The following is a 144,179-nucleotide window of genomic DNA, read 5'->3' on the forward strand; positions in this document are numbered from 1 at the left end:
CAAACAGTAGGGTTATAGACATTGAGTATCTTTCTTTATGTCTATCATCCACCTGCATGTCCTTTTTGGAGAAGTGTCTATTCACATCTTTTGCCCATTTTTTAATTGGATTGTTTAGTCTTCATGGTGTTGACTTGTATAAGATCTTTATGTACATGTATTTTGGATATTAACACTTTATCAAATGTATCATTGCAGTGCTATTTACAATAGCCAAAATTTGGAAGTAGCTCAAGTGCCCATCAGCAGATGAGTGAATAAAAAAGCTGTGGTATATTTGCACAATGGAATATTACTTGGCTGTATAAAAGAAGGAAATCCTACCTTTTGCGACAGTGTGTAGACCTGGACAGTATCATGCTAAATGAAATAAGCCAGTAAGAGAAAGACAAATACCATATTATTTTACTTATATGCGGAATCTAATGAACAAAATAAACTAAGAAAACAGAAATAACTCATAGATACAGAGAACAGACTGACAGCTGTCAGAGGGGAGGTTGGTTGGGGTCTGGATGAAATAGGTGAAGGGATTAAATAAAAAAGAAAAGAAAAGAAAAACCTCATAGACACAGACAACAGTATGGTGATTACTAGGGGGAAAAGAGGCTGGAGTTAGGTAGAAGAGGGTAAAAGGAAGATAAATGGTGACCAAAGGGGACAAATTTGGGTGGTAAACATACAATACAATATACAGATGGTATATTATGGAATTATACACTTGAAACCTATATATTTTATTAACCAATGTCACCCCCCCAAATTCAGTAATTTAAAAAAGAAAAGGTTATAGAAACTTAGATACATGAGCCTTTCTCTTTGGCGTTCAGATGGAGTCCAGCCAGTCCCCTGTGATTGTCCTTCAAAGCAAACACACATGAAAAGAGAAAAAGAGAGTGCCACTCTTCTCTCAGCCTTCAGTTTTCCCCTAATATCACTATCTGCAGAAGCTAAGAGGAATTCAGTTGCTCAAGAATAAATGTACTTTCAGAGTTCCAGTCACAGTATGACAAAGCAAAGCATAGAAGAGCAAGTTCAGAGCCGAGAAGCAACAACATAATGTTTGACCTAACATCTAAGTGGAAATGACAATCAGGCCAGTGCATATATGATCCTGGAACTCACTGAATGTCTGATATATATCTTCAGCACACTGAAATCATGACAATGGGGGGTAAGGCTGCCTGGATAGGAAGAAAAGAGTGACTGGGGCTGTGTCTTGAGGAAATTGATGCCTGAATAGCTGAGGAAAATGGTCCAATGATAACTGGGGCTGTTACAGAAAATAAAGCCAGAGAATATTGTGTCAAATTAAAAATGATGAAAAATATCATTCAAAGAAATAGGGAGTGTTCGACATTGTTTAATGCTACTGAAGAGTCAAGTTAAATGATGAATGAAAAACAGCTTTTAGATTTTTTTTTAACCTTCCAGCTGCAGGGAGCAACAACTGGTCCTGAGAATACCTCTGAGTGCCTGGATGTTTTTTTGGTTTGTTGGTTTGTTTTGCTTTTTGTATTTGTTATGAATGAGTGTGTGTGTTTGTTGTCTTTTTTATTCTCCAACTGTATGAAGTGCACTATTCGACTGAGTAGCTCACTCTTTCTGGAGAGAACAGTGTCCAGGATTGGGAGCCCATATCTCCTTCCAACCAGCTGAAGTCTCTGTATTCATTCACATATACCTTGAGTTCCTGGAGTTTGAGCCATTTTTCCCCTTTGGGTTCAACTTGTGCTAGAAAGGCCACCTTGACCAGACCTAGTGTGAGAATGTCTATTCTGACATAGTTTGGGGTGTCAAGCTTGTTTTTTAAAGGTTGGTGTGTGCCAATGAAATGTAGGTGCCCTGTGGACTTTAGAAACTATAGCATCCAGGTACAGTCACACTGACACTGTGGGCCCTAGATCTGCGGGTACTCAGCCAGTGGTAAAGATGTGGTGACTCATCCATTAGCAGGTGAGGGTAACATGGTCCCTGGTTGGGATGGGCATAGAGCACGTAGTCTTTGGAGGGCACTGTACTTGCATCTGCAGGAAGAGGAGAATGAGAAGGATGCCTACCTACTGCTGGTGGTAGGTAGGCAAAACTGAGATCACCAGTTGTTCAGAGGCAGGTGTCTGGTCAGGTCCTCTGCTGGCATGGCACACCATATTTTCTAATTTCAGAATGTAATGGCATGCTCAGGTTGCTGCAACCTTGGACCTTGGCAGACATCAGACTGGCACCCAGGGCTATGTTCCCAGGAGTTAGCGTGGCTGCCTGGGGCCCTTAGGCATCCTGGATGGCTATAGTTTTGCGGTGCCACATGAATAGTTCACTCCCCCACTATGGATTCCAGCACTTCCTCCTGTGCTGAATATTTGGGCCAGAACACTGTCTCGCACACGTGGCTGGAGCTCTGGAACCAAGGCCTGCCACATTGTGACTCTGATTGGAAGGCCTTGAGAAGACTATGAACCTTGGGGTTTGCGTGATAGGCGGTATGATCCGAATTCCTTACAAAGAACCCAGGGAAAAGCAGTCTTCCGCCCAAGGCACGCACCTGCTTCTCATCCCAGGACTCCCCAGCCAGCCCCACCCCGGAGAGCTCATGAGGTCTCACAAAATCAGTGTTCCTGGGAGTATTGTGGTCTCGCCTGCCCACAGGGCCTCAGACATGATTTGCTCTGTCCCGAGGTACCCCTCCTGTGGCGCTGCGCCCACCCCACCCTCTTCCAGCTCCCTCCGCTGGCAACTTCAGAAAGAATTATTTCGGTGGCGATATGAGCAAAGGCTGACCGACGTGAATTGAGAGGTGAGTAGAGTTGAGGAAGCAAGAAATGGGAAAACTTTTTACTAAATACTGACGTGAATGAAAAAGATAAAATGGTAGCTAATAGGAATGTGGAATCGAGAGGTTTCTTGGTTTGATTTTAAAAATGTGATAAACTTGACTAAGTTTATCCATGTAATAAAATTATCCAAATGAGAAGCAGTTACACATAGAAGAGAAAATTGGTAATGGAAGGCACCTGGGAAGGTTGGTGGACCTATAAATGTAAGTTGCAACATTGTGGAGGAATATAAAAAAATACCTGCGCTTATCTGTTGTTATTAAACGGTTGCCCTTAAGTAAGTTGAAAGAAGACATATTCATACTGTATTTTATTCTTACATAATTACTTTTACCTGTGCTGTGTTTTTTCACATGGCTTAGAATAATTGTATAGGTGACTTGCTTTCAGCCTAAGAACTTTCTTTAGTATTTCTTATAAGGGATAGCTGGTATCAACAAATTCTCTCAGTGTTTGTTTATCTGGAAATGTCTTTATTTTGTCTTTATTTTGAAAGATAGAAGATTTTATTTCGACAGACATAGGATTCTTGGTTGACAGTCGTCTTCTTTGAGCACTTTGAATACGGTGTCCGTCTCCCTTCTGGGCTGTGTGGTGTCTGATGAGAAGTTAGCTGTTGAAATTAAATATTCTGGAATTAAAATTTTTCACATAACTTTTCATGTTAGTTTTAAAATATTGAAAACAGGAAGCACTGTTTTTTTCTTTTAAATATTACACAAACTGAAAGATCAAGCCAAAAGAGTATATATATATATAAAATATATAATGTGACTCATAATTTTATATATATATATATATATATATATATTAAACTTTTCCCATCGGTCAAAAGTTACAAATTTAGCTTTCTAGACTTTTTGCAGGTCAAGTTTTTCTATGAGAAATAAAAAATCCTCACAAAACAATAGAGAGGATTGTATAAAATTGCTGAAAACAGTTCCATGAAATAGGTGCATAAACATACAGAAATATTATGCTTCCAAGATTAGTGCCACACAAAGCTCATTGAGATAATTACTGCTTAAATGCATTTGGAAAATTCTACTTCTTTAATCTCCTTGATATTTCCGTATTAAAGGTTCTGCAAAGTGTTAGGCTAATAATGCTGCTTAACTTTGACTGTCTTGAAAATTAAAAAAAAAATTTGGGCAAGAATGCTTTATTCATGGAGTATATTAGTATTCTGTGAGCTAGTGTTCTATGGACCACACTTTAGAAACTGTGACCTGAGGGAATAGTCAATTAGCAAGCTTTAGTTTGGATATCCTAACACACACATCATTTGAAAAATAGCATTCTTTCAATGTGCCTGGTTTCACAAACTTTGCTTACTCTCTTGTATGCAAATTTTCTGTAAATCACTCCTTTATTTCACTTCTCCTCTGATAATTCATCTATATTTACAGATAAGTAAAAATCAAGTCAAAATCTCCAAAATGATCATTCCTCCCCTAACTTCCTCAGTCCCACCAATCAATGGCACTCTTTGAATCTTATTTGGTCCACTTGTGGGGAAGACTGTCACAATGGTTGGTTCTAATGGTATCATTACTTCTAAGTTGCTGTCTTTCAAAGTCATCGGTTATTTTTTAACAGTAAAACCCACTACAAAAAATAGTATTTTCACCTTTACCTCCAGTTTTAATATGCAGTACAAATGCATAAAATTTGCAGATTCCAAATACAGGTGTGCCTTATTATTGGCAAAATGCAATCATACAACTAATTGGCTATTACATTACAGTGTGATACAGGTTTGGCCCACACCTCTTCTGCTGCTGGCAACACAGGAATGGTCTCCTTTTGCACCTTCTTTCAATATGTTTTATTATTTAGGCCAAGAGAATGGTCACTCAGTGGATGTTCTTGGCAGCTCTAAGACACAGATGCTGGGCTCTCATGTTTATCTTTTTTCCCAACAGGATCAGAATGGGAATAAGTGCCTAATTTCTTGGCTAGCAGCCTTTTACTAGGGTTACTTGCTAGATTTTTGTAGCAGCCACAAATTTACCTTGTGCTAGTTACATGTTAAATGGCTGATTATCACTTGTGATTATTTTTGATGATAGGATTCTTTCAGAGTGATTTTAATTAAAATGATTTATTTCATTGTATAATCCCAGTTTTTTATTCAATTTACACTGTACCCTACACTTTATGATATTTATGCTCCTAAATTTTTTATTGTTAAGAAGTGATGAATGAAATATAAAATAGAGAAAATTTGAAAATTAAAAAAAAATTCTGTGGCATAATACAATGAAGTTATAATTAATTTATTTAAACTTAATTTATTCATTTAAACATTTATACTCTTTAGTATAATGGTGAGATGTGATCTTTTACACAGAAGATCACCCAGACCAATTAAAAAAGAAAGAGAGATACAGAAACACACTACCAAAAGTGTCCAATTGCTATAACTGATCCTGGTATGAGAAAAAATGAATAAGTAAAATGTGAAATGGTGACCCAGTGGGGGAAAGGCAACTAATTTGAAAGCTTTCCCATTGAGGCTGTAAAAAGTATATTAGCTATAGGAAGTGATGAAGACAGATTTACTGGGTGAGAAAGTAGACTGTGGGTGTTTCAGATTATACTTTTATGACAGGCTACCAAGGTTTGAAAAGGCCTTATAAGCAATCCTGAGCAGAGTGGATTTCCTGATGATCTTGTAAGTAGTGGAAACCACTGAAGATTGTGGCAATAAAGTTTCTATGTGTGTTAAAAAAAACAACTTTGGGAAACCGATTGCTTTTAGGGAGTTCAAACAGCAGATACTTCAGTTGAGAAATGATTTCAGCAGTCCAAGGTAGAGCTAATAAGGGCTTCAGTTAAGACAACAGTGGAAAGAATGATAATCAGCAGGGTTTCCAAAAATATTTCAGGAAATAAAATTATATTACTGAGAATATCTTAACTGAATGCATCTCATAACACCTTTTTTTCTTCCCATCTCCCTGATAGAACAACTTTAAACATAAAAGAAGCCTAGTGTGAGTTGCAGGAATAAATTAGAGTGTTTCTGAGGCCTTGAATTTTCTGGAGAAGAGAACAACAAAAGCATTCTATTGTGTAGGAGATCTGTTAGAGATCAGGGAGGCTGTTTGGGACTGCTGGCACCTGTGTTCTCAGAGGAAGAAGGCATTATACACTGCCAGTCCCCTAACAGAAGTCTGTCCTCACCCCATGTCCACCCCTATCCCGAGCCATTTCACACCAGGGAAGTCTCAGATTTGGGAGCCAAAACTGAAGGGAAGGTTTAAATTTTGACAACCCTCTTTCAGTTGGCTTACTAGAGCAAAAGATCAATGTAGCATTAATCTTTGCGGCTTTATCATGGTTGCAAAAGCCTCCAAAAAAAATTTGCACTCCAAAACCAAAATTAAATAAAAATTCTTGAATCAAAGTGAAAATAAAAACAAAATATAAATCATTAAAAAAAATTAAGTGAAAACCTAAACCATATCAAAATGTGCAATATAGAGGTAAAGTTGTATTAATAGTAACTACAGAGAAATAGTTTTATTATTAAAATAGAAATACTGTGATGTACATATATAACATGCGAATGTTACTATGTGAAGACAAAACTAACAGTGATGTAAAATGATGTAAATCTATAACATGAAAACAATGTTGATATGTAAAGATAAAACAAGAAAGAAAATTAGTAAAGTACTATCAAAGTAACTAAAAGAAGATGAAGTAGGAAAAATAAATAAAACCAAATTTTAGCTCTTTGAAGACAAACTGAAAAAACACTTTACAAACCTGATAAAGCAAAAAGAAATAAAAATAAATAGGTTTAAGAATATAAATTGATATATAATCAGAGATACTGAAAGTATTAAAAGTATTAGTAAATATTTCATGCAATTTGATGGCAATGAGTTTGAGAAGCTAGAGAAAAATTTAACTTTTCTTGTAAAATGTAATTAGCAAAATTGATCCAAGAAGGGTAAGAAAATCTGACAAACCAAGTATAGTATAAATTGGAAACTGATGAAAATATAAGGGTGTAATGCTCAGATAGTTTTGTAGCTAACTTTTATTTTAACTCAAATAAATACATCTATGAGGTCCATCCAGAAATTATCCAGCCATATAATATGACAAATAGAGACACTTATTGAAGAAGATACAAGATATAAGAAACATTATACATAGGGCAATGATGCCCCAGCCCCCTTCAAAGTAGTTCCCCCTACTTTGGGACCTCACACAGTTCTCCCAGTCTCCATCAGCTGCCCTGCCATATTTTCCTGAATCTCATCAAAAGTCTGAAATCTCTTTCCTTTCAAAGGAGATTTTAGTTTTGGGAAAAGGCAGAAGCTACAGGGTGCCGAATCTGGGCTATAGCAGGGCTAAGTCATCTGGGTGATTTTGATGTTCTGCTAAAAAATTCTGCCTGAGATATGATTCATGAGTGGGCATGTTGTCATGATGAAACTGCCAATCACCAGTTGCCTGTAGCCATGGCCTTATGAATCATCTGAATGCTTCCATGGAGGAATGTTCAAGCTTAATGCAAAATTTGATGCAGCTTCATTGCTCTACTCAGTCATTTTGAATGTGACAACCACACAGTACACATGCTCACTCAACAACATCTACCACTCCCGCTGACTAGTACAGTAAAGCCATCATTGCTCACACATGTGCATTTCAGTTCACTGTCCTTGGCTGCTAGGTTACATGGATATTATATAAACCATTCTTGTTACCCTAACAATGGCTAGACTTTTTCCAGATAGACCTCATACGTGTTTTAAACTATGAGAAGCTACACAGAAAAATAACAGCTTCCCAACTCATTTTTAAAAGCCATCATATCTCTAAATTTGAGCCGTGTAAAGGATACATAAAATATATACTTTTATTTGTAAATATAAAGATGAAACATCTAAAGAAAATTTGAACAAATTGCAATATGCCATGTCCAGGTGGAATATTTTAGAAATGAAGATGTCTTAACATTAAGAAACATAGTTGTTAGCTATAATAACCACTTTGTACATGACAAGACAATGAGAAATAGGCAATCCCTTTAAAACAAATTCTTAAAATTAAAAAAAATGTTCACAGTGGTTTGTATCAACAGGATGCATTTTATGACAATAACATGTACAGATTTAGCACCCTAGGGTTCTCTTGTTATGCTAAAGAAAATGAGCATTTACATTATTCATGGATTGTATTGAATTTTTTAAAAAGAATTGTATACTTACCCCTTAGGATAAACTGTCCTAGGGTATGGAGCTTCAACACCATCATTAAAGTTGTTTGCAAAAGGAAGGGGGAATTTAAAAAAAAACAAACATTTTTTCTTGGGAGTAAAGTCTTTCATTCCCTGTCCTAACTAGCAAATGCCATTCATTAACTCAAAATGGAAAGCAGGGCCCCACAACACACTCTTTGAGCAAGCGGACCAATACACATTACAATTTTAAGAATGAAGGTTACATGGTACAAGTCCCAACTAGGCACTGTCAAAATGATATCTATTTCTTTGCTTGCTTTGTGATCATACTCCTTGGAGGTGTTATGGGAATCATGGCATTCAGCTCCTTTTTCTCTGCAGGCTTTAAAATCTAAAGAGAGCACATTTAGTGTTTAGTCCACTCTCATCATGGCACTGGCATTTTCAAATTCTCCATAATAATTGGGCACAGAAAACAGCGAGACCAACTAACTCTGTAAAAAATTCATATCCATTTGTAACCACCTGATGGGCTCTACATATAAGATCCAAATCATCCTTATGGAGAAATTTTGCAACCACTTCTGCCCCAAATGTGAAGTACACTCCTCTGTCATTTTCGCCCCAACCTAAGACATCTTTATCAGGGTCAGAATGCAAAAGATCACAAAGAAGACCTTGATCTGGTACATCAGTTGGTCACATAATTCAGTGAATATGCTCCATAGACTGAAGATCTGTTGAGAAACCTCCATGGCAAAATATTTTCTCAGTTGAATGGCTGCTATAGGTAAAGAGTTAAAGTAGTCTGTGAAAGTTTTCCATAGTTCAATGTTATATCTTCCTTTACATTCATCATAAAGTCCATACATTCTATCAATCCTGGCACACTCGTGGTTTCCTCTGAGAAGAAAAAAATTCTCAGGGTATTTGATTTTGCATGCCAGTAAGAGGCAGGTAGTCTCCAGTGACTCCTTCCCCTGTCCACATAGTTGTCAAGAACCAGGTAGTTGCTTTCTGGTGGGAAGCCACTATACCCAAAATGTCAAAGTAAATCATGGAATTGCCCATGGATATCACGACATATTTGAATGGTAACTTTTCAACCTTGCCAGCATCACTGGCATAATGTATGTTTAATTTAAGCACACTTTCCTCTACCATATACTTAAAATGACTACTAAAGCCTTTATTTAAAATGTTTTTGACCCTTTCCAAAACCAGATTTTCTGTTGTAATATGTAATGACACACCCAAGTACAAGGTGGTAGGTGGTGTGTCCATGTTGCCTTCTTGATGCTTCAAAACCAGACTTTTTTGAGTTTCAATAGCAATTAGGAACACAGTACAGTTTAAGCTGTTAATGATTAAAGTTAATACATTTCACACGATTTCCACATACTTGCATCAGGCCTGAACCCATCCATTCAGAAAGCTCCAAATTACAGAAATAACGCTGTTCTGTACAAGTGACCAATCTTGCTTTCTTTGGTCTACCTCTTTATTCTGAGGTGAAGTTGAAGCTTATAAGTCAAAATAAAGGAACTAACTTTCTATCCACCAGTTTATACACAACTTACATTATCTGTGACTTTTAAAACTCAGATCTGTTGAAAAGAAATCTATTTCAATAGATGACCATGTATAATACCACGTGATGAGAGAGGATTCAGACGTATTAAATGCTGAGCATGTTACGTTCTCTCAGTGTCTGTTCCTCAGCACAGAACACACGGGAGAACTGTTGGTGGCACACTGAGTGGAGCTTAATGAATAAACTGCTCTGGAAATCACATACACACACAAAAGAAACATAGCTTGTTAGTTTATTGTAGTTTATTAAATCATTACACTAAAAAGTTAAAAATAGAACATAACTTTAAAGTACTTAGATATTTTCTAACAGTTAACTGCTATTCTTAATGTTTTTCAAGTAAAATAGAAAGTGAAACCTACTTCATTGTGAGAATGAATATTCTCCAAAAATATCTGAAATACTGTATAAAACTGCAAGTACTCAACTATTTCCGTTCAAATAAGTATGAGAAAAAGAAGTGTACCTATGACTATAGACGTAAAAAACTCAAGATACATAATTAAAAACTCACAAGCAGTTACCTTTTAGAATTAGTAAAAGCATTTGATAGAGCACTTACATGCACATAATAAATATGTAAATGTCCATAGAGTCTATATTAACAACCAGTACTTTGAAATGAAAATGGGGAAAAATAGGGGACCTTAGCTCAATAATATCAAAACCAAAAATTCAGAATAAAGAAAAGAAATGTAGGGAGTTTGTTATGAAGATAATCACCAAACTTTACTGAGTAAAAAAAATGGGCTGAATAATTAGAGAGAAATATCATCTTCCTGGAAAGAACACATACTATTAAAAATGCCTGTTAACCATTAACACAAATTAACCATCTCAGTCAGAATCCTAACTCATGATTTAATTGAAGAGAGTGACAGTTAAGTTCACATGGGGCACTGTAAGTAAGGGTTTCACAGAATAATTTGGAAAAGTGAATGGTAGTAAATGGAGAGTTTCCCTGACAGATAATTAAATTTATTGATTTCAATCAGGTTTTGTAGTCATGAGCCACAGAAGCCACTATATAAATAGGAAATTATAGGCAAATATAAATAGGAAATTAATTCACTGATGATATTTGGTATCACATAACATCTTATGGAAGAAAATATGTTTGGAAGCCATGCAGCCAGGGTTATCTGCCAAAATGTGTAGATGTCCCATTAAGAAACCACTGCTACCATAACAGAAACAGACATACCACAGCCAACAGAAATGAGGGAACAGAAGCTTATGTCTAGGACACACAGAGACCTGGATTGGGATACCAAAAGCTATGTAATAATTATAAAAAATGGCCCAAAAGTAGACAAGCCCTTGAGAAGTAATAAAGCCTTTGAATCACTATAGTCCACAAACTGGATAAAGTTGATGTAGTATAGCCAGTGTCCCCAAATGCCTGCTAGAATTATAAATACACATTGCTCTGTAGAGAAACATATCTTTTTGGAACTCAAAATATTTTTTTCAGTTACTCATATGCTATGTCCAATGCCAAACCAAAATTAATAATACCTATAAAAAGATACAATAATATAACTAAAAAGTAAGAAACTTAGACCAAAACAAACAGTTCTTCACGTGGATAATACCTTGAAATAAATGTACATAATACATATTCAAGAAAAGAAGATATAGGATTGAGACTTTTGGCAGAGAACTGAGAAGTAGAACAAAATAACAAAATATAAAATTTAAAACATGTGGAATCTAAAAGAGCCAAACTCACAGAAGCATAGAGTGGATTCATGGTTGCCGGAGGCTGGAGGGGAGGGGAAATGGGGACAGGTTGGTTAGGTACAGACTTTCATTATAAGATGAGTAGGTTCTGGGGAGCTAATGCAGGTCATGGGGATTATAGTTAATAATGCTGTATTATACACTTAAAGTTGCTAAGAGAGTGGATCGTAAATGTTCTCACCACAAAAAAGAGAAGTAGTAGTTATATAACATGATGGAGGTATTAGCTAATTCTATAGTGGTAATAATCATTTTGCAGATATGAATGTAACAAATCCACACTTGTTATACACCATGATACATATGTCAATAAAACTGGAAAAAATACAATAACCAAAATTAAGAATTTCAGGAGTGTGTTTAGTAGTGTTTATAACAACTGAATAAAGAGTTAATTAATGAAAGAGAAATCAAAATAAAATACTACAAATAAAATGCAGAGTAACTTATGGGAATAAAAAAGAATTGAGGGTCAAAAATACAGGGGCAGAGAATCTCTCTCAGTTGTATAATCGGACTTCCCAAAGGAATATAGAATGAGGCAAAAGCAACATATAAAGAAGTAATATTTTTATTTCCTCCACAAAATATTAAGTCTCAGATTGAAGAAATGCCTATGAATAACAATTAGGGTTTTAAAAATCTTTATATGCTATCTAAACCATTGAAAGCTAGACAAAGAGATGATCATAGAGCAGCCAGAAATATGAAGATAGATTACCTTCACAGAGCAACATAAACAGTGATAACTAATTTTTCAAATAAAAAGTGGAAGTCAAGAGATGACAGGACAATAACCCTAAAAAGAAATTTCCACCAAAAATTCTAGACTGGGAAAAATATCCTCCCCTCCTTTGTAAAGGCAAAATAAACAGATGCTTAGACAAACCCAAACTGAGAATTTTTCACCAGCAAATCTATACTAAAGAAAGTATTAAAGAGTATTTTTCAAAGAGAAATAAATGATTCCAGATATTTTAATAATTTGAGAGAAATGAAGAACAACAACAAAATTGGTATTAGGTAATCTAAAAATATTGACAATATAAAACAATTATAGTAATATCTTTAGGATTTTATATAAAATTTAAATACAAAAACAATAATAGCATATAATTTGTTAGCATATGGAATATGTAAACTTTCTTACATTACCTGACAAGATGTAAAATAACTAGTTTATATCAGATTTTGATAAGTCAAGGATAATATTTGCTCTTTTAGCATAACCACTAAGAGAATAATAAAATATAAAAATATCAACATAATAGGAGAAAAAAATTAAATATTAAAGAAAATAATTAGCTGATAAGTAGGAGGAAATAAGAGAAAAGAACATAGGATAGGACAATTAGAAATTAAATTGTGAGATAGCATTTTCAAAGCCAAATATGTCAGTAATTATACTAACTTTAAAAAAGGAGTACCCAAATTAAAAGACAAAGATTATCAGGTTGGATAAAAAATTAAAACTTATGTGTTTCTTGAAAGAAAATCTTCTAAATTTTAAGCAGACATAAAGTAGAAATATAGAAATGCTATAATTTACAAACATTAACCAAAGATATTGGCTTAGGTATATTAATACCAGACAAAGAAGAGTCAAGGCAAAAAGTTGTACTTGAGATATAGAGGGGCATTTCATAAGGTGAAAATGTCATTTTGCCAACAAGTATAAAAATACTAGCTTTTTATTTTACTAAAATATAACATCAAAGATATAAAGCAAAAATTAATAACTGGCATAAACTGACTAATTCATACTGGAACATAACTTTTCCATATAGAAAGGACAAACTGACTAAATAAATCACTAATGATGTAGAAGCTTTACACAACACAATAAGCTTTACCTTCATTCAAGAGCACATATTTTTAATGAATTGGCCATATGCATATAGTATATTTCTAACTGGTACATAATTAAGCTAGAATTTAACCATAAAAAATAATTTAAAAACTTCTTATGTTGGGAAATTCAAAAACAAAATTACACCTGAAGATCATCCATGGTTCTTTTATTTTTTCAGTGTTTTCCTGAGAATTTTTTCTTTATTTTTATTGTTGATATTAATGCAAATGCCCTCATCCCTCCCTTCCCCTCATCCCCACCATCACCACGTGTTGCGCGTGGGTCACCGGCCAGCAGTGACCATGGAACGCTGTGGATGGCTCGCCGAAAAACATGCGAGAAACAAACAAACATGCACAGAGACAGACTAGTTTCTGTGGGGAAGTAGGGACGGAATGGCCACCCCCCCCTAGTGGGGAGGGCCCTGATTTACCGTCAATACATGCTTTTATTGGGCTCATTTTGCATAATAATTCAGGTAAAGTACAGTACTTATCAGGGGGAAGTAAGGAACCATAGAAAACAAGGAACTCTGCTGGTCTATTGAGTCAGGGTCAAAGAGCTGTAAGACTTTGAGGAACAAACTTCCTCCTTGGACCCCTCTCATTCATCTGAGAGCATTCTAAACAAAGAAGGTTTCACAGTAATTTACATGTTCTTTCTTAGGCCTGATCACCCAGGGAATCCACTCTTTTTCAGCACAGAGCTGCACCACCCTGTCATTGTTTCAGGCTTATTTGGGAACTAAGGCAATAAGGAGATTTTCTCCCAGATGATGAGAACTCAGGCTATGTCAAAGCTGAGGAGTGAGGGTCCGTCACCCTCTTTTGCTGCAGCCCCCAAGTCCTTCTTTTGGGGGGCCTCCCAAAGTGATCATGCCTGCCTTAGGTCGTTCCCCCCGTGGGGAATCTTACCCGACTTTGGCTAACCAACCAAGCTTTTTAGGGTTCAGCAGCAGAAGCAGCATTCCTGCCAGGGAGATAAGCCCTTGTCTCCTTGCTGGCTTACGGTTCCAAGGGCGTTCCCTTAGCCTTAGCCTAGGCGGAGGTTTCAGCTTCTGATACCAGTCAGGGCGGTTCCCAACAACCACGCTGTTATCTGTGTCCATGGGTTTTACATATGTTCTTTGGGAAATCCCTTCACCTTCTTTCATCCAGTCCTTCCCTCCCCACTCTCCTCCAACAGCTGTCAGTCTGTTCCATGTATCCGTGCCTCTGTTTCTGTTTTGTTGATCAGTTTATTTTGTTCATTAGACTCCACATATAAGTGATAAAATAGAAATCATGAAATAGTTCTAAATGAATGATACTTGATATTAAAAGTGACTTAGTGCAACTAATGCTTTGCTGTGAGAAGAATTTACAGCCTTAAATGTCTATTTTAAAAAAGGAATGCTGAAATTAAGCGTTCAAAATTTAAGAAGATAGAGAGGAATAAAAAAAAAGCAACCAATACAAGTAATAAAATAACAGGATGAGAAAAACAAACAAATATATATATATAATAAAGAGGATTAGCAAAGTTAAAATCAGTTTATGTAAAAGTCTGACAAATTTTTTTTTCAGGCAAAATTTAATATTATATTAAAGACTAAGATAAAAAGTGAGTTTAAAAGGGATAAAAGGGTTTTAGTTAAAAAAGGGAATACAAAGGCCAGATCATAGAGAAATTAAAGCAAATTATAAATTGGTTTAATGAATAACCTATGCTAATAAACTTGAAAACTAAATGAAATAGTAAAACTCCTTGGATATAAAACTTATTAAAATTGACAAAAAAAGTTATAGAAAATCTGGATGCTGTAATAAATGTCACATAAATTATATCTTTAATAAAAAGCTTTCATAAGAGGAAGCTTCAAATTATATGTCTTCATCAGTGAGTACTTATGGAAAAAGTAATGTCTAATTTACAGTGCAAGAGAACATAAAATGGTTATCATGATATAAAACATAAGGATAAAAAGAAAATTATAGGCCGATCCCAATATTGAAATAGAATTAAATATTCTAAAAATATTGCCCAATTAAACCAATAAATATATAAAGAACAAATATATTCAGCAAACAGATTTATCCAAGAAATGAAAATTTTATCCAACATCCTAAATTCAATTAACAATGTTCCACCAAAACATTTCTGAGAGATCAGTCTGTGGAGTCTTTTGGGTACTTATACAGAGTATGAGCTGTATGCTGGGATCTTTGGCTTTGTGTGTGTGTGTGTGTGTGTGTGTGTGTCTATGTACACACACACATACATACAAACACAGATATACTAAACACAGATATAAACACATACATTTATGTGTATGTGTCTATACATAAAAATATATAGAAATATAGAATATATAAATATATATTTAATTTCTTCTTCATCTTCTAGTGTAGTAAAAGAATGCAAACAAGTTAACTTACAGGGAAATGCCAATGCGTGTATTCATTATTACCATTTTTGAAGGAAAAGAATATCATCAGGAAAGATTTCCATCATTCTAATCTAGCTGATGTAGGATTTCCAAAAAGGGAAGAGTGAAGGAAATCTCTTTAGTTATTTACAAGCAGACTTTATTAGGAAGAAATCATTTATGCACAAAGTAATGCAAGACTTCCATTTTGCTGCTCTTCTAGGTATTTTGGAAATGTTCAGTTCAAACTCAAGTTGCTAATGAAACTTTAGAACTTACATCATCACCTGATAGATTTTTTGATCCTTTTACTAATTGGTATAAAATTAGTAAATTGAATACTCTAGTTATTCTTTTAAACAGAATCTCCAATTAAAAGTACCACCACTATAGGACAGTTTGCATCATGTAGTGTCTATCCTTCTTCAGCATTAAAAAGTCTTCAAAATAGTGGGCTTCTCTCAAACTACCTTTCACCCACTTACAGGTCCTTGAATGACATTTGATCACATTGGGATCCTATCAAAATTTGTTCCAGGAAGGCATCAAGGAACAGGAACAGACTTAGTATCTTTAGAAGTCTTTTGAATCTAATAATGAGACTCCTATCAGAACAGCCTAGGCTATAAATCTTCCTTTGAAGTTATGTGAGGTATTTTTTTTCTTTTTTTGCAGCAAAAATGAGTGTAGGTGCAGATCAGTTGATGATAATGTTCTATTTATTTTCTGAAGTGAGGTGGGGGAATGACAATATTAGAAAGTCCAGTTTACTCACTGTGAAAAATACCCTGTATTTTAACTTTCATAAAGACTTTGCCCCTTTGGATATATCTTGTTGGCTATATCTAAAACAAATAAAAATATAACAAAAAAAAAAAACAAATAAAACATCAAAAAGTCAAAAACCAATGCTAGTTCTTCCATACACCTCCACCCCTGTTAGTCTTCTAATTCTCCTAATGTCTGATCAGTACATGGAAATGTGCCTACATTTTGTTGACATTAGATAACCCAAGAGAGTGGTATGATGGGGCTAACTCTTAATATATACTAATAGCTATCCCTGTTCTTCCCTTTTAAACTAAGTCTTCTCCACTGTATCTTCATACTTCATATTTCAGATAAGTTTGAAGCAGCTCAGTTTATATTTTTTGCATTTTTTTGAAAAGAACAGAACAACCTTATTTTAGTTTTTAAACATGTATTTGTGTGTATGTATGGATAGAGAGAGAGAGAAAGAGAGAATGCATGTAAACCTAGGTGGACAGTTCTTTATCCGTATAATTCAAAATGTTTTTCTGGTGTGTATAGATGTATGTATCTTTTTCATTGATTTTTGCCAAACTCAATAAGAGATGTTATCCATGTATTAATATTTTTCCAACATAGGGAAGTTTCCTTTAATTATTTATTTGATCATTGATTTTGTTTCCATTTTTTAAATATTTTTCATTTCCAATGTTTCTTAGAAACCATTATAACTCAAAGATTGGTTTATTTTCTCATAGTATTTTACTTCCATTCTTTTTAAATCACCTCAACACTTTTGGTGATATTCCCAAGTTATTCTTGTCATATCACAGTTTTGCTTATCTACAGTATCAATTGAGTTCTCTAATGCAGTGAAGGTAATTTTTAGTTCTCCCATTGTATGTCAAAATGTCTTCAAACCAAATTTTATATCAGATATGACCAGGAAGGATCATGGGCAAGGAGATACTTCCTGAAAAGCAGTATCTGGAAAAAACCCTGGGAGAACCTAAGAAACTCCTTCAACTGCTAGTCAGTTCTCATTATTTATGTCTAGAAGGATCCATGAGGCACTATGGACCTAAATTCCTTCTCTGTTTCTCAAAGAGTGATGGTATAGTGTTTCTCTTCTCTCTCCTCCATTATATATAACATGCATCAGGATCTGCTTCTATACTTTATTCGAAGACCTTAAACTTAGAGCTGAGAGGTAACATCATTTCCTTTGTGGAAGAGTAGGAACATTTTATAAAGAGAAAGGTACATATTTTTTTAAACAGAATATTAAAAAGTATGTGGGTTAAAGAAAGCAAAAGCACTGGGCTCTGGGAGATATTTATTCAAGAACAACAGGAATCCACATATTCTGCTTTTGCTAATGACTGGTTTATATTTTCAAAGTCCCCTCTTCTCAATCAACATCATTTAGTGAACCCATGGCAATAATGTCACTCAGACTTGATTAATCAGTCTCATAGCCCCCAAGCCACAGTGATTGCTTCAGAGATGGGCACATTATATTTTCAGAGATTATAAATCATCATAATAATTTTGCTGAACTGAATGAAAAAAAAAGGCAAGTAGCAATTCTGTCTGGATTTGTAGCTGAGAAGAATAACTAAGCACTTCTGCCACATCTTGATAGTACATGGATTTGAAACCAAGATAGAAAAAAGAAATCAAGTTCTGAATATCTGTATGAGCCATAAATTCAATTATTTTAATCCATCCTACCCTAACTCTACTCATTATAAGAAACAGTCAACCACTGCTTTCTTCAGCAAGCACTGATTATATATTTACACTCTTATGTGAAGACTCTTAAGCAACATAGTCAGTTTAGACTGTGACAAGAGAAATATAAACAAATAAGAAATATTACTCAATTTCATGTGCAAGCCATGTTTTCTGATTCGGTTGTATCAGATATAAAGTGAATATATGAACCCCCTCCAAAAAAAGAAAGATAGATTTTCCAGATTGAGAATTATATCATATAGTATATAATTATATTCTCTATCTCATGTACAAGTCACCTATTTGTGGGCTCATCTATGATATATTACCCTTGAATGTAGCATATGTCCCTCCTGTTTAACTACTTTAAGTCTTTTATGTGGGGACTATACATAGCAAGAATCATGCAAGGACAGAACCCACAAAGACATTATTACTTAACTAGTAGATAAAGAAGCATTCAGTGAACCAGGCTTGGGGGAGGGGGGCGGTGGAGGAGAAAGCAGCTATAGACTTACTATAAATGCTAGAAGACAGAACGTTCAAGAAATATTCTTTGGACTTCCAACCAAGATGGAGGCATAGATAGTTACACTTTTCTTCCTTGCACAACCAAAAAGACAGCAACCAATTTAAAAACCAAAACCAAATAGAACTGCCAGGAGATTAAACTGTATGGAAGCCCAACAACCAAGGAGTTAAAGAAAAAACATTCACCCAGACTGGTAGGAGGGGTGCAGACAGGCAGCCAGGGCAGAGAGGATGCACAACAAAGTGGTGCCTAGTGGACCAGGCTTCCTACATTCATGTGCAGATAAGCCAAGGGGAACAACTCGGCAGTGAGACAGACAACACAACTGAGGATTCAAGCTTAAGAAACTAAAGCCTCAAAATTCTAGCTGTAAAAACCTGTGGAGGTTGTGGCTGCAAGAGAAATCCCAGCCTCACAGGAGAGTTTATTGGAGAAACCCATGGAGTCCTATGATGTACACAAGCCTGCCCACCCAGGAATCAGCAACAGAAGAGCCAAATTTGCTTGTGGGTAGTAGAGGAAATGACTGAAAGCTGGATGAGAGCTGAGCAAGCATCATTATTCCCTCTCTGATCTCCCTCCCCCACATACAGCACCATAGTGCAGTGATGTGGGTTGCCCTGCCCTGATGAACACCTAAGGCTTCACCCCTTACAACATAATAGGCGCACTGAAACAAAGAAATATGGCCCAAGTAAAAGAAAGATCAAAACTCCATAAAAATATCTAAATGACAAGGAGATAGCCAACCTATCAAATGCAGAATTCAAAACACTGGTAATCAGGATGCTCACATAAATGGTTCAGTATGAGCCCTGGCTGGCATAGCTCAGTGGATTGAGTGCGGGCTGGGAACCAAAGTGTCCCAGGTTCGATTCCCAGCCAGGGTACATTCCTGGGTTGCAGGCCATAACCCCCAGCAACTGCACATTGATGTTTCTCTCTCTCTCTCTCTCTCTCTCTCTCTCTCTCTCTCTCCCTCCCTTCCTTCTCTCTCTAAAACTAAATAAAATATTTTTTAAAAAATGGTTCAGTATGGTCACAAAATGGGGGAAAAAGTGAAGGCTATGCAAAGTGAAATAAAGAAAAATATACAGTGAACCAACAGTGTGGGGAAGGAAACTGGGACTCAAATCAATGATTTGGAGCAGAAGGAAAAAATAAATATTTAACCAGAACAGAATGAAGAAACAAGAATTCAAAAAAATAAGAAGAGGCTTAGGAACCTCTGGGAAAACTTTAAATGTTCCAACACTTGAATCATAGGGGTGCCAGAAGGAGAAGAGGAAGAGCAAGAAACTGAAAACTTATTTGAACAAATAATGAACAAGAACTTCTCCAATCTGATGAAGGAAATAAACTTCCAAGATGTTCAGAAAGCTCAGAGAGTCCCAAAGAAATTGGAACCAAGGAGGAACACAACAAAACACATCATAATCTAATTACCCAAGAATAAAGATAAGAGAATCTTAAAAGCAGTAAGAGAAAAGGAGAGAATTACCTACAAAGGAGTTCCCATAAGACTACCAACTGATTTTTCAAAAGAACCCTTACAGGCAAGAAGGGGCTGGAAAGACATATTTGAAGTCATGAAAGGCAAGGACCTACATGCAAGATTATTCTGTCCAGCAAAGCTATCATTTAGAATGGAAGGGCAGATAAAGTGCTTCCCAGATAAGGTAAAGTTAAAGAAGTTCATCATCACCAAGAGCATATTATATGAAATGTTAAAGGGACTTACCTAAGAAAAAGAAGATCAAAACTGTTAAGAGTAAAATAACCACAAACTCACAACTGTAAATAACTGAACCTATAAAAAACAAAAACAAAAAAACAAACTAAGAAAACAACTAGAACAGGAACAGAATCACAGAAATGGAGATCACATGGAGGGTTATCAGTGGGGAGGGGGAGGGGGAAGAATGGGGTGAAGATACAGGGAATAAGAGGAATAAATGGTAGGTACAAAACAGGGGGAGTTAAGGATAGTATAGGAAATGAAGAAGCCAAAGAATTTATGTGTATCACCAATGGACATGAACTAAGGGAGGGTAATGAGAGTGGGAGTGGGGTGCAGAGCAGAGGGGTATAATGGGGAGAAAAAAATGAGACAACTGTAATAGTGCAATTGGTGAAATTTATTTTTTTAAAAGATAAGAAATATTCTTTGGTAGTGAGGGAGATCTGATCAAAATATCCATCATTCCATTAACTCTGACCTGGATAGCAAAGCAATTTCCCTTACTCTACCAATTTTCCATGTGCATCCCTTCTAAAAATGGCCTACCTTCTTTTAAAAAATATTTTGTTGTTGTTCTATTAGAGTTGTCCCAATTTTTCCTCCTTGGTACTCCTCTGCCCAGCCCACCCTCAGCTCCCACAGTCAATCCCCATACCATTGCCCATGTCCATGGGTTATTCATACATATCCCTTGACTAGTCCCTTCCCCTTCTTTCACCCTTATCCCACTCTTCCCTCCCCTCTGGTTGCTGTCAGTCTGTTCCTTGTTTCCATGCCTCTGGCTCTGTTTTGTTCATCAGGCTAACAGTTTTTATCATTAAGAGTATACTATGTAGAATATGCATGCTTACCCTTAACAATCTTTTCTCTACTCCCTTCCCTCTTCTTAAAAAGAGACAATCTAAATCAGGGTTCTGTTAAGTTCTTGAAAGCAGACTGGTTATTATTTTAAGTTTCACTGAAGTAAGGAGTATTATAAATATGGCTGGAACTTATAGCACATGATTTTCTTCTTTAAACAAGAGGAAAAGACACATTGGTGAACCAAATGGAAGAAAAACAGATATTGATCAGTTGGACTTCATAATAAAATACCATAGACTGGATAGCTTAAACAACAGAAAATTATGTATCACAATTGTAGAGGCTAGGAAATCTATGCTTCAAGGTGCTGACCTCTTTGGTTTCTGGTAAGAACTCTCTTCCTGGATTGTAGATAGCCACCTTCTAGCTGTGTTCTGACATGGCAGAGAAAGCAAGAGAGAAGCTCTGTGGTGTGGCTTTTTAAGAAGACATGGCTCTCATCCTTCGGGCCCCACCCTCATGACCTTATCTAACTGTAATTACCTCCCAAAGACTCTGTCTCTAAATGTCATCACACTGGGGCTTAGAAATTTAACACATACATTTTAGGGGTACACAAACATTTGGTTCATCATAGTGTTGATATAATGTTTGATAGAAGAATCCAGACTTATTTAAATGTTGAAAAGATGCAGAGACTCATAGACACTTTTGCTTAGTCCATTCTCATATGTCCTCTTAGACCATCATAAGACAAATCTCCAAATCACTGTAGATATCTGAGTGATTCTTATGTTTAACAGAATGGAAACATTGCCTTTTGAAGCTATATCTGAGCTGTTAGATTCCTAGTCCTATTTATTCTAACACGTTTTAGCTCCTTTGCTGTCTTCCAGTCTAGAGAGTTCCAGGGAGTATATCTGGCTGGCAGCCTAATTGTCTAAGTATGTTTGATATCTTTAGCTAAACAGGTCATAAGCTCCAAGCATGAGTAAGGAAACTGCAGAGAGCATTTTTCCCAAAAGCTTTCAAATATTAATCCCATGATTGACTCTCATAATTATTAATCAATAACTTCAAAAATCAGAAATTTAAGGGAAATGATATCCTATGTTTTATTTAGATATTGTTTGCATTTTGATTCCTAAAGTACTGTTTGAAGTCCAGGATGAGAAGGAGTTTTAGGATTTTATCAACTTTTAAAATATGCTCTTTCTTTCTCACACACAAATTGCAAATATTTTAAGATAAACACATACATACTAGCTCACCTGACCCCCATTAACTACCAACCTGAACAGTGCTGCTTCACAGAACAAGTAAGGAGTACATTGAAATCCTGGAGGTCAATGACAGAGAATGCAGAAAGAGACATTGTTCTACTTATTCTCTATCTCATGCTGTTTTTTTCCTTTAACCCTATTTAATTCAAATAATTTGTCATTTGCAAATGTGTAGTAAAAACAATTTTCAATAACATTCACTGGAAAGGAGAAAAACATGTAATATTTTTCTCTTATAGCAGTACCAGTAAAAGGCCTAAAGAAAACAAATTTGCTTTTATATAGATATTTTAGTAAATATTTAACTTATGCTTCAATAGGTATTGAATATCCCTATTTCTTTTTTGATCTTTTGGCATTTAAAAGGTATGAACTAACATGAAATATATTTTTCAGTTTTTTAAAAAGTACAATGTTCAGAAAATATATTTTGTAATCAACATATGAGCTATATTTTTCTGATTAAGACTAATAAAATTTCCCAGGCTCAAGTCATCCCTCTTGAATAAAAACTCCTGGAAATCTCTAAGAAATTCAGATTTTAAAAGGCTTTTTTTGCCGTAATATACTCTTTTATTGCTAAATTGAACTTTACTAAATTTGTTTTTATCCTACATATTTCACTGTAGTTTTATGTAATAAGTTAAAGAGAAAAGGAAAATAGAGCATTTTAAAGAAAATAATTCAAGATTTGATACATATTCAGGAATATGTGCTTTTAAATATATTATCAAAATTGACTCTCACATCAATCCTTAAGTTACAGAAATATTTTCAAGTAAGTTTAAAGTGAACTTTAATATAAAATACAGGTATAAATATCATATGGAATTATGTTACATATAAAGACCCTCACTAAATATCCCATTTAGGAAAAATATCTCTGGCTGCTTTCAGGAATTTCAGTGCATTGTTATTTCAAAATTATGAATTTTTCAACAAAATGTTGATCATTAGTCTGCATATTTTAAGACAGGCTTATTCTGTGGTAACATCCTTATAAACATTTTTCATAAGGATTGAATCCATGTAACATCAATACCTATCAGTTAAAAACCGAGAAGTACATATATTCAATGACTTCAATGACCTAGTAGACAAAAATTCAGACTTTTTCATGGAATAGACTGGATATGTTGATCACATGAACCACAGGTTTGAACTTAGTTTTGGCTGTACCTTTTTTAATGTAAACAAGAACACCATTAATATTATTATATGCCCTGCAACACATGTATAAGCATACTTTCTTATCTATCAATAAGAATTTTTTCAAGATAATAAAAGAAAGATCATACTGTTCTAAATTTACTTTTAGCATATTTGTGTTAAAAGGTTAGTTCAAATTTTGAAAGATAAGCTGCTGGGTTAAGTAAGTGTGTGTTTATGTCTGTGTGTATGTGTGCACACATGTATGAGGTCTGTCCAGAAAAAGTCCAGCCATTGTTAACGTGAGAGGTTTGTGCGACATCAGTGTAACCTGGCAGCCAAGGAGAGTGCACTGGAATGTACATCTGTGAACAATGAGGATTTCATCGTACTAGTCAGTGAGGGCAGTAGATGCTGTGGAGTGAGCATGTGTACCCTGTAGCTATGGTATTCGAAATGACTGAGCGAGTAGGGTAAGGAATATGCTTTAAAATTTTTAAATTTTGCATTAAGTTTGAACATTCTTCCATGGAAACTATTTGGATGACTCAGAGGCTGCATCCATGGGCAACCGGTGATTGGTAGCTTCATCATGACAACGTGCCCACTCATCCATGACATTTAGTATGTGAAACATTAAACCACGCAGGTGACTCAGCCCCCCTACAGCCCAGATTTGGTGCCCTGTGACCTCTGGCTTTGCCTCAAACTAAAATCAACTTTGAAAGGGAAGAGATTTCAGACTGTCAATGAGATTCAGGAAAATAATGACAGGGCAGCTGATGGCGATTGTATGAATTGTGTGAGATCCCAAGGAGCCACGCATGTACAAATACTCATATAAATATATATTTTGGTTTAGTCATTTCTGAATCTTTCTAAACCTAAGACTGATTATTTATGGTCTTCCCAACTTTTTAATTCTGCTCCAGGGTTCTATAATGATTAAATGGATTTTTGAAGAGTGATATGCATTTTGAAGGAAGAAGTTATTTATAGCTAAAACTATTTCACATTCTTAATCTATAAAGAACAGAGGTTATTTTATTTAATTATTGTCATATTTCCAAGTTGGCTGATGGTTCCCTCATTTCTCTTGCCAAACAAGTGAATTATTCTTGGAATCCTGTTCGTATTGTTGAATATTGTTAATAGCACGTTAACAATTAGAAACACAAAGGAGTGCTGTTGCTGCCCGTGGTCAAAACTTCTTATATCAGAGTTACAGATTTCAAAAATCTCAGTGTCTTGCTTGTGATTCAAAGCCTCCCTCCAACTGCCTAGTTCCAAAGGGAGATAAAGTGTGGGCATAGATTCAGCAGATAAGTTTGGTTTGTATCAGAAACAGAATATGCAAATTCCCTGTGGGATAGCACTACATAAAGGGTCAAAAAGAAGTCCTTGTTATGAACAATCTGTTTGTGTCTCCCCCAAATTCTTATGTTGAAGTCCAATGTCCTGGTATCAGAAGAGAGGAAACCTTTGGGACATAATTATATTTAGGTGAGATAATGTGGGTGAGGCCCTCATGATGGGATGAATGTTCTTATGTGAAGAGGAAGAGAGCAGAGCTGGCTTTCTTTCTACCCTGTGAGGGCACACTGAGAAGGTGGCCATGTGCAAGCCAGGAAGAGAGTTCTCACCAGAACCTGATCATGCTGGCACCCTGATAAGACTCTCAGCTCCCAGAACTGTAAGAAATAAATTTTTGTTGTTTAAGCCACTGAGTCTATGGCATTTAGATGTGGCATCAAGAGCTAGTACAGCCCTATATCACAGAAGTGAGGGAGAGAAAGATGAATCGACCACTTCAGTTTGTGGGTGACTCAAATCTTCTCTTTCAAAATGGAGATACAGAAGTTTCCTGAATCTGGTAGGGTCTTAGGAAGGGGAAGAAGCCCAGAAAGCAGCAGTGAAATAGATTGCCAACTCTCTGTTGACCAATACCTGTGCCCCCATCTATAGCAATGGAAAGAGAGACAGACAATGTAGCAAGTGGGTGCAGATTTTTAAAATTTACTTAAGGCAGGCAACTTGGGGACTGCATTGGCCAGCAGTGCTGAAAGCCATAGTATACTTGAGAATCTCCTCTTTCTCACCCAGTTTACTGGCAAACAGAAGAATGTGAGTGTAAGTGTAGTTTAAGGAAACACTTGGGGAGGAGAGAACTCTATTATGTTTATGTTTTTCTTGCTTAGTTTTGTGTTTTTCACACCCTCTCCATTGTTTTTACCTTGGGTGGTGGTTCACTTGTTTAAAGCTCAAACTTCCTAGACCCTTTGTCATTGAGATTGTCTTGCCAAAATGAGCTGCTCAGAATTTCTCCTTAAATGTTATCAACTGCACACCTCCAAAACAAAGACAAGTCTTTTGTTAGATACTGTTAAAGGCAAAGAGTCATTTTAGCATATAGTCCTTTTCATCTTGCAGACCTTTTATGGGCTTTCAGTGTGTCTCCTTACATATATCCTTAGAAACAAATTAAAAGATGGTGATATTTGGGGCTAGGGAGCCATGCTTTTTATTTTGAATGGCAAAATAACAAAAACACAAAGATGAAATGACAGCCCATTGAAGGCTTTAAAAATATATGTCACAATTGTTTAAATATAAAAACATGTTTTCTTCTGTAAATCAATGTATTGGTTGATATTATTTCATGTTAAACAGAGGAGTATTTCTAAAACCTGATGCAACAGTCCTTAAGGAGCTTCAGAAAAAAAAAATCTGGATTGTTCAGCTAAAGTTCAGATAAGCATCTGAATGTCAATTCCTTATCTCACTGAATCTATTATAATTCACCACTCTCTTCTGCATGTGTGATGCAATGTGAAGTGTGCCTAGGGTAAATTTCTTTGAGTACTGAATAATTTCTTTTCACTCTGGTCTTCAGTGCTCATTAGTTTTTTCCACTCTGGCTTGTTCATACAAAGGATACCTTGCATAAAGAAAACCTGCAAACATCTAGAAAAAACCCATAAGTATACAGTTAAAAAAAAAAACATTTTCATTAGCACACTCTGTCTATACATAAACCCACATATACTTGCAAGGAATGGATGATATATTTAACTGTGTGAGTTAGTTCGTTTTAATTAAAGGGAAATGTAGCCTTTGATCTATGGAATAAACAATCTAACAATAGTAAAAATGCAATCTGTCGAGACATATTTGAGTTATTTTTCAGTAATTGGCTTGGCAGCAACTTCAGTCACAAATTTCTGTTTCACAGATTGTCCTCAAATGAATAAAGGTTTGCTTTGAAATGTAATTAATATTACTTTCAGCTGCAAGACACTCTCAGGTTGTCAAAGGAATTTGAAGGAGGTAGCTACAAAAAAAAAGAACAGAATAAAAGTGAAACTGAAAAGTAAATTAAGGCAAATTAGGGAAGACAAAGTAAACCAGACCAATACAAAATGTCAGTGTCATGAACTGGATTTTACCTTCAGTTCAATCTCCTACAGACATTAAAATTATTAATATGGCTAAACAATTCACAGGGTGTCTATTGACATTGATTACCTCATTGTATCATTTAAACATGAATGAGAGTAGGTTTCATTTGTGTATTAATCTTAAAATGTAAAAGCTATTATCCAAGGAGATGGGGCAGATCTGAAGGAACAGGGGCTACCCTTAGAGAGTCAATTCCCATAAATTCACATGCACCGGCCAATACTACTTCCGTCATTGTAATAGTTAATCATATACTTGCTGCAAGCTTTTCTAGAAATATTGAGTTTTACTGGTGAAGGGCATAAATCCTAGCTATATGTATTCAATTACAAATACTTTAATTACAAAATATTTCCATATTTTCCACAAGCCTAACTGTTCTATTTTAACAGGGGTTCATAGAAACCCCCCAGAACAAATAGGAACATAGTTGCAGTTAATTGTCCTCAGACATGTCCTACTACCTCACATATTTGAAACACCAGTGCTCATGATACATCAACAATTAAACACAAGTAATACAGCACACACCAGTGAAATCTTAAATATCTTTTCTCCTCATTTTGATAAATGAATTTATAAATATATTTGTATTTATTAACCTTGAAAAGTTGAATGTGGTAGTTAATATGTAGTCAGAAAAAATGTTGCCATTTACAAATAAAAACTTATGATTTATTAAAGAATAAGCTTAATGATTTTTTTCAATCTGGTCTACTGGAATTAGACAAATGGTTTCTTCTCAGCCTTATAATATATGTTATAAAGCTATACTTTTTTCCACAAATATACAGAAATTTGGTGCTTGTGCAGAGACAGTTTGTGTTAGAAAATTATTTTATTTTATGTTCAAATATCTAGAGTATTTCCTATTCACAATTAACTGTGTCTTTTGGTGACATATTTATCACTTATTATGTGACCTACAATTAGTTTCAACCTATGATACCTACAGAGTTTGATAACACAAAGAAGTCTAGAGAGGGTATTTTGAAAATAAAGAAGAGGGGGGGATTGGATATGTGGCTTTACTGTTCATCCTAAATCTGGCAGGAAGACCAGCTTTTGAACAAGCTGTTATTTTCCACATGGGAGTAGCATTGCTACAGTAAAATGCCAGATTTCATCCATCATAATGTCATGGCTCATATTAAAATGTCTTCAGGGACCGAAGGGAGGGATGGGCAAAAGACATCAAATCAATTTTCAGGCAATTGCTATGGTTTTCAGAAACTAAGCCCTATGTGATAGTGTTATGGCTGCACAAAGGGAGGTTATAAATAAGGTCCATACATCAAGGGAGGAAGTAATTTAGAAAAAGAAAGCTGATTTGACTTTTGTGTGAGTCTGAACATATGGTTAGGGCACAGCTGGGTTATCATTCTATACATTCTCATAAGAGAGTAGAATCAAATCAACACTTCAGAGAAATTAGCTAATCTCTGGGCTTGAAACCATACATTTTTTGGATCAGTTGATCAGGACTTGAGATTATTTTACATTTGTTTTAATTATTATTCAATTATTAATATAATAAAATCTAGTCAAACATTATTACTTGGTGGCTTTGCTAGCTAAGAACTAGCCTCTATATGGATGAGTCTTTTCTTTGGAGGATGGGGAAGAGGAATTGGCCCAATTAAGAGACCTGCAATTCATATATAAAATTTCTTCTATTTTGAGCAATTTATTGTTAAATTTATAAGACGTAAAGTGCTGCAACCTATATTTGGCAATACTGTCTCTACTCTGTAAACAGCTTGTGTTTCAAGACCTTAATCATCACTAAATAACCTTTGCATGGAAAAGTTGAGAAGAGGTGGATGAGGGATACCTTATGGTTTTTCCCTGAATTAATATAACTGCAAAAAAGACATGAATAATGTTACATGGTCTTGCCAGCAGAAAAAATAAATGATACCTAAGTATTTGTGATACTCTCATTTCCTGTTCAGACTTTAATTATGAAGTTATAGAAGATATCTTCCTTATAAGCTATAGAATCAGTAAATCAACATATACAATAAAAATACTTTCACCCATGTTCCTCATATATAATTTTTACCATCTAAATTTGAGGAAATAAAGCTTTGTAAAAGTACTAATCTTCAGATACTCAAATTGTTACACGTTGGAAGAAGCAGTGTGTCAGTGTCCCAGTTATCAAAGTAAGTTAGTTATGACCCTAATGAGGGACATATTAGCATGTATGCAACACCACATGCAATGATGTAAGATGGAATGTAAAAACATAGTATACCTTTTAAAACTACAGTATATACAGAAATGGTTAATAAGGAGCCTAGCTCAGGGGAGTGACAAACTACACAAAGACTGAGAAAATAAACTGCCTCAAAAGTTTGCAGTAAGCAGCTTAGTTGGAAATAATAGTTGTACTATTCAGCTGTGCTAGAAAAAAAATATTTCTTTTGCATTTTTCAGTTATACTTTATTCACATGCAAATCAGGAATTTCATAGATTCTTAGAGGTCAAAATCAGTCACAAAAGTCCAAGTAATTTTAAGTCAGTGTAGATATCTTGTTTAACTGGATGTAAACAAGGTTCTATTATTTACCAAAAATGAATGTTTGATGCACCATTAACATTGAAGGTGTTTTTGCTGTCTTTAATTATGTAGTTATTTGATTTTCAACTTTTGTAAGTTGATACAATATAATTTTAGTCTGTTCAACAGAATAGATTTGTTCAAAACACATTTACTATATATATTTTTTTATTAGCTTCATAATACACTGAGTTAGCTAAGCATAAACTATTCATTAGTTTAGAGAAAAGAGTGATGTGAAGAAAACAGAGCTATTTTCTAGATCTTGATAAAATTCCCTGACCAGAGTGAATATAAATTAGTAAGGACCTAGTATGTTGGTGTATAATTTTATTAGAATATTCATTTTATGATTTTGATAGGTGGCAGGAAACTCATAGATTATTGAAGCTACCACCATCTACTGTCTCATTTTTAAAACAATGAAGGAAGGACTTCCTGTCAAGATACAGGTGTAGGTAAACATGACTCACGTCCTCACACAACCACAGCAAAATTTACAGCTAGGCTACAAAACAAATATCTGGAATATCATCAGAAAATTGAGTTGTATGGAAATCTGACAACAAAGGAATTACACAAGCCATATTCATCCAGATAGGTAGGAGGGGTAGAGACATGTGAAGAGGCATGGAGATATGGAGATGTGGAAAGGGGGGTCCCACAAGCAAGTGTGGTGGATAAAAATCGAGAGGGATACCTTGGGAATCAGGGATCCCAGTCCCACACTAGAATACCAAGCCCAAGTTTCCAGTGCCAGGAAGATAAGTCCCCATAACTTCTGGCTGTGAAAAACAGTGGAGATTGGGGGCAACAGAAGAAGCTGGGATTCTCAGGAGTCTCCTCTTAAAGGGCCTGCTATGGGCTTAGAACTTAACGTAGACTCCCCCTCTCTGGGCTTCAAAACAGGGGCAGCAACTAGAAGAGTACCAGTAGCATATGGGAAGAAATAGAAGTGTCTGCTATCAGGATGAGTGCCAGGGGACAGCTTCCTCCTAGACAAAACTCCAGAGGAAAGACAGCAGCATTGTCTGCTTTCAGAGACCTTACCACACATGGAGCCACAAATCAGCAACACCATTTCTGAAACTCCATTAAGCTAGTTCACATGGTTGCCCTGCCCTGGTGATTACCTAAGGATCTGCTCAATCCAACTTATGGTTTTCTAAATGGGCCACACTGCTAAATCAGGGAGTCAAAGCAGCTCTATCTAGTACATACAAACAAACACAGGGAGGCTGCCAAAATGAAGAGACAAAGAAATATGGCCCAAATTAAAGAAAAAGACAAAACTCCAGAAAAAGAACTAAATAAAATGGAGATAAACTATCTAGCAGATGCAGAGTTCAAAACATTGGTAATTAGGATGCTCAAGGAACTCACTGGGTACTTCAACAGCATAAAAAAGACCCAGGCAGAAATGAAGTTTACACTAAGTGAAGTGAAGAAAAATTTACAGGGAACCTGCAGTGGAATGGATGAAGCCAACAATCAAATCAGTGATTTGGAACATAAAGGAAGAAAACATTCAATCAGAACAGCAAGAAGAAAAATAATTAAAAAAAAAAAAGCCAAGGATTGGCTAAGGAGCCTCTGGGAAAATTTCAAATGTACCAACATTTGAATCATGATGGTGCCAGGAGGGTGCCAGAAGGAGAAGAGAAAGAGCAGGAAATTGAAAACTTGGACTCATGGCCATGGACACAATGTGGGGATTACTGGGATGAGGGTGTATATGGGTATTAAATGGTAATGGAAAAAATACAATAAGATTAAGTTAAAAAACAAAAACTAAATAATATTTAAAAAAATATACTTGTAATTGCTAAGTAAAAAAAAGAAGAAAAATTAAGGAAAACTTTCCTAATTTGGTGAAGGAGATAGACATATAAGTCTAAGAAGCACGGAGTCCCAAACAAAGGGACACAAAGAGAATCCCGCCAAGACACATCATTAAAATGCCAAGTGTTAAAAATAAAGAGAGTATCCTAAAAGCAGCAACAGAAAAGCAGATAATTACCTCCAAAGGAGTTTCCATAAGACTATCAGGTGATTTCTTAAAAGAAACTGCAGGATAGAAGGGACTGGCAAGTATTCAAAATGATGAAAAGCAAGGATCTACAACCTGGATTACTCTATTCAGGAAAGATATCATTTAGGATGGAAGGGTAAATAAAGTGCTTTCCGGACGAGGTAAGGCTAAAGGACTTTATTATCACACAGCCATTATTATATGAAATTTTAAAGGGACTTATTTGAGAAAAATAAGATCAAAGCTATGGGCATTAAAAGGGCAATAAGTTTACAACCATCAATAATTGAATCTAAAAAAAATAAACTAAACAAACAAGCAGAATATAGAAACAGAATCATAGATACAGAGATTATTCAGTGGGCTATCATTTGGGAGGAGGCAAAGGTGCCGAGATTAAGAAGTACAAATTGGTAGGTACAGAATAGACAGGGTGATATTAAGAACAGTATAGGAAGTGGAGTAGCTAAAGAACTTACATGCATGACACATGGATGTGAACTAAAGGGGAGATTGCTAGAGGGAATGGGAGATACCAGGAGGAGGAAGTCAAAGGGGGAAAAATTGGGATAACTGTAATAGCATAATGAATAAAATATATTTTTTTTTAAAAAAAATGAAGAAAGCATTAAGCCAAGAATCATTACAGGGCAATGTTTTGTTAAATACTTGCTTTTCAAAAATAATGAGACCTCATGTAAGTTGAAAACATTATTTCTCTTTTTATATTATGTCATTATCTCCAATTAATAATGTATCCATATAATAACATAATGTTTATTTTCCTGTCATGTGATTCATGTATTTAACAAACAGTTATTGAGAGTTTACTGTGCAAGATACTATAATAAGTGCTAGGGCTACCATGGAATAGGAGTATTATTATTATTTTAGTTAAAATTCATTGAGCATAACAAGTACTTTACATACCAAATTCAGTTAAAATTTATAACAATACTATGAGTTAGTGACTATTGTTGTTCTTATTTTACATATGGAGAATGTAAGTCTTTAAGAGCTTAAAGGATCTTTCTTGCCTGAGGTTACAAAGACAATAACCAAGAAAATAAATCCAGGACTTCCTGATTTTGAGTACTTGGCCATCCCAGCTCTCCAGGAGCCATGTGTAATGAGATAAGTGTTATAAAAGGAATACATATTTCAGACTGGAACATCTTGGCAGACATAGTGAAAAAAATCACATTGAATGTGGGTCATGAACTTTTAAGGGAGTTTTCATAACTGCCACTGACATATCTTTGAGAAAACTCCACACATCTTTCTCTGTTTCTATTTTTCATCTGATATATGGAAATGTTTCTTTTATCTCTTCATTGTGAAAAAATGTTGAATGATCAACTGAAATCTCTCAAGTGCCTTTCTTTATGATAAAGAACAGCTGTAATTCCTGGCATAAGAATTATTCTTCTGTAATAGCCCCATTTCAGCTTCAGGACTCTGCTATATCTTTATGCTTATTATTAAGTAGCATATAAACGATCCCCACCTGTGTGGAGACATGCTGGATCTGGCACAAATTTAAACACATAACTTCTCCTTGGAAGTATTAAGTAGCACCTCCTAATTATACAAGAACATGGTTTGCTGCCCATAACTTGCATTAATAAGCTTGTGCTTGTGTTCCATTAAACAGTAATATGGTCAATAGAATGAAGAACATTGAGTTGAGAATCAAACCAAATGAAATTATGACAATTGCCCAAAGCATGGACTGAATGGAACATTGTATGTATATATATATATTTTTTTTTTAATATGGTAAAATAAAGGTAGGTAGGTGATTTCTTTATTTTAATGATTTGGGCTCTGAGAGAATGTAGCTAAGCAGTTAAGAAGGCAGAGAATCCAGAGTTAGATTTTTCTGTTTTGGATTTTAACTACATTGTTGGTTACTTAGGTAACTTGGCCAAATTGCTTGTCACTCTAACCTCACATTTCAATATATAAAGTAGGAAAAAAATAGTATCTCCCTGGTGGTTGCTGTGAGAATTAAATGAAATAATGTACATAAACCCTTTAAATGAGCAGTTAACACTTGGGAAACATCTGAAATGCAGTTAACACTTGAAAAACGGGGGAAAACAGCTATTACAGATAAAGAATTTAAATGAAAAATTATAATCTCTAGGCTTACCCAGCCATATGCTTAAAATGGATGGCTCTGCATCTGAGAAGCAGGAAACATAGTTTGGGCAGTAAAAGGAATAGGGCAAATGGATTCAGAATTCATGCTATATCATTTGTGCCAGTTAAGAGTTTGAAAATTAAATTTCTTACTCCTCTGAAATTTTTCTATTTTCTTTGTTTTGTCTGTTCTGTACTTTTTTTTTATTGATTGGAGTTTGCGTTTTGAATCCCATTCTCCTCTTTCCTTTTGTTTCTCTCCTTCTTTGTGCTTTTTCATTTTTCTTTTTTCTTTTATTCTCACCCTATTTTATCTCTCTTGTTTTTCTTCCCCTTTTCTCTTCTCTTTATTCTTGTTGTATTCTACTTTAGTATTTTTCTGTATCAAATCCCTTTACTGTTTCCATGTATTCACACATGTAGTCAATCATATAAAGTACTTTGCTACTCTGGGGAAAAGTAATAATTTTGAAGTATTAACTGTGCATTAATGTCACCTTTCCTTTCATTCACTTATATCCCAAGAGTTTCCTCCCTTCCTAGGCACTATAGGTTGAGAAACACTGAAAGTGACAATTTTGTACTTTTAGGTTCAAAACTTATATTTAGCAGTAAAAGAGGGAAGAGCTGAAATACATAGTCTTTGAGTTCTAGACAAGAAACTCCATGCAGAGGGAGACGAGTAATAGAGAAGAAGCAAGAAATTTGGAAGTATGGCTGATAAAGGGAATTCTATCATTCCTTCATGATTTTGGTCTAGGAGGAAACTGCAGAGGATGATAGATACTCCTTAAAGTATGCACAGCCAAGAGTAGTAATTATATTTGCTTCCTGTTTGGAAATCTGGGACTCATCCACTTTTTTTCCAAGTGTCCTATACCATAATAGCCTGACTCCTAATAGGAAATTAATCACTACCTTGACTTCAGAGACAGAAAAGTGTTGAGGAACCCTGTCAGGTCCTTGTGTTATTGTCAAGCAGCTAAGCATGCCTAGCATCCAACAAGACAAAGGAGACAGACAGATAAGAATATGGGTAGGAAGAAAGCACAAGAGAGTTATGGGTCCAGAGGGTCATCAAGTCTGCAAAGAGAAGCTATTCAAGAGTAGGCTGTCCATTCAGTGGACATAGCAGGATCTGCACATCTTAGACACTGTGGATATTTGTGCTCCTAAACAAAGACCATATCAATACATTTTATATCTCAGTGAAAGTTACTATTAGATGGATCAAGGTCAAGCAGTGTTGTTTGTCCCCTGAACATGTTCAAACTGCATAAACCCCTGAGGTCAGAATTAATCCCAAAGAGAAATAGACCTGAAAGGAACATTGCTGAATCTGACAGAACATACCAAGAAGTGCTGAGATCAAGTTTTAGCTGTGAAGCTGAAATGGCGGGTCTAAATGGAAATTAATGCAATTAGAATCACACCAAGATTTGTGACTTTAGAAAATAAGGCAGCTACATAACAAGTTTCCTATTCTCTTATGCCTACATTCATTCTCAATATTGCTAACATAAATATCATAGTAGATGTTTATAGTATTCATCTATTGAACATGGGCTTTGAAATAAAAGAGACTTGGCTTCTGGTAGCCATTCTACTCCTTGCTAGTTTATGACCCTGGGCAAGGGTCACTTATGTGTTTCAAACTCTACTTTCCTTCTTTATTAATTAAGGACAATAATATGTAGCTTAATGAAGAATATGAACAAGGCACAACAGCTTACAAATCACAGTACTTAAATGCTAGCTCATTCTTTTTAAAAAACATTTATTTATTTATTTATTTTTAGAGAGCAGGAAACAGAGGGAGAAAGAAAGAGAGAAACAGTTGCTTCTGGTACATGCCCCAGCAGGGATTGAACCCTCAACCCAGGCAAGTTCACTGATGGAATGAACACCATAGTGACCTTTCACTTTGAAGGACCATACCCAACCAACTGAGCCACAGTGATCAGGGCAATACTAGCTCATAATGATAATATTATAAATGTGTTATTTGCTGTTTTCCAGATTGACAAACACAAATCATAATTCTAATTTTTAATTAAATTGTGGGGTAACATTTGTTAATAACATAAGTTTCAGGTATATGATTCTGTAATACATAATCTGTTTCAGGTGTACAATTTTATAATACAACATCCATATTAATTTAGATAGCACTGAACTTTGTGATGTTGACAAATATTTACAATAGAAATCAGAATTATACCCAGGTTGTAATTTTCCATGCAATTCCCCTATTTGAGAAAGTAGACTCCATGAACAACTACAGGACTATAGGACTGTTGCAGACACACCAGTATGTATGTCTGTCCTCTGTTTAAGAAACATTTACAACGTGGAAATTATATAGTGATGGTTCAGACACAAAAAGAAATAGTTGTTGGCATTAAGGAATAACAATCAAGCTTTTTATAGAAAATGCAAAGTTTTTTTAATATTGTTTATACAAATGCAGTTTTTCTGCATCTTGCTTTTTATTTTAAAGCTGTAATATTTAAATTCAAATAATTTAAATAAGTTAACTTAATTTTTAGGATATGTTAAAAGGTGCTATGGTACAGAAGGCATATTATAGAATAAAAAAACCTTTCTACTTGAAAATATTTTCACCCTTATTAACGCACAAAAATTCTTATTTAATTATCCAAAATAACAAATGTCTATTTTCTTATATTTTATATGTGCCTGTGTAATTTGTTGTTTTTAAGTAAAGTTTTATGCTGTTATTTTCATTTGTAAGACTTATTTGAAGTTCAATACAGTATTTAAGTCTTTGATTCTTACAGATTTTTCTTTAAGTCAAAGAAACATTTATTTCAGCTTTAAATCAAATTACTGATTGAAACTACTGTAAATGGGATGGTAAAGCATTTAAATCTTCTTTATATCACCAAATCTTTCATCTATACATTGTGATAATATCTTATATTCCAGTCATAGAAGAAATTGATTTGTGTCATATTTGAATGCATTTTTCATCATTATTAGCAAGATATTGCTTGCTGTGATAATAAGCATTTTCAGGAAGAAGGTATTTTATCACTGAGATTGTAGCAGCTTTTCTCACTTAACTGAAAGTCTCACTTACAAGCTCTGGGATATGTTCTATAATCTAACCTTCTTAATCAACAGAGAAGCAAGAAAATCTGTCTCCCATTCTCCTCAGGGAACTCAACTGTCTATTTAATATAGAGAATTTATAGAAGATACTTCCCAGGTATTATGTTATCATAAGGAGTGGTAAATCAGATGTGTTTTAGGAAGAGGAATGATGATTTCTTTGCTTATTGGTCATTGTCGTAAAAGCTAATGTTTGTAGGTGGCAGCAAATTTAAAGTATCTAAATAGGACCACTTTGGGAAATCACATCAGGATTTGCATTTCAAAATCACAGCTTCTGTCCCTCCCCCAGAATCACACACAGTCATTGTCTTGACTCAGCTTGATGGCTCTATTCTCTTTCCTTCCTAACAACACCCACATGGTGGCCTGTTCCTTGCCAGCAGTTAGCTTTCACCCTTCGTGTTATTAGCAAAGTTATTTCAGTTAGTCTCTGATTGCATGGTTTTCTCTCGGCATGCTCCTTCCACCTAATTGTTCATTTACTTACCCTTCAAAGGCTTCTTTATACACTGTGGAGACCTACTCTTGGCTGTCCAGTTTGGAAAAATTTACTTTTCCTGTCCTGTTATCATGTTCATTGCTTGGCATGCAAGGCAGAATGTAGAACTGAGCTTTCACCATAGGCCTCTTAAAAGCATGCATATAAATTAAATACAAACATATATACCTTAAAAATGTGTTGGCTTTCAATATTTTTAATTTTGAGCCACCAGCTCTGATCCTGGAACTCTTGGGATTATAAAATTTTGCACTGAGAATTGTTCTGAGCACATTGATTTTCTATTCCTCTAACCTCCCAATTCTATGAAGTTCTTCCATTTTCATCTACTAAACCCTTGGCGCACCTTATCACATTATTTTCAATATCTGCAGAAGAATGTGGATGAATTTAGCTTGGATGAATATGGACTTGAAGTTTGGTTCAATAATCAAACCTTATGCTTAATTTTTCAAGAGCACTGTTACATGGGAACAGTACAAGAGCACTGTTTAGTGGGAAGACTAAGTTCCCACTAAAATATAAGTTCCATGAACTCTGGGCTTTTTGACTAATGTATTCAGTTGTCTATCTTAGTGACTAGAATCCTACCTGAACAGAAGTTGTTCAGTAGAAATGTGTCCAATGAATGAATCATTCTTCATGATCTGCCCAACTGAAATCATATAAATTACACCCATAAATTTTAGTTTGTTATGCCCTTCAAAGTAGCATTAAGTAACTATCTACACAAAGCACTCTTTTAAGAATAATAAAAACTAGATCTAGTTATTTTCTGTGTATTATCTGTTTACCATGTAAAATGTATAGTCATATTAAGAATATTAAGAAAGGGAAATGAGCACTGAAGAAATAAAAATATTTCATAGGAATTTGGTAAAAAATATAATTTACAAGTGTGCAAATAAATTTCATAACTTGACATATGAAATGTACATATATGCCTAAATCCACAAAGGAAAAGTGAATGTGTTCATTCATTCTCCACACTGTGTGAGACCCGCTGAGCATGGATCACAGGCCTCTGGTGCAGGATAAAGAAATGTGATAGGGAGCCTCACCTCTTCTTTACAATTCACCATTGATTTCAGAACTTAAAAAGGTGAAACCTATATGCATATATCTCTAGTTGCTGAATGAAAGTCAATGGGGAAAAATAGACCTTAGTATATGCAACTGTACTTTTCTCGACAAAATTTTCAGAAGATACCATAATGCATTTGTCTGGTAGGGGAGTAGAAAGTAACCTAACCAAGAGAACAAAGGATCACTAGATACCAGAATGAGAACAATTGGATTGGGGATAGGAATTGGTGGGTACAATTGTTAGATCACTCCAGTAGTCTTCAGCCATCTGGTTTATGACAGTAAGAGGATTTGAGGGAGACCACAGGGCTTTCCTAAATTGCCTGAATACTACTGATGATGATGATGCTATTGTTTCTGTCTTATGAAAGGCTGACCTTTTATTTGTTGACACTATTACAGATTCCCCTCATATCCCCTCTTTGCCCCTCTCCACCCAGATCCTGCCCCACCCCACAGTGTTGTCTGTGTGTCCATAGGCTATGCATATATGCATGTATGTTCTTTGGCTGATCACTTAGCTCTTCATTTTGAACTTTGAAGAATTTGTGGGTTTAATAAATCTTATCTCCACACCCATGGTATCTGCTAGAACAGCAAAAACCCTATTCAGAGGATCTTCAGGGAGCAATTCAGGATTCAAATCTATCCTAAAATTGTGCCAGGATCTTGATGGATGGTACTGAGAAGGAGTGACATCTCTCAGATACATGGCATTAATCTCTCATTAAATTCTGTTGCCAGTATGTTGGGTTTTATTAGTTCCTTTTAAACAAAGCACCATGCGTTTAAAAGACTCATTGATAACTGTGTATTTGGCAAGAAGGTATGTTTATTTTTATACAACAGGTGTGCATCATTTTTTTGAAATGGCACAGCTAAAGAGATTATTTTATATTGAATAACAATTCAGAAAATAAAACTGAAAGTGCATTGTATTGTGAAGAGAAGACCCCATTGTGGTGAAAACAAACCTCCTGAGCCACTTACTAAATGCATTACTAGCCCAGTGGTTCACAACCCAGTCGTAGGGAGCTTTTTTAAAATTTCCAGGCCTCACCCCAGGCCAATTCACTTAGACTATCCTGGTGTGGGGCCCCCCAAATAGTATTTTTAGAGCCTCCTCAGTAGTCCTGATGTGTAGCCTGAGTTGGGAAGAATTGATCAGACCCTTTTCTGATCTATAACTTACAAAACAATACTATTCCCAAAGTTTCTAGAGCAAACAGCTGTTTGCACTTGGGAATACATTTTCTCAAATGAACAATGTTGTATACTGTGGTTAATTCCCTAGGCCTTTCCATAAAAGCCTAATTAAGCACAATGTGTCTGAAGCTTAGTACTCTGCTAATGGAATTATAGAACTTAATCAACATGTATACTAAAATAGGCTCTGAATTTTAAGTGTTTCGAAAAGAATAAAAAACAGATCACTGCCTGCAGCCCAGTGAAGGAGGCCCACTCTGCTTACTTCCTCCATCCCTTCCCCGCAACTGCCTGCCCTTGTATCCTATAGTTGTGAGGAGAATTGAGGAGCCCAACAGTTTACTTCTCTTGTCCCTGCTTGTCCTACATCATGTAAAAATTAACCTACCAGCTCCCCTCCCATGGCCACAGCCATGCTGCTTCTGGCCAGGACTTCTTTCCTTCTAGTGATACAGACATGGGATCAAATCCCCTTGCGATGTGCCTGTATGTGTGTGTGTGTGTGTGTGTGTGTGTGTGCATGTGTGTGTTTGTTTGTCTTTTCCTTCTCTACACTTCCTTACTGCCCTTTTGAAAGTGATGTAGTTGTTTTCTGCTAGCAAAGCAAAACAGATAAAGGACAAAATGATTTTTTTCCTATGTTCATTCTTCCCCATAAAATTTACACACAAAGACATTATAAGTACAACACCCTACATATAATTTGTCTTCCAAAACAGAACAATTTTTAAAGTAAAAAGGGTGCTAAATAATTGCACTGGGAAACAGAAGTAAACCAGGACAGCCCTTGAAGTCATTCAACATATTGAGACAAATTTATTTGTATTTTATCACAGACACTCAATGCTGGCAAGAGCTTGAAGATAAAGTGTAGGGATGAGGTTGAGAGGGGAGTGTTACTCCAGCAGCCCTGGTGTGGGGTGACATTCAGCAATGAGATGGAGTGAGTGGGTGGGTAAGTGGGGGAGGAAGGTGAAGACTCTACCCAACAGTAGTTGAAGTAAATGAAAATGAAGAACGAAATGTCCAGAGGAGTTACAGGAGACAAGAATGAAATCATATAGTAATTGAGTCACTGAGAACTGTTGGTTATTTTAGAAGAGGGTGACTTTATTTTGTAAAGGATAGAAATGGGTTATAGAAATCAAAGTGAATACTGTTTATGAAACATGAATATTAACAAGTGACTATATACCACTAACTTTAGTTCAAAAATACTAAATGTTATTCAGCTGAGTTGTTTTTGCTTTCTGATATTCAGACGCCTTTTCATACTCCTTTCCATTTGTGTGCTATTGGCTGGCACTATCTAGTGCCCCCAACTCAACTGAGAGAGTCTACCTCTGCTTATATCTACCTCTACCTCTATATCTTCTGACAGATGACATTTCTACCCCCTTCTACATAGCACAGATGAAAAAAAAGGACTTAGGGAAATCAGTATGTAAAATTTCAACCTCATGGCACATTGATTTTTTTCATTTACTTATTTGTCCCTCAGGGAATGTCATTCATATGCCACTTGGCACAATTAACCATTCAACCATATGTATGTACTGGGATTTCTAATCCTTAAATTTTTGAGCAGACTGATAATATGTCCAATCTGATTGATCTTGTCATTATTTTCTGTCAGTTGCAGTTTATGATCTGATGAACACTTCAAAACCTAGAGAATGTTGGAGGTTGAACTGATTGACTCTATTTTTTGGTCCCATTTTCTCAAAATACTCTCACCATTTATAAGATATCTGATAACTCAAGTCTTTTGTCCAACACAAGAATTAATTATGACTATTAGAATGACTAGATATTATTATTTAACATGATTCAAAATAATCTGCCTTAAAAAACAAAAGTTTTAATACCACATCAATTTTTTAGATTTTTATTAACATATGTCACACACATACAAATAGCCAAAGAGACAGCATGCACAATATTTATTTAAAAATAGTTATTCAGCCTATCCAATTTGCTAGGCACTTTAACTTCATAGGTGTTTTGTTTCACCTTCATGATCAATCTCTGAAGTATAGTTAAGAAACCATCAAAGAATAGTAATCAAGGAAGGGCTTGCATGATTACATATACATGAAAGGGTTAGAGGTAAGGTAGAGTGAGTATGGCAAAACCATTTGGAGAGACTGTGGTGGTAGTTCAGGTGAGACTTTATAGTTACCTAGACTAGGACAAGGAAATGCTAGAGAGCAATAGACCATTTGAGATTATTTCAAAAGGAAATTGGGGTAGGGGGTTGAGAATAGCATTGTTTAGTGTGTCTTACATAAGTAAATTGATAGCAGATCCATTCAGATATAGGAATCTCTGAAAGAGAGCCACATTGTGACCAGTTTGAAATGGGTGATTCAAGGAGTGACATTGTGTCTCATTTTAGATATGCTGCGTTTGAAGTGCTTTTTAAGAAACAAAGAGCCCTGGCTGGTGTGGCTCAGTGGGTTGAGCATGGGCCTGCAAACCAAAGGGTTGCTGGTTCGATTCCCAGTCAGGGCACATGCCTGGGTTGCCGGCCAGGTCCCCAGTAGGGGGTGCATGAGAAACAACCACACATTGATGTTTCTCTCTCTCTTTCTCTTCCCCTTCCCCCCCCCTCTAAATAAAATGAAAAAAAAAATAAAGTCGGTAAGTAAGAAATATATTGTTTTAAAAAACAAGAGTACATTTTATTGATTAGGTTCCTGTTAAAGGTGAGATCATATGGTATTTGTCTTTTACCACCTGGCTTATTTCACTTAGCATAATGCTTTCCAGTTCCATCCATGCTGTCACAAAGGGTAGAAGCTCCTTCTTTCTTTCTGCTGCATAGAATTCCATTGTGTAAATGTACCATCATTTTTTGATCCATTCATTTACTGATGGGCACCTCAGTTGCTTCCAGCACTTGGCTATTGAACCTAATCAACAAAACAAACAAGCACAACCAAAGACACTGAAATTGAGAACAAGCTGACAGTGACCAGAGGGAAAAGGGAATGATCAGAGGGGAGGGAATCTCAGGGGGACAGGGGAAGGGTTTGCAGGAACAAGTATAAAGGACACATGGACAATAACAAGGGGTAGGGTGGAAACGGGAGGGAGGTAGAAGGAGGACTGGAGGGGTGGGCTGGGATGGAGGTAAAAGGCAGAAAACTGCACTTGAACAAAAATTTTTAAAAAAGCAGAAAACAAATCGAAAGAAAGAAAGAAAGAAAGAAAGAAAGAAAGAAAGAAAGAAAGAAAGAAAGGGAAAAGAAAAGAAAAAGAAAGAAACCAAGAGTACTACAACAGCATGATTGGATGTATGATCTAAGCTTAAAGTTGTTCTGGAGATTATATATATGCAAACTATCTGTGTACTAAAAGTAATTATAATCAGGGGTGTGAATGATAGCCTCTAGAGATGAAGGATGAAATGATAACGTAAGCAGGCCAAGTACTATAGCTAGAAGGATGCAAACATTTAATGTTAGGGAGTAGAGATAAAACTTGACAAGGACACAGAAAATGAGTGGCCCACATGTTAGGAGGCACTAAGAGTGAACTGTGGACTTCAGGTGATTGTAATGTGTTAGTGTAGGTTCATCAGTTGTAACAAATGTACTACTCTGGTGGGGAATGCTGATGAAAAGGAATGCAGGGGGCTCTGGCTGGTGTAGCTCAGTGGATTGAGCATGAGCTGCAAACCAAAGGGTCACCAGTTAGATTCCCAGTCAGGGCATATGCCTGGGTTGCAGGTCAGGTCCCTAATGGGGCCATGTAAGAGGCAATCACACATTGATGTTTCTCTCCCTCTCTTTCTCCCTCCCTTCCCCTCTCTCTAAAAATAAATAAATAAAGTAGTTTTTTTAAAATAGGAAAAGGTAGGGGAGGGGAGAGCTGGGAGAAGGCAATATATGAGAAATCTCTGTACCTTCCCCTCAATTTTGCTGTGAACCATTAACTGCTATAAAATAAAAGTCTTAATAATAATAATTTTTAAAAAATTTGAGGAGATCAAAACTGCATTGAGTTGGATAGTCAACATAAGAGTGGTTTTCAAGAAAGACTTCATAGTGTCATTTACTACTGAGAAGTCAGGTAAACTGCGAACTAAAAATTACTCATTGAGTAGTGATATGATCAGGTGGAAGAAAAGTTGGGAACATGAAGAATGCAGTATTATATATTCCTAAAGTTTTATAATGTGCTTTTTTATTTTATAATACATTTCTCAAGACATTTCCATGTTGTTAAATATTTTTTCTAGTAGAGTGCTACTATAGTTTATTAAATGTATTTAATGTTGTTGGTCATTTAGATTGATTCCAACATTTTGGCCACTGTAAACAATCCTATAAGGAGCAACCTTATAACTCTGTCTTTATGGATATATTTATGTCCTTGGACTGTATTTCTAGGAGTATAATTGTTAGATTAAAACTTTTGGGTTTTTTTGTTTGTTTGTTTGTTTAAATATAGGGATACATAATCACTGGGATGTTATTACCAAACCAGTCCGAGGCTAAAACTGTGTAGTCTCCTAATATCTTTCCTCTGATAAATGAAGTAAGCCTGTGATTTTTTTCCTTTGATTATCCATATTTAAATCAGTCCACACATGCCTCCAAGACTACTTTCAGTTTAATCACAGTATAAAACCTTACTTTTAGAAAGCAGTAACATGTTAATATTTAGTTAGCACTTATAATGTTGCAGGAAATATTTTATGTAGATTGATATTGATAAATAGATGAAGATAGATAATAGATGATAGATGCTAGTTTACTTCTGGTAAGATCCCATTTTTTTTCCTTTTATTGTTTCTCTTTAGCTATTAAGCATAGTAGAGTTAGACTACTTTTGCATAGAAGGTTGAATGAATTCTCATTTCCAATTCCAAGGAAAACTTTTAGAGGATATAGACCTAAGTAATGGTGCCATCTTATAAGGTAGAATACTAGGGTTGGGAAAGAGCAATAGATGGTCCTGTGTTCTCTACAGAAATCTTAGGTCAGAGGAGTTTGTAAAAAATTTTGTCTTTTACCATGTGTTTTCAATGTAATGTCCTCTCTAATTTTCAAAATAAACTATTAGAAAACATATTATGCTTTCCACTAAAAAGGAGAAGGAATCAAAGGAGAAAGGGAAGGATAAGAGGGAAAAGGAGGGGAAACGGAAATGAAGGGAAAAGGCATTTGCTCTACTTAATGTACAGTAATTATCAAGTAAAAAGAAATTGAAATGGTGTGACCATAAGGGATTAAGTAGCATTTTTCTAACAAAGAAAAATGAGAGTGAGAAAAATGAGTATGAGAGTTTCTTCTGAGGGAATATGTTTATTTTCCCAGGTGAAGATCAAAATTGAAAAGCAAGAGATACAAGGTTTTCACTTCTGTATCTGCATCCACATGTTTCTACATGGAAAGTTGCAATACTAGTGAGAGAGCCATTAGGAAACTAAAGCAAGTAAGATCTTTTGGATAGAATGGACACAGGCACTAACAGCTTTTTGCCAACCACTTAAAAAATAGAAGATAAACCCCATATAAAATAAAAATTGAGAAAACTTATTTTAAATACCACCATAATAAATTAGATTTTAAGGTCTTTATAATAATTAAAGCAAAAAGGTTCTGAAATTAGCTCCTGAGAGATACATCTAGTTGATTCATGGTAAAACGTAGTGTTTCACTGTATGCATCTCATTTTGGTATTATGAGAACCATCTCAGACACATATTTATATCTCTTATCCTTCCTTCTTAGGTTGCAAAGTCAGAAATGGAGCAGTGATAATTCTGAACTTTGAGAAACTGCTTTATTTGTTTTTTACTTTCATCCTAGAGCATGTCATTTTATTTGTCCTGTGTTTCTGTGTTGGTTACTTGTTTTGATCCAGTATACTTTCCATAGCTGGTTTCCTCTGTTGGAATTTATATGTAACACTTAGGAGCCATAGGAAGTACAGGGGGCACTTAGTTAAGATCATTTTTACTTGTGTGTTAAGTGAAGGATTTTGATTAGATGTTTTCTAAGATCGGTCTAACTTGAAAAATGATATGATTCTTTTTTAAATTTTTTCTTGTTTACACTATTACAGATGTCCTTGCTTCCTCCTTGCCCCCCTCCACCCAGGCCTTTTCCCCATCCCCTCAGGCCACCACCACACTGTCATTTGTGTCCGTAGGTTAAATATTTGTTCTTTCTCTTTGCACTCCTTATTTTTTAAGTACAGCTTTAACATTCATGATAGAAGTGTATGGCATATAGTTTCCAGTGTAAAATTTCAGCTTGCTCACAGCCCGTTTAGAGATGTTAGGGCTTGACTGATTTGCAATTGGAATAATATTTCAGGTATAACTCACTTAGTAACAGCCATTGGAATGTGGTTTCTAAATCTTGTTTGTATGTATATATTTTACGTAATAATACTAACATCATGATAAAATGTGTGATTACAACACTTGTCTCATAGCTCAAAATCATCCTGATCACTATTGACATTATTAATTTATATATTGATATATTTATAAAGGCATGTGATTTATAATTTGCCTTTCATTTGAAGGACAAATTAGCTGTAGTTTAAATTGCCATTTTCAGTTTGAAATAAAAATAAATAGCTTGTCTTTCATCTCTACATTCATCTTGTGAACATTTGCTGTCAGAGAGTGACTTCCTCACATAGTGAATATGCTTGATTTGCTTCCAAATCATGCTCTGTGAAACTGAATCTCGTTTCATAATTTCAGACAGAACAAAAATAAGATGAATCTTATCTTCCTATCCTGAGAAAACTAAATTTGTTAATCCTCTGTGCACAGAGTTAAATCAAAAGATTCAGACTTGGAGAAATTATAACACTAGTTTCTGGAACATATTCTTTCTGATTTCCTTTTTCACTATGCTACTGACATTTTAAATGACCTGAAGTAAGTAATGTAAATGCATCATTCCCTTTAATAAGTGAATATTACTATGGAACCTCACAGGGATTTATATAAGTTGTTAATTTTTTGACAGCCTTGTGCATGAAGGGAGCTTTCAAATTACATTCATTATATAATCAAATTTGAAAAAAATTAAGAATTGGAAATGGGATATTTCACAGTATTGTTATATAACTATGATTTTTTTTCTTATTCCCTTCTCTTCTACCACCTCATTTTACCCCCGTGAACCACCTTAGAGAAAAGCAGCATGAAAGTATTGTGAAAAATATGAAGTATGCCAAAGTGAAAAGCTTTCCTAATATTATTAATTCCCAAGTATGGTATAATTATTAAGCAAAAGCTAATAATGACTTTTAGAAATTAAACTAATGATATTGGGAGAGGTTCTCCATTAAAACAGCTTCTTGCTATAATACTTTCTTTGGAAAAATCATACTTTTAAAGAGGATGGTGGTATCACTTTTATAATAAATACCTAGCCTTAGCAGACAACTTTTGTAAATCACAAAGAACTTAAGATATGTAGCTTTATCAACTATTTAAGCTAAAGTTGAGTGGCCCTGTAATCTATCTTTCCAAGTCATGTGACAGATGGGAATGAGGAATCACATAGCCCAGCAGTATTCTATTGTCTGCATCCTGTAATCTGTTTGATTTTGTCACTGTATCATCTGTAGTTCAGGCCTGTGTGGTTACTACACTATGTGCTTACCATGTTCTGTATCTTTAGGAAAAAGCCTTCTTACTACAAAATCAAATGGCTTCCTCTTTTTTTCTGTCTATTAACCTGTCAGGAATGGTGGATGCTCTCAGTCACTTCCTAATCAGGAAGCACCAATTTCCTTGGCTTTTCTGATAGTAATTGTCTCTTATTTTGCTCTTAACCCTACAACTGCTCCTCACAGGTTCCTTCATCCATGGACTCCACAAACTCTTCTTCCACAACCTCATGTCCATGGGCTACTCCAAAACCGTTGCATCCAGTACTAATCCCTTTCTACAAGTGGATCCACTCGTCTAATTGTCCCTGTCTTTTGATAGCCAGCAGACACCTCAGACTCAAGGGGCTCACTAATTTAATCCTATCTGACCTACTTTTCACCATCCGTGAATCTCCTCTTGGTCTCACTATCCAAGTGAACTACCTTCCTCCCTGCCTGACAGCACAGGCACTCATCTTTGTGACCTTCTTCCTCTCCACTTACTACCTTGACTAGTCTGTCACTGAGCACTGTCAGTCCTTCCTTCCAAATTCCTGTGGAAGACAGATTGAAGACAAAGAAAACTCTGGAGCAAGAGTCCCTGGCTTCAAACCCCAGTGTTAGCCTTTGAGAAGGCCTGAGTTTGAGCCAATTTTCTCTTTATACTTGAGTCTTCTCAACTATAGAGAAATAGTACCCTAAAATACAGGAATTTTTTGCATGTGGCAATTTGATGAGACAATGCAGGGAAAATGCTGCCCTAGCCTGTGATAAATACTAATACATGTGAATGGTTTTTATCATTAGCCCCACTCTCCATCTTACCACAGTCCCACCCTCTAACCATGGCATTCCAAAGGAGGGCAACTTCAGTTACCTCCCTATTGAACTCCTGCCTCCAGGATCCAGTCTGTTTCCACCCTGCAGTCAGAGAGGGCTTTCTAAAATATAAGGATGCTTGCTCACCTCCCTATATAATACACTTCATTTACTTTTCATTGCGTTTCAGATTCCATCCAACTCAGCACTGTGCCTGAGACTCTTCTTCACCTGACACGTAAGTTTCAATTGCAGCTCCTAGAATGTATGACTCTCTTTCTTCCTGCCCAGTCTTCCACACATGTTTCTCAATGTCAGGAACATTTTCTTCACTCTCTTCCTCACCCAGGACCAATCCTATGCATCCTTCTGCTTACTCATTTTTCCCAGTTTCAATTAGCTGTCTCTGCTCCATGTTCTCCAGCACCAGCGCTTTTCAGAGCACTTGTCTGTGGTTCTGGAATTTTTTTAAAAAAAAACAACTTCTCTCCTGAGATTGCTCTGTTCTGCTCCTATCTCCTCTGCCCAACCACTGTCTTACACAAAACAGCATTTATCTTATGTAGTATAAATGGCCTCTGAGGTAACATGTTTGCAGCCTTCATTGGACACTCAGGAACATATACAGACTGGCTCCTGAGAACATACATGCTTTGTGCTCCTGAAATTTACATTTTTTTGTTATGATTGCCATATATGTTATTTTTGATTGTGAATCATTCATCTAACTGGAAGACAGTTCTCTTGTCACTAGTTCACTAGTTCACATCATTAGCAAGGAAAGAGGTGGGGGGGTGAAGAGCTTCAATTAATGTAGCAGGCTTGCAGAATCTGAGGAACCAAGAATACCCCCATCCTGATGAGCAGATTCAAACCTTAGTGTCTTATTTTTGGGTTTAGGAATCTGGCCAATGAAAGAGGCAGAAACACTAGCAGTGTCATCCTGTAATGAATTTTTTTTAATGGTGCCAAATGCATCAGCCTTTGCAAGCATCAAGGGAGCAAAAAGAAAAACAAATTAGTCTTTTTAGCAATAACAACACAGGCATAGAACAGCATTGACACAAATACGTCAAAAACACAAGTGTTTAAAAGGTGTTTTCCTCAAGAGAGGACTTTTATATGCTTTAAATAATTCTAAAGTGTAAAATAAAAGTTATACTTGAACTGCATATTCTGCTTTTTTTTCCCTTAAAAACCCTCAAATTTGATTTGAGGGCAAACTGATTTTTTTTTATTACCTAACTAAAAGAGAATATTTGAGATATTTTTCAGCTCTTTTAAACTTCAGCTCTGACTAAAAAAGTGTATGCCTAGGTGGGTGTTGATTAATGGTGCTAAAAACACTTTGTGTAGGATTTTATGCTAATTACCCTTTATACCCTAACCCGTGTCAATTTTAACAATCTAAATTAGCATTTTCTCCAAGGACTCAGGAATGTGAGAATTGTGAAATTGGCTCAGTAAGCTGAGTTAGCAGTGAGAAAATTGAGATGTTCTATATTTCTATATTAACATCTGCTGCTAGTTCAAAGCATGATCATTTCAAAATGATGAATATATTGAAATAAAATGAGAGGTAGAAGAGGTACAGCATACTTTATATTTAAAAAAATGTAATATTTGACATTGTCATCAGAAGTTCCATGTAATCATGGCTCAAATAATTGATTTTTATATACAATGTCTTAGAAATTAATTGCATTATTAGAGATACAAATATTTTAGCTTCTTTGTTATTTTGGCACCTTTATGATAGATAGAATATACTCTAAAAAACACTTGGTTAAGGAAAAACGTCAGATTAAATCCCAGTAAAATTTAATTTTTGTTTATTTTTCGCATAGCTCAAATAGGAAACACATGCATTTCCAGATGGTTCTTTTAAAAACAAAATGCCTAATCTCTTCAAGGAGGAAGATTTATAATAAAGTTCTATTTCATAAAATGGGAGTGGACTTAGGCATTTAGAAAGAAGACACAGTAGCTGTCGACTGTGTGGAGAAAAATATTCATCACCTTAATGATCTATTCCAGGTTTGGGAACTTACCCAGTTTCTTGTTATTATCATAATCTTTAAGACCTAAGACATATACAAAAATGTTAAGGTGACATTTTATTTGAAGGAAAACTTTTCAACTTCAGATGAATACTCAGCTGCTCTGAAGTCACATATAGAGCCAAGTGATTTTTGTTGTGCACATATTGCTGGTGAAACCTGAACCACAGAATAATTCTCAGTTCACAGTGCCCAAAACACCGGCTTGTTTCCCAAATCCAAAATCTGTTACTGCTAACAGCTAAAGGTTGAAACCTGAATGATGGTTGATTTGGATTATTAATTAGTTGTTCCAGTTTCTCCATCATTCTGGGGAATACTTGAATTGCAGATCAAGACCTCTCTATATTTACCAAGTTCTAGCAGTAAAAACAAACTTTAGAGGGAAGAGCTGCCTCCCAAGACACTTGTGTAAGAGCCGCTCAGAGAAGCTGCAGAGAAGCATCCATAGGCTACTGTCTGTGTAAAATTTCCTAGAGAATCCACTGATTCAGTGAGAGTATGGAAGGAGGCTCTGCATGGAAGCGGACAGGCACAGTTGAGCAACGATCACTTGTGTTGCATTCTGGCATTCCTCATTTGCCTTCCTTTCTCAACAAAATCACTTGCTGTTCTGCTCTTCTATTCCCCCTGAGTTGCTAGCATGTGTTGCACAATGCAGTCTTTCCTATAAGGCAGACTTCAATTCCTGTTCAGGTTGTCTCATCTGGGCCTTAAGAACCAAAAGCTCCAAGCCACCTATGACCATTAGTCCTACAGGTGACACTGGCACCAAGAAACAACAGGAAGCTAACACAGGTGAGTATGCTCTTTACTCAGCTTTTATTATTGCAGAGTCAATCCAAATCCATACTAACCTAATAACAACAAAAATCACTCAGATGCTATCAGCAACAACATCACACATGAGAATTGGGGGATAACAAACCCCAGTTCCAGAGTCTTAGTCTGTGGGTCTGGAAATCAGCATGGTAGGCAGGGAGCTGTCAGCACCTTACAAGGCAGAATCTCTAGAGCCAGTTGGCAGCAGGACAAAGTGTGCAGTCCAGCAGGGCCGAGCCTCTGATGCCACAGTAGGCAGATCAGCACAGTGTGGAGCAGCACCTTGGTGCAAGGAGTTCAGCTGTCTCAGCAGTGATTTGAGGTCTCCACTTCTTATACCCTGAGTGAGGGTCATGTACTCTACCCTTCTGAGTAGAGGGTCATGTACTCTACCCTTCTACCCTCCCAACAAATGTCTTGACCCCCTTGATAATTCATCGGGGAATTTCCATTGGGCTCATCCTGGGGTATTCCACCTCTACAGACCTGTCTGTTCAGGTCATGCATGCAGATAGTCTGAGCACTCTAAACTGCCAGGCATCACTTAGGTAGTTTTTTTCTTGAACCAGACTCTACAGCACATGCTCTGAACATGGTTTCTTAGTTAACAAGACTGATAATATCTTAGTTCAGTCATACCCTCTACCCACTGTCCTTTATAGTTGGATTTTTCTTTCCCCTTTCAAATCATCTTCATAAATCCCAACAATGCTATGTTCATATCCTCATGGATTGTATTAAAGAATAGTTGCAATACAGGAAATTTAGGTCATGCAAAAACACTTAATTCAAGACTAATGTTAAAAAGTAAGTGTAAGTTTGTGGGGAAAGTGAAAGTGTCTAAGTATTTTAAGACCATATTAATTTTTAATAATTCTACTTTAGGATCACATTTCTGCTATATTATACTTGCCAAGATTTTTTTTTTACTCTTTGCTCATTATTTTTGTCTGGTTTAATTCTTGGGAGCCACCCTGCCTGGTTTCAGGAGCTGTAACCACCTGCCCATGGCGAAGGCTGAGTGAGCTACCTTCGGACCATAAGCCACTAAGGAGACAAAGCTTATCTCCCTGGCAGGGGCACCACTTCTGCTCCTTTTTTCATAACTGGCCCCCAATGCTTGATCAGTTAGCCAATGACAGGTAAGATTCCCCAAGGGGGGAATGATCTAAGACAGGCATGATCACGTAGAGGCCCCAGGGAAGGACTTGGGGGGCTATGGAGAAAGGGCATGATGGACCCTCCCCCCTTGGCTTTGACAAAGCCTGAGTCCTCATTCTGCCTGCAAGAAGTCTCCTAATATCTTGGCTGCCTTACTTCCCCTACCTGACTTAAGCCTGAAACAATGGCAGAGGGTGGTCAGCCCTGTGCAGGAAAGGGCGGGTTCCCTGGGTGATCAGGCCTGAGAAAGAATACATAAACTCCTATGAAACCTGCTTTGCTAAGAATGCTCTTAATTAAATGATAAAGGCCCAAGCAGGGCCCAAGCAAGAAATGAGTTTGTTTCCCAAAGTTTTGTAGCCTTTTAGCTAACAGACCCTGACTTAGAATAAGCCTTTGCAGTTCTTTGTATGCTATCTATTGTTTGATCCTTACTGCCTGACAATGATTAATGAACTTTACCTGTATTCCTGTGCAAATTGAAAGCCAATAAAAACTGTGAAGGCAAGGATCAGTGCTCTCTGCTCTTGAGAGAGTGGCCAGGCCACTCTGAGGCACCCTCTCCTTGAGAGGGTAGCTGTGTTGTCCCTTTTCCTCCACAGGAATCAGTAGTCCATGTGAATTTGTCTCATATCTCATCCATAACACCTTGGACACTGCAGGCCGGTGCACACGTCATTTAATGATACCTTTTGTAAATGTAAAGCTTTACTTGGTATACTATTGCCTGTTTTCTTAAAATTATTTCTAATATTTCATAGCATGCTTTTTATGAAATTAGCATCATATAATGGTAGTTGTTTGGTCATCTTGCATCTAGTTTATGTTTCAGCCTTACTAATTTCCAGCTTGTTTTTCGACAAAAGGTCCACCACTTAACTCATGTTTGGAAGATGTTTTTATAGGCTGTTAAAAATATTTTAAATTATAATAACAGAATGTTCAAATAGTAACACAATAATCACCAAAGTAAGAATTTTGATGCTGCTAACAGGATTTTTCATTAACTACTAACAATGAATGTTATTAACACAAGATTTCTGCTTACTAACTAAAGTGGAACCACAAAAAAAATAAGCACAGCTTAAAATTAACTTTGAAATTACAGAGTTCTTAATTTTTTTAACATTCTTATTTGAGGGCATATCCATGGATTTTTAGAGAGAGGGGCAACGGGGGTGGGGGGATGGGGAGAAACATTGATATAAGAGAGAAACAAACATTGATCAGCCTGCTCCCACAGGCACCCAACCAGCGACTGAACCCACAACCCAGGTATGTGGCCTGACCAGGGTTGGAGCTGGTGGCCCTTTGATGTGTGGGATGATTCTCCAACCAACTGAGCCATACCAGCCAGAGCTTAATTTTTAAATCTTATGGAATTTTGTATTTCAAATGAGTCCATAAAGTGATTATATCAATATTTTATGTAAATCATTTCAAATACTGGGAATAATAATGAGAAAACGTGTAAAACACCTAATGGTATGCCCGGAACAAGGGAAATGCCCTCAGTTTGTTCTCTGAGTTTCTCCCTCCCCGGCCACACTGGCATTTTCTTCTAACCATGCTTTCCAGACCTCCCAACCAAATATTTATGTTTCTCCTTATTTCATCTTTGTGATCATCTTTTCTTACACTGTATCAAATTTCTTGGCCATCTCATCTAATGCTAGGGCTTCAAACAGTTTATTGTGCCAATGATTTCTGAAAATATGTTCCAGGACCAAATATTTCCCAGTCTTTTTTTTTTTCTGGACATCTCAATGGATTTTCTTCTGGCATCCCAAATCCAAGTGTTTCCATTAAATGGTGTTTAATTTTCCTTGATTTCACATCTATCCAATGAGACACAAATCTTATTAATCACACCCCCTAATTGTCACTTTAATTCATCTTTCCTCCTTTACTCCCTTCGCCCTGCACAAATGCAGACCCCCTCAACTTTGCTAGTCTATTACAGCAGCCTCCTGAAGGTCTCCCTCACTGTAATGATCTCACTCTCGCTCTTCTTACACCATCTTCAGACACACTTTGCAATCATGCGGATATTTCCACATTGCAAATATACCCATGTAACTCCTCTGGCTTACTGCAGTTTTAAAGTTTGCACTACTTTTATGAAAGAATTCAATCTCCATGGCATGATATCCAAGACCCTTCATACTCACTCTCAGTTCCTTTGCTCATTCTTTTTACTTTGCTTGGAGCAGGCATTCTTCCCTTGTGGGGCTTATGAATTATTGTCTATATTCAAAGAATTAGTTTCTCTAAAGAGCGATTCTTGATACTCCATAGGCAGAATTGTGTTTCTTGGAATTTTACATTCCATAATTATGGCATTTAGGCATTTGAGAGAGATGTGCTATAGGCAAATGGTTGCACTTGATCTGATGAGAACACTTTGAAAGCAGTATCTGCTTCTCACTCATGTTACTTTCCCAGAGTCTGTACAGAGTGGAGATTTGTTTTTGAATGAATGAAAGACCGAATGAATGAATGAACTCAATTTCTTTATATCATGGCCGTGTCAAGGTACAATCCATGTGGTATCTCCTTATTTTTACTTATGTGCTTTGGGGCTGGTAGGCATTCCAATAGTAATGAATTTGGCCTCTGTTCATTCTTTCATTAAAATAAAGCAGGCTTCCTGCCAAACCTGACTTTAATCTTAAAAATATCTGTCTTCAGAATAAACTTTCACCCTCTTTCCTAGCCAGAAAAACTCCAATAATTTGGCTTTTATTTTGAGGAAGAATCATGCCATCACTTTTTATATTGAAAGATTTCAAAACCTCCGGGATCTTATTAAAAACTGGATCATAGACTTTATAGGAGATTTGATAACAAAACCATCCTCAAATAAATACCAAAATACTACTTAATGCAGTTATTCTAGTTAGGCATCAAAAGTTAATTTTTTATCACATACACAAGAAAGCGATACCTGCACTATGCCTAATGGCCTGAAAAATGCAGTGAAAAGACTGAATCACTCAGTATGCTACATGTATCTAATGAGGAAAAGTTGTGCATCTCCAAAATACATTTTTTCATCATTTTTGCTTAATTTAAACTATATTCAGAACTGTACAATGCATTGCATTCATTTCTTTCACTGAAGACTTTATACTTCTGAAGTCAAAGCTATTTCTTGCAAACTTTCTCTTTATTAAATATATCTGATTTACGTTCTGCAAGCTAGAGAAAGGTCAAATTAATTTCGCCATAGTTCTACTTTCCAGTAGCATCTGTTATGCAGCATGGTACTGCTGTTATAAATAAGGCGTCCTCCTAAGTAACAACATGGTGTCTTAAATTATATTCAGCACCATAAAAAGATTCCAGGTTGCATTCTAATCAGGCTTTTTGTCTCTGGCATGTCACATATGGCCCCTTTTGAAATTTGTTCTGATGTGTCTTTATATTTCCAAGAATTGTGTATCAAAGTTGATTTACAAGAAAGAAATTCAAAGAACAGCACAGAAAGTCACATGTTCACTAATGAGATACAAGATATTACAAGGATGAACTGGATTAGGATTCACCATGCAATGTGTACACAAGGTGTGGTTTGATAGAAATCTATCTTTTGCAGTTACCTGTGCCTATCTACTGTAACTCATCTGCTTTGCCTAAAATCACTGAGGTATTAAAACCAAATAAAATATCAAAACACTTGGTGGGTGGGATATGAATGATGCGAATGTAAGCATCCTATATTTGGAGTATAATCAACAAAATCTCAAAGTGGGTATCAAACTTTAAAAAGTTGCCCACGAATAAATAGTAAAAAAGAAAGAATTGGCTCCCACAGGACTTGTATTTTTTAAAAAAAATCCAAATTAGTTTTTCTTTTGTAATTATGTTATTTTTGCATCAGTTTCTTACTGGTGATATGAAAATAGATAAATTATGATTTTTTTCTTATAGCAGTTTTATTATCTTATAAAACTTGTACACTTTCTAAATATTCTTCAACAGATTGTCTTGCATATTTTTAGTGTCAAGATACATCATTTGAAAACAATGTCAAATTTTTCTTTTTTCCCCTCATTTTTTAAATTCATGACTAGAACAACCAGAAAAATAAATCCTAGTATTAAGCACAGGTGTTTGGTTTTTGTTCATGACTGTGAATAAAATGATTATATCATCAGTAAATATACACTATATTTACTTTAGATAATCTTTTAAGGAATAATTTTCAGCTCAATTATTTCTATTTCAATATGCTAATTCTTTCTATTCCAATTTATTCTGAATTCCTCTATTTTTATATGCTAAGGTAAGAATGACTGTGAATTTTAGCCCTGGCTGGTCTGGCTCAGTGGATTGAAGGCCAGACTGTGAAGCAAGAGAACCAGGTCACCAGTTCAATTCCCAGTCAGGGCACATGCCTGGGTTACGGGCCAGGTCCCCAGTGAGGGGCACGTGAGAGGCAACCACACACTGATGTTTCTCTCCCTCTGTCTCTCCCTCCCTTCCTCTCTCTCTAAACATTAAAAAAAATGACTATGTATTTTAACAAACGCCATTCAGCAATTATTGTAATAGTGTACTATTTCCCCTTTGGCCAAAGACAAAAATAAGCTATAAAAGCAATAATTGAGGAGAGACAGAAGTATGTATAGGGTAAAGAGATCCACAAAAGAGGGCTATCTTCTCCCTGAGCAGGAATGGTGATTGTTAGGAAGACCTTTATATAATGGGTTAATTTAGATGCTTATTTCTTTTTTTAATTCAGTTTATTGGGGTGACATTTGTTAATATGATTAGCTTTGGTTTTGGAAATGAAACAATAACTTATTTTCCTGGGCATGCTTCCTTCTACTCTAATTGCTTCTCAAATGGAGTAGGGGGAGACAAAGTTAAGGGAGAAAAATTAGAAAAACCTTGTATAACAAAATTGTGTTGCTGTATAGAACTCAGGGCCAAGAATGAAAATGTCTCAGTGACACCAGAAAGTACCCAGAATACCTAAATATGCCACACATCTTAACATCATAGCAATGCTACAAGCAGGAGTAATGTTAAATGAAATGGATTTCTGGAGCACTATGCCCATTTTTAAGGATAAAAATTCCATTGAAACTAGCGGGGGAAAGGATCTTTGAGAATATGATGAAGCTTGCAAGTTGAATTAGTTTCCTAGAAAGAAACTTTGTCATGCTATTGGGTACTTCTAGTCATTCCCAATTATTTTCATGCCCAACAGACACTATAAACCAGGGAAAGTAATTTTCACTGCCACTTGGCCAAAGCCTCATATAATTTGCTGAAACTGCCTAAGCCTTCATTTCCTCATAATAATGGGGCCTGAATCCTACCCTTTACTGGCACAGTGGAAGGTATTTATGATTCCTTGAGTACCACTTCACAGAAGATTCTAGAGAAATAAAAAGCATTGGAAAAGCACTTGCAGACCACTTACCAGACTTACCAGACTACATGTGGAACTGTTTTTTGTGTTTTTTTTACCAAACTTCTCAGGATTCTGAGTTTTGGACTTATAGTGTTTTTCAATCAGTTTTTCTGTTTAACATTATCAGGGATACACATTTCTATTTGTATATATACTTAAACTACCTAATTGCATGTATCTAAAATAGTAATAAATGTGGACACAAATTTGGGAGGTACATGAAGAATAATAGTATGGGTGCCATTCTGGAATCCCAAAGTTAATCATATGTAAGAATATAGCCCCCAAAATCACTATGAAATATTGGACTCTGCCTATAAATGTATTTTTGAGAAGTAAATCACTTCTGTTTTTATTCTAAATAAAATTAATTTGGCTCTGACATCCTATCTTATCAGTCTTCATGAACATTCTATCTTAGTTATTATTGTGGCTTTCTCTTCCTTCACAATATCAGACTCCAGGCCAATATGGAACCAAAAGATGGGAAATAAATGACATTTTCACTTCATCATGCTTTCTGCTGACACTCATTTTTCTTTTTCAGTTTTTCAACAAATACTTTTAGAACCCATGAGTAAATAGCATAGAACTTAAGAGTATAAATTATTCTAGATTTTGAATCTCAACTCTAAGACAAAATAACTGGAAAGCCTTAGTGGAGTTACTGAAGTTCTCTTTCTCAGCTTAAGTTAAGATAGCCTAGTGGCACATTGTGAAACTTAGTAAAGTCACTTCTATGGGCAGGTGCCTTGTCAAATGGAGTAGGGGCTCATTTTCCTGGAAAAGCCTGGGAAAATCTCTCTGAAGATGTAAAGTTAGAGACGAAAACTGAATAAAAAGAAGCATCTTTTTGACAAAATGATCTAGGAAACATCATATCAGATGGAGAGAGAAGAGAACCTGGGACAAAACATGATATGAAAATGTGATTATGAATAGAATTAGAACGAAAGGGTCCCAGGGTGAGTGTGGACAAATAGCCAGGAGTCAGATCATGTAGGGACTTTAGGTAATGGCTATAATTTTATTTTATTTATTTTTTAAATTTTATTTTTATTAAAGTTGACATTCAACATTACTTTATATTAGTTTCAGGTTTATAGCATAGTAGTTAAACAATTATATAATTTACAAAGTAATCCTCCAGGTAATTCAAGTACCCCTCTGACACAATTCATAGTTATTACAACATTAACTGTATTCCCTATTCTATACTTTATGTCCCTATGACTATTTCGTATCTGCCAATTTTTAGTTGTTAAATCCATCACAGTTTTCACCCTGCCACCTAACCCCCTTCACCTCTGACAACCAAAGTTATTCTGTGTATCTATGAGCCTGTTCCTGTTTTGTTTATTTTTGTTCTTTATATTTTCCATGGAAGTGGAATCATATGGTATTTATCTTTCTGTGTCTGACATTTCACTTATCATAATATCCTCTAGGTCCATTCATGTTGTCACAATCGATAAAATTTCATTCTTTTTTATGGCCAAGTAATATTCTATTGCATATATCTACCAGTACTTTTTTTCCATCCACTTGTCTATTAAGGGGCACTTGGGTTACTTCCATATCTTGGCAATTGAAATAACTGCAATAAACATAGGGGCACACATTATAATCATGAAGAGATATGCAAATTAAAACCCCAATTAGCTATTACCTTGAACACCTGTTAGAATGGAACATATAAGTATTGGCAAGAATGTGGAGAAAAGGGAACCCCTGTGCACTGCTGTTAGGAATGCAAATTGTTGTGGCCACCATGGAACACAGTATGGAAGTTGCTCCAAAAATAAAAAAGTGGACCTGCTTTATGGTTGTAATATCAAGTGAGAAGAAAACTTTAGAAGTTTTTAAAGGAGAATGACAAAATCTAATTTACACTAAGGAATAAAATCTATTTTGTTAAGTAGGTTGAAGGCAGGCCAGCATGGAGGACATTAGGAAGTTATAGCAGGAAGTATAGAGAGTGGCTGGTCTGGGGTGGAAGCAGTGAAGGTGACAAAAATGGACAGAAAATGCATTTGAGAGGCCAAAATGACAGGACTCATTTTGAGGGTGATGGGGGAGAGAACTGGGAGTAATGAAAGGGAGGAATCAAGGATGATGACTACATATTCATAATAGTCTCAAAGACCACAGGATTGAGTCTATTAGGAAAACTTATCCTTTTGTGGAGAGGGGGATTTTGAAAAAACAAGTGTTCAACCAACAAAGCCTCTTCATTTTTTAAACCTAGAATGGACCCTTGAAGCTGAATATATAATTCCAGCTTCTGTACCATTCTTGGGTATAGAAATTTCTGGGGTGGCTGGGGACCCCATGATTTCATTTCTTCATAGGGTCTGGTTATGATTTTCATTGCAACCTTGCCAAGGCACAGCTAGAGCTTCTGGGTGCCCAAAGACCAAACCTCACAAACTGCTCCCTATTTCAACAGGAGGCAGCTTCTCTTTCCTTACTTTCGTCCTTCGGTTTCTCCTCCCATTTCTACATGACTCAAGGGGATTTTTGAAAAACAAAATACAAAAGGTATTATAGTAAACTTATGCTACATAGATCCTTGAAGCAATGACACACAGCTTCTGTGTCTTATGTTGCTGTTACTTCTTGAATGGGAGGAAAGGAAATGGAAACAAAAATATGAGAAAAGTAAACATAACTTAATATTGCAAAAACTATTCAGCTCCTTTATAACTTTCTTTATGTCCCAAATTTCAGCAACTAATTTTATTAGTTATGTAATCAAAATGCTATTATTCTAAAGTTTTAAAATAATTTGATAATTTTAAGGGTGATTTTGGATGACAAGGCATTCTGTCTCTCTCTCTGCCCTTTCTCTCTCTCCCTGCTCCCCCACACAAGTAGTAATAAAATGTACTCATTTACAAACCAGCATTAGTTGTCTACTAACTATACAGAGTTGAGTTGGTTAGTAGGGAATGCAAAAAATTAAGAAATAAATTGAGGCTGAAACCTATGCATATAATTATAAAAATTAGATGACAATTCAAAGTTTTTTTCAATATTTCATGTTTTTATACCCAGATGCTTTCTTTGGAAACTAAAATTACAAATCAGACATTTAAAATTTTTAAAAAGTCACTCACTTGTCCTATTACCATAAAATAAGAGTTGCAAAGGAATTTAACAGGTATTATTTTTAAATCACTTATAACACATTTAAGTTAATGTGCAACATCCACTTTAAATACTTGTCTAGCATCTATAGTGATGCACAACTCATTTCTTCCAAAAATGTCCTTGTATCACTGAATATATTATAGTTAGTGCCCAATACATTTGAGAGAAGGAATGAAGGGAACAATTCATCTTCACTGAATCCCTTGATCAAAATTCACTCAATTCAAAATTCTAATTTTCAAATATATTTTTCTATAACTCAAGCACATTTTGGGAGATGGAGTTCACATTATCAGTGTTTTAGTTCAGTGTTTAGGACTTTGAGGAGATGAGTTCACAATTTTTGGCAACGGAATGCTGAGATTTTAAGGGATCTTCATTCCAGTTGATAAAGTAGATAACTGCAACCAAGTATCCATTTGGAAATCAGCCTAATTCCTGACTTTGTTTGAGGCATATAGAGGCATTACTTAGGAACCCATAGTGGCCCCTCTCTTCCTCTTCCCCTGAGCCCACTCTCTCTCTTATATTGTGCCCTCAGAGGATTTTGCCTATAATTTGCTATCATTTTTAGACCTAGAGCATTTAGTTGCTCTCTGAACAAGTCCCTTAAATGTTTGTTTATTCAGTAATTACTATGTGGTTCATCATTTATTATGGAAATCATTCTAGTTTATCATGTAGTGCCCATTCTGGGATTGACAGTGTATTTCTTAGGTAAAACCAGACACAAACCGTGCAGCACTCCCCATGCTTATAATCTAGAAAACAAGATGGAAATAATTTCAATAGTGAGTGGTATAAAGGAAAGGTATTTGACATTAGGAGAGTATGTACTCAAAGGATTTAAAAAGAAGTGTGGGTTGCCAGGAAAGGCTTCACTGAGAAAGTGGCATTTGGATTTTGCCGTATTTTAAATATAAAGAGATGCCCAAATATAAAATAGTTGAAACAAAGGAATTTAAAGTGTGTTTCTGGACTCCAGTTTTGTGGTCACCACTAAATAATCAGAGGATGGCAATCTAATTGAGTAGGTCATTTGGCAGCTATATATTATGGCTTTGCTCTTAGCTGTGTGCCTTTGAACAGGTGACTTAAGTTGTCTCCAGGTTCTTCATTCATCTCCAAAAGACACAAGGGTAGACTTCAAGACTAAGTGAGATGATATGTAAAAGGCTTAGCATAGAGCTCAGGAGCTGTGGATGCAGGATAAATGGTAGTTTCTTTCACACTTCCCCCTTGTAGAACTCATACTCATTCATTAGTTTATTCAGCAACTTCTTACAAACTCTTACAAGACGCTCATCTCCATGGAGGCAGTGATCTGTGTTTCCATTTTTGAATTCTCAGCAGAGAAGAGTGTCTGTGTTCTCCACATATCTGTTCAATAAACATGCTTACCTATTATTTGCTTTAATAAAACAGAGTCAGGCACTCCTACTAAGGGTGGCATCTTGAAGTGCATTAAAGGAAAAGTAAAACACTAATTATTGCTAGGACAAAAGTCATAGCAACAAATGGAAAGTTGACACTTTATAAAGGCCTGAGATACGGGGGCAGCCATAGAGGTATTGCTACACACACCTACACTACTACTACTACTTTGTTAACTAGGTACACTTGATTTTGAGCTTTATTTGAACTGCTTCTTAATATAATTTTAGGTTCTGGATCAGTTGGCAGCTTATCTCTGTGCCTGCTATATTACTGTATTTTCTATACTTACTGATTTTTAAACATCTCAGAAAATGAGACCCTTTTCTTAATGTTTTTATAAATACTGGCAATGAAATTTTATTGTGTCCACTTTATTGTTTAGCTGAACTATTTCCTATTCTTTTGAATGAGATTAAATAAAAACATTGGAGAAGAGGGACAGCACAGTTTGACATTGTTTTGTCATAGTGATCATTTTCTAAGAACAAGTCATGTAAAGTACACATAAGACAAATGATTATGTGGCACCAATTCTTAAAATGATGGGGAACAAATTCTTAGTGGAGTAGAGGCAGCATCTGAGGGGATGGCTTTCATTCAGAAGTTTATAGTTTTACAATCTAGGTTTTGTGCGCAGTATATTTGCTTACTTTCATAGTTACATGACTATGATGAGATTTATATCCTTATAAATTAGTCAAATGTTTCTTAAAAAATCTAACTGAAGTTTCCATGGCAGTGATATGAGGCTCTTTTATTTTACCTGTTAAAGAAATAGAGAAGAAATTGCCAGCACTCTCCTTAAAATCCTTTTCAAAATGAATCTAAAAATCTCTACTTCTTTGGTTGAAAACACTTTGGGGATTTCATCACTCTTGGTCTTCTTCAAAATGTGGAAGTTAACACAAGGTAGAGAGAGTATCTAATAGCATCTGGTCACATGTGGTCATGTAAAAATGGGCGCTAAGCCCCTGCAGTCTATGTTCCAAGTGCCTACATATATTACTGACTACTCCAGTGAGATCCAATGGAGTGTGGGCTTCCCAGGATGTACACTGAATGATTCATGTAGGTTTGGAAAATGTTTTGAAGTTCTTTTAAAGGACATGTTAAAATTAAACTATAATTTGCACCCATAGAAATGCACTCATATAGTTTGATTAGTTTTGACAAATGCATATACTTGTGAAAACCCACACACCTGTCAAGGTGTTGAGTATTTCCATCACCCAACAGAGCTCCCTATGTTCATCTTCAGTCAGATATGCCCCATCTCAAGGTACCATTTTTCTAAAGTATATGACTGTAGATTGGTTTAGTCTGATTTCAAAACCTCAAACACATAGGATGAGAGAATCCATGTTCTTGTGTTTTTTTGCTTTTTTTTCACACAGCATAATTTCATTTGAGATTCATCACTGTTGTTGTATATGACCAACTTTTTTTTCTTACATTGCTGAATAGTATTCCATAGCATGCCTCCACTTGGTCATATATCTGTATCTATATTACTGTTTAAGTCTGACATTTTGCTGTTTGATTTTGGTTTGTCACATCTGCTATTTATTCCTCTGTTGCCTCTTTTCTGTCTTTCAATGGGTGAATTAAGGTTTTGTTGTTTGTTTTAACATTCTACTGTATGTCCTCTTTGACTTTTTGTAAATTTGGAAATAGAGATTCACAGAAAATTAAAAATAATAGATCCAGTGTAACCATAACCTGGTTTTGTCAGTAAGGACATCTTATATAATATAGCATAATATTGACTAATAATCATCCATAACCTTATTCAGATATCATCAGTTTTAATGCACCCATTTGTGTTTGTTTGTGTAGTATATGCAAACTTTATCACATGTATAGATTAGTTTAACCACCTCCACATTCAAGACACAAAACTGTTCTAATCACCACAAGGTCCCCTCATGCTACTCCTTCATAGTTGTTGTCTATCCACCTCTTCCTAAACTTAACCCCTAGCAGTCATGACTGTGTTGCATCATTTCAATAATATTATATAAATTATTAAACTATACAGTCCTGTAACCTTTTAAAATCTGACTTTTTTCATTCTACATAATTTTTGTTGAAAATACCAATTTATTTGTTATAGCATATACATGTACATATGTAATCAATTAAAAATATTTGTACAATAGCTAGGTGCTGGAAGCAACCTAGATGCCCATCAGTAAATGAATGGATCAAAAAACTATGGTACATTTACACAATGGAATTCTATGCAGCAGAAAGAAAGAAGGAGCTCATACCCTTTGCAACAGCATGGATGGAGTTGGAAAGCATTATGCTAAGTGAAACAAGCCAGGACAGTGAAAGACAAATACCACATGATATCACCTTTAAACAGGAATCTAAACACAAAAACAAACAAAACAAAAAAATAGCAAAATATAACCAAAGACACTGAATAGGGGATAGTCTGACAGTGAACAGAGGGGAGAGAGACGAGGAAACCTTCAGGGGGGGAATGGGTAGGGTTTACAGGAACAAATTCGGAGGACACATGGACAAAAACTAGGGGTGGGGAGTAATGGGGGGAAGTGGGGAGGGTTGGGTGGGTGGGCTGGAATGGGAGTAAGGAGGAGAAAACTGTACTTGAACAATGATTAAAATTAAAAAAAATATATTTGTTTTGATGGAAGCAATGGTAACTCAGATAAATTAAACAACAAAGGTGATGTTATTACACTTAAAAAAATAACTATGTACTTTCATAGCTGAAAAAATTAGTAGTTGTGTTATCGCTAATCCATTCCTTACATTTTTGAGTAACATTTCTTATATGGATGTGCCACTGTTTAACCATTTATCCTTTGAGGGATATTTGGATAATTTCAAGGTTTTGGCAGTTATAAATAAAGATGCTGTGAACATTAATGTACAGGCTTTTGTGTAGACATAAGTTCTCACTTGCTGGGATAAATGTCCAGGAGCATAATTCCTGGGTTATATGGAATATGTGCAACTGCCAAACTTTTTTCTAGCATAACTATGCTATCTTATGTTTCTAGCAACAATATGAAAAATAAGATTTTTCACATTCTCACCAGCATTTTCTGCTAATGTAACTTTAAAAAATACCTCTTCTAATATGTGTTTTGATACCTCACTGTAGTCTTAATTTATATTTATCTAAGGCTAGTGATGCCGAACATTTTTATTTGACATCTGAATATCCTCCTTGGTGAGATGTTGTTCATGTATTTTGCCCATTTTCTAATTGGATTGGCTTGCTTCTGCTGTTGTGTTCTGAGAATTCTATGTATATTCTGGATACAAGTTCTTTGCCAGATATTTGGTTAGCAAATATTTTATTGGGGTCTTCAGTTTGTCTTTTCATTGTCATAACATGGTATGTCTTAGTGCTAAAGTTTTCAATGTTTGTAATGTTCAGTTTATTGATTTTTTCTCATAGCTCATAGTTTTGGGCAATGTCTTTGGACTCTTTAGTGAACCATAGGTCCTGAAGTTTTCTATTTTTTTCTTCTGAAAGTTTGATAATTTTGTTTTATTTAAATCTAAAATTCATTTTTAGTTAATTTTTGTAATAAGATGTGAGGCTTAAGTCAAGTTTATTTCTTTGTTTGTTTGTTTATTTATGCCTATGGATATTCAATAGCTTTAGCACCATTTGTTGAAAAGACCATCCTCTCTTAAGTTGTTTTGCACTTTCGACCAGTCATTTCCCATCTATATGCAGAGCTATTTGTGATTTTTCTATTCCAATGATCTATCACACCACCACTACTACATTGTTTCCATTAATGTAGCAAGAGTCACTATTTACTATGATTTCACTTTCTGTGGTTTCAGTTACCTGCAGTCAGCTGGGGTCTGAAGATGCCTTTCAGTTGGTGAATGAATTAATAAACAATAGCCTGGCTGGTGTAGCTCATTGATTGAGCATGGGCTGTGAACCAAAGTGTCACAGGTTCGATTCCCAGTCAGAGCACATGCCTGGGTTGCAGGCCACGCCCCCAGCAACTGCACATTGATGTTTCTCTCTCTCTTTTTCTCTCCTCCTTCCCTCTCTAAAAATAAATAAATAAAATCTTTTTAAAAAATAAAAAAAAAACAATAGTAAATCCACACCATGAGACATATTCTTCAGTTCTAGCAATGAGCTAGCAATTCAATAAAAGACACAGAGGGACCTTAAATGCATATTGCTAGAATTAGAGAAACAAATCCAAAAGGTTTTCTCCAGTGCCCCATCTGGGACATATTGCATCACTTTTGAAGTCCTTAGGTCCCTAGCTATGTCTTTTTTCCATATTTGAAAACCTTTCTGAGTTTATTTCTTGTTTATGGTCAAGGTGTTTGAGTTGGAAGAGAGAGAGGTATTCTGGAATGGTGCTATTTCAACTTATCCAGAACTGTAAATCTGTCTATGAACTTTTTAGTTGTGACTTTCTTGTTAAATTTTAGTGGCTGCTCTGGTGACTACAATATGCATCTTTAACTTATCATTGTCTATCTTCAAAAAATATTCTGCTGATTAGTTAAAAATATAAATCTTACACTATTCAAATATCAATCTCCCAATATTTATACTCTTGTTATTATGTACTTTCCTTTTAAATATAAGTTGAAAAATGTGATATTTAAAATTTTAGAGATGAGACTTTCAAAGATGTTTAAAGATATTTTTTGGTGTGTGTATACATATATATATATATATATATATATATATATATAAATGTTTTAAGTTCTTTATATTTTCCCACATATTTACACTTTCTTGTAGTATTTCCATCTGTCCTACAAAACCAGGAATCTCTCTGCTGTGATTTCCCAGCAGCTTAAAGAATACTTTTGTTTGTTTCTTTCTTTCTTTTGTTACTGATATCTGCAGGAAAGAAACTGTTTCAGTGTTTGTCTGTTTCAAAATATCTGTACTTTGCCTTCACTTTTGAAGAATTTTTTCTGGGTATAGAATTCTAGGTTGATAGCCCTTTTATTCCTTCATGTGGTTTCATTGTCTTCTGGCTTTTATGACTTTGGTGAGAAAACAACCATCATTTTGTTGTTGTTGTTCCTTAAGGTTAATATGCCCCATTGCTCTTTATCTCTGGTTTTCAGTGGTTTAAATAATATGTGTTTTTCTATTTCCTCACTTTGGTTTTGCTGAAATTCCTGGATATTTGCTTGATATCTTTTATCAATTAAAAAACATATTGGCCATGGCTCTTCAAATATTTTTTCTGTCCCATTTTACACTTTCTTTCTTCCTGGCCCAGTAACAAATACAATAGAACTTTTGATATTGTCCTGTGTATCTTGGATCTTTTCTATTTCTTTTCTTGGATCTTTTTTAAATCTTTGTACCTAAATTTGGAAACCACTGTTTCCTACTCAGTTTAAGAACCAGAATGCCTAAAGAGTTTCTCTAAATTTTTCTGTCTATCCTCAGAATTCAGGTGGCCTAGGAACCTGCACTTCAGGTGAGGGTGGGTCTCTCAGCTTTCTGCCCTCCTGTACTCATGATTATGATTGCTTGGTGAGGCCATGAAGAATGTTTGTCAGTTTTGTGCAAATTCACTTAGCCTATGGGGGTCCAAAGAATCGTAAACTATAATCCAGTTTATCCCTGGCCTTAATCCTTATTAAAGTTTGGCTGTTTTATTCTATCCATATCTGTGGTAGCTCCTTCCTGCTCCCAAAGTTCCAACAATAATGACAGCATCAGTAGGTGTCTTTCTAAAAGAGACCTTTCATTTTCTAGATGGTGGTTTATCAGTGGTATCTTAGGCCAAATTCCCCAAAATGGACCCTAGGAGAGAAAGTTATCTAAAAGTGATTTATTAAGGATGCCCTCTGGGGGGAACCAATAAGAAGTAGGGGATACAGGGAAGGGGAGGAAAGAAAATCAGGCAAGGGTAGGATTTCAGGCAAAATTCCAGTCTCAGCTTGAATCTGAAAGGAGAGCCCTGCAACATAAATCATGGTTCAGGGCTTTTCCTGACTGGAGGTGAGGGAGCAGGGCTTTCCTTCAAGGGGTCCAGGATCCAGACTCCAGTGTTGGCCAACTCTTTGAAGCCTAGGTGTTTCCAATAGCTCAAGGCAACACTCCTTAAAGAGTTTCATGTGTGCACTACTAGAAGCCAAGGAATGTAGGCACCAGAACGAAGTCTACAAAGGAAGTGCCCCCCCAAAATCTGGGCACAGGATGAATTACATATGCTACAAGTGACAATAACCACTTGATAACCAAAAATGAAACATGTTAGACAATGCAAGTGACCACTAGACAATAGAGAGAATAGGGAAGAGTATTGACAGAGTTAAAGGTAGGGAAAGAGATCTTGGCAATGGAGTATCTACTGATATATCAGTTATAATTTATGACTGCCACCAGTGACTCATCAGTAGATAATAAATGTACTTTCTTTTCTCCCAAAATGTTTTTATATTCTATAAATATTTGTATTCTTATATTTTTAAAGTAACTGAAGCATATAAATTTTATCTCATTGACTGAAAAAGAAAATAAACATGCTTTTGACCAAGACAGGTTTTTCTCTTTAAACATGCAAGGTTTTTAGGGGAGGAGAAACATCCTGGAGTTGGCTCAATCCAAGTGAATCCCCAGTCAGCTTAGTTTTAGACTTCTGGTTTCTTACTGGTAATGAGCTAATGCAATTAGGTGCCTGGAGCTTGTCATTTCCTTCTTAATAGGCTTCTGGGTTTGCCTACAGCTTCCTTCACTGAGAAGACTGTAATTCACTTGACATCAGTGGGTTATTTATAGAAAATTGGCTCAGGAACTGCAACCTATATAAAACTGTATTTTTTTAATTTCCTGTATAAAGATGTGTTTTCTGAAAATCTGTATATGTTTGAATTGTAAAGTGCAAGTTGACAGCTCCTTCCCTTCATATCAGGTGAATATTCCATGTTCACAAAATGGTAAGTTAAGTTTACACTCTCAAAGTTAGTTATCCCACAAGAGGTTACACTTAGTTTTTGACTTTGCCCTTGTTACCTTTATCCTGACTCTATATTCTCTTCCGTGTAGTTTATTTTTGCTTTTGAAGACTAGCTTTCATATTAGCTTTTCCTAAACACAAAATTGGGTTTGGCTCTTAGCTAAATGATTTTCTTAGTATGGCTGACACATGCTTGGCATATTTATTCTTGAGTTGCATTAACTAACTGCTGTAATTTATAAAGTTATGGATTAGTACCATTGTACATTATCTTCATTATGTCTTTATATTATTTAAAGATATATCAGGACTTAAAAACTGACAAATATTGTAAAACAAAGAGATTCTTTGAAATCACAGGTTAAAATTTCTGTTGATTTTCTTATTTAAAGGTTGATCGTAGTCATTAAAGTCAAGCACTTTTGCTCTTACCTTCAACACATTTTTATTCTTAAGTCAGATAATTTTTTCTCATCTTCTTTCTCTAAATGTACCTAGCTGCACATAAAATGCACCCAACATCCATGAAAAATGTCATTCATTTTATTCAGATTCTTATTAGCATAGTTCTGATATTGAGGCCCCACATACATTTTGGCCTCCACATACATTTTAGCCTGTTTAACAGGTTTGAGCCCTTCTAGTCTCTCTTTTTTATTTAATCTTCATTGTATTTTTTCCATTGCCATTTAGTCCCATTATATTCCCTCCCCCAACAAGTAACACACTATTGTCCATGTCTATGAGTCCTTTGCCTTTTTGCTTAATCCCTACCACCTAAACTCACCTCCTGCCCTACAGCTGTCATTTTGCTCTCCATCTCAGACTCTGTCCCATTTTCCTTGTTCGGTTTATTCATTAGATTCCACATATGAGTGAAATATTATGGTATTTGTCTTTCTCAATTATAAACTTGTTTATTCAATTATAAATCTTTTATTTATTACATACATTTTTCTTTTTTATTGTTGACACTGTTACAGCTGTCCCTCACTTTCCTCATTTCCCCCTCTTCTCTTCTCCGCCAACCCCCCCACCTTCACCACATTGTTTTCTGTGTTGATGGGCTTTGCATATCTGCATATACATTCTTTGGTTAATTTCTTCCAGTCCCCCTCTCTCCAGCCCCCTTCCCACTGAGAGATCTGTCAGTCTCTTCCATATGTCCATGTCTCTGGTTTTACTTTGTTCATCAGTTTGTTTTATTCATTAGATTCCACATGTGAATGAGAGCATCATATGATATGAGTAAAATCATATGGTGCTTGAATTTCTCTGACTGGCTTATTTTGTTTAGCATAATATTCCCAGGTCCATCTATGCTGATGGGAATAGTAAGAACTTCTTCTTTTTTAGAGCTGTGTAGAACTCCACTGTGTAAATGTACCACATTTTTTTTTATCCATTCATCAATTGATGGGCACTTCAGCTGTTTCCAGGTCTTGGCTATTATAAATAACATTACTATGAACATAGGCATGCATATATTCTGTCTGATTAGTGTTTTGGGATTCTTATGATATTCCCAGAAGTGAGATCACTGGGTCAAAATACAATTCTACTTTTAATTTTTTGAGGGAACTCCATACTGTTTCCCACAGTGGCCATACTCCTCTGCCTTGCCACCAGCAGTACACTTGGGTTCCCTTTTCTAGCCAGCATTTTTGTTGATTTATAGATGATAGCCATTCTGGAAGGTGTGAGTGATGTCTCATGGTGGTTTTAATTTTCCTCCTTCTGATGATTAGTAACATTGAATATTTTATATGCCTACTGGTCATCTCTATGTCCTCTTTGAAAAAGTGTCTATTCAAGTCCTTTGCCTATTTTTAAATTGAATTGTTCATCTTGATCCCAGAAATCAACCCATGTCTTTATGGCCAACTAATATTTGACAAGGGAGGAAAGAGCATACAATGGAGTAAAAGCAGGATCTTCAATAAATGGTGTTAGGAAATTGGATAGGGGCATGCAAAAAAATGAAACTAGACCAACAACTTACACCATACACAAGGATAACCACAAACTGGATAAATGAGTTAAATGTAAATTTTAAAGCCATAAAAGTCCTAGAATAAAACATAGGCAGTAAAACCTCATACATCTCTTGTAGCAATTTCTTTGCCAATTCATCTCCTAGGGCAAGGGAAATAAAGGAAAAAATAAATGGTACTGCATCAAACTAAAAATTTTCTGCAGAGTAAAAGAAACCATAAACAAAATGAAAAGGGAACTTGCTTGTGGGAGAACATATTTGCCAATGATATATCTGGTAAGAGGTTAACTTTCAAAAAATTATAAAGAATTTATAAAACTTAACACCAGGACTACAAACAATTCAATAAATTATAAATCCTAAATGTATGCAAATATTAACAGCCCTCTCATTCTAAATGTTCTTCTTTCTAATTGAGGATAATAAAATCACCTACCCATGTGTTTGTGTAGACTACTAAGATAATGCCTATAAAAATGGTTGCCTCATGGATAGTAAGGACTCATAAATGACAGCTATTATTATTCTAGTCAAATTAATCTTCAAATAGAAACAAAATTTAAATTCTACTCTTGATCTAGGAAAAATATGTATTACTATAAATTAATATAAATATATTTTATTATATTGTCCCAAATACCAGTGACCTATTGGCACCCTTTATTCAAGAGCAATTCATTGTATGTTTTTGACTTCTTTGTTGAAAATTAGTTGTCCATATTTTTGTGGGTTTATCTCTGCACTCTCAATTCTATTCCTTTGTTTCGTGTGTCAGTTTTTCTGCTAATACCATACTGTTTTGATTGCTATAGCTTTATAGAATAATTTGAAACTAGGGCATGTGATACTCCGGGGTTTGTTCTTTTTTTACTCAGAATTTTTTTAACTATTTGGGGTCTTTTGTGGTCCATAGAAATTTGAGAATTTTTTTGCTCTATTTCTGTGAAAAATACCATTGGGATTTCTGTAGGCATTACATTAAATCTATATATTGCTGTGGGTAATATTAATATTTTAACAATGTTAATTCTTCTAATTCATGAACACAGAATATTCTCCCATTTCTTTATGCCTGCCTCGATTTCTTTCAATAGTACCATATAGTTTTCAGTGTATAGGTCTTCATCTCTTTCTTAAGTTTATTCCTATTTTATGCTTTTTGTTGTAATTGTAAATGAGACTATTTTCTTCATTTCTTTCTAATATTTTGCTGTTAGTACACAGGAATGCAAATTTTTGTCTGTTGATTTTGTATCCTGCAACTTTATTTATTTATAGTTCCTAATAGGTTTTTTGTATATACAGTGAAATACTATTCTGTCATAAAATAGATGAACTATTGCCATTTGTGACAACTTGAGTGGATCTTAAGAGTATTATACTAAGTGAAATAAGTCAGATGGAGAAGGACAAGAACTATATGGTATCACTCAAATTATATCATGTGGAATATAAAACCAAAAGCAACAAGTGAACAAACAGAGCAAACAAACAAACTCATAAATACAGACAAAAGAATGGTGGTTTTTAGGTGGGAAGGGTAATGGGAGGAGGACAAGGAGTGGAGAAAGTGTCAGATATAAGATAACAGAAAGAGAGTAGATTTGGGGTGGTAAGCACACAACAGAGTATACAGATGTAATACTATAAAGTTGTACAACTAAAATCTATATACTGTTATTAACCAGTGTTATACCAATAAATATAATAAAAAAGAGCAACCCATGACTTGTACTCCCTAAATCTGAGACTTGGGCAGCTCTGTTTACATCTCATGGTGTGCCTTACTATCTGTGTGATCAGATTCTGTTCCTTAAAGAATGAAATGAGTGATAGCTACACAGTTTTGGGGCTCTTTAATGAAATATATATGGTCTTTTTACTTGTCAGGTAGACGTTGGTGTAAACATTGAGAAATCTGAGTTGCAAGAGATGAATAAGATGAATGTCCAGGGGAAAGCAAAGTTGAGATAAGGATAAAGGGCCATCTATGTTGCCCATGGCTTTGCTGATTTGTAGTTCTAGATCCCTCAGTGCCTCCTGAGTGCCCAGAAATGAAGCACCTGCTTCCTATAAATGCCCTCCCTCTACCCTCAGTCTTTGTTTTCTCCTCATTTTTTCTCTCCCTTGTTGTTTTCTCTTCTTCTTTTATCCTTCTCTTTCTTCTTTGTTATTTCTCCTCTAGCTCTTCCTCCCCCGCCCCCCGCTTTCCTTGTTGTTCTCCTTCTTCCCTAAGGTTAATTTATATGTTATGTTACTTGTATCCTTGCAATACACAAGAATTTAAGCTAGTTATCTTGGTTAAGCAAGACATAGTTTGAAATTTTACAAGTAAATCTTTGGAGTAAGAGATTAGATTTACATGCAAAATTTAACCACACTAATTGAATGCCTTGTGTGGATTTTTATGTATTTAGTTAACACTATTATCAACCCTAAAGTTTGTCATTCTTATTTTATAAAGAGGAAACAGGTGCTCTGAAAGATTAAGTTATTTTTCCAAGGTCACATACATGATATGTATGATTCAAATTCCAGTGTCTAGACTCTTTTCCCTTGTTATTCCCCTTAAGGGCTCAATGGTCCCAGAACAAGGATTTTATAAATATCTCTCTTAATTTTATACGTATAACACTTAGTCATGCCTGTCATTCAAAGCAAGTGGTGAGCACCTTTTTATTCATCAAATTACAGAAAATGTAACTTTAGGTATTACTATTAAGTCAGCGTCAGACATTGTCATAAAGCTGCCAAAGATCCCTTTTATTCTCCCTTGCTATCAATCCCCTCTGGATTAAAATTGCTGTACTTGGATGATTTTGTAATGCTGATTCTTCTACTTGGCTTGTGACTGCCAGAATTTCATGGTTCCAATAGTTCAATAGATCCATCTGACTTATCTATTTAATTATTTGTTTGTTTCTATTTTATAGTATAATCAAGATAATCAGTCTATTCTCTTTTATTTATTTTTTAATTATTTTATTGTTCAATTACAGTTGTCTGTTCTCTTTTATTAACATTGACCATCTATTTGCTTTGTAAGTGTTGACACTTAATAGATAAGCTATAAAGAGAGCTTTTTGATAAATCTTAAACTTTATTATGTTTTTTGGTCAATCCTACTGAGGACATGAAAATATGTCCAGCTGGTAATCAAGCTGCAGTGTTCCTAACATAATATAATGATGTATGCAGCAAGACTAATAGAACATAGACCAGGCTACAGTGCAATCCTCTAAATGATTAACACACCCTGTTTTAAAATATCGCTACTTTTTTACCATTTAACATGAGCTCCATTTGTTTTACCTCAAAAAAAAAATTAGCACTGGCAGATGTGGCTCAGTGGATTGAGTGCTGGCCTGTGAACCAAAAGGTCACTGGTTTGATTCCCAGTCAGGGCATATGCCTGGGTTGTAGGCCAGGTCCCCAGTAGGAGGTGTGTGAGAGGCAACCACACATGAATGTTTCTCTCCCTCTCATCCTCCTTCCCTCCCCCTTCTCTAAAAATAAATAAATAAAATATTAAAAATAACAAAAAATACTGCAATATAATATTATTGAGTTCTTCCAGCTTCTGGATACCTTCCAATCTTGAATAGGACCCCACTTCCCCAATCCTTCTTCAGAATCATCTAGCACAAGTCCAGACCTTCTACACTCTATTTATTTCACAAGTCATTCAGCCCAGGGTCATGATTAGTGTTTATTTATATATTTACCTTGAGAAACTATTGCTGTGACTCTTCAGGTAGGTTCCCTCAGATGAGGTGTGGTGCTCTTGGTCAGCACCAGGGTGTTGAAAGAAATTAACTAAGACATGTCTACCATTGAAAATGACCATATTTCATCAATTCTAAAATGCTAGTCATTACAAAATAAACTTTTTTTGCAAATCTATGAAAAATTATTTGCTGCCAAACTGGAACAAATCTTTCTTACCACTTAGAATTTTTTACTTTATACTTAATCAAACAGCTATTTAATTTATACATAGTTTAATTGTTATTATATCATTTTGTGCACATTAAATGGAAAATATGGAAAAATACATTAACTAGGGGGTTACAAAAATTTTTCACATTGAAAGTTCAACTTTTCTAAATCAACTTGGGGCTCAGAGTCATTAATATCAGTGAATTTTATTTATCCCCATGTGATATAACCCTCTTTGCTATTAAGATTATTTGCAATATTTCTTAAATGGTCTGAGCTATTATCTCTAATTTCCAGGATGCCTATTGTACAAGCTGAAATGCTGGCACTTTTATTTTTCTTGCCAGATTACATCGATAAGTATATCCTGACTACCATCTAGCTACCAGAGATTGTAAAATTTAAGAAATGTTATATTATTTTTAAAAGGTGCATTTTAGAATCAGTGAAATATGGTGTTAGTTTTCATTCCTGACATCCTTGCTCTAAGGTGTTGTGGTTCAAAGAAAAAAGTTTCAGACAAGTGCATACACTTATTTAACATTCAGGCAGAGGAAAAACAAGCAAAATGAAGCCCTTGTAGGTAACCTGGAAGTCAGCTAACCTCCTGGTGGAAATCACGAGACAAAATCCTCTAATAAGTAGCTACACAGAGGCCACAGGAGATCAGAATTCCAACCTAGGCCTCCATTTCAAAGGTTAGAAAATATGAATTACTTACATTCTTACACAGTATTCAGACCAGGATGGCAGTGGCTCTGCAAATATTTTGTCCAAAACACATATCTTTACATGATTAAATTTTCACAATTAAAAAATCATTTGTAACTTCCAGAATGCTAATGAAAATACCATTGCTATCTTGGCAATTAGGATACAAACGTTAACTAAATTCCACAAAGTTATAATTTAATGATAAATTGCATACTATCAATATGGGAGAATTGTAAAGAAAATTACACACAGTGCAAAATATGTATCATTTGATCAGTGTCTTTTCTTTAGCAAAATGAAAAGAAATGCCTGGCTGGTACAAACATCATCCTTTGTAGCCTTGCTTCTCTAGTTTACTAAATACTATCAAATGTTGAACAAAATGTTTAAAAATCTTTCTCTTTGACTCTTTCTTAAACTGCTGTCAGTATTGTAGGAAAATAAATTGATCCTCTTTCCTTTTATGTCTTATATAAGTATCTAAAACATAAAATATATAAAAACAAATATGTTTAGCATAAATGCTAAGTACATGACCTAATATTATAAGTAACTTACTAAAATCTTAAATCAAGAATTGAGGCCATGAGAACCAATGTTAGAATTATTTTTATATTCTTGTACTTCTGTGAAGTCCACTGTGTTATTAATATCAACCACAGGACTCTTTGAGCATGGGCCATGCACAATAAGCCACAGAAAGTACTGGGAGGCAACATGGTCTGTGACAGGAATCTTTCCTCTGAGGAGCTAAAGCCTTTCAGCTTGGTAAGCACAGATGACAAAGGGTCTGTAGTAGCATCACTTTGTTCTTCCAGCAGACCTGAGAAACTCACTTCTCTTATTTGCCTTTAGAAATAGGAACTTTAAAGCCTATAAATTATGAACATGAAATATTTTCCCAAATAATGTCATGTCATACATATTAGAATGTTTTTAGGACATATAATCGTTTTTGACAATTACAGGAGATATATATATGCCATATATATATATATATATATATATATATATGTATGTATTTTTTTTCCTGGAATTGTTAAAATAAGCAAAAAACCAGCATAATAACCCAGGCCTGAATCCTTGGCTCAAGTTGAAAGAATGAATAACTTTTATAGATTTCCAGAAAAAAAAATGTATAAGCCATTACCACTAGACATTTATTTCTAACAAAGAAACAAATGTACTCCATCAGAGAAAAACAGAGATGTATTCTTGCCTTTTCCTGCTCAGTAAGCTCCTTAATATATTTGTTTTAATTCCAAAAAGCCAAGGATTATTCATACATTCTGTTTTCAAAGTCAGTATATATCCACTTTGTAACAATTTCTAGGTCAACCATTCTAGTTATGGTTTGCCTCTAACAGAGGTATACTTCATGATTTCCAACCCTTTTGTCTGAAAGCATTTCACTTTTTATATCAGTGTTTTCTCAAAATGTGATATTTGTTAAAACCTGTATTTCTGGACACTTTCTTATACCAAATATGTCAAAACTACTCTAGGTTAGACTTCATAAAGACTTCCCTGACACTACTTCTTCCCACTGAGGTTTGAAACTGCCTTACAATCCATTTCAATCCATCAAGTGGATTATATATAAATCTATATATTCTACACCAAAATATACCCTTATCTCATTCCTTCGTCTACTCATTTCTCATCTTTTCTTATTTGGATGACTAAAGTGACCATTTAATCTAATTTATTTTATAGTAATTTTTAACCTGCTCATTCCAATCCACTCATTTACACTGTGGTTCTGAACTAGGGATGGACTTGGCCCCTAGGTGACATTTGGTCATGTCTGAATATGTTTATGGTTGTCATAGTCAGAACATAGCTACTACTGACATTTAGTGGGTAGTAGAAGCCATTTAGGCTGCTAAACATCCTGCAATGCACAGGACAACACAACAAAGAATTATCCAGCCCTCAGTGTAATATTGCTCAGGTGCTGAAGTGAGAGACCTTTATGTTGACCACTTCTACCTTTCTCTGTCTACATCCACTATATCAGGTTTTTTTAAGGGTCTGTCATGGTCTCCTAATTACAACTTTTGTTATACAACTTTTTTTGGTAATACTGTTTTAAAAAATGTGTTTCATGATCAGCCCTCCTGGTCAAAAATATAAGGATTTGAGGCTTAGCACCTAACCTAATAATTTGGTACATCATAGCTGTACAAAGTTTAATTATTCAACTTCAATTAGATTAAGTAGGCCAGGCTCATTGTATGTTGTATGCAATTGTATATACATGTATTTCAAAAAAGCAATATATGTAAAAGTGATTCTAACATTAAATTAGTAGCTATGTAAATATTAATTCTATTACCCCTGGAGGGCTTTGGAAAATGCTGGAAAAACCCTCAAAAATACATTTTGTGTTTTGTTGAATTAGAATGGTATACTGTGTCTCATAATACCCTCAGAATGAACCACTATGGTCGTAAGAATAAGATACATCTATTAGTTTTTATGAATGCTCACACTTGATCTTTATTATAGATTGAAAACAATATTCAGAACTATTTTAGATCACTTCCAGTTAAGTGAGTCAGACCTGCCACAGGTATGGTCTGAGAATCAGAATTATAGAACAACAGATAATAGAGTTAGAAAGAGCTCATTCATCTCACACCCTTGAGTGTTCTTGAATGCAAGGAAGTCAGATTTTTTTTTCATTTTTTTAGTGAACATTTACATTTACTAAACAAAATGAAGATAAGTAATATATCAGATACAGAGTTCAAAACACTGGTTATAAGAATGTTTGAAGAACTTAGTGAGAACTACAACAGCATAAAAAGATACAATCGGATATGAAGGAAACACTAATTGAAATTTAAAAAACAAACAATGTACAGAGAATCAACAGTAGAGTGGATGAAGCTGAGATTCACATTAATGATTTGGAACATAAGGAAGAAAAAGACATCCAATCAGTACAGCAAGAAGAGAAAAAATAATTCAGAAAATCTAGGATAGTGTAAGGAACCTCTGGGACAACTTCAAGCATTCTAATATTTACATCATAGGGATGCTAGAAAGAGAAGAGAAAGAGCAAATTGGAAACTTATTTGAAAAAAATAATAAAACTTCCCTAATTTGGTGAATAAACATACAAGTCCAGGAAGTACAGAGAATTCCAAACAAGGTGGATACAAAGAGGACCACACTGAGATACATCATAATTAAAATGCCAAAGGTTAAAGATAAAGGGAGAATCTTTAAAGCAGTAACAGAAAAGCAGATAATTACCATACAAAGGAGTTCCCATAAGACCGTCAGCTGATTTCTCAAAGAAATGCTGCACACTAGAAGGGATTAGCAAGAAGTATTCAAAGTGATGAAAAGCAAGGATCTGCAGTCTATATTAGTCTATCAGGAAAGCTATCATTTAGAACTGAAGGACAGATAAAGTGCTTCCCAGACAAGGTAAAGCTAAAGGAATTAATCATCACCAAACCAGTATTTTATGAAATGTTAAAGGGACTGATTTAAGAAAAAGAAGACTAAAACTATGAACACTAAAGTGTCAACTAGTTCACAACTATCAACACTGAATCTAAAAACAACTAAGCAAACAAGCAAACAGAAACAGAATCATAAATGTGGAGAAATTTGGATGGTGGCCATTGGGAGGGGTTCTGGGAAAATGGGGGGAAAAGGTGAATAGATTAAGAAGTACAATAGTAGGTACAGAATATACAGGGGCGATGTTAAGAGTAAATATAGGAAATGGAGTAGCTAAAAAACTTATAAGCATGGCCTATGGACACAAATAAAGGAGAGTGGATCGCCAGAGGGAGTGGAGAGTGCTGGGTAGATGGGGACAAAGAGGAAACCATTTGGGCAACTGTAACAATGTAATAGTGTAATCAGTTAAAATCTCTGTTTTGAAACTTTAGTATAATTTTTTCCTAAAGAAGAATAGAAAATTTGAAATTATTATTTTAAGTAAATATTACAGGAAGTAATTAGATTCTCTAAATATAAATAAGTTTTATCATTAAAAAACAGGAAAAAAGTTGTCTATTTTATAACTGTTCTGCCATTAGTAATTACTGAAGTGATTCCTTTAATGGCTCATAATGAATTCAATGTATTTCTAAGAATTATTTGCTCCCAGAGTTATGTGGATTAATTTATGTATATTTAATTTAAAATTAGAATCACTTTGGGAATCTATCTCTGTACACTCAAAGTTTTATGAATAAATCAGCTAGCTTTTTTAAAAAATACATAAATGTATAAAATACTCTTTAGCACATTTATTTTTATAAATAAACAAAATATCAACTTTGCTTATATATTGTGTAGTATAAATACACATATATCTCAATTTAAAATTTAAATATTTCTTATTACTTCTTACACTAAACAAATGGATATTTTTCAAGGTAGATACCTTCTGAAATTACAAAAAAAAATACACATTTTAAAAGGTTCTACTCTGTGGATTCAATGATTAGCCACATGCGTATATTCTATACAGTTTTGCTAATTGTATACAAATGTCTATTTCAAAAAATGCCTTACAGTCATCTACTAGATCAATCAAATTACAGTGATTAGTGAGATGCGCCAGAATTTCTGGGCTTATATTAAGGATGAGAAATTACTTTTTCAAGAAATATAATCTTTTATTAGATTTTCTGTTATCTGAATTCTGTGCGGATGATTTTCAGATTAAGGGTTTATTCTCATGAAGACCTATTTAACTCATTCTACACTATGGAACTAGACTGTGCCACCAAAATCACTGCCATCTTAACATTATATTTCAGGAAAATAAGGGTGAAGCAACATAAATCCTTGATTACCACTGTTGTACAAAGCTAAGCTAACCTAAATAAAACAAATAATCCTCAAAGGAGCAGTGGTAGAACATTAATTTTGTGCCCATGTAGTTGATCTTCTTGATATTCTGTATTCACATTCCTTTATTTTTCACACCTGCATTTGAAATTACTTGTAAATAGAACAACTTCATTCTATCCTGTAGGTGTTATGTAGAGTTGAATCAAGTAGAATGGAAGGAACTCCAGGTACTCCTTATCTGTCAAACATCATTCTTTTTATTATTCCTCTCTGAGTATCTGCATCAGACATGGGGAGTTGGTTGGGCCACATAGAGACTTTGTTGTCCTTAGAGACGTGGCAACATAAGCAAAGAAAGTTTCTAGGAAGGTATACTTACCAGAGGTAACTTAGAACCCATGGAACCCAACAGTCTGTGGTAAAGTAGACAAAAATAAGTATATGTGAGAGACATCATAACATTTTTTTAAAGATTTTGTTATTTATTTAAAGATAGGGGAAGGGAGGTAGAAGAAAGGGAGAGAAACATCAATGTGTGAGAGAAACATTGATTGGGGTGCCTCTCACACACCCCAAATGGTGATGAGTCCACAACTCAGGCATGTGCCCTGACCAGGAATCAGCTGGTGACCTTTCACTTTGCAGGGATGATGATCAAACAACTGAGCCATTCTGGTCAGGGCTAAATTTTTTTAATGCCTCAGGCTATTACGTATCTTTTTTTTTTTAACAGTCAGGGATTATATCCCCTACAAAATCTGTTTTACTATCTCTGTGAATATGTGTTAAGTATGTGATCAACAGTCTTAAAACTTAAAACAATCTACTTTCATGGAACTAAATTTTATTCAAGTAGAGAGTCTTCTTTAGCTTCCACTCACATAAAAAACTTCTAAATTACCAATGCATGTAAAATAAACCTTTGCAAAAAATAATAACTCACATATTATATTTAGCAGTTCCACAATTTTAGTCCTCCAGAAGTTAAGACAATTTTATTATGTTTCAATAATTTTTGACACTTTTCTTGCCAAGAAGTTCTAGAAGGTTCATTTGTGCTTGGGACTCCTATTTCAAAGGATACAGTGATTCACCTGAAGAAATTCTATTAAACCATAAATTAAATACAGTAATGTAATTATTTTATCAGTTACCTTCTTAATTCAAAGCTTACTTTGAATAACCTCTCCTAATAGACCCTCATAATTTTTTCTTTAAACAACTTCAAGAAACTGATTTTAGAGTTCCTTCAAAGCCTATTCAATATTTCTCTTTTATTCTGAAACCACTTTTTTATTATTTTGTACCCAGTCATGATTATTAGATTTTTGTTCCAGATATATATTGCCGCATAACAAACCATCTCAAAATTGAGTGGTTGAAAATAACAGCAATCATTTATTTTGCTCACAGATTTTCAGTTTGATAGGTTTGTTGGGAAAGACTTCACTCTGCTCAAGACACCTTCAGCTGAAGGCCAGGGGATCTGCCTTCTCTTTGACTCACAAAGCCACAAGTTCGTACTTATTGGCTGTTGTCTAGATGCTCAAACAGGACTATGAATTGGGGTCCTCTGTTCTACTTGATATGAGACTCTATGTGGCCTGGGCTCCTTCTAGCTTGGGGTCCACAGGTGAACTTCCCAAGCAGAGCCAGGTAGAAACCTGTGTTGCCTTTTATAATCTAGTTTTCAAAGTAACAGTGATACTTCCCCTGTATCTGTTTGAGACTATTGAAAACATCTGTCCTGTTTCAAGAGGAGAAGACTTAGATTCCATCTCTTGATAGAGTGGCCAAGTTTGTGAAGAGCACTTGGGATATTATCATGGTCTTTGGGAGAAAAATATTTGCCATACACTCACTATTATTATTAAGGCAATTGTTACCTATTACTGCAATTCAGATGTTTTGTTAAAACTGTTTTTAGGTCCTACTCTCTGAATAGCCCTGATCTTTCCCCTCACCCAACTCTCACCACCTAAAATACCTTTAAAATATATCTTCCCACATAATCAGAGATGTATAGAGTATATTTGTATGATCTTATTGGGTATTCTAAGAAAATTTTGGGTAAGTACCTGATAAAGGTCTTCCTACTAATGGAGGTAGGAAATTGTCTGCAGGCAAATCTGTGAAGAGAATGTTTTGTTCCTGAATCTTCTCTTGTAGTGACAAATATGTAAACGATTTGAATGTTACACTTAATAAAGTGAATTAAGTATCTTTTTAACTATTTTCAGTCTATTACAAAAGCTTAAGAATCTTGAGTTTAGGACTTTAATGTGGTGTTTCACCCCTTGGTTTCAAATATGAAACGAGGAAAGCTAGGGAGAGTACCAATGCTTATCAGAATATAAACATTCTGTTATCAGAATATAGGTTCATTATGTCATCAGACAAAGCCACTTTTAATTTTCTTATCCATCCAAGCAAACTGACTAATCCCAAGAAAATAGTAAAGTATATTTATAAAATGAGCACACCATGCCCAGCTGTGCAAACAGTAGACTACTTCTCTAAACAGATGAGCTCAATTTTGTCTCTTGGAGTGGATTTGGTATCTCCTCTGCCTTGGATTGCCTCTTTTGACCCAAACAACTTCATAATTTAGTGTATGAATTTCCAAAATGATGGTTCACATAATAATTTTATATGGGGACTATAATTATAAAGGGTGGTAGATTATTAAAGTAAAATCAGGGCAGAAACCCCTTAAAGGTACAAAAATTGAAAGGTCATTTGGGACAGTAGATATTATTATGGTCTTTGGGAGAAAAATACTTGCCATACACTCAGCCTATAATAAAACCTACAATAAAATCTACCAATTTTTTTCTTAAGACACTATTTAGATTGTTGAAGATCTTTCGTATGGTAGTTTCAACAAAATCTCCCAAAAAAAATCGTTCCAAGCAAAAATTTTTTTTAAAAAAGTACCTTTTACACTTGGAGAACACATATTAGTTTTTTTGTAAAGAAAGAACATACTTCCTTTAAAACTTATAATTGGTTTATTATGGCCTATGGATATGACATATATGTGTGGTATAAAGAATGAATACATGCTCCGTATCTTAAATTTTTGAGGTAAGAATTGAACAAGATTTCTTTCTTTCTTTCTTTTTGGTCCAGTGAGTGGTGGTATTACAAAATTGATTAAGTTTTTTTTCTTGCAGAAGTTGGTGACACAATTATTCTCATTAAAGATGTAATTTCTTATGTTGCTCAAAAATGTATCCATTCTCATCTCCTTTTATAGGATAAGTATTAGTTGGCATCTAGAGAGCGAATAACGAGCCAATATAAAATATCTGCCAAGTTCTTAAGGCTAAAAGTCCATGAATTAGGTCTAAGAACCTGCCATTCCTCTAGGGCAGATGTCATCGTTTTGAAGTGGAAAACCTGGACCAGGTAATAAGTACTAGCTAGGATGGTCTCCTCCAGTGAAGTTTAAGTGTGAATATAAGTTTCTTTAGGGTATTCATCTGCTAGTTAAATTGCTGATCATAGACTATATATCTGTTCAGCTTTACTTAGTGAAACTCAATGGCTTTCGGAAAAATACATAATTGACACTCCTAGCAGCAGGGTATAAATGTTGGATAGTCTACCCAACCTTTATTATTATCAAAATTTGTTTTTGCCTCTCTGGTGTGTATGAAATTATAATACATTGTTGTTATTTGAATTTCATTGATTATTAATCAGGTAAATTTTTTCACATCGTTTACTCCCATTTTCTCTCCTAAAAATAACAAAGTCCTTTGTTGATTTTCTTAAATTAATTATTCTTACCTCTTATTGATTCATTGAGGTTTTATCAGTGTTCTTTTTTTCCACTTATTTTATTTTATTGTTCTTCAAGACAGTTGTCTGCCCTTTCTGCCCACCTATCTCCCTGATCCCAGCCATACCCACCTCCCTCTCCTGATTCCACCCAACTTTGGTATTGTCCATGTGTCCTTTATAGTTGTTCCTGAAAACCTTTCACCCATTAGCCCCCTTTATCCCCTCCTACCTCCCCTCTGGTCGCTGTCAGCCTGTTTTCTATTTCAGTGACTTTGACTATACTTTGCTTGTTTGTCTGTTTTGTTGTTTAGGTTCCTGTTAAAGGTGAGATCATATGGTATTTGTCTGTCACTGCCTGGCTAATTTCACTTAGCATAATGCTTTCCAGTTCCACCCATGCTGCTGCAAAGGGTAAGAGCTCCTTCTTTCTTTCTGCTGCATAGAATTCCATTGTGTAAATGTACCATATTTTTTTGATCCATTTATTTACTCATGGGCACTTAGGTTGCTTCCAGCACTTGGCTATTGTAAATTGTGCTGCTATGAACATTGGGGTGGATAGGTTCTTTTAGATTGGTATTTCAGGGTTCTTAGGATATAATCCCAGCAGTGGAATTGCTGGGTCCAAAGGCAGATCCATTTTTAGTATTCTGAGGAAGTTCCATACTGTTTTCCATAGTGGTTGTACCAGTCTGCAATCCCACCAGCAGTACACTAGGGTCCCCTTTTCTCCACAACCTCTCCAACACTTGCTGTTTGTTGCTTTGTTTATGATGGCCCTTCTGACTGGTGTGAAGTGGTATCTCATTGTGGTTTTAATTTGCATCTCTCTGATAGCTAGTGATATTGAGCATCTTTTCATGAGTCTCTTGATCCTCTGTGTGTCCTCCTTGGAGAAGTGTCTGTTCAAAGTCCTTCGCGCATTTTTTAATTAGTTTGCTTACCTTCTTAGACTGTAGTCGTGTAAGTTCTTTATATATTTTGGAGATTAAACCCCTGTCTGAGGTATCATTGGCAAATATGTTTTCCCATGCAGTTGGTTCTCTTTTTATTTTAATACTGGTTTCTTTAGCCATACAGAAGCTTTTTATTTTGATGAGATCCCATTTGTTTATTCTTTCCTTTATGTCCCTTGCTCTAGGGGACTTGTCAGTAAAAATGTTTCTGTGTGAAATATCTGAGATTTTCCTGCCTATGTTCTCCTCTAGGACTTTAATGGTGTCAGGGGTTATATTTAAATCTTTATCCACCTTGAATTTATTTTTGTATGTGGTGTAAGTTGGTGCTCAAGTTTGATTTTTTTTGCACGTAGCTGTCAAGTTCTCCCAACACCATTTGTTGAAGAGGTTATTTTTACTCCATTTTATGTTGCTGCCCACTTTGTCAAATATTAATTGACCACAGAGACTTGAGTTTATTTCTGGGCTCTCTGTTCTGTTCCATTGGTCCATGTGCCTGTTTTTATGCCAGTACCAATCTCTTTTGATTACAGTGGCCTTGTAATAGAGTTTAGTATCAGGTATTGTGATCCCTCCCACTTTACCCTTCTTTCTCAACATTGCAGGAGTTGTTCGGGGTCATTTATGGTTCCATATAAATTTTTGAAGTGTTTGTTGTATGTCTGTGAAAGATGCCATTGGTACTTTAATAAGTATTGCATTGAATGTGTAAATTGCTTTGGGTAGTGTGGGCATTTTGATGATGTTAATTCTTCCAGTTCATGAACACAGTATATGTTTCCATTTGTTTGTGTCTTCCTTGATTTCTTTCCTCAGTGTTATGTAGTTTTCTGAATACAGATCTTTTACCTCTTTGGTTAGGTTTATTCCTAGGTATTTTATTTTTCTTTTTGCTATATCAAATGGTATTTTTCTCTTGATTTCTGCTTCTACTGTTTCATTGTTGGTGTACAAAAATGCCTTTGATTTCCGGATATTGACTTTGCATCCCACTGTTTTTCCAAATTAATTTATTAGGTTGAGCAGTTTTTTTGGCCAAGTCTATAGAATTTTTTATGTACACTATCATGTCATCTGCAAATAATGACAATTTTGTCTCCTTCTTTCCAGTTTGGATGCCTTTTATTTCCTTTTCTTGTCTGATCACTGTGGCTAAAACTTCCAATACTATATTGAATAGAAGTGGTAAAAGTGGACAGCCTTGTCTTGTTCCTGATCTTAGTGGAAAAGATTTTAGTTTTTGCTCATAGAGTATGATGTTGGCTGTAGGCCTCTCATATATGGCTTTTATTATGTTGAGGAATGCTCCCTGTACTCCCAATTTGCTGAGTGTTTTTACCATAAATGGGTGCTGTACCTTATCAAATGCTTTTTCTGCACCTATTGATATGATCATGTGATTTTTGTCTTTGCTTTTGTTTACGTGATGTATTACTTTTATTGATTTGCGAATATTGAACCATCCTTGCATCCCTGGGATGAATCCCACTTGATCATGGTGCATGATCTTTTTCATGTATTGCTGGATGCGGTTTGCCAATGTTTTGTTGAGGATTTTAGAGTCTATGTTCATCAGCAATATTGGCCTGAAGTTTTCTTTCTTTGTCGTGTCTTTATCTGGTGTTGGGATTAGGATGATGCTGGCCTCATAAAAAGAGTTTGGGAGTCTTCCATCTCTTGGGATTTTTTGAAATAGTCTGTGAAAGATAGGGGTTAGTTCTTCCTTAAATGCTCTGTAGAATTCTCCTGTGAAACCATCTGGTCCAGGGCTTTTGTGTGTTGGGGGTTTTTTGATTACTGCTTCAATCTCTTTTGCTGTGATTGGTCTGTTTAGGCTTTCTGCTTCTTTTTCACTGGGTTTTGGAAGATTATATTTTTCTAGAAACTTGTCCATTTCACCTAGGTTTTCAAATTTCTTGGCATACAGTTCTTCGTAGTAATTTCTTACAATGCTTTGTATTTCTGTGGTATCTGTTGTAATCTCTCCTCTTTCATTTCTGATTGTGTTTATTTGGGTTTTCTCTCTTTTTTACTTGATGAGTCTGCTTAAAGGCTTGTCGATTTTGTTTATCTTTTCAAAGCACCAGCTCCTGGGTTCATTGATCCTTAGAATTGTGCTTTTAGTCTCTGTGTCATCTAATTCTGCTGTGGTCTTGGTTACTTCCTTCCTTGTACTTGCTCTGGGCCGTCTTTGTTGTTGTTCCTCGAGTCCTTGTAGGTGTAGGGTTAGGTTGTTTGTTTGAAATATTTCTATCTTTTTAGGTCGGCCTGTATCGCTATAAACTTCCCTCTCAGGACTGCCTTCACTGTGTCCCATAAGTTTTGGGTTGCTGTGAGTTCCTTTTCATTTTTTCCAGAAACTTTTCGATTTCTTCCCTAATTTCATTCTTGACCCACTCATTGTTTAATAGCATGCTATTCAATCTCCGTGATTTTAAGTGTTTGGATTTTTTCCTTTGGGGTTGGTATCTAGTGTCAGTCCCTTGTGATCTGAGAAAGTGCTTGGTATGATTTCAATTTTCTTGAATTTGCTGAAGCTTGTTTTGTGTCCTATTATGTGTTCTATCTTTGAAAATGTTCCATGTACATTTGAAAAAAATGTATATTTAGCTTCTTTGGGATGAAGGGCTCTATATATACCAGTTAAGTCCATTTCATCTAGGGCATTGTTCAATGCCACAATATCTTTGTTGATATTTTGTTTGGAAAATCTGTTCATTTTTGACAGTGGGGTGTTAAAATCCCCCACTATAATTGTGTTGCTGTCAATATCTTTCTTGAAGTCCTCTAAGATTTTCTTTATGTATTTGGGTGCTCCTATGTTGGGTGCATATATATTTACAATGTTTATGTCTTCTTGATGGATTCTTCCCTTGAGTATTATGAAGTGACCTCCTGGGTCTCTCTTTATGGCCTTTTTCTGGAAGTCTATTTTGTCTGATATGAGTATTGCTACCGCAGCTTTTTTTTCCTGTCCATTTGCTTGGAAAATTTGTTTCCAGCCTTCACTTTCAGCCTGTGTAGTTCTTTTGTTCTGAGATGGGTCTCTTGTAGGCAGCATACATGTGGGCTATGCTTTCTTATCCATTCAGCTATTCTATGTCTTTTGATTGGAGCATTTAATTTATTAATGTTTAAGGTTATTATTGATAGGTACTTTTTCATTGCCGTTTTCATAGCTGTGTTCCTCTCTCTCTCTCTCTCTCTCTCTCTCTCTCTCTCTCTCTCTTCCTTCCTTTCCTTAAAGCAGTTCCTTTAGCATCTCTCGTAGAGCTGGTTTGATGGAGGTGTATTCTTTTAGACTTCTTTTGTCTGGGAAACTCCTTATTTGGCCTTCTCTCTTGATTGAGAGTCTTGCTGGGTAAAGTAGTCTTGGTTGCAGGCCTCTGGTTCTCATTACTTGGAATATTTCTTGCCATTCTCTTCTGGCTTGGAGTATTTCCTTTGAGAAGTCAGCTGCTAGCCTTATTTTTTACCTTTTTATTGTTGTCCAATTACAGTTGTCCTCATCCCCCCCTCATTATTCTCCCCTGCCCTAATGACCCCCGTCCTTCCACATTCAATACCATCCCAGTTGTTTTTGTCCGTGTGTCCTTGACTTGACCCTTTCCCTTCTTTCCCTGGTGATCTGCCTCCTCCCTACCCTCTGGTCACTGTCAGTTCATTCTTTATTTCCATTTCTATGGTTTATTTTGTTCACTTGTTTATTATGTTGATTACATTCCACTTATAGGTGAGATCATATGGTATTTGTCTTTCACTCACTGACTTTCTTCACTGACTTATTCTCCACTTCTATCCACACTGCCAGGAAGAGTTTGAGTTCCTTCTTTCTTTGTGCTGCGTAGTATTCCATAGTGTGAATGTACCACAGTTTTTGATCCACTTATTTACTGATGGGCACTTAGGGTGTTTCCAGCACTTGTCTAGTGTGAATAGCAATGCTATGAACATTGGGGTGCTTAAGTTCTCTTGAATTGGTGTTTCAGGATTCTTAGGGTATAATCCCAGTAGTGCGATTTCCAGGTCAAAAGGCAACTCCATTCTTAGTGTTTTGAGGAAATTCCATACTGCTTTTTCCACAGTGGCTGTGCCAGTCTGCATTCCCACCAACAGGGCACTAGGGTTCCCTTTCTCCACAACCTCACCAGCACTTGTTGTTTGTTGATTTGTTAATAATGGCCATTCAGATTGGTATGAAGTGGTATCTCATTGTGGTTTTAACTTGCATCTCACTGAAGGCTAGTGAAGCTGAGTGTTCTTTCATACGTCTGATGGCCGTCTGTATGTCTTTCATTGAGAAGTGTCTGTTCAGGTCCTTTGCCCATTTTTTAAGATTGGATTGTTTGTCTTCCTGGTGTGGAGTTGTGAGAGTTCTTCATATATTTTGGAGATCAAACCCTTGTGTGAGTTATCTTTGACAGATGTATTTCCCATTTAGTTGGTTCATTTTCATTTTGCTGATGTTTTCTTTAGCTGCACAGAAGCTTTTAAATTTGATGTAGTATCATTTGTTTATCTTTTCCTTTCTATTTTTTGCTTTAGAGGACATATCAGTGAAAATATGATGCATGGAATATTTGAAAATTTCCTGCCTATGTTCTCCTCTAAGACTTTTATGGAGTCATGGCTTATATTTAAGTCTTTTATCTACCTTGAGTTTATTTTTGTGTATATTTTCCTATAGTTTACTGGCTCTCAAAGGTCTCAGTATGGTAGAGTACATATGTGATAAAAAAATTGATAGTTTATTAAAAGTTCTATAGAAAGTTGTTGCTATAATCCTATTAAATGTTTGATGTGTATAGTGTCTCATGTAATATTCAATAAATACCTATAATAAAAATATCTATCTCACATTAAAAAATACCTTGGCATTCTTTATTTTACCTGACAATCCTAAGTCTAGAGACACACCATACATATGCTCTTGGATTGGTCTGATGTAAAGCATGCATGAAAAATAAAGACATTTGTGGTTTTGGTTTAGGCTTTAAATAATGTTACCTTATATTTCAAATCCTGTTATTGGACATTATATAACTAAATATTTCCTAAGTTTTACTCATTCATAATTCATAATATATTGGATAATGGTTAGGAAATGTTTTCCACTTTATGACTGCATTTTATTCTTTAGGGAAGAATTTTATATCATTTCCCAAATGTATTTCTATTTGAACTTTATTCAGAAACTAAGAAGCAAAAGCATCTCCAGCACATTTTACAATCAATTTAACCCCATCACATTGAACATAGTTTTTCATAAATAGAAACCAATAGTCTTTGAAAAAATGTCTTAATCCTGACATGCACATTAACTTTTTAATTTTTTATTGTGGTCAAATACTATTGTCTCCTAACTTTTAATAAAAAATTAATAACCCTATAATAAATTCAATACATGTTCTACTTCATTTATATTCTCCATGCACCATATTTTTGCTCCTATCTTCTTAACTTTTATTTTTCATTTTTAAATCATTTTTTTCACTTAGTTGAAATATATAATTATATGATATGAGTTTCAGGTGTATACCCTAGTGATTAGACATTATATAACTTACTAAGTGATCATCCAAATAAGTCTTGCACTCATCTGACACCATGCATAGTTATTAGGGGTTTATTGACTTTATTGACTAAATTGTACTTTTCATTACCATGAGTATTCTGTAACAACAAATTTATACTTCTTAATCCCTTCAACTTTTCTCTTATCCCCCCCAACCCCTCCCATCTGGCAACCATCAAAATGTACTCTGTATCTGTGAATCTGTTTTTGTCCTAATTGTTTATTTTGTTTTTTAGGTTATGTTGTTGATAGATATTTATTTATTACTATTTTATTATCACATTTTTTTATCTGTTTCCCTTCTCCTTAAAGAGACTCTGACATTTTATGCAATATTTTTTTTGGTGGTGAGGAACTCCTTTAGCTTTTTCTTGTCTGGGAAGCTCTTTTTCTTTCCTTTTTTTTCCTAAATGACAGATTTGCTGGGTAGAGTAATTTTGGTTGTAGGTTCTTGATTTTCATCACTTTGAATATTTCTTGCCAATCACTTCAGGGCTGAAAAGTTTCTGGTGAGAAATCAGCTGACAGTCTTATGGGAACTCCCTTTTAAGTAACTACCTGCTTTTCTCTTACTCCTTTGAAGATTTTTTGCCTTTAACCTTTTGCATTTTAATTATTAAGTGTCTTGGTGTGAGCCTCTTTGGGTTCATCTTGATTGGGAGTCTGTGTGCTTCCTGGACTTGTATGTCAATTTCCTTCACCAGGTTAGGAAAGTTTACTATCATTCTTTTTTTTTCAAATAGGTTTTCATTTTCTTGCTCTCTCTCTTCTCCTTCTGGAACATCCCATGGTGCAAATGTTAGTACTCTTAAAGTTGCCCCAGAGTCTTTTTACACTATCCTAATTTGGGGATGGGGGTGTTCTTTTTTCTTTCTGCTGTTCTAATTGGACATTTTTTTTGCTCCCTTATATTCCAAATTACTCATTTGATTTTTGGCTTTACCTACTCTACTGTTAAACCCTTGTAAATAATCTTCATTTCAGTTAGTGTATCCTTCATTTATGATTGGGCCTCTTTTATGCTGTTGATATTCTCACTAAGTCCGTTGAGCATCCTTATAACCAGTGTTTTGAATTCTGCATCTAGCAGATCACTTATCTTCATTTGGTTTAGTTCTTTTCTGGAATTTTGTCCTGTTCTTTCACTGGGGACATGTTTCTTTGTCTTCTCATTTTAGCAGTCTCCCTGTGTTTGTTTCTGTGTATTAGGTGGAGCTACCATGTTCCCAGACATGGAAGAGTGGCCTAACATAAGTGTCCTATAGGGTCCAGTGGCAGAGCCTCCTCTGTCACTCAAGTTTGGCATTCTAGATGCATCCCATATATGGGCTGTGCATACCATCCTCTTGTAGTTGAGCCTTGATTACTATTGCCACTTTAACATATTAATCACTATGCTTCCACTTCAGCACAACCAACTTACTCCAGTAGTTGATTAATTTTTCTCTACCCCAATGACACATCCTTTTTGAAAAACTCCCAAATCCTAGCCTCTAATACTCTACTCATTTCTGAATGATTATTGTTCCTGTACTATCAACTATTCACACCATCATCTTACTCTATGTCATCATTGATTTTTAGTTGTTTTCTCTGTGGAATCTTATTTGTACAACCAGTTTACAAGATCACTGAGGGGGGAGGCTAGTCTTCTACTTATTATACACCATGTACAACATAATGTCAGCTCCAATAGATTCCCATTGAATGAGCTTCCTATTCATTTCCTGTGATCTTTTGAAATCAAAAAGCATTAGAATAGTTATGTTATATTTTGCTTTGAGATTATATTTATAAACATGATGTAGGCATAAATTAAATAGCAATAAACTTGAAGTAATGTTGCCTTGGTAATTTTTTAGTAATTCTGTCATGTTTTACAATAGAAGCCTAATGTACTCTAATTTTAGAAAAGCTTTTGAAATGAAGAAAAATAAAACACAATTCTACTCCTCTCAATACTCTGTTTAAGTTAGTTATTTTTTTTCTCTTAGAATGCAATATTAAGAATTTATATAAAATTCTGAATCTGACTTTCACATGGCATTTTTGTGAGCTTTTTAAATTTTATTAAATTATTTATATAGCTTGGGGCCAAGTAATTATGTAGTTATTTTTTATAAAGATAAGTAACTATTTTATATATCATTTTGAATCTGTAATCATGATTATAATTCTAAATAATTCCTTATTAGAATTAGAAATATCTCATCGAAAGTCACACTTGACTTAAATCTTCTGATGAATATTTATAAATTTATTTCTAGAAGGTTTGTGGTAATTACAGCCTTATCAGTAGTTCATTTTAACAGTCTAAGAAATATTTTGTATGTTCATCAATTATTTATGTGAAATATTATATTATTTTTTAGTTAACTTTATTCCATTAGACATGTATTAGTGAACCTCTCTCCCTTATTTCTCTGAGGTTCTGTCATTTCTCTTCACTCTTTTATTCCTCTATTCTTCTGACTCCATAATTTCCATAATCTCTACTTATCTCTTTTCAAGTTTGCTCAGTATTTTTCCTGCCAGTTCACATCTACTGATGGGCCTTCCTCTAGTGATATATTTTAAATTTCACTTATTGAATATTTCAATTTCTAAACTTTTTATTTTATTATTAAAATAATTTTTATACCTCTACTGATACCTTCTTTTTGATGTTACACAGCCACCATACTCCCATTTACATTTTGATCTTAATGTCTTATTTTTTAAAACATATTTGTAATGGCTAAATTAAAGTCATTCACTGTTAAATTGGACACCTGGTTACTTTCTCTCGAAGTTCTGTTTTTAAACTTATTTTCCCTTAATGTAAAGTTATACTTTTTTATTTCCTTGTATGTCTCATATTTTTTGTTGGAAAATAAACATTTTATATGACATACTGTAGCAATTCTTAGTACTTAGGCCCTGCACAACCCTTCCTCTGCGTTCCACTTCCAGGGCTCCTAGTCACACTGGTTTGACAGTGGTTTTGTCAGGGCTCTCTTTGGCTTTTCTTTCCATTACACACACAGATATAAAGCCCTACTAATTGCCAACTAGTTTCTATTTGGCAAAACTTGCTTTACAGATTAATCTACTCAAATTAAGACTCCTTTAAAAAGAAAGTTCCTGAGGTCAATACTTAAGAATTTTTTTCTGAACTCAAGAAGACTCTTCCTAGCTATTTTTCCTTCATTTCTCTTTGGCAAACTAGCTGGTCTACAATTTTACCTAAGAATTCAATAAATCAATCCACTTCTTACAAATTGCTTTCACCAGAAGTTCCATTGTTTAGAAAGGGCCTTCTGGCTTGAATTTGTCCACACTCATAAATTAAGTCTGTTGCTTTGTGAAGAGATTCAAAACTTTGTGTTCTATGGTCTGCTTCTGTCATTAGACAAATCTTTGAGCAAAGTATGACACTGGAGGAAAGGACAGTTATGTGCTTTCCTCTGAGTGACATTCCTCTTCAGGAGCTTAACATTTGGGGACCGGGGAGAGGTGAAGCACAAAAATCCTCTTGGCTTACTTCTTTTAGCATGGAACTCCCACCCTGCACATCAGTACAATGGCTGTCAGGTTCTACTGTTCTGAACTATGCTACCCAGGACAAACCTTCTATTAGAAGTGGGCATAAACAGAAGAAAGAAGCCCAAATCTTTCAGCCGCATTTAACCAGAACCTATACACAGCAACAGATATTTAGGGGAAATGTGAAAAATGCTAATGGCAGTAGTCTGGGAAGCCAGTCCTCCATCTAGGAAATGGGTTTAGTGGAAGCCCACTGTTTTTAGATGTATCTGTGTAGAGAGAGTTTCCATCATTTTGAGTTGGCAGGTGGGAAGGAGGACCTAGATCTCATTTCAAATACCACAAGCCTTGATTTTTAGTATTTTTCTTGGATAAAATTTCCTTCATTCATTGAACATGTATAAAAGACACATGGACAAAGCCAAAAGTAGGTAGGAGTGAGGGTGGGAGGTGAGGATGACTGGGGTGGGGAGGAGTGGTGGGGAGAAAATGGAGACTACTGTACTTGAACAACAATAAATAAATAACTAAATTAAATAATTAAAAAAAGAACCTTTACCTAAGCCCTTTCCCCCAAAGCTTTCATATATACTTTTATGAATAATGCTTTTGGTGTTATATCTAAAAACTCATCATTAAAACCAAGGTTGCCTAGATTTTCTTCCAAATTATACTATAAAAAATTTATAGCTTACATTTTACATTTAGTTTATATTTCATTTTGACTTAATTTTTGTGGGATATGTAAATGCAGCATCTAGATTAATTTTTTACATGGATGTCCAATTGTTGTAGCACCATTTTTGAAACATCCTCTCCCCATTGTCTTTGCTTCTTTGTCAGAGTGCAGTTGACTAGTGTGGACCTATTTTGGGGTTTTCTATTCCATTACTTATTTTATCAGAATCATGCTATCTTGTCCTGGCTGGTGTGGCTTAGTAGACTGAGTGCTGGCCTGCGAACCAAAGGGTCACCAGTTCAATTCCTAGTCAGGGCACATGCCTGGGTTGCAGGCCAGGTCCCCAGTGAGGGGTGTGTGAGAGATAACCACACATTGATGTTCCTCTCCCACTCTCTCCATCCTTTCCCCTCTGCCTAAACATAAATAAATAAAATCTTAAAAAAAAAAGGAGCCATGCTGTCTTGATACATGATGTCTTGATTTGCAACTTACATAAGTCTTGTGGTTGGGTAATATCAGTACTTTGCTCTTCTTAAGTATTGCATTAATTGTGGGTATTTTTCCCTTGAATATAAGCTTTAAAATCAGTTTATATATATCTATAAGTAATCTGTTTGTATTTTGTTTGAATTACATTGAGTCTATAGATTAAGTTTGAAAGAAATTACTCATAAATAACATTGAGTCTTCCTATCTGTGAACTTAATTTTCTCAGCACCAATGTGTGACAACATATTCAAAGTGTTGCCAATTGTGTAAGGTCAAGCAAGCTTGGCACTTAGTGCTTCACTGGAGATAAATCACACAGGTGTGGATTACCTGCAAGAGTGACCATAGCTACTCAGACTCCAGTTCCACAGAACAAAACATTTGTTCAACATAAGTCACATTTGTTAGCATAGATTATCTGATCCACTTGGTACCATTTGATCCAAAGCTTTGGGCATACAAAAAAATGATATTCATCATAAAACACACTTTTAGCATTAACTATCTGATCAAATAAGTGCAGCATGACTCCAGACCTTAGTCATAGAAAAGCACTCTGATCAGAAAGAATATTCCAAGACTTCAGAGCTCATCACCAGAATCCAAGCAATTGCCAGCCCTTAAGATAGTCCTTTAATCAGAAATTGGTAGTTATGAAATAGTCACAAGGATGTAAATTACAGCATAGGGGATATAATCAATAATATTGCAATAATTATGTGTGGTGCCAATTGGGTACCCAGAATATTGGAGGAACTTCTTTGTATAGCCACTATGGTGCATGTCTAAAACTAATATGAAATAATATTGAATGTAAACTGTAATTAAAAATTTTTTGAAAATTAAAATAACTTTAAAAAAGCAGAGTGCAAGATATGAATAACTTAGTCCTGTAGGCACATAGGAAAGCAACCAGCATTTGTATATTAACACAGTTGGTGTCTTGCCACCTTGCTGTAATTATTTATTAGGCCCTGGAGCATTTTTGTTGATCCTTTTGGGTTTCGACAAATACATATTTGAACAGAGACAATTCTATTTATGCCTTTGAATTTATATACTCTCATTTCCTCCTCTTGTTTTATTGAACTAGCTAGGATTCCAGTATGATGTTAAAACAAATGGTGAAAGGGAGCATCCTCAACTTGTTTTTAGTTTTAGAGGAAAGCATCTAGTTTCTCATAATTAAAGTGTAATTTTGGCCAACATTTCTTTTGTAGATATTCTTTATCAAGCTGAGGAAGTTTCTGGTTATTTTTAGTTTGTTGAGAGATTTTAACAAACATTTGTTCCCTTACATAAAATACTGTTTTTGCATCTATTGATGCGATCATATAATTTTTCTTCTTCAGCCTTCTATGTTATGGTTCCATTAATCAATTGTCAAATGTTGAACCAGCCTTGCATAACTGGAATAATTCTACTTGGTCATGGTGCACAATTCTTTTTATCATACATTGTTGGGTATGATTTGTTAATATTTTCTGAAAATTATTATAGCCATGTTTATTACATATATTGCTTTACAGTTTTTTTCTTGCCTTATAATGTCTTAACTTGATTTTGATATTAGAGTAATAGCAACACTATGAAATAAGTTAAAAAATGTTCCCTATAGTCTATTTTCTGAGATTGTAGAGAACTAGTTATTTATTCTGCAAATGTTTGGTAGCAATCACCAGTGAATTCTGAGCCCAGCTGAACTTGGTTCTTTTTTCCTTCTCCTTCTTTCTCCTTCTTTCTTCTTCTTCTTTCTTCTTCTTTTAGTGTAAGGTTATTATTCAGTTAGTTTATTTAATAAATATAAGTTTATTTATATTACCTATTTCTCCTTGTATACGTTTTGGTAGTTTGTGTCTTTCAAGAAATTATTATGATTAAGGAGGAAGATGGCGATGAGGTAGGAGGGAGCAGATTCTACTTCCCTCTACACAAGGGAGAAAAACCTAGCTTATCTACAGAGGAGCAGAGCAAACTGCCAACGGTACCCCAGCATATATGAAAATAAGAGACCAAAAATTGTAGCGGACACTGAAAAATCAGATGGTAAGGAGAGTGCTTCAGGACAATAAGGTCCCAAGGACCAGCATGGGAACCTGGGCAGCAGCAGCCCCAGGCCCAGATCTCACCAGGTCTGCCACAGGGTCCTTGGGAGAGAGCAGGGTCAACTGCTCCCTCTCTGGCCAAACAAGGTTTAAGAGGCAAGCAGGGAGACCTGGTTGCTTGAATTCGCAGAGAGGGGAATAAGGACTAAGTGGAAAACACACTGGGGCGATGAGCACCCACAGAGTCTGTGGATGCCGGTTGGGGAGAGTTGAGAGTCATACAGTGATGGGCCCTAACACCAATAGTCCCCATTCTGGCTGGAGAATTGGCTGTGCTGTAGAATTGGCTATGCTGTAGAATTGGCTGTGCAAGAAGCCCGTCCAATGTACAGAGTGGCAGGCTTGAGTAGGAGGAATTTCTCAAAAAGAAAAAGTGAAAAGACACTGTTTGGGGAATTCTCCTGCAGCAATCGCTCTGCCTACTCACCACCCAGCCAAGCAGTGATCCTGAGGTTGCTCTGAAAGTTGTGCAGAAGGCCCTGTGCACCCATAGCACTGAGAAGGTTGTGTGCCCGGTATTTTTTTTTTAAATACCCACAAGTGAGACAAAAAAACCTGGAACTGTGAAAAGACCAGAGTTGGACTCAAGGAGGGGGCATCCCAACAGCTGAGACAGAGTGACAAATTTCACTTTGCTATTACAGAGAACCTGCAAGTTATTGCATATGTGTATTATTATTTTTTTCATTATTCTTACATCTTTTATTTTAATAGTACTTTTGTATTCCTCTTCTTTCTGTATAGTCTTCTTTGCTTGGCTGGTTATACTGTATCATTTGACAGGTTTCCCCTGCTCTCTTTCATAGTGTATTGCTAATTTACTGTCCCTCACTTCACTCGTGTTCCATTAGCACACTAATCAAGGTCCTATACTCCCTATTCTTGTTAACCAGATCACATAGATTCTGTCATATGATTGTTGTACTAATATTATTGCAAATAATAGCTCTTCCATTCAATTGTAAATACTTCACAACACCCCTCCTAGATCTTAGCCCACTTCACAATTTCCTGAACTCTATTACTGTAGTGGTTAACTCCATTCTCTCACATACTACACCTACTTACTATCCTTTACTCTCACCTTACCTCAGATTCTGACCTCCCACAACCTCACTGCTTTCTAGATCCAACTCACAATCCTTCCCTCCCCAACAAGACTCTTATCTTCTTTCCATCCTTTCTAAAAAGTGGCTAGTTAGATAGAAGATCACGGTTAACACTATACATAGCCAACAGATCTCCTATCTCTTCTCTACTAGCTGCTACTGTAAATATCATAGAATACTTTCCTGCTGTCTTAAACCATTTTGCCTTCCCCCTCCAACTGATCAAAAAAAGAGTAGGCGAAAGTGGTGAACACCAGGATACCCACTGAAAGAGGAAACCCAGCAACAAAGGAACCACCAACAGATAACAGAAGGCGAAGGAGGGAGTTGAAACCACACAAACCTCAATCCAGGACCTATTTGGAAATACAACTAAATAGTGGAGAAACTACCCAGTACAAACAACTGAACAAAAGCAAGAGAAAATCCTCAAAACCTTGTGCCATGGAAGAACCAGCTTCAATAGAACCTGACCTCACAAGCACAACAAAATACAAGAGGTGGTGGACAGAGTGACCCTCAGTTAACCACCTGGTGGGAAGGGCCCACCAAAGAAAGAACCAACAACAATCAAAACCCAAAGACAAACACAAAACCAACTTAAACGACAGCCCAAGACCAGTGAGCTCAGGAGATTGCACCACTGAAGCTCACAGGTATTCTATCACAGAAGTTCACACCATAAACCCAGGAAGCCAGAACAGATCAATTTAAGAAGCTGAGGCTAACAAAGAGTCTCACACACAATGGGAAGACAGAGAAACAATTCCCAAATGAAAGGAAAGGAGGGAGCTTCAGAAAGAATGCTAAATGAAATAGAGGCAACTCAACTATCAGATATTGAGTTCAAAGCAATGGTTATCAGAAAGCTCAAAGAGCTCACAATGAATTACCAGAAACTACAGGGAAACTACAATGAACTCACTGCAAACTATATCAACACGAAAAAGGAAATAGAAACTATCCACAAGGGCAAAAAGGAAATGAAGAACACAATTTCTGAATTGAAGAACATAGTAGAAGGAATGAAAAGCAGGATCAATAAAAAAGAAGACGAGATTAGCAAATTGGAGGACAAAATAGAAAAAAAAACACCCAGAAAGAGCAAGAAAAGGAAAAGAGGCTTAGAAAGAATGAAGAGGGATTAAGAGAAGTACAGGACAATATGAAACATAATAATATCCGTGTAATAGGGATACCAGAAGGAGAAGAAGAAGAGCAAGGGATAGAAAACCTATTTGAAAAAGTAATGATGGAAAACTTCCCTAATTTGATGAGAGAAAAAGTCACACAAATCCAGGAAACACAGACAGTCCCAATCAAGAGGAACCCAAAGAGGCCCACCTCAAGACACATCATAATTAAAATGGCAAAATTTCAAGAAAAAGAGAGAATATTAAAGGCAGCAAGGGAGCCCAAATAAGGCTAACAGCTGACTTCTCAAAGGAAATACTCCAAGCCAGAAGAGAATGGCAAGAAATATTCCAAGTAATGAGAACCAGAGGCCTGCAACCAAGACTACTTTACCCAGCAAGACTCTCAATCAAGAGAGAAGGCCAAATAAGGAGTTTCCCAGACAAAAGAAGTCTAAAAGAATACACCTCCATCAAACCAGCTCTACGAGAGATGCTAAAGGAACTGCTTTAAGGAAAGGAAGGAAGAGAGAGAGAGAGAGAGAGAGAGAGAGAGAGAGAGAGAGAGAGGAACACAGCTATGAAAACGGCAATGAAAAAGTACCTATCAATAATAACCTTAAACATTAATAAATTAAATGCTCCAATCAAAAGACATAGAATAGCTGAATGGATAAGAAAGCATAGCCCACATGTATGCTGCCTACAAGAGACCCATCTCAGAACAAAAGAACTACACAGGCTGAAAGTGAAGGCTGGAAACAAATTTTCCAAGCAAATGGACAGGAAAAAAAAGCTGCGGTAGCAATACTCATATCAGACAAAATAGACTTCCAGAAAAAGGCCATAAAGAGAGACCCAGGAGGTCACTTCATAATACTCAAGGGAAGAATCCATCAAGAAGACATAAACATTGTAAATATATATGCACCCAACATAGGAGCACCCAAATACATAAAGAAAATCTTAGAGGACTTCAAGAAAGATATTGACAGCAACACAATTATAGTGGGGGATTTTAACACCCCACTGTCAAAAATGAACAGATTTTCCAAACAAAATATCAACAAAGATATTGTGGCATTGAACAATGCCCTAGATGAAATGGACTTAACTGGTATATATAGAGCCCTTCATCCCAAAGAAGCTAAATATACATTTTTTTCAAATGTACATGGAACATTTTCAAAGATAGAACACATAATAGGACACAAAACAAGCTTCAGCAAATTCAAGAAAATTGAAATCATACCAAGCACTTTCTCAGATCACAAGGGACTGACACTAGATACCAACCCCAAAGGAAAAAATCCAAAACACTTAAAATCACGGAGATTGAATAGCATGCTATTAAACAATGAGTGGGTCAAGAATGAAATTAGGGAAGAAATCGAAAAGTTTCTGGAAAAAATGAAAAGGAACTCACAGCAACCCAAAACTTATGGGACACAGTGAAGGCAGTCCTGAGAGGGAAGTTTATAGCGATACAGGCCGACCTAAAAAAGATAGAAATATTTCAAACAAACAACCTAACCCTACACCTACAAGGACTCGAGGAACAACAACAAAGACGGCCCAGAGCAAGTACAAGGAAGGAAGTAACCAAGACCACAGCAGAATTAGATGACACAGAGACTAAAAGCACAATTCTAAGGATCAATGAACCCAGGAGCTGGTGCTTTGAAAAGATAAACAAAATCGACAAGCCTTTAAGCAGACTCATCAAGTAAAAAAGAGAGAAAACCCAAATAAACACAATCAGAAATGAAAGAGGAGAGATTACAACAGATACCACAGAAATACAAAGCATTGTAAGAAATTACTACGAAGAACTGTATGCCAAGAAATTTGAAAACCTAGGTGAAATGGACAAGTTTCTAGAAAAATATAATCTTCCAAAACCCAGTGAAAAAGAAGCAGAAAGCCTAAACAGACCAATCACAGCAAAAGAGATTGAAGCAGTAATCAAAAAACCCCCAACACACAAAAGCCCTGGACCAGATGGTTTCACAGGAGAATTCTACAGAGCATTTAAGGAAGAACTAACCCCTATCTTTCACAGACTATTTCAAAAAATCCCAAGAGATGGAAGACTCCCAAACTCTTTTTATGAGGCCAGCATCATCCTAATCCCAACACCAGATAAAGACACGACAAAGAAAGAAAACTTCAGGCCAATATTGCTGATGAACATAGACTCTAAAATCCTCAACAAAACATTGGCAAACCGCATCCAGCAATACATGAAAAAGATCATGCACCATGATCAAGTGGGATTCATCCCAGGGATGCAAGGATGGTTCAATATTCGCAAATCAATAAAAGTAATACATCACGTAAACAAAAGCAAAGACAAAAATCACATGATCATATCAATAGGTGCAGAAAAAGCATTTGATAAGGTACAGCACCCATTTATGGTAAAAACACTCAGCAAATTGGGAGTACAGGGAGCATTCCTCAACATAATAAAAGCCATATATGAGAGGCCTACAGCCAACATCATACTCTATGAGCAAAAACTAAAATCTTTTCCACTAAGATCAGGAACAAGACAAGGCTGTCCACTTTTACCACTTCTATTCAATATAGTATTGGAAGTTTTAGCCACAGTGATCAGACAAGAAAAGGAAATAAAAGGCATCCAAACTGGAAAGAAGGAGACAAAATTGTCATTATTTGCAGATGACATGATAGTGTACATAAAAAATTCTATAGACTTGGCCAAAAAAACTGCTCAACCTAATAAATTAATTTGGAAAAACAGTGGGATGCAAAGTCAATATCCGGAAATCAAAGGCATTTTTGTACACCAACAATGAAACAGTAGAAGCAGAAATCAAGAGAAAAATACCATTTGATATAGCAAAAAGAAAAATAAAATACCTAGGAATAAACCTAACCAAAGAGGTAAAAGATCTGTATTCAGAAAACTACATAACACTGAGGAAAGAAATCAAGGAAGACACAAACAAATGGAAACATATACTGTGTTCATGAACTGGAAGAATTAACATCATCAAAATGCCCACACTACCCAAAGCAATTTACACATTCAATGCAATACTTATTAAAGTACCAATGGCATCTTTCACAGACATACAACAAACACTTCAAAAATTTATATGGAACCATAAATGACCCCGAACAACTCCTGCAATGTTGAGAAAGAAGGGTAAAGTGGGAGGGATCACAATACCTGATACTAAACTCTATTACAAGGCCACTGTAATCAAAAGAGATTGGTACTGGCATAAAAACAGGCACATGGACCAATGGAACAGAACAGAGAGCCCAGAAATAAACTCAAGTCTCTATGGTCAATTAATATTTGACAAAGTGGGCAGCAACATAAAATGGAGTAAAAATAACCTCTTCAACAAATGGTGTTGGGAGAACTTGACAGCTACGTGCAAAAAAAATCAAACTTGAGCACCAACTTACACCACATACAAAAATAAATTCAAGGTGGATAAAAGATTTAAATATAACCCCTGACACCATTAAAGTCCTAGAGGAGAACATAGGCAGGAAAATCTCAGATATTTCACACAGAAACATTTTTACTGACAAGTCCCCTAGAGCAAGGGACATAAAGGAAAGAATAAACAAATGGGATCTCATCAAAATAAAAAGCTTCTGTATGGCTAAAGAAACCAGTATTAAAATAAAAAGAGAACCAACTGCATGGGAAAACATATTTGCCAATGATACCTCAGACAGGGGTTTAATCTCCAAAATATATAAAGAACTTACACGACTACAGTCTAAGAAGGTAAGCAAACTAATTAAAAAATGCGCGAAGGACTTTGAACAGACACTTCTCCAAGGAGGACACACAGAGGATCAAGAGACTCATGAAAAGATGCTCAATATCACTAGCTATCAGAGAGATGCAAATTAAAACCACAATGAGATACCACTTCACACCAGTCAGAAGGGCCATCATAAACAAAGCAACAAACAGCAAGTGTTGGAGAGGTTGTGGAGAAAAGGGGACCCTAGTGTACTGCTGGTGGGATTGCAGACTGGTACAACCACTATGGAAAACAGTATGGAACTTCCTCAGAATACTAAAAATGGATCTGCCTTTGGACCCAGCAATTCCACTGCTGGGATTATATCCTAAGAACCCTGAAATACCAATCTAAAAGAACCTATCCACCCCAATGTTCATAGCAGCACAATTTACAATAGCCAAGTGCTGGAAGCAACCTAAGTGCCCATGAGTAAATAAATGGATCAAAAAAATATGGTACATTTACACAATGGAATTCTATGCAGCAGAAAGAAAGAAGGAGCTCTTACCCTTTGCAGCAGCATGGGTGGAACTGGAAAGCATTATGCTAAGTGAAATTAGCCAGGCAGTGACAGACAAATACCATATGATCTCACCTTTAACAGGAACCTGAACAACGAAACAGACAAACAAGCAAAATATAGTCAAAGTCACTGAAATAGAAAACAGGCTGACAGCGACCAGAGGGGAGAGGAGAAAGAATTTCAGGGGAATTTCAGGAGAGAATAGGAAGGGTTTGCAGGAACAAATATAAGGGACACATGGACAAAAACTATGGGTGGTGAAAATGGGAGGGATGTGGGGATGGATGGGTGGGCAGACTGGGATGTGAGTAAAGGACAGAAAACTGTACTTGAACAATGATTAAAATAAAAAAATAGGAGAATTAACATGTCCTTCATAGATTTAACTGTATTATTGAATTATTTTAGTACAAGCAGTGTAGTGTGGCATGTTGGAATAACTGTCAGTAAGTTCTATGTAGAATAAAAAGGCATTGACAAAACATTTCTCTTGAAAACACATCCCATAATCTTCAGTAATGTAAAGATATCCAGGCACTAGTTAAATTATACCTGATTGACCATTTAAAATGTCTCCTAAAGTGATTTCATTCCCTGTGTTCTCATTAAATAAGGTGCCACTAATTTTTATTGGGATTTTACTTTATAGAGATTATAACAGTAAACTTCAGTGTAGAATTTTTTATTTCTGAGAGATTTTAAATAAGAGATGTCAAAAGCAGTAAAATAAATGCTAGCTTCAGTATGTGGCCTAGGTTCACCATATTAAAAATTCCATGACCCAACAGTTGTATCTTTAAAAACTAAATAGTAATGATTTCTTTTAATGTCTTATTTTGTAAAGATAGGGGAAAAAAACAAATGTCTCTAAACTGTATTTGTATAGCCTTAAAGATCACTGCAGAAAAGCATTATTCATATTGTAATACAGCTTTATGGCATCAATTCTTTTATGGCACTTTTACTTCAGTGAAATACATAGGACTTGTTTGCGTAGTGCTGAGTAAAAAAACAATGATGTTTTGGTTTTTTAAAATATTTTATTGTTGTTCTGTAGTGCTTGTCCTAAATTTTCCCCCTTTGTCTTTCCCCTCCCAGGCCACTCCCGGCTCTCACAGTCAGTCCCAACACTGCTGTCCATGTCTATGGATCATTCATATATGTTCTTTGTCTAGTCCCTTCCCCTTTCTTCCACCATTATCCCCTTCCCTCCTTGTCTCTGGTCATAGTCAGACTGTTCCATATTTCTGTGCCTCTGGTTCTGTTGTGCTCATTTGTTTGTTTTTGTTCATTAAGTTCCTCTTATGGGTGAGACCATATGATATTTGTCTCTCATTGACTCGTTTATTTCACTTATCATAATATTTTCCAGTTTCATCCGTCCTGTCATGAAAGGTAGGAGTTCCTTCTTTCTTTGTGCTGCATAGTATTCCATTGTGTAAATGTGCCACAGTTTTTTTAATCCATTCATTTACTGATGGGCACTAAGGCTGTTTCCAGCACTTGGCTATTGTAAATAGCCCTGTTATGAACACAGGGTCTACTGGATCTTTAAAATTGGTGTTTAAGGATACTTAGGGTATAATCCCAGTAGTGCAATTGCCAGGTCAAAAGGCAACTCCATTCTTAGTTTTTTGAGGGAATTCCATACTGTTTTCCACAGTGGCTGCACCAGTCTGCATTCCCACCAACAGGGCACTAGGGTTCCCTTTTCTCCACAACCTCACCAGCACTTGTTGTTTGTTGATTTGTTAATGATGGCCATTATTAATAGCCATTAATGATGGTTTGTGTGCCTTCTGTGTGTCCTCCCTGGAGAAGTATCTGTTCAAGTCCTTTGCTCATTTATTAATTGGTTTGTTTGTTTTCCTAGTGTTGAGTGGTGTAAGTTCTTTACATATTTTGGAGATCAAACCCTTGTCCAAGATATTGGGAAAAATGTTTTTGCATGCAGTTGGGATCCCTTTTCATTTTTTAATTTTTGTATTGTTGTTCAATTACAGTTATCCCCATTTCTCTCTATTACTCTCCCCTACCCTAGCCACCTGCTACCTTCCACTTTCAGTCCTCTTCCCTGTTGTCTTTGTCTATGGGTCCTTTATACATGAATACTTTTTCCTTTTGATGATGTTTTCTTTAGCTATGCAGAAGCTTTTTACTATGAGGTAGTGCCATTTGTTTATTTTTTCTTTATCTTCCTTACAATTGGATATATATCAATGAAAATATTGATATATTTCCAATTGTTGGGATGTCTGAAATTTTCTGCCTATGTTTTCCTCTAGGACTTTTATGGTGACAAAACTTTATCATCCATCTTGATTTTGTTGTGGTATATGGTGTAAGTTGGTGGTCTAGTTTCATTCTTTAGCACGTACCTGTCCAGATCTCCCAGCACTATATATAGAAGAGGTTCTTATTACTCCATTTATGCTCCCACTCCCTTTTTAAAATATTAATTGGCCATAGAGACAAGGGTTTATTTCTGAGCTCTCTAGTCTGTTCCATTGATCTATGTGTCTGTTCTTATGGTGATACCAGTGGCCTTGTAGTATAGTTTAGTATCAGGTATTGTGATCCCTCCTACTTTGTTTTTCTTTCTCAAGATTGATGAGGCTATTTGGGGTCATTTTGGGTTCCATATAAATTTTTGAAATATTTGTTCTAGATATGTGAAATATGTCATTGATATTGAAAAGGGATTGTATTGTAGCTATAGATTACTTTTATTAATATACACATTTTAATGATGTTAATTACTCAAGGCCATGAACAAGTGAAATACTTCCATTCATTTGTATATTCCTTAATTTTTTTTTCTTCAGTGTTCTGTAGTTGTCTGAGTACAGATCTTTTACCACTTGGTTAAGATTATTCCTAGGTGCTTTATTTTTTGTGGTGCTATAGTACATGGGATTTTTTCCCTAGTTTCTGACATTTCATTTTTGGTACAAAAATGCCAATTTCTGAATATTGACTTAGTATCCCATATTTTGCCAAATTCACTTATTAGGCTGACTAGTTTTTTTGGTGGAGACTATAGGATTTTCTATGTACACTATCATATCATCTACAAATGACAATTTTACTTCCTCCTTTCTAGTTTGGATGCCTTTTATTTCTTTTTTTGTCTGATCACTCTTGCTGGCACTTCCAATACTATGTTGAATAAAAGTGTTGAAAGCAGATACCCTTGTCTTTTTCCTGATATTAGTGGGAAAGCTTTTAGTTTTTGCACAGTTATGATGCTGGCTGTAGGTTTCTCATATTGCCTTTATTATGTTGAGGTGTGCTCCCTCTATTCCCAATTTGCTGAGTGTTTTTATCATAAATGGGTACTATACTATATCAAATGATTTTGGGATGTCTATTGATGTGATCATGTGATTTTTGTCTTTCCTTTTGTTTATGTGATGTATTACTTTTATTGATTTGCAAATATTGAACCATCCTTGCATCCCTGGGATGAATCCCACTTTGTCATGGTATATGATCTTTTTAATGTATTGCTGGATCCAGATTGCCAATATTTTGTTGAAGATTTTAGCATCTATATCCATTAGCAATATTGGCCTATAGTTTTCTTTCTTTCTTGTGTTTTTACCTGGTTTTACAATTAGATAATACTGGCCACATAACAAGTATTTGGGAATTTTTTTTAAATTTTTTGGAATAGTTTGAGAAGGATAGGAGTTAGTTCTTCTTGAAACGTTTTGTAAAATTAGCCTGTGAAGTCATCTGGTCCACTGCTTTTGCATGCCAGAGTTTGTTTTTTTTTTATTACTGCTTTAATTTTGCTAGCTGTTATTGGTCTATTCAGGTCTGTTCAGGCTTGCTGCTTCTTGATTCAATTTTGGAAGCTTGCATGTTTCTAGAAATTTGTACATTTTCCCCAGGTTGTCCAATTTCTTTGCATATAGTTGTTCACAGTAATTTCTTACAATCCTTTATGTTTCTCTGTTATCAGTTGTAATTCCTCCTCTTTATTTCTGATTTTATTTATTTGGTTCCTCTCATTTTTTCTTGATGAGTTGGTTAAAGGCTTGTCAATTTTGTTTATATTTTCAAAGAACGATCTCTTGGATTTGTTGATCCTATGAATTGGTGGGGTTTTTTTTGTTGTTGTTTTTTGTCTATATGTCATTTAATTCTGCTCTGATCCTGAGTTTTTCCTCCCATCTACTTATTCTGGCCTTTGTTTATTTTTGTTTCTCTCATTCATGAAGATATAGGGTTAAGTTGTTTATTTAGATTTTTCTACTTTTTTAGGTAGGCCTGAATTGCTATGAACTTCTCTCTCAGTACTCCCTTTGCTATGCCCCGTAGGTTTTGGGCTGTTGTGTATTCATTTTCATTTGTTTCCAGAAACTTTTTTTATCTCTTCCTTGATTTCATTGTTAATCCATTTATTATTTAATAGCATGTTATTCAGTTTTCATGTATTTGAAGTTTTTGAGTTTTTCCTTGAGGTTAGTTTCTAGATTCAAGCCATTGTGATCCAAGAAGATGCTTGATAAGATTTCAATTTTCTTGAATTTTTTGAGGCTTGCTTTGTGTCCTACATGCAGTCTATCTTTGAAATATTCCATGTGCATTAGAAAAAAGTATATTTCCCTTTTGGGGGGTAAATGGTTCTGTAAATATCAATTAAGTCCATTAGATATACAGTTTTGTTCAATGCCACAATATCCTTGTTGATTCTTTGCTAGGAAGGTCTATCCATTGTTGACAATGGGTTGTTAAAATCCTCTACAATGAGTATGCTGTTGTTACCTTTCTTAAGTCCTCCACGATTTTTCTTATATATTTGGGTGTTCCTATGTTGGGTACATATATGTTTACAGGGGTTATATATCCTTGATGACTACTTCTTTAAGTACAATGAAGTGACCTTCTTTGTCTCTTTCTATGGCCTTTGTTTCAAAGTCTATTTTGTATGATATAAATATTGCTACCCCAGCTTTTTTTCCATGCTCATTTGCTTGGGATATTTTTTCATCCCTTCACTTTAGTCTGTTTAGATCTTTACTTCTTAGTTGGGTCTCTGGTAGACAGAATGTATGTGAGTCATGTTTTCTTATCCATTCAGCTACACTATGTCTTTTGATTGGTGTATTTAATACATTTACATTTAAGGTTATTATTTATAGGTACTTAATCATTACCATTATTTCCATTTGTACCAGTGTTCCTCTCTCTATCTTTTTCTTCATCTTCTTTTTTTATTGTTGTTCAAGTACAGTTGCCTCCATTTTTCCCCCATCCTCCCCCCACCCCAGTGATCCCCACTTCCCACACTAAATCCTACCCCCATTTGGCTTTGTCCATGCGTACTTTATGCATGTTCCTTGACAACCATTCTTCCATTTCCCCCCATAACCCCCCCCCCCCGCACTTCTGGTTACTGTCAGTTCTTAATTTCTTAAAGCAATTTATTTCACATTTCTTGCAATGTGGGTTTGGTGGAGATGTATTCTTTAAGCCCTTTTTTGTCTTGGAAACTCCTTATTTCACCTTCCATTTTAATTGAGACCCGTGCTGGGTAGCATAAGGTAGGGTAGAGTAGTCTTGGTTGCAGGCCTTTACTTTTCATTACTTGAAATACTTCTTGCCATTCCTTTCTGGTGTGTAGTGTTTCTGTTGAGAAATCAGCTAATAGCCTTATCAGAGTTCCTTTGAATGTTACTAGCTCTTTTTCCCTTGCTGCCTTTAAGATTATCTCTTTGTCTTTAAATTTTGCCCTCTTAATTATGATGTATCTTGGAGTGGGCCACTCTGGGTTAATCTTTATTGGGAACTTCTGTGCTTCCTAGATTTGTGTTACTTTTTCCCTCATCAAGTTAAAGAAGTTTTCTGTCAGTAGTTTTTCAAACAGATTTCTATATCTTGCTTTTTTTCTTCTCCTTCTGGTATCCCTATTATACAAATATTATTTTGTTTCATGTTGTCCTGCAGCTCCCTTATACCATCTTCATACTTTTTTAGTCTTTTTCCATTTTTAGCTCTGTCTGGGAGTTTTTTCTACCTTGTCCTCCAGCTCACTTATTAAGTCCTCTGCTTCATCTAGCCTGTTTTTAATTCCTTCTAGTGTATTGTGAATTTTAGATATTGTATTCTACATTTCCTCCTGTCTCTTATTGATAGTTTTATGTCCTTTTTCCTGCTGGTATAGTTCCCAATAAGTTCCCTGTAGCTTCCATGATGTTCCCTGTAGTTCTAAGCTCCCTGGACATGCTTATAACAATTAATTTGAGCTCAATGTCTGATAGTTTGCTTGTCTCAATTTCATTTAACACTCTCTTTGAGGATTCTTCCTTTCCTTTCAGTTGGGAGTTGTTTATTTGTCTCCCCATTTTTAGTGGCTCTTGTTTGTTTCTGCATATTATATTAACCTATTTTGACTCCATTTCTTTCTGGTGTTATCTTTTGTAGTAGGAGACCTATGGAACTCAGTGGTGAAGTCTCCTAGATCTCCTGAGCTGGATGCTCTTGGGATGTCCTATATGCAATTTATTTTGGTTCTCTGGTTGTAATTGGGTTTTTGTTGTTTTTGGGTGGTTCCTTCCCTCTGCCTGGCTGACTGAGAGTGACACTGCCTACCACGTCTTGTATGCTGTTGTACAGGTGCTGCCAGAACAAAACCAAACAACCAGGAAACAAACCCACACTTGCAAAAATAATGACCACCCACAACCATATTATGAACAGCAAATGAGCAAATATTAATAAAAGTGTATAGAGATTATGACTCTTATAAGAGAGGAAAAGCAAATATGGGTATCTGAAAGAAAAATGATTTTGAGATGATTGGGGTAGGTGAAATAAGAGTAGGGAATACAAACAAAGTGAAGAAAGAAAGAAAAGAAAATATACATCATAAATTAGAAAGGAAGGGAAGAATACAGAAGAGTAAGAAATGGGAAGAGTATAGTATTAGGTTCAAAAACAATTTTTTTTAAATGTGAGAACAGTAGAAACCAAATTGGAGAAAAAGATCTATCACAGCAATATCAACAGCAAATGAACAAAGATTAATATAGGTGAAATGGGACTAAGAAGGAAAAAAGAAAGAAAAGCTTATGAGGTGTCTAGTTGAATAAAAAGTGATATTGAGAAGATTGAGGGAGAAGGAATACTAATAGTGAGGAATGAAATCAGGCTAGAGAGGGGAAAATTAAAATTTAAAACAATAAAAATCCTTGAGTGGTATGACTCACAGGACTGAGTACTGGCCTGTAAACTGAAAGTTCATGGGTTTGATTCCCAGTCAGGGTACATGCCTGGGTTTTGGGCCATGTCCCCATTTGGGGACATGTGAGAGGCAATTGATCAAGCTATCTCTCACACATTGATATTATTCTCTTTCTTTCTCCCTCTCTTCCCCTCTCTTGAAAATTAAATAAATATAATCTTATAAATATAAACTACAGAGATTAAATAAATAAATTAATTAATTTAAAAAAACAAAGAAAGGATAGGAGGAACACAAAATGGAGTAGGAAGTGGGAATGGTAAACTTTGAGATTTGAATAATAAGAATTGTGAAGATCTAGAAACAAAATTGAAGAAATTCAGCCGTCACCATATGCACAGCCAATGAGCAAAAATTGATAAAGGTGGAGAAAGAATAAGAATATCTTAAGAATGGGAAAAATGTGAGATGACTAAAGACAAGAAAAATGGTTTTAAGTGGCTAGAGTGGGCACAGATAGTAAGAATATGGAATAGAAACATTGTAGCAAGAGAAAAAAAATTAAAACAAAAATAAAAAGAGGGAGGAAGAAGGTAAAATGGAATAGGAGAAGGGAGGAGCAAACTATGAGATTTGAAATAAACTAAAATATAAAAACCAGTGAAATAATAGGCCCAAACTCGAAGGAAAATAAATGAATGTTAAAAAGCTATACAGGAAAAGAATTAATGCAAATTACGAAGAAGACCACAGTGGAATCATCTCAGCAGAATCCAGTGTTTACCACTGTCTTCTCTTTCTGGACCGGCCCCTGATAATGTCAGATTGTGTCCCAGTCTGGCCCTAGGCAGCCTGTTCCATCACAGTCTGTGGCTTTCTCCTGATTTGTCAGGTCCCCACTGTTCTGCCTTGCTGGTCTTCCATTAGCCCAGGACCGAGGAGTATTTCATTTAATAACCCAAGAGAACTGCTGGTTTCTTCTCCACCTGCTTCCAGGTAGCCTTTGGGAACATTGGGAAGGTGGATACCCTGTGGCACCTCTGTGGAGCACTGTTCAGCCTCCCAGGAAGATGGTGGAATGTTTCCCTGCCCCCTTATCATATGTCTAGGTCTGTCCCAGATTCTTTCAATAACACATAGTTCCTGGTGAATTAGCTATCTGTTTCCTGTGGGGGCCAATCTGTATAAAGGGGGCAACTCTTTCCAACTTGGCACAGACAGCAGCTCTGTGTAGGCACTGAGACTGGGTTGGACCCTGAACATCCCTTGTTGCACCTGTCTCTAATCTCACTGCTTCACAGGTTTCAGTGGTTCAGGGCCCGAGGAACACTGTAGCTTGTACTGACTGGTAAAGGGCCCTTTCAGAGCTTTTTCTTGTTTGCCCTGTGGAATTGCACCCAGCATAGGTCTTCTGAGCCTATTCTCACTGATCTGCAGAGCCTGTAATCCCACAAGTGGGGGCTGGGCTTACCTGTCTGTGAGGAGACCTACCTGGCTGCAGCAAATCTCAGGCATTCAACTCCTGGCCATCCAGTACCCAGCCTGCCATGCTCTCACTGGAAACTCAGGCCAAACTCTCCACTCTGTATAGTTCCCTGCTCACTAGCCATGCTGGGTTAGGTACCATAGTTCTTTTGGCGTGACTCTATCCCTCTGAGTTCTTTGTTTGCAGAGCTCCTACTCATGCATGCATGGGCACGCAAACACTGAGTCCCTGCCACATATTGAGTCTCACCTCAGCAACTCTTTTAAAAGTGTTTTTTGTGTAAACCCCATGCTGCAGCACCAAGCCCTGGGGGACCTGTTTCCACCAACATCTCCTTCCCAGAAATCACTGTCTCTCTTGGTCACGGCTGGCCACAGCCTGTCAGAGTCTCTGACAGTTTTACATAAAGTTTCCCTCTAGATCTCTCCTGGATGGTACTGGACAGAGTCCGGCAGTGATACTATAACATGGGGCTGTGGGGGGTGCTTTTGCCACTCCCCCCAGTGTTTCTCAGACTCGGGTAGGCCTGCTTTTGCCACTCTGTTTCTGCAGCCAGCACCTCCCTGACCATCTCACTCAGCCCCCAGGGCTCACAGCAGCTAAGCCAACCCTCAGCTGATCGAATCTGTGTAGCAGGAAGTGCCAGGTTGGGCAGCGCTGGTGGTAGTTGCTCCACTAGGAGAGCCCAGGCCACACACTCCCAAGTGCCCTGCAGGCAGGCAGGTTCTTTCCCACTCATGCAAACTCCTTAAATTCTTGTCTACATAAGAACTTAACTCACACACATTCTCACTCACTGTCCACTGGATTTTCCAGTTGGTTGTTCTGCGGTTTGCTGCAAGACGGGTCCAAGACTGAGAGCGAGTGGGTGGAGCTTCCAGATACTCTGTAGCCATTTTGGATCTCCCTGGTTTTATAAGGGTTTTTTTGTGGGGGGTTTTTTGTGGGGGGGTTTTTGTGTGTGTGTTTTCTCTTTCTGGTAGTAAAACTTGCTATTAAGGATGCTTATTAATTTTATAGGAAGGTATGGATTCTGAATATAACCAAAGTCTCATCTCAGAAAAGGCAATATTGTATTTGAAAATATATGGAGAACACTTGTGAAATGTGGGACCAATTTTAAAATCACATTATGAAAAAATGGGAAATATAGGAATTATTTATCCAGCCACCAAATGCTCTTTCAGCCAACAACAAATTCTCAGATATGGAGATAATTGGTAGTGATTCTCCCGTACATTTTTGTCCTTTTATGTGTATTATGGCTATAAAAAATACTCGGCTTCTCTATGTGTTAGACAAAGGCTGCAGGAGATCACTAAGGACTTGGTACTGTCTCAAAGGAGTGTAGCACTTTCATTTTGAATTTAGCCTTAGTTTATGGTTACTGAAAACAGAAATTTTAGAACTGGTTCTATGGGAATTTTGTCACTGTTTTATTTTATGTGTTTTAATTTTTATACTCTGTGCTATTTTAACCCGTTTCCTCCTTTTTAAGCCATGTGGTTCTTACCTAAAACTTAGCCAAAGGAAAAGAAAGAAATGAGGGGTTCTCTGGACTTTTCATTATATTACACTTTCCTTCTTTTTTCCTTAAAAATTTTTAAAGATTTTATTTATTTTTATAGAGAGGGGAAGGGAGAGAGAAAGAGAGGGAGAAAAACATTAATATGTGGTTGCCTCTTGTGCCCCCCCCCCCCCCCCACTGGGGACCTGGCCTGAAACCCAGGCATGTGCCCTGACTGGGAATCAAACCAGTAACCCTTTGGTTCACAGGCCAGCCCTCAATCCACCAAGCCACACCAGCCAGGGCATCCTTTTTTTAAAAAAATTATTTCTTAAGTATAGTGGTATAGAATTTTATATTGCTTAGTTACATTAGTTTCAGGTGTACAATATAGTGATTCAGGTCACCCCACTATTTCTAGTAATTATCTGTCACCATGCTTCTTCCCTGGGTCTTTGACCTTTAGTTTTCCTTGCCTCTGTGGAACTCTTGATAGCAAACTTGTTTATCAGTGTTCTAATTTGCCCTGATCTATGGTGGAGCACTGCTTTTCTCAAAATGTTAATAGACAATAAGTAAGAAGGGTTCCAGGGTCAAACCAATAGGGGAATTAGTTAAAAATTTATAATGGGAGTATTTTTCAAATTGAAGAACTTCTCAATTCTGCAACTTTTATATTTTAAGTATTATATATTTGTATACTTTTACATTTAATATGTTTTAAAATATTTCAATATCATATATTTTCTTCCATTGATAATTTCTTGCATTCCTTAAGGCAACCACTCTTCTGAATTTTCTATTTACTATTTTACAGCTATTTTATAAAAGAAGTTTACTAAATACTATACAACTAAAATATATAAAATTTGGTTTTGCTTGTTTTCAGTTTTATAGAAATACCATAGTAGTCTTCTAAGTTTAGCTTTTTTATTTAATATTGTTTTCAGCTATTGTTTTACAAGATTTACTGATGTTATTCCATGTATGAATGTATGCTCATTCACTTTCTCTCTTGTATAAAATTGTAACAATTTTTAAAACATTTTATTATAACATTTTTTAGATATGCTTAGGTTTCTCACTATTTTTTCATAATGTCACCATACATACATTTTTGTATACACATGAAGCAAGTTACCAACCAGTGCTTAAAGTAGTATATCTGCATATTCATCTTTAAGGTTCACTACTTACAAAGAGATTTGTGACAAAACTAATTTTTTTAAATATAGAGGATATATATGTTTGAATAACTGTGCTCTAACTCATCATTTCTCTTTTCTCAAAGATTTTCCAGCTACTCTTACTTACTTGCTTTTTCAAATAAACTATTGGTATATAATAAACATTTTTCCCATAACATATTAAGCAAAGCCCTTAAATGACAATGAGTAACTAGGCATTGACATACTTGCATGGTGAGAATACAAAATGGCTTAATGTCTGTAGAGAGAAATTTGGTAAAACATAACAAAACTAGTTTTACATTTACCTTTTGTTCCAGAAAACTTATATCTAGAAATTTACTTAAAGATACTTCTCCACAAATACAAAGCAACAAATGGAACACCATTTGTATAAACAAAATATTGGACAGAGGCAGTACCTGAATGAACTGTGGCATATACCAACAATGAAACATTATGTAAATATAAAGAGATATGTAGAATTATAAGATGAAAAGTATATATAATTTATAACTGAAAAAGAACAAGATTATATAAAACATGCTAAATTTGTGCAGAAAATAAATATTTTTTAAAAGTTAATATTTGCTTATGTTGGTAAAAAAACAAAACCAAACACATACTAATGAGAAACCATATCTAATAAGAATGGTGACCTGTGGAGGAGAGTTAGAAAAGGAATGGAAGAGTAGGGATAAGAGTGACATTTGACATGAGTTTGCCTCTTCTATAGTTTTGAATTTTGAAACCTGTAAACATTTACATATTAAAAATTTAAAACATGAAATCTAAATAATAGTATAAAAAAGAATTACTTCTGATCATGCTAAATTAACAGCTATCTCTTACCCTAAACAAATGCTTATGGAAAAAATATGAAGTAACTCATTTCAGAAATTGGACAATAGGCTTCATGTTGTGATCCTTGAGATAAAGGATACAAATGGACAACTCATATGATCACTTGACTTCGTCCTGGAGGCATATTTTAGACTTCCTGGTGGATAGAGAAGAATCTCAAGCAGACTGATGATCTTACTGCAATGAGGAAATAGAGATTGGCATTCTGGGAAGCTGAAACAGATGGAATTTGCAGGGCAGAATACCAGAAAGAAATGAGCTATGCAGATAAAAAGCTCTGGACATCTGCATAAAGGTTCTCTTGAATCTGTTGCTAAATATTAAACTGCATTTATGTACAGTGAACCTCTGCAAATTTAGGTGAAGAGCTACTTAAGAGCTGCAAGCTGGACAATTTCTGGAACTCTCATAAGGCCCTGAGACTTTGAGTTCAAACATCCAGGATTGAGAAATCTCTTTGAACACCCCAGATGCTCAATAGACAACACAGAAAGGTCATGCCTTGGTAGAGGTAGAATTTCCCAAAGTAAAGGCTCTTCTAAACCCAGACCTTAAGATTGCTTTAAAGCACAACTTGAACACCTTGATCCTCAAGCAATTTAAATGTCTAGCAAAAATTTTTCTCTTTTTTTACCTTTGGACAACCTTCACTTATTTGTCATATCCCATTCACCTCCTGCCTCTGGAAACCATTAATCTTTTCTATGTATCTATGAACTTAAGTTTTATTTTGCTCCATTAGATTCCACATATAAGAGAAATCATACAGTATTTGACTTTCTCAGTATGGTTAATTTATCTTAGCATAATGTCCTTGCAGACCATCCAGAATTTTTTTATCATTTATTACGTGAAGACAAAAACACAGAGATATTCAAAGAGATAATACTTTTAAAAGTATTAGGAAAATGTAACAAAACATGGAAAAATCAATAAATGGTAAAAGACCTAGAAGTGACAGAGATAATATAAATAGAGGACAAGAGCTTATAACTTGCTACTATAAATATGCTCAAAGATTTAAAGAAAAACATAAACATAATAAGAAAATTTGCAATACAATGAAAAACTCACCAGATAGGCTTAAAATACAGAAGCAATGTTCATGTGTACACTTCAGACACAGCAATAGAAAAAATTCTTAATAAACTTAGAAGTGTTTATTAAATGCAATTAAATTAAAACTCAATAACAAAATGATACCTTAAAAACATTAAAAATTCATAAATAACACTTTTCTAGGTCTCCCATGAGTAATTCTCAAACTATTTTGTGTGTATTTAAGACATAGTGAATATGTGAACATATTGAAATTTTGCTACCACAGAAGGAAAATTCAAAGACAGAACACGCAGAACAAACCCTATGGTGTTACATCTGAATTTGAGATACCAATATGAACCTGTAAGTTCTTAGAACTATATTTTGTAGCTCTATTTACAGAGCTTTAGTGGATGGCATCACAGGCCATCAAATCTTAATCTTGACTCCTCAATCTGTAAAAGATAACAAACAAATCTAGACATTGATTTCTAAGCGAAAATCCTGTCTTATAAGGAACCTGTGCTTCTTGGAGAAATAGGTTTCTCTTTGTCAAGCTGAATCTTGGACAACGTATTTACAATTAATGGGGAGATGTCAAGAGAACATGCATCAGATAAAAGAGCCTCCCAGTGTTCAACTTTCTGACAAATTGAACATGAAAAAATAATAATATTGTGATGGTAATAGAATATATAATACAGGAGTCCATAGTTATAAAACCAAAATGGAAAAGAAGACAAATGCCAGTTAATAAATATAATCAAATTGATAGATAGCATTAGAAAAATCACCATTGTGTTGTTGGGAGAACTGGACAGCCACGTGCAAAAAAATGAAACTCGAGCACGAACTTACACCTTATACAAAAATAAATTGAAGGTGGATAAAAGACTTAAATATAAAATGTGACATGATTAAAGTCCTAGAGGAGAACATAGGTAGGAAAATCTCAGATATTTCATGCAGAAACCTTTTTACTGACATGTACCCTAGAGCAAGGGACATAAAGGAAAGAATAAACAAATGGGATCTCATCAAAATAAAAAGCTTCTGCACAGCTAAAGAAAACAGTATCAAAATTGAAAGAGAACCAAGTGTATGGGAAAACATATTTGCCAGTGATACCTCAGACAAAGGTTTAATCTCCAAAATATATAAAGAACTTACATGACTACAGTCTAAGAAGACAAGGAATCCAATTAAAAAATGGGCAAAGGACTTGAACAGACACTTCTCCAAGGAGGACATACAGAAAATCCAAAGACACATGAAGCGATGTTCAATATCGCTAGCTATCAGAGAGATGCAAATTAAAACCACAATGAGATACCACTTCACACCAGTCAGAATGGCCATCATAAACAAAGCAACAAACAGCAACTGTTGGAGAGGTTGTGGAGAAAAGGGGACCCTAGTTCACTGTTGGTGGGACTGCAGACTGGTACAACCACTATGAAAAGCAGTATGGAACTTCCTCAAAAAACTAAAAATGGATCTGCCTTTGGACCCAGCAATTCCACTGCTGGGACTCTATCCTAAGAATACTAAAACACCAATTCAAAAGAACCTATGCATCCCAATGTTCATAGCAGCACAATTTACAATAGCTAGATGCTGGAAGCAACCTAGATGCCCATCAGTAAATGAATGGATCCAAAAACTATGGTACATTTACACAATGGAATTCTATGCAGCAGAAAGAAAGAACTCTCCTACCCTTTGCAACAGTTTGGATGGAGCTGGAAAGCATTATGCTAAGCGAAACAAGCCAGGCAATGAAAGACAAATACCATATGATCTCACCTTTGACAGGAACCTAAACAACAAAACAAAGGAACAAGCAAAATATAACTAAAGGCACTGAAATAGAGGACAGGCTGACAGTGACCACAGGGGAGAGAAGAAGGAATTTCAGAGGAAAACAGGAAGGGTTTACGGGACACAGGGACAAAAACTAGGAGGAGGGTGGTAATGGGAGGGAAGTGGGGAGGGTTGGGTGGGTGGGCTGGAATGGGAGTAAAAGGGATAAAACTGTACTTGAACAATGATTAAAATGAAACTTAAAAAATTACATTAAACCTAAATATCAATTTGAGGAGAATTAACATGTTTTATGGATGCTTCCAGCCTATAAACTCTGTGTATCTCCCCATTGATTTAGGACTTTTAAAATTGTATTTCATTAAAAGTTTGTAGTTTTCAGCAAAAATAAAAAGAAAAATCACCATTGTGCAACTACCCATCTAATGTTATTCAGTTAATCAAATGATTGCTAAGAGCACTGGATGAAAAGTTGTGGGTAAAAAGATATTTACACAGCCATAAAGTGTCAATCCATGAATAATGCATTAACTAGAAAGGGAAAAGATTCTTTAATAAATTGTGATAATTACCACCTTTACCACCTATTACTGGCATTTACCATTGCCAATAATGCAACTAACTGTCATCATGTCCCCAGATATTATGTATTTGTACATATATGTTACCTATGTAGTCATCCTGCCAAAATATAAATTTGGGAAACATTGTGATGAAAAAAGTCAGACAAACCGAAGAAATTCTACAAGACAACTTCTCTGGATTTTATACAAATTTCAGTGCCATGAACAGAAGAGGAGCTATTTAGATTAAAGCAGGATCCTTGACCATATCCTAGGTTTGAACAATAACAAATACATAGTTTTGGGTGACCAAGGGAATTTTAATATAGAGTATATAGAGTATGTCTTAGATAATATTTTGTTATTGGTTGTGATAATGGTATTGTCGATATGTAGAAGACTCCCCTTAGTCTTAGCAAATGCACACTGACACTGAAGTCTCTAGGAGCCAGGTTTCATCATATTTGAAGTTTACTTTCAAATTATTCAGTTATCTATGGGTTCTAGGGACATGGAGATAGCATTTATTCATCAAGTGACTACTAAATAACCATAGACAATCAATTTGATATTAAGGGAACATGACCCTCTCCACTGACTTCAAAGAAATGTATCGGTGTTTTCCAATGTGTAGATGTATATTAATAACAAAGTTTTGTTTACATAGATAATTTTATATTATACAACCTTCTGCTGTGTTGAATAGTTTAATAATACAAATAACCTGAAAAGACTATCTTTGTGGTGGGATTTTACATTATTTATTATAGCCAGTGGAGTGAGGTAATGTACTTCACTACAGATTTAGACCCTCTTTAGTTTTTTTTTAATGAAGTTTATTTCAAGCAGAATTAAGATGACATGATAGAGTTCTTTTTATAAAGATTTTATGTATTTATTTTTAGAGAGGGAATGGAGGGAGAAAGAGAGGAGAGAAACATCAATATGCAGTTGCTGGCGGCCGTGGCCTGCAACCCAGGCATGTGCCCTGACTGGGAATTGAACCTGTGATGCTTTGGTTCGCAGCCCATGCTCAATCCACTGAGCTATTCCAGCCAGGGCTGACCCTCTTTAGTTTTACTTGCATCCACTGAGTTTTACATTTTTTGCTTGTTTACACTTCCATGCTCAATCTACCAGAAAGCCCTCCCCTCAAAACTAGTCCACATGTAGTTTTCTCCATATCAATTAACTTTGTTTATCTTTCTAGTGCACAGACCAAAACCTCACACTTCTCTATTTTTGTCAAATATATCAGGTCAAGTCTCAAAACACATCCAGAATCTCACCACATTTTACCAACTCTATGACTTCCATTACCTCTCTGAGCTCATTTCCTCATGTTCTCCCATATTTTATTTTGCTCCAGATATCCTGACCTCCTGACTTACCCAAGAACTTCCCTAGAACATTTTTGTTTTGAAGCCTCATGCCTGGTATCCATATAGATACCTGGAACATTCTCACCCAGGTATCTATATGGCTTACTTTCACTTCTCTCAAGTTTTTGCAAGTCTCTTTTCAAAACTCAGTTTTCTTGGCTACTTCATTTAAAATAGCAAGCCTTCCAGGAGGTCTTACCACCTACTAATTTCTGACTTTTCTGCATAAAAAATAGTCACCTTTTTATATGTGATATGATTTTGTATCTATTTTTAACTGCTTATATCCCCTCATTAGAATGAAAGTTCCATGTAGGCAGGGAGTATTACAGTTTTGTTCATTGCTATATTCCTGGTACATAAAACAGTAATGACATATTAACAGGCAGTAATCCATAATTATTCAGTGAGTAAATAAATCTTTAATTGAATACATCAATACCTGGAAATGTTTTGTCTTTAAAATCATGCCTGATTTTAACTAAACTCCTATAGACTTCATGCATAGGAATAATCTTAAAAAGAATAACAACTATAGCTCTATAGTAAAAGGCAATATTTCTCTATAGAATATGCTAAAAGTAAAGTAATACATTTTATTCTTCACTTATTTTCATTTTCTGTTGTTAGAAACTAGTATGTATATTAATAAGAAGTTTAACAATAGAAAAACAAAAGATGAAGAGAAACAAATATTTTTAAGGCCATAATTGACCATCAAAAATTTACTTTGTGGGTTCTAAAGTCACAGGAAGGAAACTAAATCAAGCAACAGGAATACTACGCCAAAATAGTTTAATAAAGAATTGTTGCAGTTCACTAAAGAAATTGATATCATTGATTAAACACATAGTTATTGAGCACCTACTATATACCCTTTGCTATTCTAGGTGCTGTTCATACTATGGTAAACAGAACACCACAATCTCTGATGTCTAGTAAGTTACATTCTCATTCAGGGCTTTCATTCCAATGGGAATGTACAATATAGTAGACACGGTCCACTGTTTTCAAAATAAATTACCTGTGTTACCAATTGGAAAGAATTGTTTGTCACAAAATCATGATCTCTGCTATATATTTTTTCATTTGAAGCATCACTACTAAGCATTATTAAAACAAAGATATGAGTGGGCATGCATAAACTCCACAGCTACAGAAATGACACAGGCTGGTGCACCATCAATGTATACAATTATGTAAAACTCACCTTCCATAGACAAGCAATGGTGATTTTAAAATAACTTCACTTAAAACCATCTCCCAAGAGCTTATTGTAGTCTTTCTGTCTCTGAGAAACTTGAAAAATAACAAGCAATTTATCGCCCTTCATTGTAGGGGTCACTAAGCAAATGAGCACAGAGGCTCAGGGGCCATGCCTCCCAGTCCTGTTACAATGGTTCCATCAGCAACATCCTGTCACTGAAGCAGCACCAGATATTAGAAATGTAACTGCAATGAGGTTTCCCTGACAGCACACAAGAGAAAGAAGAGTTTTTACTGAAATTTCAAGGGCTAGAAAATGGATTTTGAAGTCAAAGGCATGGTGCAGATAAAATTTTATTTTATTTAACTGTCCTGCTGAAGGAGTCAACACACATTGTAGCCATCCAACCATAAGAGACACCTCACCCTTCAGAAAGAGGACAAATCAAGCAATGTTATGAAATAACAGCCATCGATGGTAGCATTTGTGTGTGTGTGTGTGTGTGTGTGTGTGTGTATGCACACACACACACACAAAATGGCATATATATATATGGTGGGTATATATGTAAAATAGCATTTGTATATATATAATAGGTAGCATTTGTGTGTGTGCACACACACATATAAAAATAGGTGCTTACATTTTACCATCTGGCCTTGTAAAAGGAAGAAAGTTGTTTCCCTAAGATGTGGGGTATGTCCTAGTTGGTACAAGTCTGTCTCAATTTCAAGTTTATATTTCCAACATGAGAAAAAAAAGCTTTCAATTATATGCCCTGGAATATCAGCTGATTTTTTTTCTTTCGGAGGAAAAAAAAAAGAAAATCACATGTTATCCATGCCTAACAAGTAAATTACTGCTACTACATTTATCTGCTGGTTCCTCATATTTTAAGAGCAATACAAAAGCATAGTCTATTGCTTGAGACTTTCACTTGCTCTCTTTATGAGATAGTATTTTGTAGATGATGAAAATCTTTCCAGGGATATTATGTAAAAAGTAGGTCCTTACCTTTTGATATTCTTACCAGTCTATCAAGTAATTACATGGTGAGTCTGGACCTTTATAGCTAAATGCTTCACTATAGACAAATGAAGATAGTATTTATGTTTGATTGCAGAAAGTTACCCTAGGAAATTAGAAATGAAATGCCCTTTTGATTCATATTGGTAAATCTGTGTGCATGACTATGTTAGGGTATTAATATAATTCTGTACAAACCTCTATGCCTGCAAAACATCCAAAGACAAACTTACTAGAAGAGATATGTGAACAACATTTTGACCAGTATTCCTGTATACCTTTTAAAAGAGCAGATTGCTATTAGTTCCTTTTGTTCATTAGATTCCACATATGAGTGAACAAGCAGAATAGAAGACAGACTTATAGAGAATGGGCTGACAGCCCTAATTTGTATTTCAAACTGATGTAGGTAACTTCCCACATTCCCTCATAATATTGCATACCTATCTTTGTAATACCATGTACCATTCTTACCTTCTTGTGGTAGTTTGGACTTAATAATTTGTTGCTTCCATTTTGATGCATTCATTTACACAAGTTCAGTAGTAATGATGTGCCAAGTACATAATAGGCAGCATAACATATTGAACAATAACCAAAGTATCCAGTTCAAATCTTATCTCCAAAATATTTTCTCTATGACTTTGTGAAAGTTACTTAATCTCTCTTTGTCATAGAGTTTTCATCTTTAGAGTGTCAATAATAAGAGTGCAGGTTATCAATCTTTGATACCAAAATGTAAGCAATTTAACCAACAAAGATGAGTTCATTAAGAATGGCAGAAGAATTGTAATTTGGTACTTGAAAATTGTAGTAAACCATAGGCAAGTTCTGAGAGCAGAGGGAGGAGCTATTCTTCTACAAAAAGGAATATGTTGAGAATAGCTGTTTTGAATGACAGCTCAGTAGAAGAAAGTGAAAGCTTGGAGTTGTGGTAACTTCTCATTGTTTGCGTTGTTGCTGGACAAAATTGAAAATCAGTCTTTCTTTCTGCTGGGTACATAAAGTAAGCCTTTTCTTACTATGGTGTGTAAACTAATTGTAATGAGTAGTTCCTGAGTGAGAACACTCCCTTCATTTCTTCCTGGATCTATTTTAAATTTGGTTTCCTTTATTTGCATTATCTTATACAGCTTTTGTCATGATTATGAGAGTATAAAAAATCTAAAACAGTGTTTGGACAAGTTGTACACATTCAGTAAAGCTTTTTTTGTCTTTATTTCTGTAACAGTGGTTCTCAATCCAAAGAGGAAGCTTTTTTAAAAGGTCAATGTCCATCATCAAACAAGATGTTATGAAACTAGAAATCAGTTACAAAAAAAAAACCCCTGAAAAACACACATGTAAGCTAAACAACATGTTACTAAACAATGAGTTCAAGAAAGAAAGCAAAAGATACCTTAAGACAAATGGAAATGAAAATGAGGCAAATGAAAATCTATGGAATACAGTTAAAGCAGTTTTTGAAAGGAAATTGATAGCAATACAGGCCTACCTGAAGAAATAAGAAAAATCTCAAATAAACAATCTAAAGGAACTCAAAAAGGAATAACAAACAAATCTCAAAGTTAGTATAAAGTGATAATGAAGATCAGAGTGGAAATAAAATAGAAGCTAAAAAACAGTACAAAATATCAATGAAACAAACAGCTGGTTCTTAGAAAGATAAACAAGATTGATAAACCTCTAACCAAACTCAAGAAAAAAGAGAGGGGGCACAAATAAGATCAGAAATTAAAAAAACAGAAGTGACAACTGTCATCACAGAAATGTAAAGGATTGTAAGAAAATATTGTGAACAGCTATATGCCAAGAAATTAGACAATATGGAAGAAATGGATAAATTCCTGCAAACATACAATTTTCTAAAACTGAATCAAAAACAGACCATAAAATCTGAACAGAACAATTATAGTGAATGAAATTGTAAAACAATAACCAGTATCTTCCAACAAACAAAAGTTGTACCAAGTGGCCTCACAGGTGAATTTTATCAAACATTCAAAAAGAACTAATACCTACCATGGCCAAACTATTCCCCAAAAAATTCAACAGGAGGGAAGAGTCTGTCACTATTTTACTTGTTTAGTTCATTTTGTTCATTATATTCTACATATGAGTGATATCACATGGTCCTTGTCTTTCTCTGATTGGCTTATTTCACCTAGCATAACACTCTTCATTTCCATACATGCTCTCACAAAGGGTAAAACTTCCTTCTTTTTATGGCCAAGTAGTATTTGATCGTGTAAATGTACCACAGCATTTTTATCCACTTATCCACTGATGAATCCACTGGGTTGCTTCTAAATCTTGGCTATTGTAAATAACACTGCAATGATAATGACTGATACATAAGTAGAGAGCAGGCTGACAGATGTCCTGGGGTGGTCATGGAAGGATTGAACAACAACAACAAAAAAAAACTACTCATGGACATGGGCAACAGTATGGTGATTGCCAGGGAGAGAGGGGTTGGGAGGAAGAATAGGGAGGATAAATGGTGATAGACTGAGACTTGACTTGAGGTGGTGACTATACAATACAGTGTACAGATGATGTGTTGTAGAATTGTTCACCTGAAACCGTTATGATTTTGTTAACCAGTGTCACCCAAATGAATTCAAGGAAAAGTAAAAAAGAAGGAAAGACTCACAAGCGCATTTTACAAAGCCAGCATTATCATAAATCAAAAACCAGATAAAGATTCTACAGAGAAAGAAAATTATAGGCCAACATCCCTGATGAATGTAGATGCTAAAATCCTCAAGAAAATATTAGGAAACCAAATCCAGCAATACATTAAAAAGGTCATACACCATGATCAAATGAGATTTATTTTGGAGATGCAAAGTTGATATAATATCTGTAGATCAATTAATGTGATATACCACATATATAAAATAAAGGAAAAACTCAAAAAAAGTTTATGTATAAAATATTTTAAAGGAAACTGCTTAAAACACATTAAAAAGTGAAGGATAAAAAGATCATATTAATAGATGCAGAACAAGGACTTGACAAAATCCAGCACTCATTTATGATAAAAACTCTAAGTGGAAATAGAGGGAACATACCTCAACACAATAAAGGCCATATATGTTAAGCCCACTGTCAGCATCATATTCAACAGGGGCAAACTAAATTTTCTTAATATCAGGAACAAGACAATGATGTCCACTCTCACCACTCATATTCAACATAGTTCTGGAAGTTCTAGTCACACAAATCAGGCAAGAAGATGAAATAAAATACATCTAAATTTTAAATGAAGAACTAAAACTGTCATTGTTTTCAGATTTTATTACACTATATATAAAGAACCCTAAAGATCCCACCAAAATCTACTGGAACTGATAAATGAATTCAGTTAAATAGGAGAATATAAAATAAATATTGATAAATTTGTTGCATTTTTATACATCAGTAATGAAATATCAGAAGGGAAGACTAAAAATAATCTTATTTATAATTGTTTCAAAAAATAAAATACCAATAGGAGCAAATTTGACCAATGAGGTAAAAGACCTATAGTCAGAAAATTATAAGACATAGATGAAAGAAATTTAAAAAAAATACAAATAAATGGAAGCATATACTATGTTCGTGGATAGGAAAAATTAACATCAATCAAGTGTCCATATTACCCAAAGAAATCTATAAATTCAACACGATCTCTATCAAAATACCAATGGTGTTTTTTAGAGTACTAGGTTGTAGGTACTAGACCTATCATGGGATTACTTCATAACTTTAGTGGTTAGATATGCATATTGCTATTTTTAAATTTCTTTTTCAATTACTGTTTTCATACAATACTATTTTGTGCTAGTTTTAGATGTATAGTATAAGGATTAGACAATCTTACATTTTACAAAGTGATCCCCTTGATATTTTAAGGACCCACCTGTTTTATACATAGTTAGCACAATACTATTGATTATATTCCCTATTTTGTACTTTACATCTCTGTGATATTTTGTAACTACTAATTTATACTTCTTAGTACATTTTTTTTTTTACCCATCCCCTCAAACACTCTCTTCTCTGTATACCATTAGCCTGTTCTCTGTATCTATGAGTATGTTTGTATTTAGTTTGTTCATTTGTTTTGTTCTTTATATTCCACACAGAGGTGTAATCATGTGGTATTTTTCTTTTTCTGTCTAACTTATTTCACTTAACATAATACCCTCTAGGTCCATATATCCATACTATCTCAAATTGTAAGATGTCATTTTTTTGGTGTGGCTGAGTAATATCTTGTACATATGTTCTAACCATTTTTATCTACTTGAGTGTTGATAGACTGTTGGGTTGCTTCCATAACTTAGCTATAATAATTAATTGTAATGAATGCTGGGGTGCACATATTCCTTTGAATTAGTGCTTTGGGTTTCTTTGGATATATACCCAAAAGTAGAATCACTGACTCATAAAACAGTTCCATGATTGACTGATTATTATATGTTGTTTCCATTACCATTTAGTCCCCTTATACACCCTCCCCTCACAATCATTACACTGTTGTCCATGTCTGTGAGTCTTTTTTTTGTTCAATACCTCCACCTCCAACCCTCTCTCCCATTACCTGTCACCCTGCTATCTACAAGTTTGTCTCTAGTTTGCTTGTTAGTTCATTTTGTTCATTAGATTCTGCATATGAGTGAAGTTATATGGTATTTATCTTTCTCTGACTATCTTATTTCACTTAGCATAATGTCCTCCAGGTCCATCAATACTATAACAAAGGGTACAATTTTCATCTTTTTTTTATGGCCAAGTAGAATTCCATCATGTAAATGTTCCTTAGTTGTTTTATGCATTCATCTATTGATGGACACTTGGGATGCTTCCATGTCTTGGCAATTGTAAATAATGCTGCTATGAACATAGGAGTACTTATGTTCTTTTGAATTAATGGTTTGTGTTCCTTCTAATGTATTTACAGAAGTGGTATTGCTGAGTCAAAAGGCAGATCCATTTTTAATTTTTTGAGGTATCTCCATGTTGTTTTCCTCAGAGGCTGCACCAGTTTGTATTCCCATTAACAGTGCAAAATTTTTTAAAATTGGATTGGTTTTTTTTTTTTGGTGTGGAGTTGTTTGAGTTTTTAATAAATTTTTTATATTTACCTCTTATTGGATGTATCATTGATGAATGTGTTTTCCCATTCAGAAGGTTGCCTTTTCATTGTGTTGGTGGTTTTCGTTGCTGTGCAGAAGCTTTTTAGTTTGGTGTAGTCCATTTGTTTATTTTTTCTTTCATTTTCTTTGCTCAAGGAGATATGTCAGAAAAAATACTGCTACAAGAGGTGTCTGCAATTTTACTGCCTATGTTTTCTTCTAAGAGTTTTATGATCAGGTCTTAGTTCTACAAAATTAAAAATCCAGCTAACGTGGGACAAGGAGAGTTGGAGGTTGTATACAGAGGAGCTTCAGGAAAATGGGATGTGATATAATGATGTTCTTTCTCTCCAGAAGTCTCAAATGAAAGTTGATGACTACAGTTAGTATGAGGAAGAAAGTATAGATGATTCCTTCACTTCAGAGGGAGACAAAAGAGGAGGAGAGCTATGACGATGACTTTGAAGATGACTTGGTTCCTCTTCTTTATTTCCCAAATAGTTGGACAGTGTCTATATAGAATCAGAATGGTGTCTGAGGAAAAGATTTTACTTAACTGATTGAAAAAGTTGTGGGAAATTGGCATCCTTTGGAATTGATTAACCATTATTTTAAACATAAAGTCAAAAAGGTGGTTAAAATTTGAGGAAAACCATAATGTAAAAGTAATAAATATCAATGAATTTGATAAATTCCTGAGCTTTAACTATATGCATAGGAACCTTTCTGTCAGAAGGGATGTTTTTACTACTTTATTTGTAAGATTTTGGTCAATGCCTTGGTTTAAAGGTTTACTTATTATATCATCAAGGATAATGAATTCAATATCATAGTAACAATATTAAAATAATAGCAAAAGGATTTAGCATCTATTGACCATATACTCTGTGACAAAACTGAACCTCAAAAATAACCCTTCAAAACAGGCTGTTTATTTCTACTTTATAAATGGGAAACTGATGTGTAAAGAGGTGCTTGCACAAAGTCATGGAGATAAGTACCCAGTAAGTGGCAAGGCCCAGACTGCAACCAAGGCTTGTCTGATGCTAAAGTGGGATTTGTTCTGCATTTCCTCAGAGACACACCACAAGTAGAGACAGACAAGCACCCAAAGACCAGACAGACAGAACCCAAAGACCAGAAAGTCCATAAAAGTAGAACAAATGGGGACACGATGGTAATAGGGAAAAGTTTTGTGATTTATTTTTCTAAAACAGAGATTTTGTCATTTCTCCTTCTGTTATCCTTAATGTTCTGCTTGGGTTTCCAAACTCACAGGTATGTGTTTGTATATACTGTAAAATTCCAATTAAAATGACAGGTAAAGGCATAAACTTCATGATTCTTAGGAGCAGTCAAAATCTTTTTCACTTCTGATTAAGTGACATCTACTGATAAGATTTTAGACTGATAAAAATTTTAACTGAAATAGAAGTACACAGCTCTGAGCTCCCTTCCCAATCTTATCAGGGAGAAATTAAGTCATTAGTGTTTCTTTCAGTGTATTTGCCACTTATTAAGTACCTACACTGTGCCTGGTATCTGATCCTGTTCTTTCAGTTACACCAGGAGAATGCAGTCTCTGCTGGGCTAATCACAAGGGATGGTAGAGGAGAAAGTGGCCAGAGTCCCTTACCTCTGTGTGATAACAATACCTAATGATATGTCTAAAAGTTTTCAATCAGGGAATACAGATAAACTATGTGAAGGGATATTCAGCACAAAGTAGGTTCTCAAAAATAGTTATGTGTTTTTAAGAGGAACAAGCTGGGAAAGAACCTGCATCAGAGAAACCAAAGTCAAGGAAAGTACAATAAAAGCCTATAGAAAATACAGGTGAAGTGTTGCTATTGAATCTTTTTTGCTTATAATCTGATCCACTACCAACTATACCTGAGCATTCTGTCATCACAGATTATCTTTTATAGCACTCGTCTGTAAGCCTTATCTGGCCTAGCAATGACAGATAATTGTGTTAAATAACAGTGTAAGTGCTGAGGAAGGTACCACTAACTCTTTCTAGAACAAAGAGACACAGGCATTCATATTTAACTCTACTCAGGGGATGCTTTTCAGGTAAATTACTTTAGATGGCACAAATTACACACTTTCTGTTTGTGTTCTATTCCTTGAGTGCAGTGCTATGCAGTAGGCATTTAATGGTTCTCAAGTGTATTCAAGTCCTAATCCCAAAACCTGTGAATTTATTACCTCACATGGCAAAAGGAACTTTGTAGATGTGACTTAGTTAAGAATCTTGAGATGGAGAGATTGTTCTGAGTTGCCAACTGGACCCTATGTCATCACAAGGATCCTTACAAAAGAAAGAAGTCAAGAGAACCCAAGTCAGAAGACAAGTAAGACATAAGAGAGAAATAAATGAAGCAGTTTGAGAAGGACCTAACCAGCCACTCCTGGCTCTAAAGGTGGAGGAAAGGGCCCTTGAGCTAAGAATCATCAGCAGCCTCTAGAAGGTGGAAAAGACAGGGGAATGAATTATCCCCTAGAGATTCCAAAAGAGTACAGTTCTGCCAACACCTTGACTTTAGCCAAGTGAAACATATTTTAGACTTCCAACCTCAAGGTGTAAGACAGTAAATATGTATTGCTTTAAGCTAATAAATTGGTGGTAAACAGCAATAGGAAATGAACACAAGTCACTACCATATACCAGGGCATGTCAATAGACATAATATCCTCAGCCTCCACTCTTCACCGAGATGTCTCATGATTCTTTCTAACATCTAAGATAGATGAATTATTGCTTTTCACAACCCTAAGTACAATTTGTATTATCAAGCAGGAACTCATTAAGTGTGGTACTTTTGAGTAGAATTAAAGTCAGCTAAAGTAGAAATTGCCAAATTCTCTGCCAAAGAGGCAGTCTCATATATTTCTTTGTCCATATGCAATAAATGGCAGACCTGTGAGTATGCACAGCTTCTATGACTCACTCCGAAGGTCAACCTCTGTTGTGTTTTGCATGACTGTATTATGTTTCATAGTGCAAAGTGCTGTCACCTCCCCTTCCTCTCCAACACTGCATGCTCAAAGTTATGAATTGAAAGGAAACAGTAAGAGCTGAAGTAGGTGGAGATAAGAGGGTAGAAAGAAGATATCCCTGGCAATTTCTTGTTTATTTCTCGCAGCATGGATATAGGCAAAAGTGGCATGGGTATTCTTGGATTTCTATTCAGTGTAGCCACTGTACTGCAAGGATTTCGTAGACAGTAGAGGAAGGCCAGAGATCAATTTAATTTAATTAATGTCCCATCAGACAGGGTCTCTAACTCAGAAACTGTTACTTTTCTTATAGCAATAAGCCCAAAGGTCCCAGGTTAGTTTATTGGTCTAATCACATATCAGTATAGCAAAATTCACTCATGCTTTTTGTCTGCTAACCTGAGCACATTGGGTTTGTCCCCTGATGGTTGCAAAGTCACTGCTGGAGGTCCAAGGACCACCTCTAGACACTAACTTCTGTTCTTAGAAGTACTTTGCTGTTTATGCTATTATAGTTGTCCCAATTTTCCCCTTTAACCCTTCCACCTTGCCTACCCCCGCATTCCTAGAGTTGTCCATGTTCCCCACACTGTTGTCCATGTCCATGTTCTTTGACTAATCCCTTTACCTTCTTTCAGATAGTTACTTCCTCTCGCCTTCCCTCTTACACCTGCCAGTCCGTTCCATGTTTCTATGCCTCTGATTCTATTTTTGCCCATCAGTTTATTTTGTTCATTAGATTCCACTTATAAGTGAGATCACACAGTATTTGTCTTCCAGCAACTGGCTTATTTCACCTGGCATAATAGTTTAGAGTTCCATCCATGCTACTGCAAAAGGTAAGAATTCCTTCTTTTTTACTATTTTGTAGTATTCCATTGTGTATATGTACCATAGTTTTTTTTTATCTGCTCATCTACTGATGGGCACTTAGGCTGTTTCCAAATCATGGCTATTGTAAACAACACTGCTATAAACTTAGGAGTGCATATATTCTTTTGATTTGGTGTTTCAGGATTCCTTGGATATATTCCCAGCAGTGGAATCACTGGGTCCAAAGGCAGTTCCATTTTTTTTTTTTGAGAAAACTCTGTACAGCTTTCCATAGTGGCTGCACCAGTCTGCATTCCCACCAACAGTGCATCTAGGGTTTCATTTTTACCACATCCTTGCCAACGTTTATTGTTTGTTGATTTATTTATTGATGATAGCCATTTTGGCAGTGTGAGGTGATATCTTATTGTGGTTTTAATTTGCATCTCTCTGATGATTAGTAATGTCGAGCATTTTTTTATATGTCTATGGACCATCTGTATGTTTTCTATAGAGAAGGGTCTATTCAAGTCCTTTGCACATTTTTTAAAAGATTTTATTTATTTTTAGACAGAGAGGGAGAGAAACATCAATGTGGGTTGCCTCTCATGCTCCCTACACTGGGGACCTAGTTAGCAACCCAGGCATATGCCATGACTGGGAATAGAACCTACAAACCTTAATTCACAGGCTGGCATTCAATCCACTGAGCCATGCCAGCCAGGGCCTCTTGTACATTTTTTTATCCTCACCTGAGGTTATGCTTATTGATTTTAGAGAGAGGGGAGGGGAGGAAGAGAGAGAGAGAGAGGGAGGGAGAGAGAGAGAAATCAATGAGAGAGAGAAACATCAATGAGAAAGAGAAACATCAATCATGCATCTCTTATATGCACCCTACTTGGACCAATCCCATAACCTGGGCATTTGCCCTGACTGGGAATAAAATGTGGGAGCTTTTAGTTTATGGGGTGATGCCCCAACCAAGTCACACCATCCAGGGCCCTTTGCTCTTTTTTTTAATTGGATTGTTTGTCTTCCTGGTGTTGAGCCATATATGTTCTTTATATATTTTGGAGATTAAACCCTTGTCCAATGCATTGTTGTTAAATATGTTCTCCCATACAGTGGGTTCCCTTTTCATTTTAATGATGCTTTCTTTAGCTGTGCAGAAGCTTTTCAATTTAATGTAGTCCTCTTTGTTTATTTTTTCATTTCTTTCCCTTGCCATGAAAGATATATTGGCAAAAATAGCGCTACAAGAGATACCTGAAATTTTACTGCCTAAGTTTTCCTCTAGGAGTTTTATGGTATCACAACTTAGATTTAAGTCTTTTATCCATTTTGAGTTTATTCTGGTGTATGATGAAGGTTGGTGGTCTAGTTTCATTTTTTTGTATACTGTTGTACAAGTGATGACAGAACAAAAAAATGGAAAAACAAAATCAAAATAAGCAAAAATAAAAATAAAAACCCTACAACAGTGGCAAAATCAACAACAAAATATAAAATAGTAAGTGGGAAGATAAATAGAATAGTAAAAGAAGAAAGAATACATGAAGATCAAAGGAAAGAAAAATGATTATGAGAGGAGAGAAGGAAGGTAAACAATAAGAGTAAAGGATACAAGGAACAGCCCTGGCTGGTGTGGCTCAGTGGATTGAGCACTGGATTGCTAAGCAAAGGGTTGTTGATTGGATTCCCAGTTGGGGCACAGGCCTGGGTTGTGTGCCAGGTTCCCAGTAGGGGGCGCACAAGAGGCAACCACACATTGATGTTTCTCTCCCTCTCCCCCTCCCTTCCCCTCTCTTTAAAACTAAATAAATAAAATATTTTTTAAAAAGGATACAGAAAAGAAAATTGCAAAAAGGAACAAAGAAAGGAAAAGAAAAAAATGAGCTAAAGAAAGAAGGAAGTAATGGAGTAAGAAAAGGAAAGGGTAAAATAAAAGATATGAAAGGGAAAAAAAGAAAGAAATAGAAGAAAAAGAAAAAATATTATAAAGGCTATGGAAAAAATAAAGAAAACAAAACTAATGAAAAAGAACAATGTAATTTGTCTCACCAGAGTTTAGTGCCTACCTGCTGAGTTCTCCATTTAAATATGGCTCTGATATTGTCTGAAGCTGGTGTATGCCAGTGTCAGATGCTGTCCACATCTAGCCTTCAGCAGCTTGTTCAGTACTACAAGGGATTCACAGTTTGTGGCTATCTCCTTGGGCTTGGCTGCACACAGAATGGGCCACACTGTGCTGTAAAACAGGCTTTCATCATCATAGGACCTAGGGGTGCGACAGCAAGCATCACTAGGCACAACAGGATCCACCTCCACCTGCTTCTGCCTGATAGCCTGCAGGCCCACTGTCAGTAAAGTCTAGTCACCGACCAACTGGACTGCTTCTGAGAGAACTTCTGGCAGAGTTGGGAGGATAGGACCCCTGCCTCTCCCTTGGGAAGTGCCATTCAGACTTCAGTGAAGATGGTGGGTATGTTACCCTGCCCTCAAGCTACACGTCTGCATCTGTCCTGAATGATTTCCCTGAACTTGGCAAGGCAGAGCCTCTATAGTAGGAAAGCAGGTGGGGATTCCAGAGCCCAGAGTTTGTGTCTGCCAGAAAACAGGAGGGCATTTCTATGTCTCTCCCATGTGGGGTAAGCACCTGTCTGGTTCACAGGAAAGTGTCTGGGATGACCCTGCCCTAAAGCAAGTCTATGACACCCCCTGAATCTACTTAAGTTCCTGTTTTCTCAGCAGGGGTTAAGAGGCAGTATGGGGGAAAAAGAGGTATAGGGTGGGGTGAGCAGGATTCCAAAGAGTAGGGCAAGTGCTGTCCCATAGGGTAGAGTAATTGTTTTCCCTCTGGGAGGGGCTTGCTCTTCTCAAGAAAAATGGCTGCTGTGGTATCTAGGTATGTCTCAACAGATAAGTCCTCCAGCCACTCTCCCATGTTTCTCTCCAGTACTTCCCACTCCAGAATCTCCTCAGGTTACTCCAGTCTGTGCCACCCTCCCTTTGCCATAGCTCAGGGTAAATGGCTATGAATGAAAATCTGTACTTTGGCCCCTTAAAAAAATGTAGTGGCGTTGTCTCCAGTGAATTCTGTCTTTCCCCAGCAGACAAAAGCCCCATGGCCTTTCACTGCTGGATGTTATGTGGGTGGTTCATCCCAGCACTGGTGCTGTTCCATGCTTGGGAACCCAGTCTGGAGTCTGGGCTTCTTTTCTCTCAGAGAGACACTCCTATAGTATGCCATAACCTCAGCCTGCATCTATGGGAGCAGACCCATCCCATTTCACATCTCCACCCTTTCTACCAATTTTGTATCTTAAGGTGGTTTCTGCCTGTCCTTCATTAAAAGTCTCTACTTCAGGTCATCTTTAGTTGTTTATTTTGGTTGACTTTCCCCTGTTTATTTTTATTTCCAGTTTGGTTCTGGTAGGAGGTGTGAAAAGGATCATCCTTCCCTGCCACTATCTTGCTACCTGCCCTCAGTAACTGTTGCTTTCAATCTCAACCCACTCCCACTTAGCAGAAATCCTTTCAGATACTGCTAGAAGGTCTCTCATTAGAATTTGTTCTTAGTGCTATTGTACAGTTTCATCCTTCCAAAAGTTTACACCTTCACAGAAGCCTGAAAAATATATCAACCTATTAGTTACCTCACTTTATTTGAATTTATTTTTTAAACTAAGAAAAATATTTTTGCCCATAGCAGAAATTTGCTTAAAATAAATCTACTAAAAGGTAGGATTTGGACTATTGTGTTCTCTCAGGTCATTCCACAAATTCTGCAGGCACTATTACATGGGCAACTTGTCACATTCCTGAACTTAAAAGCAGAATACCAAGAGTTAATTTTGTACCACTTCAAAAAGCTTTCATTTCTTCAGGAAAAAATAAAAATGAAATCATCCACAGAAAGATTAGAATTATCAGGATTTTTTTTCATGATTGTGATATGCCTGCCTATTCCATCTGACAATCTTTCTCAATTCTGATACAACTGACATTGTGAGAGAAATGGGTGATTTCTTGTTGTGGAGAGCTGAGCCATCCTAAGCTTTGTTGAGTGTTTAGTAGCATCCCTGGTCTCTACCCACTACCCAATGGTGAAAAACAAAAGTGCTTGCAAATAATAACAAATGCCTCTGGGAGGCAAATTTTTCTATAGATGATAGGTAAATAAGTGACAGACAAATCACCCCTGCTATATGAAAATTAGAATCTAAAGAAAATGATAGTTCTAGGTCTCAAACCATTCTGACATCATCTAAAAGTTGTATTATAGCCAGAGACAGAGAATGCCTATGAATATAATGAGAAAGCTGTTTGATGTAGACCCCGCCCGGCTCTTGGGGTCCACCACATTGAGGATGAGACATGAAACATTCACCTGGACTACTGAGTCCTGTGGAGGGAAAGGGTGAGCATGGCTTTTCTCTCAAAGGAAGCAAAAGCCCCAAGGCTTCCACTATAACAAGCCTTTATTTCTTTTTCTGGGGACATTATATGATGGTCCTCATTTACTATGCACAGGTTGGCTTTAGGTGATTACCTTTTACAGAAAACAAAGAAGATGATGCTGCTAATTACATCACAGAAGAGGGATATTTGCAAATTAACAGGCAAAAGTGGTTGAACCCAGTTACACTCATCCTTGGAAGGTTTAGCAAAGATTTTAGGAAGTGACTTTGCAGTAAATGTTTGCTGCCTCAATTTGGGGTGAGGGAGTTTTAGCAAAAGCAAGTTTCAAATGGGCCTAAGTACATTGCAGGCCTGATTCCCCAAGGGAGAACCTATTTGTGGGTGTGGATCCTGTGCATCTCTGGGTGGGAGCTGGGTCCATGCCATGCAGAATGGTCTCCTGCCGCTGTTTATTAATTATGTAACACCTTAGAAACAAAGCAGACTTCCCCTTGAAATCTTAAAGTGCTCAACCCACAAGGGAGGCATCCATTTTATTTTTACTTCACTGAAGATTGAGCACTGGAAGTTTCAGTGGGCATAGTGGTCAGCAGAGATGTGTACCCATGGATTGTCAGAATGGCAAAAGTGAGAGGTGGCTCAGGGCAGACCCTGGACTAGCTGCAGCAGCAGTAATCAGCAGCAGTGAGTCAGAAGCTACAGAAGCATTAACAGTGACACTGGGATATAGCAAATGACATACAGACAGAGTGTGCCTAAAGCTAAGTTTCCAAGGCACCTGCAAATAATAGTGGCTAGTTAAATCGTAAAATGGCCAAAGTGATCTGTGGTTCCAAAATAAGCTTAGATCAGAAGACATGGTTTGTAGGAGAAGCAATGCTAAAGGGATTAAGGAGTTCAAATTCACACTGACACTAGGGATAGGTGACTCAGCTCTTGAAATGTCCCAGCTATATCTGAAGGGGTAAGAGAAGCTCCCTAAAAAGGGATTAAAGTCTGAGTAGGTAAGTAGGAGAAATAAAACAGCAAAATCTGGGCATCAAAATAGGCTAATTTAAATCTATAAACTAATAAGAACTAGGAAAAGTAGGGTTATGTGCAAATCAGTGAACTATCATTTAAATTGACAATTAGTAGATAGATGCCTTATATGCTACAAATACATCAATTCAGTAATTCATACTAGTTATAAAAAATGAAGTCCTAGAAAAAATTTTAGTGACTCATTACTAGACCTGACTACCAAGAAAATTCAAAATTGAGGGTCATGAGTTTTCCCCCTCATTTTAATAAATTTATTCTTCAAATAAACTTATAGTCTATCCTATCAGGGTCTGTTTGAAGTTCACTTGGTCCTTTGAAGGTAAAATGCCATTTTTTTATCAGTGATTACATTATTTATGAGGCTTGTCATACAGAGTTTAATATGTGATTGAAGTACACTTACTTCAGACATGCAATATTAAGAAAATACACTGAAGTGTTGAGAAGAGTTATGTAAACCTCAGTTAATCAACTTCTCTTAGCATATATTATCAACTATTCAGTGGCCCAATAGGAATTTTTAACAGCTAGTGCAAATCTTATAGATGCAAATGACATTAATGTCAGACTCCCTAAAGTGACACAATGATTGTACATATTTACTTTCTCTTCTTTAAATGTCATTGAAATGACAGTAAGATAATAAAGGCATAAATTCACAAAGACAAAGAGAAAACGGGAAGGGATAATAGCAGATAAGTGATTTTAACTGCAAGATGTACATGAGATGGAAGAGCAATGACTTGTTTGGTTAGAAGAAGAAGGTATAACTGAGATGACTACAAAAGTTGATACCAATAAGAGGCAATCTCTTCTTCCATAGAATCCCCCAAGTGCTCAGGACTTGGAAATCCAATTTACCTTTGGAGTGTAGGTAAATTAAAGATAGGGCCACCTCTATCATGACAAATACATGTGAATACTTTTTAAATACTCTTATAGATTTTTAAAATCTGTAAGGGAAATATGTTCAGTATATATGATGTAGCACATTTTTCACCTACAGGCATTTTTATTAACAACAAACACAGACTATCAGTCATGGAATTGCTGGCATGTCCTGAGGAGAGACTCTACTCTGTGAGAAAAGAAATATACACTGGCTTAGTAACTGAGGTCTCTAATGTGATTTCTATGCAGATCAGACATGGTTGTACTTGACTTAACGATGACTATACAAAATCAAGGATTCTGGGATACAAGGCTTCTCATAATATTTACCACACAAACTCTTGGTTATTAATAGGTTTCCTGGATATATAATGAGGCCCTGACTATCTGCCCCCAGAATTCAGCGAGCTCAGAAGGTGTCCAACCAACTGTGAATTAGAAGCCAGTCTCATGTGCATTTGGGGAAGCAAGACAATTGTCCTAGCTCGATCATTTCTGAATGAGCTAATTATGGAAGACTCACCAGGACTATAGCAGTGATAGCCTTTGCAAGGAGCTTCCTTGGATAACCAATGTGAGTGTCCTCTTATAAATACTGCCTTTCTAAACTGACATTGCAACAGATAAAATAAAATCCAGCTTCAACCACATTCAGTCAGTCTGTCTCCTAAGAGTGTTGCATTTCCTATGAAAGTGCCTGGATCCTTGTTCTTTAATGAATATATGAGGTGAATAGAGGTCATAGAAATGGCAGAATAGATGATAGAGTATATATACAACTAATATAGCAGGTATTACTTGCTTCAAGGCCATCTTCCTTTACTATGACTTTAAATGAAAACAGAATCATAGCCCTGGCTGACGTAGCTCAGTGGATTGAGCATGGGCTGTGAACCAAAGGGTCGCAGGTTCCATTCCCAGTCAGGGTACATGCCTGGGTTGCAGGCCATGACCCCCAGCAACCGCACATTGATGTTTCTCTCTCTCTCTTTCTCCCTCCATTCCCTCTCTAAAAATAAATAAATAAAATCTTTAAAAAAAGAGAAAACAGAATCGGGGGGGGGGGGAACATGGGATTGGTTGAAATATGGATATCCAATGATGAAAGCAGACAATTACTGCTTCTGCTAGTGGGGCCCTGAAATAAATTGAATGAGAGACTTTGGGCCTTGGTGATATGATAGGGTAGTAGGAAGACACAGGAGAAGACATGGAAAAGAAGAGCTAGGTGTTGAAAATAACAAACAAATCAACAAACAAGTGTTGGAGAGGATGCAGAGAAAAGGGAACCCTAGTGCACTGCTGGTGGGATTGAAGACTGGTGAAGCCACTGTGAAAAACAGTATGAAATTTCCTCAGAAAACCAAAAATGGAACTGCCTTTTGACCCAGCAATTCTGCAGCTGGGATTATTCCCTAAGAGCCCTGAAACACCAATTCAAGAGAACCTATACACCCCAATGTTCATAGCAGCACAATTTACAATAGCCAAGTGCTGGAAGCCACCTAAGTGCCCATCAGTAAATGAATGGATCAAAAAACTATGATACATTTACACAATGGAATTCTACTCAGCAGGGAGAAAGGAGGAGCTCCTACCCTTTGCAATAGCATGGGTGGAGCTGGAAAGCATTATGCTAAGTGAAATAAACCAGGTGGTGAGGACAAATACCATATGATCTCACCTTTAACTGGAACATAGTCAACAAAAGAAAAAAGTAAACAAAATATAACCAGAGTCATTCAAATTAAGAACAGTCGAACAATAGTCAGAGGGGAGGCAGGAGGGGAGAGTAGGGAGAAGGGGTTTCAGGAATTGCTATAAAGGACACAGGGACACAACCAAGGGGGAGGGTGGAAGCAAGGGAGGGAGGTGGGTTTGGTGGGGGTGCAGGGAGGGTGGGGAGAAAATACAGACAACTGTAATTGAGCAACAATAAAATAATTTTTAAAAAATCTACATAAGCAATTGGGCACCCAGCTCTTTTGCTCTACCCATTTCTATAGTGGAAGTAGTTGGGATTATAGCTCATTTTAATCTGGACACAGCATCTGAGGACTAAATTAAACCACTCCCAGAAAAAGGGAGTGGTTTAATTAAATATATTAAAAATTGTGTTTTATCCTCAATAAAAAAGCTAATTCATCACATTTTCAAACTACAGTAAACCCAACAATTGATAAGCCTTGACCTCTTATACAGAAAGTCCAATCATAACTTTAATGTGTCTTTTAAAATGATTCCCTTTATGAAACCCTGGGAAGGTAACATAAAAGAAAACTTGGATAACCTTGGCTATGGTGATGCCTGTCTTTTTTTTTCTTTTAAATATTTTATTTATTTATTTTTAGAGAGGGGGGGAGGGAGGGAGAATGTGAGGAAGAAAAACATTAATGTGAGAGAGAAATATCAATCGGTTCTTCTCACACATGCCCTGACAGAGAACCAAACGCTCAACCCAGGCATGTTCCCTGACCAAGAATTGAACCATTGACCTTTTGCCTTGCAGGACAGCACCCAACAACTCATCCACACCAGTCAGGTGGTGATGCCTTTACAGATGGAATACCAAGATGCGATCCATGAAAGAAATAACCAATAAGCTAGGCTTCATTAATTAAAATCTTCTGCTCTGTGACTGGTAGTGTCAAGAGAATTAGAAGACAAGCCACATTCTCGGGTGAAATATTTGCAAAAGATACTGATAATGATTTTTATCCAAACTATACAAAGAAAACTTAAAACTTAACAATAAGAAAGTAAATAACTCAGTTTAAAAGTGGGCTAAGACCTTAGCAACTACCTCATGAAAGAAGATACATAGTTAGAAAATAAGCTTATGAAAAGATGCTTCACATCATAGGTCATCAGGAAAGTACACATTAAAACAATGAGATGTCACTACACTTCTGTTAGAATAGCCAAAATCTAGAACACTGACACCACCCAGTGCTGACAAGGATATCGAACAACAGGAACTCTCATTCATTACTGATGGGAATGCAAAATGGTACAGCCACTTGAGAAGACAATTTGGCAGTTTCTTATAAAGATAAACATACTCTTACCATATGATTAAGCAATCTTGCTCCTTGTCATTTACGCAAAGGAGCTGAAAACAGGTTTACACAAAAAGCTGCACTGGGTGTTTATAGCAGCTTGCCAAAATTGAAAGTAACCAAGGTATCCCTCAGTAGATGAATTAATAAATAAACTGTGATGTATCCATAACTCAAAGTATATCCTTCTAGATTCCCAGGTTCTTGAGTATTTCTCATCATAATTTTTAAAAATGCAAACCATAGTATATTATTATAAACTATCAGGACATTGGTTTACAGAAAAATAAGCAAAATTATCCTATGAATGCCACTGGAGGTTCACATTTACCTCACATTTCTTAACTCTCCAGAGCAATTAAAATGTTGTAAATTATATTGCCAACATACACTTATGGTGCATTAAGTTCACTTGAATTTCCATATAGTTTTCTCTTTTTTTGTAGTGATTTAGTGTGAGGTATATGGTGGAATCCACAGAATTGTATAGAGTAATGCTTAGTACCTTGTGTTCAATAAAGTTTAGAATAGGCCATCTTCCAATTCAGTATTATCTTATGTGATTTTACGTAGGCTAGATCATATGTAATTCAGGAACAGATACTCTTGTTTTGGTGATATCACTATATATCCTATATAATTTATAAACATTTATATTATTATTTTGTTAATTGGTAAAGTTTTGAAAGCATAGTCTGACACAGAAGAATGAAATTGATAAGACAAAGCAAAAGGAAGAGTTAAAAAATTAAGTAAACCATGTTTGTTTTTAATTTTATTTTTTTATTTTTAGAGAGAGAAGGGAGGGAGATAGAGAGAAAGAGACACATCAATGTGCGGTTGCCGGGGGTTATGGCCTGCAACCCAGGCATGTACCCTGGCTGGGAATCGAACCTGCGACAGTTTGGTTCACAGCCCGTGCTCTATCCACTGAGCTATGCCAGCCAGGGCATAAACCTTGTTTAAATAAAGGAATAAAAGTACAAATAAAAAACATAGACTAACAAGTACCTACCATACTAGTAGAAATATCTTTAAAAACAAAAGTATACCAGGTTTCTGAGACTCTGAATGGCATATGATTATTAAAAAAACAATGTATCTATCTTCAAATAAAAAGCTTCTTAAGTTTAAGGAATTAAAATCTGAATCATTACATAAAGAGCAAAATTTATGTCCAAACATTTCCTTCCTAGGGTTCTGGCAAGCATATAAAATGCGAATATGCAAGATTTATACCACAGACTGTTATAATACCAATGAAGATTTCAGCATTTATAAAGCCAATAAGACCAGTTTAAAAGCCTGGTAAATATATTTATGGACACAATCAAGTTACAATCTGTATTGCAAACAAGAGTTCAATATGAAATAACCTAGTAAACTTTAAATGTGGGCAGATAACCTTACTTTCCAATTTAATAACAGTTTAAACACCAGATTTAGAGAGTTTTAAAAACATAAACATTCACAGAGGATTTTTTCAATGCATGCAATGAATTCTTTAATAATTTCAGAGCACATTAAATTACATTATATTAATATGGACTTTAAGAATTCTTTTACACCAGAAGGCACTTAAAAATTGGAAACATAAGCCATGTGAAAACCAGAGCTCATTTAAAAATAAAGAACTGTCACTAGGAATATTTCAAAGCTATCCCTAGGTCACACAATAGGTTTTTATCAGTTGGCATTAGAAACCAAAGTTCCTGTTATCAAGACCATTGTTTAAGTAAAACTGCTTTGTACTCATTTATAATGTGTGTGGTGGCAGAGGACATTTGACGTGTTTTTCAACTTTAATTTCTTCACCTTTTGGGCACTCAGCAAGAGTACATTTTCCACCTTCCCTGGCAGTGTGGTGAGAGAAATGACTAAAATCTGAGACACCAACTGTGGGCAGATGAAGTACATCATTTATAGGCACTTTCCCAGCGCTTCCTGAATAGACCTCCATGCTTCCCAGGTGCCTTTCTCTGTGGAAAGGATGGCAGAGCCAGTGGTTAGCAGGCAGTTCCTGTATGACTGCAGCCCTGTTCCTTATGCACCCTGCCACTCTGCTGCCCACATTAACTCTATGTGAGCAAGAAGTAAACCTTTATTTTGTTAAGCTAAAGTTATTTTGAGAGTTGTCATTGAAGTTAGTAACTA

General features: G+C 35.7%; 1 pseudogene; it reads right to left on the minus strand.

Moving 5' to 3' along the window:
* Positions 1 to 8,341: 8,341 nt before the first annotated feature.
* On the minus strand, positions 8,342 to 113,962 carry LOC114491933 (annotated as a pseudogene).
* Positions 113,963 to 144,179: the final 30,217 nt, after the last annotated feature.

This window comes from Phyllostomus discolor, chromosome 1 (genome assembly GCF_004126475.2).
Source record: "Phyllostomus discolor isolate MPI-MPIP mPhyDis1 chromosome 1, mPhyDis1.pri.v3, whole genome shotgun sequence".
In the NCBI taxonomy this organism is placed as follows: domain Eukaryota; kingdom Metazoa; phylum Chordata; class Mammalia; order Chiroptera; family Phyllostomidae; genus Phyllostomus; species Phyllostomus discolor.